Below are 140,193 nucleotides of genomic sequence, written 5' to 3'. Positions count from 1 at the left end.
CTCTTCTCCATCTACATTTTCCAATCAGGACTGGCATTCACATCATCTAGTATTGGAAGATTTTGTATTGTTTCTTTAAACTTTATTCCCCTCCTTTTTTCCAGTTATCTCTTTCTGGAACCCCTATAAATCCAGCTTATTTTTCTTGCTTTCATCCTCTAGTTTTCTTTTCTCTTCTGTTTTCCAGCTTGTTGACTTTTTGTTCTGCCCCCTGGGAGGTTCCCTAGCTTTGTACACCACCTCACCTAGAAATTGTTTTCATTTCTTCTGTCATATTTAAATTTCCAAGTGCTCTTTCTGATTCCAGCATCCTATGCAATATCTTCTCTTCACTCTCGGAGGATATTTATTACAGGCTCTTATGAAGTTTTCTTTTTTTTTTTTTTTTTCCATTGACTCGTTTCCTCTTGAGTTTTGTGTTTGTTTTGGCCTCTTTTCAAGTTGGAGGCTGAGCCACCCCTTTGGATTTGAGAGGAATACAAACAAAATGTGACTGGAAGCTCCATGAGAAGGTGGAGTGTGTTGTCTGGGGGATCTCATTGCGAGGTGACTGGGTGGCCAAGTAACTCTTCAAAAATTAGTATCCATGGGTTTGTTCTCTCAAGACCATGCAGTTTTTCCAGAGAGTGAGCTTCTGTCTTGTGCAATGAGGCTGGTAGTACTCCCATTCTGGGACACAGGAGGGAGGGGAATTGGGGTGCCACCTCTCAGTATGGAAACTTTCACCTCTGACCCTCTTTGCAATCCAGCAACCCTCCCACTGTGGTCTGGTGACCCCACTTTCTGAGCCTCCTGGTTCAATCTCTCTCATGGGGGTGGTGAGGGGTACTGCCCTCTACAAGGAGGGAAGTGGGACTTGGGGGTTGAATGACTCCTTCTGTAGACTTTGACTTCATCTTCCTGTTTGCAGTCTTCACCTCCCCTCTGTCCCTTGCTGACTTGTCCCTTTAATTTTTATTTATTTATTTATTTATTTATTTATTTATTTATTTATTTTTGAGACAGAATCCTGCTGTCACCCAAGCTGGAGTGCAGTGGCCCGATCTTGGCTCACTTCATCCTCCACCTCCTGGATTCAAGCAATTCTCCTGCCTCAGCCTCCTGAGTAGCTGGGATTACAGATGCCCGCCACCATGCCTGGCTAATTTTTGTATTTTTAGTAGCTTTGGGGTTTTACCATGTTGGCCAGGCTGGTCTCAAACTCCTGACCTCAGGTGATTCCGCCTCCCAAAGTGCTGGAATTACAGGCATGTGCCACCATGCCTGGCCTTGTCCCTTTCTGAGTCTTGTCACAGCAAGTTCCTTTGCTTCTGTCTCCCCTTCTGCAGATTCTCAGCTGCAAATTCTCCCACTCTGCCAAGCCTGGTACATCTCCCTTTCTGCGCGTCCCAGCTGCCTAAACTATGTTGACCTTGCATCTCCTGTTGCCTCTGCTGTTCTTTGTTATTGGGGGTTTATTCCTCTTACATTTGGATGTGGATCCAGGTGGGCACAGAAATCAACCCGCATGTCAAACCAGAGTCCACAAAGGATTGTACTAGCATGGGGTGGGGCTTACACTACAATGTTAGGAGAAAAAAGCCATGTGCAGAATATGCTAAGTAACAAAGAGAAAAGTATAGAAAAAAGAAGGTGTAAATGCACCAATGTTGAAACTATAGTTTTGGTGAGCTCCTGGGTGTGTTTTATTTTCTGCACAGGCTTCTCTGTGTTTTCTAAATTCCCCACAATAAGTCATGGAATTTGTTTTTTTTGTTTGTTTTTCTTTTGAGATGGAGTCGTGCTGTGTCACCTAGGTTGGAGTACAGTGGTGCGATTACAGCTCACTGTAACCTTCGCCTCCTGGGTTTAAGCGATTCTCCTGCCTCAGCCTCCCAAGTAGCTGGGATTACAGGTGTGTGCCACCACGCCAGGCTAATTTTTTTGTATTTTTAGTAGAAATGGGGTTTCACCATGTTACCCAGGCTGGTCTCGAACTCCTGGACTCAGGTGATCCACCCACCTCAGCCTCTCAAAGTGCTGGGATTACAAGTGTGAGCCACTGTGCCCGGCAAATCATGGAATATTTATGATTGTGAAGGGAAAACCCAACATTTTATATTAAGAAATGGTTACCCTTAGATAAAGAATATTGGAACTGACTAAGGCTTTAAGCAGAAAGAAACTCAGCTCAGTTATTTGAACTTTAGACTTCTATGGGCCCCTTTGAGCACTGTTTGGCCTCAGGTGAGGCCCTGACCTCTGACCTTTCTGCCACTGCCTGCCCCCCAACATCAGAGGCTCCGTGGGGCTCCAGGCAGGTCAGGCATGAATGTTTGATGCGATTCATGTTTTCTTTTCCCCAGAACTACCTGAAGAAGCAGGTCACACCCCTCTTCATTCATTTCAGAAATAATACCAACAACTGGAGGGAGATCCCAGAAAAGCTGATGGACCAGTGAGTGGGAGCTCTCATGGGTTTGGAGGTCCTGGGCACCTCAGAGAGTCACGATCAACATCCTGGCAGTGTTCTCTGCTGCAGCTTTCAATGCGGGGGCACCAGGCAGGGAGAGACCCTCACCCAGGAGCAGGGAGGCCCTGCCCTGAGGCTCCATGTGGCCTGTGGGCCCATCGGACCTCTTTATACAAAGACCCAAACTGAAACTCTGAGCTCATCCCACTGGCTTGAAGTTATATGGTTTCCAGGTGTTGAAACTGGGGCTGGAACCTGTTCCTGCCCTTTTGGGTCTCTGGGCTGCTTTGGGGACCAAGGAACCTCAGGCCCAAGGCACAAAACACATACCGGGGGCCCAGAGGGCCAGTTAGGCCACAGAGCCTTAGGCAGGGTGCCGGCCTGGGATTGTGTGTCAAGAGGTGAATCTTGGCTGGAGGTGGCCAGGTGTGCTAACGGCGTGTCACCCCTGGGGCAGGTACAGCGAGATTAACGCCATCAGCACTGCCTGCTCCAATGGAGTTCCAGAGTGTGAGGAGATGGTCTCTGGCCTTTTCAAGCAGTGGATGGAGAACCCCAATAATAACCCGTGAGTGTCTCCCCTGCGCCTCCTCTGCCAGTCTTCATCTGCCCCCGACAGCCCTGCCCTCAGGAGACCCCTGTCCCACCCTCTCTGCTGCTGCTCCACATCTGACCTCCCTACACCACGCCAGGATCCACCCCAACCTGCGGTCTACCGTCTACTGCAACGCTATTGCCCAAGGTGGTGAGAAGGAGTGGGACTTCGCCTGGGAGCAGTTCCGAAATGCCACACTGGTCAGTGAGGCCGACAAGCTTCGGGCAGCCCTGGCCTGCAGCAACGAGGTGTGGATCCTGAACAGGTGAGTCCTGGGGCAAGGTGGGAATGTGAGAGCCCCCTCTCCACCTGGAGAACCAGGCAGGTCTCCACACTCCTTGCCAGATCCTTCACGTGACCCTCAGACCTGTTAAGGTGGAGGCAGTATTTCCAGAGCAATTGGTGCAGACCAGAAGCTTTAATAAGTGATAGAGACGAGATCCGGATCAGGTCTGGGTCCATGTCTTCTGCTCCTAGCTGCTGTGGCCCCTTAGCCTTTACCTAACAACAACTCGTGTCCCCTTCTGTCAAAGGCTCTGGCATAGCTGGACTTGGGTCCTTTCAAACGTCCAGCTGGGCACTCCCTCAAGCCCTTGGATGAGGGTCCCCACCTCCCACCATGTGCCTCATATGCCATCACCTGGATGCAGTAAAGAAGAGCCACCCTTGGGCAGGGTGCAGTAGCTCACACCTGTAATCCCAGCACTTTGGGAGGCTGAGGTGGATGGATCACCTGAGGTCAGGAGTTCGAGACCAGCTTGGCCAACATGGAGAAACCCTATCTCTACTAAAAATACAAAAATTAGCTGGGCGTGATGGCACATGCCTATAATTCCAGCTACCCGGGAGGCAGGATAATCAGTTGAACCCCGCAGGGGAAGGTTGCAGTGAGCCCAAATCGCTTCACTGCACTCCAGCCTGGGCGACAGAGTGAGACTCCATCAAGCAAGCAAGAGAGAGAGAGAGAGAGGAAAGAAAGGAAAGAAGGACGGGCGGAAGGAAGGAAGGAGAGGAGGGAGGGAGGGAAGGAGGGAAGGAAGGAAGGAAGGAGAGAGTAAAACTTGAAAGCTTCAAAATTTTTTAAAAAAATGCAAAAAGAAATATTGTAAATAAGTTTAAGAAGCCTGCTTTGAGCCCTGGTTGTCTCTTTATCCCCATCAAAACCCCCATGGAAAGTTCCCCAAAGGACTCATTTTCTTCTCAAATGAATAATTTTTTTTCTTATTCCTTTCAGCTGCTTTTGAAAATAAAGGATTTATTTAAAATAATTGATTCATTTTTGAGACTGCAAAATGCTTACGTTTAGACACTCATTCAACAGAATTGATGTATTTTCCCCAACTTATTTTTCAGTTGTTTATAAAATGATGAGTTTTGATTCTTTTTTTTTTTTTTTTTTTTTTTTGAGGTGGAGTCTCACCCTGTCGCCAGGCTGGGGTTCAGTGGTGCAATCTCAGCTCCCTGCAAACTCTGCCTCCTGGGTTCAAGTGATACTCCACCCTTAGCCTCCTGGGAATACAGGAGCACGCCACCACGCCTAGCTAATTTTTTGTATTTTTAGTAGAGACGAGATTTCACCATGTTGGCCATGGTGGTCTCGATCACTTGACCTCGTGATCTGCCCGCCTTGGCCTCCCAAAGTGCTGGGATTACAGGTGTGAGCCACCACACCTGGCCTTGATTCATTTTAATAGCTATTTCACCTTTACTCTGTTAGTTTATATTCTATTATAAAATCTTTCAAGATGCAAAGCCTGAAGCCACAAAAAACATTTATCATTAAAAGCTGGAAATCATAGCACACATCCTATTGATCCAGTTGATTTTCAAAAGTTGTGCTCTTTATGAAATTAGCAGTAGCTGACTCAGCATCTGGCCCTCTTAGGTACCTGAGCTACACCCTGAACCCCGACTTAATCCGGAAGCAGGATGCCACCTCTACCATCATCAGCATTACCAACAACGTCATCGGGCAAAGTTTGGCCTGGGACTTCGTCCAGAGCAACTGGAAGAAGCTCTTTAATGAGTGAGTCTGTGGAGTGGGTGTCAGGCATAGCGAGCACGGAGGCTGGGGCCCCAAGGGGTGGTCTGTGCACGTAAGACACGCCGGGGGCACTGCCCAGGAGTGGACAAAAATCAGCCAAGCCTGGGGGCTAGGGTGGGGGCAGGAATGGAAAGACAAGCTGGGGTACGGGCCGTCCCTTTTCCCATTTGGAAGGAAAAAGAGAGGGGAGTGAGGAACTCGGCAGTCAGAGCTGTGTTCAAGCTGTGACTCCCCCATGTCCTAGTGGGGTCTTCCAGGGCGTGTCATTCCATCTCCTCTATAATCATGGCTCCCTCTCCAGTAGGTGTGAGGATGAGCCTCCTTAGTTCCCGGCCTCCCTCACAGTTCACCTCTCTCCCTCCTTGCAGTTATGGTGGTGGCTCGTTCTCCTTCTCCAACCTCATCCAGGCAGTGACACGACGATTCTCCACCGAGTACGAGCTGCAGCAGGTAAGAAGTCATCCCCCAGCCCTGGGCTCTGCCTACTTCCTTCGCAGGCCAAAGGGGCACTGCATTCTTCCCCAACAGTGGCCCTGAGGGAGCACAGGCTCCACGCCGCCAGGCCTTCCTCATTTACAGAGGAAGCCGAGTAGCCAGACTTTGGAAGTGTTGGTAATTCAATTTAAAAAAAAAATTCATCTAGGCCGGGCGCAGTGGCTCAAGCCTGTAATCCCAGCACTTTGGGAGGCCGAGACGGGCGGATCACGAGGTCAGGAGATTGAGACCATCCTGGCAGACACGGTGAAACCCCGTCTCTACTAAAAAATACAAAAAAACTAGCTGGGCGAGGTGGCGGGCGCCTGTAGTCCCAGCTACTCGGGAGGCTGAGGCAGGAGAATGGCGTAAACCCTGGAGGCGGAGCTTGCAGTGAGCCGAGATCTGGCCACTGCACTCCAGCCTGGGCGACAGAGCAAGACTCTGTCTCAAAAAGAAAAAAAAAAATTCATCTTGGGATTTTCGTATAGGCACAAAAGGAAAGAGTGGTATAAGGAACCTCCGTGTACCCATTACCCAGGTTCAACAATTATCAACATTTTGCCAGTACTCTTTCTGGGCGGGCAATTTTAAAGCAAATCACTGACACTATGTAATTTTACCTCTAAATAATTTAGTCTTATTTTTTTTTTTTGAGACTGAATCTCACTCTGTCATGCAGGCTGGGGTGGTGCAGTGGTGCGATCTCGGCTCACTGTAACCTCCGCCTCCGAGGTTCAATTAATTCTCCTGCCTCAGCTTCCCAGGTAGCTGGGATTACAAGCATGCGCCACCACATCTGGCTATTTTTTGTATTTTCAGTAGAGACGGGGTTTCACCATGTTGGCCAGGCTGGTCTCGAACTCCTGACCTCAAGTGATCCACCCACCTCAGCCTCCCAAAGTGCTGAGATTATAGGCATGAGCCACTGCACCCAGCAATAAAGGCATTCTTAAAACATAATCACACTGTCCTTAGCAAACCCAGGAAAATGACTATCTTCTTACTATCATCTTATACCCAAGACATATTCAAATTTTCTGAGTTGTTTATAAAAGGTCTTTTTACAATTGATATATGTGTTTGAATTAGAAGCTTGACAAACTCAACTTGGATTTAGTTTGTCTTTTTTAAAAATTGAGATGTAATTCACTGGGCATGGTGGCTCACGCCTGTAGTCCCAGCACTTTGGGAGGCTAAGGTGGGTGGATCATCTGAGGTCAGGAGTTCCAGACCAGCTTGGCCAACATGGTGAAACCCCGTCCCTACTAAAAATACAAAAATGAACTGGGTGTGGTGGGGGGGTCCCTGTAGTCCCAGCTACTTGGGAGGCTATGGCAGAAGAATTGCCTGAATCACCAGGAGGCAGAGGTTGCAGTGAACCAAGATTGAGCCACTGCACTCCAACCTCGGTGACAGAGTGAGACGCTGTCTTAAAAAAAAAAAAAAAAAAAAAAATTGATATATAATTCATGAACCATCAAACTCACCATTTTAAGTGGTTTTCAGTATACTAACAAGGTAGGGTGGGTGGGGTGCTTCATGACTGTAATCCCAGCACTTTGGGAGGCCAGTGCAGGAGGATCCCTTGAACCTAGGAGTTTGAGACCAGCCTGGGCAATCTCATAAGATCTCATCTCTAAATAAATAAATAAATAAATAAATAAATACAAAAGTTAGCTGGGCATGGTGGTGCATACCTGTAATCCTAGCTACTCGGGAGACTGAGGTGAGAGGATCGCTTGAAGCAGGAAGGCAGAGGTTGCAGTGAGCCGAGATGGTGCCACTGCATTCCAGCCTGGGTGACAGAGCAAGACCCTGTCTCAAAAAACCAAAACCAAACAAACAAACAAACAAAAAAAAATACATGGTACAACCATCACTACTGTCTAATTCCAGAACATTTTTATTACACCAAAAAGAAACCTCGTACTCATTAGCAGTCACTCCTCATTCCTACCTGGTCCCCTCAGCCCCTGGCAACCACTAATATACTTTCTGTCTCTATGGATTTATTACCTATTCTGGAGGTTTCATAACATGGAATCATAGATACATGACCTTTTTGTGTCTGTCTGCCTTCTTTCACTTAGTATAATGTTTTCAAGATTCATGCATATGGTAGCAGGGATCATTCCTTTTTATGACTGAATAATGTTCCATTGCATGGATGTACCACATTTTGTTTTCAGCTCATCATTGATGGTCATTTGGGTTGTTTCAGTCTTCTGGCTATTATGAATATCATGGACCTTCACGTGCAAATTTTGTGCAAACATGTTTTAATTTATCTTGGGTATACACCTCGGAGCAGAATTGCTGGGTCATTTGGTTACTCTGTGTTTAAACTTTTTGAGAAACTGACAAAATGTTTTCCAAAGCAAGGGTACCATTGTCCATTACTATTAGCAATGTATCATATGAGGGTTCTAATTGCTCTATGTCTACACTTAATCTCCCTTTCCCCCCCTTTTTTAGTATAGTCATCTAGTGGGTAGGAAGTGGTATCATTATGGTTTTCAGTTGTATCTCCCTAATGAGTAATTACATGATGTTGAATATTTCATGTGCTTACTGGCCTTATACACATTTGTATATCTTTGCATAAATGGTTAAAACTATTTTTCTTTTCGAGAGAGGGTCTTACTATGTTGCCTAGGCTGTCCTTAAATTCCTGGGCTCAAGCAACGCTCCCACTTCAGCCTTCTGAGCAGCTGGGATTACAGGCGTGTGCCACTGTGCCCAGTCTTTTGCTATTTTAAAAGTGGGTTGTCTTTTTATTGTAAAAGTTCTTTATATATTCTGAATATTAGACTCTTATCAGAGATAGGGTTTGCAAGTATTTCTCCCATTCTATGAGACCTGTCACTCACTTGATAGGTCTTTTGATACCCAAAAGTTTTAAATCTTGATGAAATCCTATTTATCTGTTTTTTTTTTTCTTTGGTTGCTTATGCTTTATGCATCATATCTAAGAAACTATTGTCTAACCCCAGGTCATGAAGATTTATACTTATGTTTTTTTATTTCAAAAAAATTTTCAAACCCACAAAAGACTTGACAATGTTTTTTACTAAGCATTTTATTGGCTGGGCATGGTGGCTGATGCCTGTAATCCCAGCACTTTGGGAGGCCGAGGCAGGTGGATCATGAGGTCAGGAATTTAAGAACAGCCTGGCCAAGATGGTGAAACCCCATCTCTACTAAAAAATACAAAACTTAGCTGGGCGCAGTGGCAGGCGCCTGTAATCCCAGCTACTCAGGAGGCTGAGGCAGGAGAATTGCTTGAACCCGGGAGGTGGAGTTTGCAGTGAGCCGAGATCGCGCCCCTGTACTCTAGCCTGGGTGACAGAGCAAGACTCTGCCTCAAAAAAAAAAATTTTTTTTATTATGTTTTCACTTAAATGTAGGCATTTGATCTATTTTGACTTAAATATTGATATGAGGTTGGTGTCCAATTTCATTTGTTTTGCATATGGATATCCAGTTGCCCAAGTCCCATTTGTTGAAAAGACTGTTCTCCCACTGAATGGTTTTGGCAACCTTGTTGAAAATCAATTGACTGTAAATGTAAGGGTTTATTTTTGGATTCTCAATTCTATTTCATTGATCTACATTTGTATTCTTATGCCTGCACCATACTGATTACTGATTACTGTAGTTTTGTAGTGAGTTTTAAAATTGGGAAGTGTGAGTCCTCCAATTTGCTTTTTTTTTTTTTTTTTTTTGAGAAAGGGTCTCACTCTGTTGCCCAGGCTAGAGTACAGTGGTGAGATCACAGCTCACTGCAGCCTCAACTTCCCAGGCTCAGGTGATCTCTCCACCTCAACCTCCTGAGTAGCTGGGACTATAGGCACATGCCACCATGCCTGGCTAATGTTCTGTATTTTTCTGCAGAGACAGGGTTTCACCATCTTGCCCAGGCTGGCCAACTATGTTCTTTTTCAACACTGTTTTGGCTATTCTGGATCCCTTGTAATTTCTTATGCATTTTAGGATCACTTATCAATTTCTGCAAAAAAAAAAAAGCAGTTAAAATTTCGATGGGATGACATTGAATCTCTAGACCACTATGGGGACTATAGGCATCTCAATAATACTAAATCTTCCAGTCCATGGACACAGATTTATCTGGGTCTTTTTTCTTTTTACTTAGGTGTTCTTTAATTTCTTTCAAAAATGTTTTGTAGTTTTCAGCATACCATTCTGGCACTCATTTTGTCAAATTTATTCCTAAATATTTCATTCTTGTTGATGCTATCGTACATGGAATTGTTTTCTTAATTTCATTTTCAGGTTTTTCATTGCTAGTGTATAGGAATACAATTGATTTTTGTGTATTGCTCTTGTATCCTGCAACCTTGCAGAAATCATTAGTTCTAATAGTTTTTTTAATGGATTCCTTAAAATTTTATGTGTGCAAACATGTCATACACATAGTTTTACTTCTTCCTTTCTGGATTCCTTTTATTTCATTCTCTTGGATGATTGCCTGGCTAGAACCTCCAGGACTGATAACTCTTCTAATTTGTAGGAGTACTTTTTTAAAAAAGCATTTATTTATTGAAGCAACTGGATCATTTGTGGTGTAGAAATTTCCACATTTTAGATTTGGCTGGTTGCTTCATTAGCCCCTCTCTGATGGGATTGATATTATAATGAAATATTACACATGAAGGCCAGAATCTATCTGAGCCAGGTTTTGCCTGCGATTGTCATTTTGCAACCTCTGTGTTGACAAGGACTTTGCCCAGGAACAAGGCGGACGTCCTCTCTATCCCTAGAACAGGTGGGGTCCCATCCATGGGGACTCTAAGGTGGGAGTGGGAAGCCAGAGGCCTGAGAGAGCTCCTCCTCAAGGCTGTATTAGGGACCCAGACGGGGCTGAGGATCTTTGTTTTTCTGGCAGCTGGAGCAGTTCAAGAAGGACAATGAGGAAACAGGCTTCGGCTCAGGCACCCGGGCCCTGGAGCAAGCCCTGGAGAAGACGAGAGCCAACATCAAGTGGGTAAAGGAGAACAAGGAGGTGGTGCTCCAGTGGTTCACAGAAAACAGCGAATAGTCCCCGGCCCTTGAAGTCACCCGGCCCCCATGCAAGGTGCCCACGTGTGTCCATCCCAGCAGCTGGTGGCAGGGCCTCCATTCCTGGAGCCCGAGACACCAGTGTCCTCCCCTCAAGGACAAAGTCTCAAGCCTACGTTCTCTCTGCCTGTGAACCAGTCTAGTTCCTGATGACCAGGTTGACTGAGCACCTCCCGGCCCCTGCCTCTCATGCCAACTCCCCCCTAGGCCTGGCATGGTGCCTGTCGCCCAGGGCCCTGGGGCTGATCTCAGGGAAGCCCAGCTCCAGGGCCAGATGAGCAGAAGCTCTCGATGGACAATGGACAGCCTTGCGGGGACCGCCCTGTACCCTCTTTCACCTTTCCCTAAGGACCCCAAATCTGAGGAATCAACAGGGCAGCAGATCTGTATATTTTTTTTCTAAGAGAAAATGTAAATAAAGGATTTCTAGATGAGTGAGACTCATTACTAAACTAAAGCAGGAGTGGGTCAGCACAGCGGCTGGGGAGGCCAGGTGGAGGGAAGCTGGGTGCATGCGGAGCATCGTGGAGCCTGGGACCCCAGAGCACAGGAGGGGAGTCGCGCCCAGCTTGCTGGCCCTTCCTGCAGGTGCCCTGCACCTATGCCTCCGTGTCTGCCTGCAGGACTCCGGGCTCCTTTTCATGCTCTATCAACTGAGCTAGCTGGGCAGTTTGCTGGTCTCCTTTTATCCCTATTCTGATGGCAGCTGGAGATGCTGGGTGGTGGGGAGGCATCACAAGGTGGAGGGTGGGCATCTGTGGACCCAGTGCTCCTGCAGTGAGTGGTGAGAGGGGCCCTGGCAAAGCACAGGGAGTGCTCTTCAGGAAGCACCCTCCTTAACATGAGGCAAGGGTGCAGGGTGCTGTGCCCCTCTTCCTGCCCCACAGGAACACCTGGGACACCTGGGACAATGTGGGACAGTTCTGTGCAGTGGAGGCAGCAAGCGCAGAGTCCCAGACCTGGTGCCACTCTTCACCGGCCAAGGGCATGCCCCACAGTCTTCCGTGGTGGAAGGGTGGAGTGGGGTGTGGGTACCAATGCATAAAGAGGTTGTTTTCTAGAGCAGCACACAGGGAAGGGCTGGGCTGAGGAGCAGGCAAGCCATGGGGTGGGGACAGCTTTGCCAGGCTCATAAGTGGGGGCTGTGCCCTCCACATCGCCTGGGGCAGAGGATGGTCAGGGCCAACTCTGAGAAGGTCTGGGACCCGCACAGCTCCACACATACATTGGCCCTGGTGGGCATTTCTTGACAAATGGAGCCAGACTGTGGCAGGCTCCCCTCAGCCTCTGCCCCGCAAGTCCCAGTTGAACATCCAAGGCTGAGGGGAGGGGGAGAAGGCAGGAACAGCCATAGGGGTCCTTAGGAGTCAGCTCCAACAGACACCCACGGCCAGCTCCGCAGGCTGGAATCCTGGAGTCCAGCAGGTCTGGTTTCAGTTTCTTAGACAAGGGACCTACATGCCCAAGCCTCAGTCTCATCTGCACAACGAGGCAGTGTCAGAGCTGTTAGGCTGGCATGTGGATCGAAGGAGATACAGGTACTTAGCAAATGGCCTGACACATAAGGAGAGCTGGGTTTTATTATCACCCTCGGCCCTGTCTCCTGGCTCTAGCCCCACCAGCCTCTTCCCCCTTGTGAGAAGCAGGCAGGCCTGGGGCCAGGAAGGTCCCCCATCCCCCACCACCATCCGCACATCAAAGAGTACGGCTGGCTAAGCCGGGAGGCCAGCCCCGGTGATGGGGCACTGTCCCTCCACCAGCCAAGAAGCTCCCTGGGCTGCCCCAGATTAAGCTCCACCAGTCACTTTGGGCCAACCCTTCCTGTCGCCAGTACCCAGCAGCTGTGGCTGGCACTTGACCTTCTGGGGACCAGCTGTGGGAGGGCCCAGCCTCACCATCTTGAGTTTCTAATGGGCTCCAGGTTTCCTGGACATTGCAGAGGAGAGAGCTGGCCTGCCAGGGAGAAGAGTTTATGCACATTATTTCATTTAGTTCTCAACTGTACCATGGGATAAGGAACATCTTTACCTCAACTTTACAGATAAGAAAACTGCAGGGCAAGGAGATGAAGTTACAACTCAGTAGAACTGAAATGGAACCGCTGTCTGGCTTTACTCCCTGCACAGAAGTGGAAGCTGGTTCTCCATCTGGAGCGGGGATGGGGTGCGTGACGTCTATACTGCCGTGCTTGTGCCGTTACTGGAAAGGGGTCTAGATCCAGACCCCAAGAAAGGGTCCTTGGAGCTCATGCAAGAAAGAATTCGGGCAAGTCCATAAAGTGAAAGCAGGTTATTAAGAAAGGAAAGGAATCGGCCGGGCGCGGTGGCTCAAGCCTGTAATCCCAGCACTTTGGGAGGCCGAGACGGGCGGATCACAAGGTCAGGAGATCAAGACCATCCTGGCTAACACGGTGAAACCCTGTCTCTACTAAAAACTACAAAAAACTAGCCGGGCGAGGTGGCAGGCGCCTGTAGTCCCAGCTACTCGGGAGGCTGAGGCAGGAGAATGGCGTGAGCCCGGGAAGCGGAGCTTGCAGTGAGCTGATATCCGGCCACTGCACTCCAGCCTGGGCGACAGAGCGAGACTCCGTCATCAAAAAAAAAAAAAAAAAAAAAAAAAAAAAAAAAAAAGAAAGGAAAGGAATCAAAGAATGGCTACTCCACAGGCAGGGCATCGGCATCGGCCGCTCAACTGAGTAAACTGAAGAGTTATTTCTTGAATTTTGTTTCTGTTTTTGTTTTTTTTTGAGACAGAGTTTTGTTCTTGTTGCCTAGGCTGGAGTGCAATGATGTGATCTTGGTTCACCACAACCTCTGCCTCCTAGGTTCAAGCGATTCTCCTGCCTCAGCCTCCCAAGTAGCTGGGATTACAGGCATGTACCACCACGCCCGGTTAATTCTGTATTTTTATTAGAGATGGGGTTTCTCGACCCCAGGAGATCCGCCCACCTCAGTCTCCCAAACCACTGGGATTACAGGCGTGAGCCACTGTGCCCAGCCTTATTTCTTGATTATATACTAAATGACGGGTGGATTTTTCATGAGTTTTTTGGGAAAGAAGTGGGGATTTCCTAGCACTGAGGGTTTCTCCCTTTTTTAGACCACACAGGGTAACTTCTGGATATTGCCGTGCAATTGTGAACTGTCATATGCTGGTGGGAGTGTCTTTTAGCAGCTAATGTATTATAATCAGCGCATAATGAGCAGTGAGGATGGCCACAGGTCACTTTTGTCACCATCTTGGTTTTGGCAGGTTTTGGCTGGTTTCTTTACTGCATGCTGTTTTAGCAGCAAGGTCTTTGTGACCTGTATCTTATGCCGATCTCCTGTCTCATCCTATGACCAAGAATGCCTAGCCTCCTAGGAATGCAGCCCAGCAGGTCTCAACCTCACTTTACCCAGCCCCTATTCAAGATGGAATCGCTCTGTTTCAAACACTTATGACGGTGCCACCTGGCAGTGTACAATGCTGGCACTCATCAGGCCCTCCATGGCTGATCCTGGAATGCAGTGAGGATACACAGAGCCAGAGCAATGCCTGCAGAGCCTTGGTCAAGGTCAAAGAGCAGGAATCAACTAGAACTCTGGTGGCTGATTCCCTGCCCAGCGCTCTTATCTGCCAGGGAGACGAGCCCTCAGCATCAAGTCCAGCAGGAATGGAAGGTGCTGAGGCTCTGCAAGAAGCAGCCCTGGTGGCTCCTCTGACCCAGCTTTTTGAGACTGTGGAATCCGCATAGCTAAGGCAATCTTTCAATTTCTTTTTCTTTTTTTTTCCTTTTTTGAGACAGTCTCACTCTGTCGCTCAGGCTTGCACTGGCACAATCTCGGCTCACTGCAACCTCCACCTCCTGGGCTCAAGCTATTTTCCTGCCTCAGCATCTTGAGTAGCTGGGATTACAGGTGCTCGCCACCATGCCAAGCTAATTTTTTGTATTTTTAGTAGAAACGGGGCCGGGCTGGTCTCGAATTCCTGACCTCAGGTGATCTGCCTGCTGGGATTATAGAAGTAAGCCACTGCGCCTGGCCTCATTTTCCCTCCCTCCCTCCCTTTCTTTCTTTCTTTTTTTTTTTTTAAAGGTGGGGTCTTTCTATGTTGCCCAGGCTGGCCTTAAACTCCTGGCCTCAAGCAATCTTTCCACCTCACGCTCCCAAAGTGCTGGGTTTACAGGTGTGAACCACTGTGCCCAACATATTTGAAGTTTGCTTTCTGTTCGTTTGTATGTTTATTTTATTTTATTTTATTTTATTTTATTTTATTTTATTTTTTGAGACGGAGTCTCGCTCTGTCGCCCAGGCTGGAGTGCAGTGGCCGGATCTCAGCTCACTGCAAGCTCCGCCTCCCGGGTTTACGCCATTCTCCTGCCTCAGCCTCCCGAGTAGCTGGGACTACAGGCGCCCGCCACCTCGCCCGGCTAGTTTTTTGTATTTTTTTTTTGTAGAGACGGGGTTTCACCGGGTTAGCCAGGATGGTCTCGATCTCCTGACCTCGTGATCCACCCGTCTTGGCCTCCCAAAGTGCTGGGATTACAGGCTTGAGCCACCGCGCCCGGCCTGTATGTTTATAGAGATGGGGTAACACTCTGTTAACCCAGGCTGGAGTGCAGTGGTACGATCACAGCTCATTGGAGCCTCATCCTTTTGGGCTCAAGCAATCTTCCTGTCTCAGTTCTCGTAGCTGGGACTATAGGCACACACCATCATACCTGGATAATTTTAAAATTTTTTGTAGAGGCAGCTCCCTGCTATGTTGCCCAGACTGGTCTCCAACTCTTGGCTCTAAGCTATCTTCCTGCCTTGGCCTCCGTAAGTGCTGGTATTACAGGCATGAGCCACCGCACCTGGCCCTGAGAGAACCTTTCAGCACAGCTCTGGATGTGGGCCAAGCATTTCACTTCTCCCAGCTTCAGTTACCCATATGAAAAACTGAATGTTCTCTCCATTGCAGGGTCATTGAAAGGCCTGGGTGAGGTACTCAGCAAGTGTTCAGTCTCTTATAGACAGTGACTGGGGTTCCCAGGAAGAAGGTGTGGGGGGATCAGTCATCCCAGGCAGGGTACAAGCATCAGTCCCTCTCCCTCCCCTGCCAGGCACTTAGCAGAGAGGTGCAGCCCAGAGCAGCAGGCCTGGGATGGAGCCATGGATGGACAGATGGACTGGAGGCAGTAAGGGTCTGCTGCTCTGAGATGCAGGGCTGAACCTTCGCTCCCAGAGTGGGAGGACAGGCGTGGGGATATTCGCCGGAGTCCACCTGGACCTGGTTCCCCTCACTCCAGCAGCATCTAGGATGGCCCAGGCAACCCCAGTTGGGCATCCGCACATGCTTCCTTGGCTGGGGCGATGGGGCCTCTTGCCTCTGCTCGCCATAGAGGCCCATGCTGAGGGGAACTGAAGAACGAGGCTTCCAAGTTTCAGAAGATGCTTATCTCTGGCTGCTGCTGGTGAAGGCCAGAACTCTCCTGGGCTCCACTCAAGCCCTCGCAGGGCCTCAGAGTTAGAGAAGTATGGCCAGGGAGGACCTCCCTCTGCCGCCACAAGGACTAACCCCAGATAGGTGGGAGCCAAAGAAAGGAGACAGGGCTGTTGTTTAGTTCTGCCTTCAGTGCAGATGCTAAGAGACTGTGGAGCCAGGACCTTGGGTCTTCTTGGGAGGAGAGAGCACTGGACTAGGAGTCATGAGCCTAATGTCCACATCTAACTGGAGGCGAAGAATATTCATGGTTCGCAACCTGGCTGGGCCTCAGAATCCCCTGGAGAGGATCTTGTTAAAACCTAGGAACCTGAGACTTTACCCTGGGAATCTAACTCACTGAATCATGCTCTCAGAGGACGATCCCGGAACCAGATGGCACAGCACGCTGCCAGGTTTGGGAACCACTGGACTAGGTTATCTTAGGTAATGTGACTCTACTTAGTACTTTTTTTTTCTTTTTTCGGAGACAGAGTCTCACTCTGTCACCCAGGCTTAGGCTGGAGTGCAGTGGCACAATCTTGGCTCACTGAAGCCTCAGCCTCCTGGGTTCAAGTGATTCTCCTGCCTCAGCCTCCCTAGTAGTTAGGATTACAGGCACCCGCTCCCACGCCCGGCTAATTTTTGTATTTTTAATAGAGACAGGGTTTCACCGTGTTGGCCAGGCTGGTCTCGAACTCCTGACCTCAGGTGATCCACCCGTCTCAGCCTCCCAAAGTGCTGGGATTACAGGCGTGAGCCACTACGCCTGGCCTCAGTACTCATTTTATTGAGCACTTACTATGTGCCAAGTATTAAAACCCTGAGAGGTAGGGTCTATTATGTCTCCACTTCACAGTTGAATAAACTGAGGCTCAGGGAGGTTTCAAAGGATGCCTGTCAGTCTGACGTGGTTACACAGCAAGTAAGAGCGGAGTAGAATGCGCAACCTGCTGTGTCTCTGCTCTAAGCTTGCCTGGATTTTTCTCATCCTTCCAGCTGTGGCTGACAGCCCCTCGGGACAGCAGGGCCCTAAGGGCAGAACCAGAGCACTTCTGGAAGGTTAAAGGAAGAAGGTACTCAGCACCACCCAAGATAGTTCCTCCTTTAGGAACTGTGAAAACTCAGAGTGACTTGCCCGATGCCACAGGGCACATCAGAGGCAACAGGCAACCTTGCAGAATGACAGGGGAAAGCCCTGCACGTCAAGAGCTCAGGCCCAGGAAATCAGGCAGCTCACGCTCTGTGCTGCCTCTCCCCTTCTCTCAAGCTGGACTGTTGCAGTGGCCTCCTGCCTGGTTCCATTTCTATGAAGTGGCTGAAGGGACTGAGAGCAGCCTTCTTACCAGCTCACCCCCAACTCCCAACCCTCAGTGCTGCCCATCACTCAGGAAACGGAGCCCAAAACCTCATCACCCACCACGTGGAACTCCCCAGTCTTGCCTCCAAGCCCCTTTCTGGCTCTGTTTGCCACTTTTCTCTGTCACCTCTAGACACTGGATGCTTTTGTTTCGACTTGGCTCATGCTGTTGCTCCTGCCTGGACCTCTCCTCCTTCACTCCTCTTGGCAAACTCCTGCATATCCTTCAACACCCAGCTCTAAGGTCACCTCTCCTGCAACTCTCTCCTCCCTGAGTCAGCAGATACAGAAAGAAGTTACCACCACCACTGGCTCCCATGCCCACAGGAGCCTTTACTAATGGATCTTGGTGTCCTTTTCCCAAGATCCTGGCAGTGCCTCTTACTCTTAAGACACCGCAATCAAGCCAGCAGGACTAAGGAATCAGGTAACTCAAGAATGAGATGGTACTGCCAACCTTGCCTCCCACCAGGCTACCGCATCCTGGTTCCTAAGCACCTCACACAAATACCCATCCTGTGTTTAGGACCTGGGCTTTGATCATTTATTTCCCTGTAATTCACATTAGTTGGGGAATATTTACTCTCTGGCACCTAACACATGGTGTTATGGGCTGAACTGTGTCCCCATAAAATTCCTGTATGGCTGAGTGCAGTGGCTCATGCCTGTAATACCAGCACTTTGGGAGGCCAAGGTGGCTGAACTGTGTTCCCATAAAATTCCTATGCTTGGCTGGGCATGGTGGCTCATGCCTGTAAGCCCAGCACTTTGGGATGCCGTGGCGGGTGGACCATTGGTGGTCAGGGGTTCAAGACCAGCCTGGCCAACATGGGGAAACCCCATCTCTACTAAAAATACAAAAATTAGCCGGGCATGGTGGCAGGCACCTAGGCCAGTTACTAGGGAAACTGAGGCAGGAGAATCACTTGAGCTCGGGAGGCAGAGGTTGCAGTGAGCTGAGATCATGCCACTGCACTCCCGCCTAGGTGACAGAGTGAGACTCCATCTCAAAAAAAAAGAAAGAAAAAAATTTCCTATGTTGGGCTGGGTGCAGTGGCTCACACCTGTAATCCCAGCACTTTGGGAGGCCGAGGCAGGTGGATCACTTGAGGTCAGGAGTTCCAGACCAGCCTGGCCAACATGGTGAAACCCCATCTCCACTCTGAAAATACAAAAATTAGTCGGGCATGGTGGCAGGCATCTGTTAACCCCAGCTACTCAGGAGGCTGAGGCAGGAGAATCACTTGAAACTGGGAGGCAGAGGTTGCAGTGTGCCGAGACTGCACCATTGCACTCCAGCCTGGGCAACAGAGCAGGACTCTGTCTCAAAAAAAAAAAAAAAATTCTTATGTTTAAGCCCTAACATTCAATATTTCGGAATGTAACTATATGACTGTATTAGGAGAAAGATCCCTAAAAGAGTAAATACAGTTAAATGGGTCCCTTAGGGTAGATCCTGATCCAACATGACTAGTGCCCTTAAAAGAAATCAGGACACAGACAATAGAGACAGATGTGTGACTGTGTGGGGGCTCAATGAACAGGCAAGCCACAGAGAGAGGCCCCAGAAGCTACCAAACCTGCCTATACCTTGATCTTGAACTTCTAGCCTCCTGAACTGTGAGAAAATAAATTTCCATTGTTTAAGCCACCTAGTCTGTGGTTGTTTTTTTTTTTAAGTTTTTTGTAGGGACAGGGTCTTGCTACGTTGCCCAGGCTGGTCTTGAATTCCTGGCCTCAAGGGATCCTCCCACCTCAGGCTCTCAAACTGCTGGGATTACAGGCATAAGCCACTGCACCCAGCCCGTGGCATTCTAGTATGGCAGCCCTCGCAAACTAATACACTGGGCCTAGCACATAGGAACCACTCCCAGCATTCTTTGAAGAAAATTTCATGTCATTGTGAAAGAGCCCTAAATCACAGGTCTCTGGGACGGTGGTCTCCCCATTTGGGGGTCCTGTCTGTCTGTCCACAGCTGCATGCACCTACCCCACCAGTCACCAGGAATGCACCCAGAAGAACACAAAAGGGCAGTGGTGATGTGGCTGGGGCAAGTGGGCAGGCCCAAGTTCAGCCCACCTGTGCTACCTTGCACAGCAAGCCAGGTGGAGTTTTTGGCCCTGGAGCGCCAGCGCAATAAATACGGTCAAACTGACAAATGAGGGCCCACACATATCTTGGCAGGCCTGGATTCGGGAAGGAAGGAGCAGCAGAACTTGTTCCCCACAGAAGGAAAACATGTTTCCTTTTCCAGAGGCAAGAAAAACCCAGGTTGATGGACAAAAAACCAAACCAAACCAAATTTTTGTTGTGTGTGTGTGTGTGTTTTTTAAGTACAAAAAAATCAAAGCATATAGGGCTCTGGCCAACTGTCACCAAGAAGCAGAGTATGGGGCCTGCCTCCTACACCCATTCTCCCACCTGTCCCTGCCCAGCTGCCTTTGGGGTAAAGGAGACCTCTTCTTAGAGCAGCTCAGACTGTGCTCTGCAGAGCGCCAGGCATTCTGGGGGTGTCTAGCAGTGGAGGACACTGCCCCCGCCCTGACTCCATCCAGGGAAGATACCCACTATCTATTTCAAACACTGCTTCCTTGAAAGACATCACTTAGAAAAAGGGAGGCTTGGCTAAAGGAAAGCGTGAACAACCACTAAGTAGCAAATGAGGAGGCACCCATGCTACAGGCCTGATTCCTGGATGGAAAGAGGGAAGCCAAGGCCATTTAGTAGAAGATGCCCAGGTGGGCCCCCTCCAGATCTTCTTGCCAAAGTTCAGGGCAGCCACTGAACCGCAGGCCTGAGCTCTGGGGAGGGCTTGCTTCACTGAGCTGGAAGGCGGCGCCTGGTCCCTGGTCCTCTGAGTTGGGCACCACCTCTGCACTGTGGCTCCAGCACCCCCAGGGGGTCTGAGGCTGCAGTCTCTGGCATGATGGGTAGGGCAGGAGAGATGGAGCTCCCAGCGAAAGACAGGACTCTGGAGACACAGAGAGACCCTGCAAGAGAGAGAAGAGCAGCCTGGTTAGTGGGCTGCTCCCTGATGTCCAGAGATCTTGAATCTGGCTCGTTGCCATGGTGTGGCTGGCAGCATCTGGGCAGCCCTGGTGCAATGGATGCAGCAAAGCCAACTGGTTAAGAGCACTGGCTCGGGAGACACTCTGCTAAGACTTAAATCCCAGTTCTGCTACTCACTAGCAATAAGAACTCAGGTAGCTCTTTTTGTCTCAGTTTTCTCACATGTAAACTAGGGAAGCTGTTAATACCTACTTCCCATGGTCATTACTGGGGCTGAATAATACATGTAAGGTGCCAAGAATGATGATGGGCACATAGAAAGTGTTCAACAAATTTTAGTTAATAGATTTTTTATGGACCATGAGTCATTCATGAGCCTCATGAATGAATGAAGCTTGAAGAAAACTTGAAATCACCAGCTCCAGGCCCATGCACCGGGGAAAAGCTGCCCTTACCCTGGGAATTCCTTCCCCCACTAGACCCTTAATAGCACTTGAAGCCAGCAAGCCCTCCCTGCTACCTTCCACCCTCTGAGCAAGTCGGCGGGCTCCCCCTCTTTCCCACGGCTGTGAAGACTGCTTGTGGTGACTGTGGAGGTGGCCTTAACTTCCCAGGGTCCAACCTCTTCTCCCAAGGAGCCGGGGGTTCTTTCCATTCTCCCCTCCATTAGATAATCCTGGAGTAGATAAGCTGGGATCGAAAAAGTATGAGATTCTCTGCAGACTGGAGGCTGGGGAACACAGCGAGAGCCTCCACACATACCTGATACACTGCAGCCAGCTCCAGGGTTGCCGGGGGCGTCATCCAGGGCACTGGCAGGTTCCGGGGCTCTGGGGATGACTGCGTCCAGGGACAGCCTTGGGGTGGCGTCCAAAGAGACGCGTCGGAGGTTGTCCCTTGGGACGAATACGGAGGCGACTGTATCTTGGGGCAGTAAGGGGGTGTCTCCCAGGGATCCGTGTAGTGGACCCCCCTTCCCAGGCGCTCGGGTGTGGCTTGGGCTCCGGGGCAGGAGGACGGGGACCCCCAGGACGCCTCGGCGAGGACGGCTGAGACAAGGCCTGGCCCGCGCCCCTGCCCATCCGCCTGCGTCTGCGCCTGCGCGGGGCCGCCGTCGGGGCACAGCGGGCAGCCTCGAGGGGACCCCGCGTCCCCGCGTTGCCTGCGCCGGTACTGCAGACTCTCCTCGCTGAGGCCCAGCACGGCCGATAGGTGGCCGATGTAGCGGATGGCAAGGCGCAGCGTCTCGATCTTGGTCAGGCTCTGGCCGGCGGGCGCCAAGGAGGGCGGCAGAAAGCGGCGCAACTCGTGCAGTGCGCTGGCCAGGGTGCGCATGCGCAGTTTCTCCCGCTCGCTGGCGCTCTGCCGCTGTCCGCCCGCTGGCCCGCTGCGCGCTCGTCTGGGCGTCGTCGCGGGTGCCTCTGCGGCTCGGGAGCTGCAGCCCGCAGGCGCTGGCTGCAGGAGTCCGCGGGCGCCGTCGCAGGGGCACGAACCCGACGAATCCGAGGAGGAGGCCGGGGACGTGGAGTCCGAGTGGCCAGCCCAGCCCCAGCCCTGGGCGAAGATCCAGTGGTCGTGGCCAAGGAGGCTCTGCAGAGGAGGCGACTGGGCCATGGCCGGGCTGCAGGCTCTGGGAGGCTGGGCTAGCCACCTCCAGGCTTGAGCTTTTATGTTGCCCAAAGGTGTGAGGTGGCCCCCCGCCAGGTTACAGAGAGGTGTCAAAACCCACAGAGCCCAGGGAAGGTCTGGGCAGGGGGCCCCTGGGAAAGCGGGCCCATTTGCGGAGGTGTGGATTCTGACTCCTTGGGAGCTCTAAATGGAGGCTCCTGCAGCCCGGGAAGTATGGGAGGGACAATTCGCATCTGGATGGAGCTGCTAAGCTTCTCACCATGCTCCCACCCACGCCCCTGCCCCGTCCACTGCTCACGGTGAGTGCCCGGGAGCCCGGCAGTGGCGGGTGGTGCCATGGTCTGTGGGTGCCTCAGGGACCCCGTGAGGAGTGGGTGCCTCTCTTATCACTAACCTCCCGGAGGTCTGTGCCCAGGACGCGGTGCCTACTGTTGTATTAAATAAGGCATCAAGACAAGCCCGGAGGGCCCTGCCCCTGGTGACTGAGGCAGAAGTGCAGGTGGGCCCTTCTGGGGTCCCCAGAATCCACAGTTTCTGATTTGTTGAGTGACGCCAAGAAAGGCATCTCACTGCCCATTGTCTGTTTCTGGTCTTGAGAAAGGGACTAGGTCAAGTGGGGGAAGAGGAGTTGGGTACCCTAGGTGATGGAAACCTGCAAAGGTCGGTCCCCAAACCAACCTCTTTATTGGCTGTGACCTTGGTTAAGTTATTTAGCTCCTCTGAGCCTCAGATTCCCTCATCGGTACCAACAGTGATACAAAATACCTATGTCTAGGATGGTTCCTGGACTAAATACAACAATCCCTGTAAAACACTTAGGCCCTGGCAAGTGAGCTGAAGGTTTGCCATGATCGTTTTATAAAGAAGGTACTGGCCAGGCGCGGTGGCTCACGCCTGTAATCCCAGCACTTTGGGAGGCCAAGGAGGGGTGGATCACCTGAGGTCATGAGTTCGAGACCAACCTGGCCAACATGGTGAAACCTCGTCTCTACTAAAAATACAAAAACCAGCCAAGTGTGGTGGCAGGCGCTTGTAATCCCAGCTACTCAGGAGGCTGAGGCAGGAGAATTGCTTGAACCCAGGAGGTGGAGGGTGCAGTGAGCCGAAATCGTGCCACTCCACTCCAGCCTGAGTGACAGAGCAAGATTACGTCTCAAAAGTAAATAAATAAAATGAAAAGAAGGTACTTACATTTCAAGGCACTAATGGGCATTATTCATTTAATTCATATTTATGTATTCTTTTTTTTTTGAAACAGACTTGCTCTGTCATCCAGGCTGGAGTGCAGTGGCACCATCTCAGCTCACCACAACCTCCGCCTCCTGGGTTCAAGCAATTCTTCTGTCTCAGCCTCTCGAGTAGCTGGGACTACAGGTGTGCACCATTATGTCCGGCTAATTTTTGTACTTTTAGTAGAGACGGGTTTTCGCCATGTTAGCCAGGCTGGTCTTAAACTCCTGACGTCCAGTGATCCACCCACCTTGGCCTCCCAAAGTGCTGGGATTATAGGCGTGAGCCACCATGCCTGGCTGAATTCATATTTATTTAGCAACCAGTAAATGTCAAGCACACAGGGTGAATGAGCTAGTCACGGTCTCGGCTCTAATGAGATTTCAGTCTTCTGGGAAAGAAAAGTGAACAGGCCATTGTATAACAGTAGCTGTGTGCCCTTGGGCAGAGCCCTTAACCTGTTTGAGCTTGAGCTTCTGCTCAGTAAAACAGGAATAATGGTAGTATCTACGTGGGACTGTGTGAGGGATAGTTGAGATAGTAAAATTTATAAAGTAAATGATCTCAGCAATAATTACAGTTTAAAGGAGATTGTCAGTGTCCTGTGTGGTCTTGGGGAAAGGGCTGAGTCCTGAGGCTAAGAGCCAAAAGAAGGCCAGGGACATTAGGGTTCTGGCCACAGAGGTGAAGAAGTCACAGCTGGGCCTTGAACTATGCATAGGATTTGAGTAGGGAGAGAGGCAGGTGCAGTGCATTCCAGATGGGAACTGCATAAGCAAAGACCTGGCCTCATGACCTTCCAAGATGCCTCAGGAGCAGGGCACTGGGGTGGTGATGTGGAAGGCCAGAACACATCTGGGCTGGGGCCAGGTTAAGGAGTTGGTTTTGGGAGCCATAGGGACTTATGAGTGGAAGGGTGATACAATTTTAAAAATCATTAGCTAATAACTAACTAAAGATCAACATGACAGTGGTGTTCAAGAAGAGATTAACCTGCAGCAGCCTGAAGTGGCAAATGGCTTTGTAATTATTTAATTATTGTTATTATTGTTTGTAGAGTTGGGTTTTACCCAGGCTGGTCTTGAACTCCTGGGCTCAAGTGATCTGCCCGCCTCAGCCTCCCAAAGTGCTGAGATTACAGGCATGAGCCACCAGGCCCAGCTGCCTTGTAATATTTTTGTGGCTGATTTTATTTTATTTTGTTTTATTTTGTTATTTGTTTTATTTTTGAGACAGGGTCTGTCGCCCAGGTTGGAGTGGAGTGGCAGCTCACTGCAACCTCCGCCTCCCAGGCTCAAGGAATCCTCCTGCTTCAGCCTTCTGAGTAGCTGGGACCACAGGTGCGCGCCACCATGCCTGGCTAATTTTTGTATTTTTAGTAGAGATGGGGTTTCGCTATGTTGGCCAGGCTGGTCTCGAACTCCTGGCCTCAAGTGATCTGCCCGCCTCGGCCTCCCAAAATGTTGTTTATTACAGGTGTGAGCCACTGTGCCCAGGCTTTATTTATTTTAATTTTAGAGACAGGGTCTCACTCTGTTGCCCAGGCTGGAGTGCAGTGATGCGATCATAGCTCACTGTACCCTAAAACTGTGTTCAAGTGATCCTCCTGCCTCAGCTTCTCAAGTAGCTGGAACTACAGGCACATACCACTATGACTGGCTAATATTTTTTTTTTCTTTCTTTCTTTCTTTGAGGGACATCGTGGCTATTTTTAAAAATTAACTTTTAATTACACAAATTATGTAACCACTACATTTCACTGTGAGAAATGGAAACATAACAGGTAAAGTTGGAGTCTCTTTAACCAACCCCATAACCCCCCAAAAAGTAACAGCTGTTGTTAGGCTGTGTGTGTAGTTCCAGACCTGGCCAGTGGGTTAACATAAACATGTGTATCCTTAGCAAACACACAGTAACCCTCCAGTTACATTATGTACATTGTTATGAGTAAATGTCAGCTTGTAATTTGTTTTTCTTCTTTTTCTTTTCTTTTTTTTTCATTCAGCAGCATGTTTCAGAGCATTCCATGTCAGGACATATTTTGCTGACTCACCCTTTAAAAAAATAATGCATCAAATTTTTAGTGGAGATAATCCCAGCACTTTGGAAGGCTGAGGTGGGAGGATTACTTGAGCCCAGGAGTTCAAGACCAGCCTGGGCAACATAGTCATAGTTCAAGACCAGCCTGGGCAACCGTATCTAAGAAAAAAAAAATTAGCCAGGCATGGTGGTGTGGGCCTGTAGTCCCAGCTACTTGGGAGGCTGAGGCAGGAGGATCCACTGAACCCAGGAGTTTGAGGTTGCAGTGAGCTATGATTGCACCACTGTGCACCAGCCTGGCCACAGATCAACACCCTGTCTCAAAAAAAAAAAAATAAAAGTACTGACTGTGAATACAGATTTAATCAAAACCTTGGTTATAGTTGATCTAAATGTTTTAAATGTTTATCCATTTAAATAATGTTTCTTCCTTTAGACAGGGTTTCACTCTGTCACCCAGGCTGGAGTGCAGTGGGGCAGTCATGGCTCACTGCAGCCTCCACCTCCCAGCCTCAGGTAATCTTCCCACCTCAGCCTCTGAAGTAGCTGGGAGTACAGATGTGCGCCATCACGCCAGCTAAATTTTGTATTTTTTTGTAGAGACAGGGTTTCACTGTGTTGCCTAGGCAGGTCTCATATTCCTGGGCTCAAGCAATCCACTCACCTCGGCCTCCCAAAGTGCTGGGATTACAGGTATGAGTCACTGTCCACAGCCCATGTAAATAATTTTAACTTTGGAAAAAAGGCAAAATGTCAGGAGGTACAGATACACCTTCAATAATGAAATTATATCACTTTTTCTCTTCAGAATTTATTTTGAAATATATTGGAGAAAATATGCCCAAGTCACTGCTGTAACATTATGATGAAGTAACACTTGGCATTGAATAACACTGAGTAGACAACTATTGTTCAGTTTATTCTAGCTGCTATGAATAAAGAAGAGAACATTTTGATTGGTCCATAACATGAAAAGAAGGTGGGATGGATTTCAAACAGGCTTTCTTTGGAAAGAAGCAGTTAGTTATGGAACATTTCATGGCTTAAAAAGGTTTAAACCAAAAAAAAAAAAAAAAAAACCTATTTCCTAAGGGGAGATAAAGGACAACTTGTAAAACATTCACCCCTAGACTTTTTGGGTTGAAATAATGGCACATGTAGTATAGGTACATCATTTATTGGTCCAAGGCCACACATCACTATAAAGCTCTTGACATACTATCTATCAGGGAACTTACATGTATGAATTCCACAGTTGTAAACAAAATTTATCAGGCTTCATAGATATGTCTTGATCTAGGTGCTGTATTTCAGATAGAGCAGGTGCTGTTTCTGTTTTTCTATTGGTGTTTTTTTTTTTTTTTTTTTTTTTTTGTTTGTTTGTTTTATTTTTTGAGATGAAGTTTCACTCTTGTTGCCCAGGCTGGAGTGCAGTGGCGTGATCTTGGCTCACTGCAACCTCCGCCTCCCAGGTTCAAGCAATTCTCCTGCCTCAGCCTCCCAAGTAGCTGGGATTACAGATGCCTGCCACGATGCCCGGCTAATTTTTTGTATTTTTAGTAGAGACAGGGTTTCACCATGTTGGCCAGGCTGGTCTCAAAGTCCTGACCTCAGGTGATCCACCTGCCTCAGCCTCCCAAAGTGCTAGGCTTACAGGTGTGAGCCACCATGCCTGGCCTCTATTGGTGTTTCTGACTCAACCCTTTTTTTTTTTTTATTTTGAGACACTCTCTCTGTTTCATCTAGGCTGGAGTGCAGTGGTGTGATCTCAGCTCACTGTAACCTCCACCTCCCAGGTTCAAGTGATTCTTGTGCCTCAGCCTTCCAAGAAGCTCGGACTACAGGCATGTGCCACCACGCCCAGCTAATTTTTGTATTTTTAGTAGAGACAGGATTTCACCATGTTGGCCAGGCTGGGCTCAAACTCCTGACCTCATGCGATCTGCCTGCCTTGGCCTCCCAAAGTGCTCGGATTACAGGCATGACTCATGCCTTTTAACTGCTGTATGATATTCCATAGTATGCACAGCCACTTACTGATGCACCTTTATTGTATTTTTAGTTTTTGCCCAGCAGTGCTGCCTTGTGCATGAACAGCTAGATATGCATTGCTGGATGGCCTTATAATCTCCAGGAAGCTTCTGAATATCCAGAATTATTTCCCCCCAACCTCCTTAGAGCCAGCCTGAGGGATTTCTTGTGGAGGGATTTGGTGAATAATGGGATTCTACCACAGGCACAGAGCCCTGCATGTGGTACATACATCCTTTCCTCTCAGAGATTGCCTGGTCTCCTTCTACCTTGGTTAGAGCTAGCCTGGAGCCCAGACCCCAGGCTGACTGTGGGTTGTACAGTGTAAGTTCTGGAAGGTGGGCCCCTGGGCCTGGTTTGCTGTGGCCCTTGGCTCTTCCTTGCACTCCTCAGCCAGGCTCTGGAAGCACAGGGGCACTGCATCTGCTAGCCTCACCCACCAGGAGGGAAACCCACGTGGATCCCCCAACTGGGCCTCCGCTTAGCCCAGGGAGGCAGTGCAGCCTAGTGGTCAGGCGTCTGGGCTGCAGAGTGAGACAGGCCTGGTTTCTTACCAGCTGGGAGAACTTGGGCAACTTACTCAATCTCAGTTTTCCCATCTATAAGTGGGTATTCTGATCTCCAGGGTAACTGAAGTAAAATAAGGTAATGCATGTGATAACATTTAGAACAGGACTGATGTTATGCTTACAGCAAGTTCAGGAACAGCAGAAATAAGTGATTAAAGGAATAGGTTGGATTGTGAGTGAGGGGAATGGTATCTTCAGCCTCGGTCCCAGAAGAAGGAAATGATTCCTTGCTTTCTGCGAACCTCTCCCACACCAGACCAGGCCATCCTGCCCTCCCCATTTCTCCATATCCAGTCTTTGTCTTCTTTTGGGCCCTGGCAGGAGTGCCTGTTCAACTTGCCTACAGCCCTGGGGCCCTTAAGCCGTCCACTTCTGGATGGGTGTGGGGCCAGGTATTTACTCTGTGCTGGAACCTGCCCTAGGTGCTGAGCAGACAAGCCAGATTTGGATCCTACCCTACAACCCATGTGCAGTGTTTCCACCCTTCATTTGGTTCCCTGTTAAAAAGAGGGCCTGTGGCTGTGTGCCGTTGGGTAAGGTGATTACATTCTGGGCTTCAGTGTGCTAGTAGCACCAGGTTCACATCTTCCTTTCTAGGAATGGTGGCTAGATTAGGGGGAAACATGGTCAGAAGAATGTGTGTGGGTTTCACAAGTGTGGCAGACACTGCTAGTTGCCCACACAGCCTTTATTTGCCTTTTTCTTTTAGTGATCTTGTGTTGTGCATGGTGATACACCCTGCTAAAAAAAACAACAACAAAAAAACCCCCTACATTTCCCAGCTTCTTTTATAGATGGAATGGCCAATGAGATATTAGTGGAAGTCACTGGCTGGAGCTTCTCGGAGAGCTCTTTAGGGCTGAGAAGTACACTCCTGTGGCTCTGCCCCTTATGTTTTCTTCATTACCTGGAAAACATATGATGGCTGGAGTTTCAGCAACTCCATTGTGACTCTGAAGCAATCTCAAAGACAGAAATCACACACTAAGGATAGTAGAGTAGAGAGAAGCCTGCGGCACTGATGAGAATGCAGACATGCCACACTGGCTCTGGACTGTCCACCCCTGAATTTCTTTAATGTGAAAGAAAAATAGGCCAGGTACTGTGGCTTGTGCCTCTAATCCCAGCACTTTGGGAGGCTGAGGTGGGAGGATCGCTTGAGCCCAAGATTTCTCAAGACCAGCCTGGGGAACATAGGGAGACCTATGTCTCTACAAAAGCAATGAAACAAAAAGATGGGCATGGTGACACATGCCTGTGGTCCCAGCTACTCAGTAGGCTGAAGCGAGAGGATTGCTTGAGCCCAAGAGGTTGAGGCTGCAGTCAACTATGATCATGCCACTATGATTCAGCCTGGGCGACAGAGTGAAACCCTGTCTCAAAAAAAAAAAAAAAAAAAAAAAAAAAAAAAAAAAAGAAAGAAAGAAAAGAAAAGGAAAAGAAAAATCACCATCTTATTTAGGTCAGTGTCATTTTAGGAGGTACTATGAGCAACTAAACATAATTCCTACCCACATGATACGGAAGTTCCCAGGGTTTCCTTATCACCAAGTGGGGCCATGTGAGCTGGATGACAGTTCAGTTAAGTGAATTCACAACAGATTCAGGGCTCCCATAAATGAATGGATGGATGTTCACCGGGAGATAGGTCTCTAGTGAGGGGCCACAGGCACAGCATTTTCTTGGGCAGTATTATGATCTTGAATGAAGATATGAACTGATCTAATGTAGTTCAAACCCAGAGGTGACTTGGGAAACAGCCAGTATCTAAAGAGATCCTGACAGGCTGGAACAACCCATCAGACCTAATCAAATAGAACCAGCAGGTCCCATGTACCCTTCTCCAAGTTCATGTCAGGAGGCATCCTGTAAAATCAGCACATGTGGGAGGGCATGGTGGTCATCGCCTTCAAAGTGTCAGGGTCATAAAAGTAAATGTGATCCAAGCTGCATGCAAATTCACAAGAAGCAGGCCAGGCACGGGGGAGGCCCAGGCAGGTGAATCACTTGAGGCCGGGAGTTTGAGACCAGCCTGGCCAACATGGCGAAACCCCATCTGTACTAAAAATACGAAAAAATTAGGCACGCGTGATGCGCACCTGTAGTCCCAGCTACTTGGGAGGCTGAGGTAGGAGAATCCCTTGGACCCAGGAGGCGGAGGTTGCAGTGAGCTGAGATCGCACCACTGCTCTCCAGCCTGGGCAGCTAAGCAACACTCTGTGTCAAAAAAAAAAAAAAAAAAAAAAAAAAAAAAAAATTCACAAGAAGCAAGGGTGGGAGCGGGGCGGGGCGTCTTCACCCAAGGAGTGATGGTTCCTTACTCTCCAGACAGGATGGGCCCTACCTAAACTAAGTGGTGAGAACCGGAGGCCACTGTTTATGAGGGATGGGGACAAATCCCAGCTCAGACAGGGAGGTTGGTGAGAGGGCTTGAAGCCAGGTCACCAGAGAAATAGCTGGAGGACCTGGGGGCATTTAGTACAAAAAGAAAAAAGTGGAGGGGGTGTGACGGTTGTCTGCAGAGGCACAGGCACAGGGGAACACTCCAGGGAGTGTCTGAAGAACTTTCTAAGTCAGAGGCGCTGTCTTGTAGGGGAGGGAGTGGCCTGTTCCTGGAGCTAATCAAGAAGAGGTCAGATGACGACATGTTAGGCATGAGCAGGAGCTGGAGCAGATGGCTGCTGCAGCCTCTGCCAAGCTCCATAAAACAGGGGGTTGGACCTGATGACCACTGATGTTTCAGAGCTTAGGCCAACAACTAGGGAGAGAACAGGAGCTGCTGCTTCAGGACTCCGGGTAGTCCCAGGGTAGGGGAGCACAGGGGAGCCCTCAGGGCATCCTGAGTTGGGGGAGCGCAGAGGGAGGCCTCCCAGGTGCCCAGGCTCAGGCCACCTGCACTCCTACACTTGTCGGTGCCCGAAGCTCAGTGGCTTGGCTGGGCCTGCTATCAGAGCTGGAAGCACAAAGCTGCCATCATCTTGTGCAGGGCTTGCCTGTGTGGCATGGGTCAGCTTGGCTCTGAAGCAGGTAATGCCCATGCCTGTATTCCTTCTAGATAGTGAGGAAACTGAGACCTCTATCCCACTATCCCCTTATGGGCCTCCCAGTACTTCCTCCCCAACTAGCAGTGGGGTGGGGAGGGCAGAGGCCTCAGGTTGGCCCCCAAGATGTGCTCATTCGGCCCTGGCCCTGTTACAGGGTGAGAGAGGGCAGTGCCCTTGACCCAGCACGCCCTTGGTGGCTTAGCACAGGCCCCTACAGCCACCTGGCTGCCCACAACCCTGCGCCCAGGAGCTCTGCACCTGCTCTTTCTCCCTGGGCAGGCAGTGCAGGGTCCTGGGAGCAGGTCCAAGACCCTGGAGCCAGGTTAAATTCTGGCCCTGACCCACAGGTCTCCTCTCCTTTCCTTCCCCTTGGATCCCTTCCAGGCCCTAGCGGGTGAGCAGGCTGTGGGAATGTGGAAGGGAATTGAGGGTGCTGGGCCCAGAGGGAGCTGCAGGGCCGTGTGGTATTCTCATTACCGGCGAGGCAGAGAGGGCCAGCCCAGCCTCCCCCAGGGCCACTGTGGCTACCTTCACACCTCCTGGCTGCCTGTTGACACAAAGGCTGCCTCCCTCAGGGCAGAAGGTGTTGACTTGGGAACCAGGGTGTGCAGGGGCCTCCAAAACAGCCCAGCAGCAGGCCCCCTCAGAAGCCCCAAAAAGTGCTTCTGGGGTGGGGGGTGGGAGGCGGCAGGTGGGAGGCCAGGGTAAGGCCAGGGCCTGTGTCCCTGGGCTGGGGATGGAAGGAGTGTGGGAGGACTCGGGTTTGGATGGATCGCTCCCTTGGGGAGCCTGAGTCAGCATCCCCTGGCCCCAGGGGCTGGTACATGGGCATAGCCATGGAGGCCCTGCCAAGCAGAGCATCTCACTGGGAGGTGTCACTGGGAGGCCCAGAGACTGATAGCCACTGGGGCAAGGTCACAGAGCAACCACTGGAACTGACACTCACCCCGACTGTGTGTCAGGCCAACCTCGTCGTCTGAGCCCTTTCCACAGACGATTCGAATTTGCGCCGGCTGAGCCTGCTCTGCTCAAACCCTGTGCCCTGCACCCTTCAGCTTTCCCCTGACTCAGCTCAGGAAACGGTCCCCAGAGAGGTCACATCACTTGCTGAAGGTCCCCAGAGCCAGGACTCCAGCCCACTGGCATCTAGCTTTGAGTCAAAGGCCGTGCATAACACCAATGGGAACACTGCCTGGCTGGGACTGAGTCTCCAGGAGGATGAGTTGCCCACTTGGGAGTGGAAGGAGAAGGACTGACAAGTCGGTGCTGAGTCTTGTGGTGGCCTGGTGTGCAGGGTGCCTGTGGAGGGCAGGGAGGTGCTCCCTGCCAGGGCCATCAGGGCAGGTTCCAGGGGGAAGGAAAGGGCCTGAGATTGTGGATTTTCTCCAAGTGATGGTGGGTGGGTGTTCCTGGCAGAGGGAAAGGTGTGAGCCCAAGTCTGGAAACAGGGAAGTCCAGGGCGAGCTTGCTGGCAGTGCCCAGGGGCCTGGTGCCCCAGGCTGGTGGGGATAAGCGGGAGATGATGTGGACAAGCACGTGGGAGCTGGAGGGGGTGGGGAGGTCCTGCTGAGTGAGGAGTTCAGACTCAGGGAGGCAATGAGATCCACAGAAGATTTGAGGAAAGAGAGAGGTTGGAAGGCAAAGATCCTGAGGCAGGAAACCGGTCCAGAGGTTGCGCTCATCTCAGGGCAAGGGCTGACTGCAGCCTGGCAGGGACCTGGGAGTGGGCCCAGCCGCCACTGGAGAGAATGTGGAGAAGGGGGAAGGACTGACTATTGGCTGGGGAAGTAAAGGAGGGGCTGGGGGCCACAGGCATGGGGAGCTGCCCAACAGAACTCACCCTCTGCTCTTCCTCCAAGAAGGCTGAGCCAGGGAGTCCCCAGGACTACCTGGTCCAGCTCCTGGGACAGCAAGGCCCATGGAGGCAGCTCAGACCTAGAGCCAACAGTGCCTGGGGTCAGCTCCCCATCCAAGCCTCAGTCTCCTCATGTATGAAATGGGTGTCCTTGCTGGGAGGATTAGATGGAGGACCACATGTTGGGCACCTGGGACTCCGTAAGTCCTGCCTGCCTGCCCTGCTGGAGAGGACCACCTAAGGCCCTGCAGCTGTTGGGAGGACAAAGGGCAGTGCCCATTCCAGGGGCTGCAGGCTCTGGGAAGGAAGACCCAGCCTCCCAGGCCTTGTCTCCAGGCTTGGGCCTATCCACTGGAGTGTGAACAAGCTGGATGGGGGGCAGAGAGCGGGATGGGGGGAGGTTCAAAGTGTTTCCTCCTCCCCTCTCCTCTTTCCTCTTTCTCTCCTTCCTTCTTCCTCCTTCTCCCTTCCTTTTCCCCTTCCCCTTCCCCTTCCCATTCCCTTCCTTTTCTTTCCTTATTTTTTTTTCACCAAAGCAATGCATCCTCATTACAGAAAAGGGAGAGAATATACACATGCAAAAAGAAGGGAATATAAAAGGCCCCCGGTTCCATCAACCCAGAGAGAAGCACTTTGGCCCATGTCACTGCATCCTAACCTTTTTTAGGCACCTCTACCAGCACAGGAACATAGAGATAGAGGCACTGAGAGGGAGCATGTCACTTTCTGGGGTTGTTTTTCTGTTTTTTGAAAATTCTAGCATATATATATACATATATATACACACACATATATACACGTATATATACACATATATACATATATATATACACATAATATATATACATATATATGTATTTTTTTTCTTTTTCTTTTCTTTTTTTTTTTGTTTTTTTGTGAAGGAGTCTCACCACTCTGTTGTCCAGGCTAGAGTGCAGTGGCGCAGTCTCTGCAAGCTCTGCCTCCCGTGTTCATGCCATTCTTCTGCCTCAGCCCAAGTAGCTGGGACTACAGGTGCCCCCCACCACGCCTGGCTAATTTTTTGTATTTTTAGTAGAGACGGGGTTTCACTGTGTTAGCCAGGATGGTCTCAATCTCCTGACCTCGTGATCTGCCCGCCTCGGCCTCCCAAAGTGCTGGGATTATAGGCGTGAGCCACCGCGCCCGGCCTATTTTTCTTTTTTTAGCAGCTTTTTTGAGATAGAATTACATATCATACAATTTGGCTGGGGATGGTGGCTCATGTCTATAATCCAAGCACTTTGGGAGGCCAAGGTGGGAGGATCAGTTGAGTGCAGGAGTTCGAGACCATTCTAGGCAACATGGCGAGACCTTGTCTCTACAAAAAAAACAAAACTGAGTCAGCTGTGGTGACACACGCCTGTGGTCCCAGCTACTCAGTTGACTGAGGTGGGAGGATCACTTGAGCTTGGGAGGGTAATGCAGCAGTGAGCCGTGATTGCGCCACTGCACTCCAGCCTGGGTGACAGAGCCAGACCCTGTCTCAATAAATAAGCAAAGTGTATGATTCAAGGTTTTTGTATATTATGTTTTAATTATTTAAAATTTGTAATATTCACCTGAGGTTAGGAGTTCAAGACCAGCTTGGCCAACATGGCGAAACCCCATCTCTACTAAAAATACAAAAATTAGCCAGGTGTGGCGGTGCATGCCTGTAATCCCAGTTACTTAGGAGGCTGAGCCAGGAGAATCACGTGAACCTGGAAGGTGGAGGTTGCTGTGAGCCAAGATTGCGCCACTGCACTCCAGCCGGGGCAACAAAGTAAGACTCCATCTCAAAAAAAAAAAGAAAGAAATAAAAAAAATAATATATATAACATACATTTGCCATCTCTGCCATTTTGAAGTGTGCAATTCAGCGACATTAATTACACTCACAATGTTGTGCAACTATGACCATTTCTATTTTTAAAAAGTTTTTATCACCTTAAATGGAAACTCTGTACCTCTTTCTATTTTTTTTTAATTATACTTTAAGTTCTAGGGTACATGTGCACAACGTGCAGGTTTGTTACATATGTATACATGTGCCATGTTGGTGTGCTGCACCCATTAACTGGTCATTTACATTAGGTATATCTCCTAATGCTATCCCTCCCCACTAATCTGTACCTCTTAAGCAATAACACTCCATTATTCTCCACTTCATTCCTTGATAACCTCTTATCTGCTTCCTGCCTCTGGATTTGCCTGTACTTGGTACCTCATATAAGTGAAATCATGCAATCTTTGTCCTCTGGTGTCTGGCTTCTTTCACTTAGCGTAATGGTTTTCCAGTGCATCCACATTGGAGCATGTATCAGTACTTCACTCCCTTTTATGGTTGAATGATATTCCATTGTATGGATAGACCATATTATGTTTATCCATTCATCCTTCAATGAACATTTGGGTCGTTTCCACCTTTTGACTACTGTAACTAGAGCTATGCACTGGTGTACAAATATCTGTTCTAGTCCCTGCTTTCAATTCCTCTGGGTATATAGAGAGTGTGCTGTTTCATGACCAGCTTTTCTTTTCTCACTTATATATTGAGAACATTTTCCATACCAGTAGATGTACTTCTGCAACCAGATTTTTAAGGCATGCTCTGTACTCCACTGGTGATGTGGTGGTGACAGTTTAGTTAACAAACTGTGTACTCTGAGATTCCTTAATAAAATTTTCCACATAAATACATCCTTATGCCTATATTTAAAAAATTATTTCTATTTTTATTTATTTATTTTTTAAGACTGGGTTTTGCTATGTTGCCCAGGCTGGTCTCGAACTACTGGGCTCAAAGCTGTCCTCCTGCCTCAGCCTCCCTAGTGCTGGGACTACAGTAATGTACCACCATGCCCAGCAATAAAAATTAATTTAATTTAATTTATATTATTTATTTATTGTTGAGATGGGGTTTCACTCTGTCATCCAGGCTGGAGTGCAGTGGTGCAATCTCAGCTCACTGCAGCCTTGTCCTCCCAGGCTCAAGTGATCCTCCCACTTCAGCCTCCCAAGTAGCTGGGACTATAGGTGCACACCACCACACCCAGCTAATTTTTTTAAAAAAGTTTTGTTGTAGAGATGGGGTTTCACCATGTTGCCCAGGCTGGTCTCAAACTCCTGGGCTCAAGCAATCCACTCACCTCCACCTCCCAAAGTGCTGGGATTACAAGTATGCACCACTGCACCTGGCCAAAACTTATTTCTATTTTTTTAACTTTCTTTTTTTTAATGTTTATTTTTTCAGATGGAGTCTCACTCTATTGCCCAGGTTGGAATACAATGGCATGATCTCGGCTTACTGCAACCTTTGCCTCCTGGGTTCAAGTGACTCTCCTGCCTCAGCCTCTCGAGTAGCTGGGATTACAGGCATGCACCACCACACCTGGCTAATTTTTGTATTTTTAGTAGAGATGGAGTTTCACCATGTTGGCCAGGCTGGTCTCAAACTCCTGACCTAAAGTGATCTGCCCTCCTCGGCCTCCCAAAGTGCTGGGATTACAGGCGTGAGCCACCACGCCCAGCCTTTTTCATTTTAAATAATAAAAAAAAAAAAAAGAAAGAAAGAAACGTAGGCCGGGCGCGGTGGCTCAAGCCTGTAATCCCAGCACTTTGGGAGGCCGAGACGGGCGGATCACGAGGTCAGGAGATCGAGACCATCCTGGCTAACATGGTGAAACCCCGTCTCTACTAAAAAATACAAAAAAACTAGCCGGGCGAGGTGGCGGGCGCCTGTAGTCCCAGCTACTCGGGAGGCTGAGGCAGGAGAATGGCGTAAACCCGGGAGGCGGAGCTTGCAGTGAGCTGAGATCCGGCCACTGCACTCCAGCCTGGGCGACAGAGCGAGACTCCGTCTCAAAAAAAAAAAAAAAAAGAAAGAAAGAAACGTAAAGCACTCGGTATTCCCAGGCTGTCTCCCATCCTGGTACTTAGCTTCTGAGATCAGACAAGATTGGGCGCGTTCAGGGTGGTATGGCTGTAGACCAGAACTTATTTTTAAATCACGCATGTAATACATGAATGCAGCCTTTTTGTGAAAAATTTAAACACTGAAGACAAAATTCAAGTTTGACTAACCCCCAGAACTCAGACGTGCCCCCACCCACACTCCAAACAAGTCATGGTATGTTTTTCTATATTTGGTGTATACCCAAGGCCTCTGTCTATGTAGATATACACATATATATCATAGACCCTTACAGAATACATGGTATCATACAATGACTTTCTGTGTAGAGGGGCTGGTTTTCAAATTTCATTTTCTTTTGACTTTACTTTTATCAATGGTGCCATACTGAATGAAGTTTCTGCATCTTGGTTTTGTCACTAAGCAGTCTGTCTAAACTTGCACTTTTAATCTTTTCTAATCAGGATTAATGCTGTCGGGGGAATGGCTGGTCACACGGCATGGTGAGGCTGTTCTGAAGCTTCAGCCCAGCCCTGTCGAGTCCAGGAGGTGGGTGGTTGAGGCTGACCTGGTTAATGGCAGCCAGCAGCACTGCCCACACATCTGGGGCACCTCGGCCACGGCACCTGGCCATCCTGTATGCTCTTGGGGCCTGGGGTGGAGCATAATCTACAAGGCTGAAGAAAACTTCCTTGGCTCAGGCCAAGGGCTGGATCATGGATTTCTCTTGGTGAGGGCCTTGGGAGCTGAGGACAGCGCTCCTCTTATCCTTGGTCTTTGGCACATGGTCAGTACAGATCATGTAAGACCCCTCTTTTTATTTCACATCCGGTCAATTTAAGCTCTCTCCCGCTTCCCTTCAATGTTTTCCAGCCTGTCCAGGGATGCCCCGTCCCCAGCCTCTGGCAAAGGACCCCCACCCACTGGCGCTGCACTTCCCCAGGTCCTGCCCAGGCATTCCGGCTAGGCCCCAGGAGCCCTGCTCTGCTTTTTATTGGGTCTAAAGTCAGATACCTTGGGGGCATTTCCCTAACCTCAGATGGAGAACCTGGAGCTGGCCAAGGGCCTGAACCAGGCAGGCTCATATGGGGTCCCAGGCTAGTGACCAGGGCCGGCCCCACACTCTTCATCCTTCCGCCCGGGCCTAGCCACCCGCTGTTGTGAGCAGTCAGTAGGGGAGACGGGGCACTTAGAGAGGGCCCAAAGCCTTCACTTCCTGCCTGGATACAGCTCCATCCTGGGCTTTTCTGGAGGGCCTGAGCAGGCTGGGCGCACCCAAGTTGGCAGCTGAACCGGGTCTGCAAACCCTCACTCGAGAGTTGGCAAGAGTTTCGAGTTTCGGTCAGCTTGTGGTCTGGCCTCTTTCTACCTCAGCTGCACCCGAGGCATGTGTGTTTTGGGGAGGGGGGTTGAGCCCTGCTTGGCTCCTGCCTTCCTGAACCTGTCACCCTTTTCCTCATTCTGCTGGGCTCCTGTCTTGCTCCAGTCTCTGCAAATGGATGCATGCTTTTCCTGGTGGACAGATGGGCAAATGGGTCCAGAGAGGGCAAGTGGCCTGTCTGGGGTCACATGGCCTGTCACACAGGCACTGAACTGACCTTCATATATTTCTTAAGCCAGCCCAGCATTCCTGACACATCTACACAGTTCCCAGCGCACCCCCAAGTAGAGCCAAGCCTGGGTTCTGGCCCTAGCCCCAGAAAAACGTCCTTATGGGTTGGAGGAAGATCTGCCCAGCTCAGACCCAAAGATCCCAGCTGGCTGGGCAGCGCCCTCTGTTGGCTATGGTTGGGAGTGTGTGAACGCTGGAAAGCCAGGGGTCAACCCTCTGTGCTGAGCGGGGCCTTCCAAGGCAGGCAGACTCCCCCAGGACATCTCAGCAGGCAGTCGGGAGCCCCTGCTCCATTTTGCAGGTGGCACTGTGTGACAAGTATCCCTCCTCCCTTTATACCTCAGTTTCCCCACTTTTCACTCTAAGGCTGAGACCCACCGGCACTTTCCTGGATGAAGTGAAGGAGCATAAATGCTACATCCCTAAGGAGAAAGGTGCTATCTGCTTACCCTGCATTGTCAGCCAGCTCTGGACTCACCAAGATGCGGCACTTCCTCTTGAGCCTTTCCTGGAATCTGCCAAGTCTCTCTCCTTTCTCCCATCCCCTCCCTCCTCATCACCCCTGGGCTGCCTGCGACTTCCACTGGCTGAGCACCCAGCTGATCTGTAGGCAGATAATCAGATTATTGTGGGTCTAGAATAATCTATTCCATATGGCTTGCCAGCTCAGTGGCTCCTAGAGCTGAAGGTGTGAGGGGAGGGAGTGATCGTCCTTGGAAGGGGCTGCCCTGGGAGCTGCGGAGGCCCAGCAGGAGGCTGATAGGAAAGGACACACAGGTGGGGGAAGGTGAGCCCGCCTTGCTGGGCCCTCTGACTTCTCTGGACTTCAGCCCAAGCATGGTCTCCAGGCTTCACTACCTGAGACCCACAGGGGCTGGGTGCTCCCCAGGGCCTTTCTCACCTTTTGATTGTGGTGATTGGGGTGGAGTGTTCACCATGGGGCACTGCTGCATAATTTGGGAAGATTTTATTTTTTATCCTCAGGCTGCATCCTCCAGGGATCTGGCCCATCAAGTCCAGATGGGGCCTGCAAACCTCTTCTGCTACTGCTGCTGCTGCTTCTCCTTCTCCTTCTTCCTCTTCTTCTTCTTCTTTTTTTTTTTTTTTTTTGAGACAGAGTTTCACTTAGGCTGGAGTGCAGGGGCTTGATCTCGGCTCACTGCAGCCTCTGCCTCCCAGGTTCAAGCGATTCTCTTGCCTCAGCCTCCTGAATAGCTGGGATTACAGGCACCCCTCACCGCACCCGGCTAATTTTTTGTATTTTTAGTAGAGATGTGGTTTGACCATGTTGGCCAGGCTGGTCTCAAACTCCTGGCCTCAGGTGATCCACCCGCCTTGGCCTTCCAAAGTGTGGGGATTACAGGCGTGAGCCACTGTGCCCGGCCTCTTTTTCTTCTTAGTCTCTGTGATGTGAAGCAAGGCTTAATGTGACTAGAGGGGTCCCCAACCCCTTCACTCTTAGGACCTCCCTCCAGGATGGAAGGAGCCACTCATCCTCCAAAGGAGACATGGGAAGTGTAGGGAGGACAGAACAGAGGCTTCAGCCTCTGACAGAGCCAGATGGATGCCAGTTCAGCCCCTGCTCACCCTGTTAGGTGGGACAATCTCTCTGAGCCTCTGTTTCCTCATCTACAAAGCGGGGGCCGCTACACTTATATCGAAGTGTGTTGTGAGCAGCGACCCTGCCAAGCTCCAGCACAGTGCAGACCTTGGAGGGCGGTAGTGTGCACGCACGCTGCGTGCAGCCTGAGTTGATCCATGCAGGCTCAGCCCAGAAGGCATGAATTACCCTGTGGCACAGCAACAGACAAGACACTGAGGCCAGAGATGGAAAGCGAGGTGCCCAAGTGGCACAGGTGGTGCCTGGCAAGGGAAGGCCTCGTGCCCACATTGGCCAGACTCCAGAGGGGTGTCCTGGGCTGTCTGAAGGTGGAGGCTTCATTACTAACAATCTCTCCCCTGAGAGGGTTGCTGCAGAGGTGTGGCGCGAAGACCCCTGGCTGTGGGGCACACCCAAATTAGGAGCTTTCCAGAAGATGCTAAGTAGGCTGGCAGTAGGAGAGCCGCTTCCTTCTCCTGGGGCCTCTGGCTCCGGCAGGGTCAGAATTAGGGGCTGCAAGGGAACTATTTACATAGCACCTCTGATTAGCACTCCTATGTCAGAGGGGCTGGCCGGGAAATGAAGGCCTTGGGGCTGGGAGGGGGGCTGGGCAGTGCCCAGGACCAGGTTTGGCATGAGAAAGCAGGCTGGGCAGAGTGGGAGGCTGAGGCCCAGGCCTGAGCCAGAGAGGGTGCTGCCCTGTCCAGCCTGCCCCCTATCCTGGCCCCAGCTTGCTGTCTCACCTCTGCTCCTGTGGGCCTGCCCCAAGGCCTCATTTCCCAGCCTTACACGTTTGGCAGAGGGTTGGCTCAGGCCAGGGGAGCAGAGGCCACCAGCTCCGGCACTTGTCAAAACACAGGCCCCAGAGGTGTGAAGGCCTCACCCCAGTGGGAGAGCGTGTGGGCCCTGCCGCCCGGAGAACTCATTAACTCAGGCAGCCCCCACGTGAACCCACCGGAGAGGCTGGCCACAATAAGGAGATCAAAGGGGAGACAGGCAGGGGACAGGGAAGAGGAGGCTTGATGGTGGGAGGTGGTGAGGACTGGGCTTGAGGTTGGGGTGCCTCCCATCCCCCAACCTGGTTCCATCAGGCCCACTGACCATTGCCCTTGCACCAGCTGGGCCCCTGGGGTGATCTTCCAGAGACCCCAGCAGCAACAAGAGAGGGAGGGACTCCACGTGTTTCCTCCAATTTGTCAGCCTTGAGGGCTGAAGACTCCAGAGATGGGACTGGGGATAGAACCCTCCAGTCTGCCCCACCTCTCTCTTGCCATCTTTGTGGGTTGTCTTCACACGTGTCCCTGTGTCTTTCTAACCCTTCCTCAGTGGTGACACCAGGGGCCACTCCTGTCACGGGCCACTCCTGATGTCCCTTTCCTGCTCCAGATCTCTCGGTGGCTCCCACCTGCTTAACATTAGCTATTAAGTTTCAGATCTGAGAACTTCTAGGGGCTGTGGTTTCAACATACAGTGTGCTTCCCACACATATGATCTCTTGTTCGAATATGTCTAGTTGATTTTGTACTTAATAAAATACAGGCTGGGCACGGTGGCTCATACCTATAATCCCAGCACTTTGAGAGGCTGAGGTGGGAGGATCATTTGAAGCTAGGAGTTTGAAACCAGCCTGGGTCACAAAGTGAGACCCAGACTCTACAAATATATATATATATTTTTTTTTTTTTTTTTTTTTTTTTGAGACAGAGTCTTGCTCTGTCACCCAGGCTGGAGTGCAGTGGCACCATCTCGGCTCACTGCAACCTCTGCCTCCTGGATTCAAGCAATTCTCCTGCCTCAGCCTCCTGAGTAACTGGGACTCAGGCACGTGCCACCATGCCTGGCTAATTTCTTTGTATTTTTAGGACAGATGGGGTTTCACTGTGTTATCCAGGATGCTCTCGATCTCCTGACCTCGTGATCCACCCACCTTGGCCTCCCAAAGTGCTGGGATTACAGGTATCAGCCACTGCGCCCGATCCAAAAAAAATTTTTTAAATTAGCCGGGTGTGGTGATACACTGTGCCTGTGGTTCCAGCTACTGAGGAGGATGAAGTGGGAGGGTTGTCTGAGCCCAGGGGTTCGAGGCAGCAGTGAGCCACGATTGTGCTACCGCACTCCAGCCTGGGTGACAGAACAAGACCCTGAAAAAGAAAAAGAAAATAAACAAACAAAAAAACCCAAAACCAAATTCATTTCAAAGCATTGTTGACAACCCAGTAATGGCGCTTCCTTCTGGCACAGTCAATTGGGAACCCCAGAGCATGGTAAAGAGATTTGCTCTACCCACTGCACGTGTTGACTTTGTAACTATGTGTAAAGCAAATGCTCTACTTGCAAATAAAGATATGATGATAAAACACGAGTTTGTGGTCATTCTGAGTTTACTCAAAGCTATGAAATGAAGTCACAATCATGCGAGAATTGGCTTTCTTGGCATTGAGAAGCTTAGCAGTCCCTGAACCACAGGGTACCTGGAGCCTCCTGAAGTCCAGCGCTCCTGCTTTCTGGCCTTTTCTTTTCGTTTCTTTCTTTCTTTTCTTTCTTTCTTTCTTCTTTTTTTTTTTTTTTTTTTTGAGATGGAGTCTTGCTCTTGTTGCTCAGACTGGAGTACAATGGCATGATCTCAGCTCACTGCAACCTCCGCCTCCCGGGTTCAAGCGATTCTCCTGCCTCAGCCTCCCGAGTAGCTGGGATTACAGGTGCCCACCACCACGTCCAGTTAATTTTTTTGTATTTTTAGTAGCGATGGGGTCTCACCATGTTGGCCAGGCTGCTCTCGAACTCCTGACCTCAGGTGATCCACCTGCCTCGGCCTCCCAAAGTGCTGAGATTACAGGTATGAGCCGCCGTGCCCGGCCGCTTTCTGGCCTTTTCTCGGTACCCGCTTCCACCCCGGCACACGGAACACTTTACCAATTCCCAACCACATGTTCCCTTGGGCCTAGTGGCATCAAAGAGGCCCAGTCACTGGGCCCCCGTGCCAGTTTCCTGAGTTGGCTCTGGAGCCCAGGAAGACATCCATCTGCTGCAGTCCAGAAGGAGTGGGCTCTGCTGACAGCTGCAGGCTGAGGAAGCGCCTCCTGGGCCAGGTTGTCCTTGGGTGTAGATGGGTCCTAGGGCATATGCACAGGGAGGGGGCTTCTCCCCTTCTCCCCACTCTAGGGGTTGGCTGGCACTGCTTCTCCTGGATGTGACCCTGGGCATAGGCATTCTGGGGCTGCTGGGACAGACAGCAGAGGAGGAGGCACAGAAGGTGTCAGAGGAGGCCAAGAGCAGCAGGAGACAGAAGAGATCCCAGGAAGGAGGGGTGGGAGACATGCCCAGGGAGAAGGTACCATGCCATGGGGCCATCATTGCTACAAACCAGCTCACCCATCAGGCTCACTGGGCTGGAAGCTATGGGGGAATGCCAAACATCAGACCAGCAAAACTGAAATCCCAGGACTTTGGGAGGCTGAGGCGGGTGGATCACTTGAGGTCAGGAGTTCAAGGCCAGCCTGGCCAACATGGTGAAACCCCATATCTACAAAAAATACCAAGATTAGTCAGGCATGGTGGCATGCGCCTGTGGTCCCAGCTATTCAGGAGGCTGAGGTGGGAGGATCGCTTGAGCCTGGGAGGCAGAAGCTGCAGTGATCCCAGATCATACCACTGCGCTCCAGCCTGAGCAACAGGGCAAAACTCTCTGTGTCAAAAAAAGAAAGAAAACAAACAAACACAAATTGGGACACATATCTATTCCACATCAGCAAATCAACTCTGAGTGTCCTGTACTGCTTGGATAAGTAACTAAGTGTTACATACTGACATTATTCCAAAGGAGTTTACAATCTACTAGAAACAATTAGGATTTAAAACATGAGAGCATGAACAAGAAGACAAATAGTTTGGAAAACTACCATACCAAAGTTCAGAGAAAGTTTCATCAAAGGTAAAAGTTGGGCTGGGGCTGGGCACTCTGGCTCATGCCTGTAATCCCAGCACTTTGGAAGGCCCAGGTGGGAGGATTTCTTGAAGTCAGGACTTCGAGACTAGCCTGGTCAACGTGGAGAAACCCCGTCTTTACTAAAAACACAAAAATTAGCTGGGCGTGCTGGCACACACCCACAGTCTCAGCTACTTGGGAGGCTGAGGCAAGAGAATCACTTGAACCCGGGAGGTGGTGGTTGCAGTGAGTCGAGATGGCGCCACTGCATTCCTGCCTGGGTGACAGAGTGAGGCTCTCAACATAAACAAACAAACAAACAAATAAAAAATTAAAAAAGTTGAGCTAGGTCTTGATGTTTAGAAAGCTTGCTAAGTAGGAACGAGGGCACTATAGGGTGGGGCAGTGGTGTGGGCAAAGGCAGAGAGGTGGGACTTGGTGTGGTGTGTGTGGAAAACAGAAGAAGACAAGTCTCATGGGCAAGGGGTCTGTATCCCAGAGCAGAGACAGCCTGAGTGCTGAGAGGATCCACATTCCAGAGATCCTTGGAGGCCAGAGGAAAGAATGTAGATTGAAGGGAAGATGGAAATGTTTCCTACAGAAGATTAGACTGGGTGAAGGAAGTTGGGGGAAAGACTGGATTTGGGTAATGGAAATAAAAGAAAAAGAAAGAAAAGCAAAGGAAGAGGTGCACCTGAAGAAAATACAGAAAGAAGGGATGTCATCTGGTGACTGCTTGAAAGGAGAAGGTGAAGTGGGCATCCCTGCAATTTCATACCATGAAGAAAGCTGGTATTGCTAAGAATCAGGAAAGTTAAGCAGAGAAGATGGGTGAGGGGTGAATGGAGGGGTAGGGAGGAAAGGAGGTGGAGGAGGGAGGAGACAATGAGTGGTTTGGTGTACACCAAGCTTGTCCAACCTGCGGCCCAGGACGGCTTTGAATGAGGCCCAACACAAATCCATAAACTTCTTAAAACATTATGAGATTTTTTTTTGCCAATTTTGTTAGTGCAGTAGCTTTCGTTAGTGTATTTTTGTTGTTGTTGCTGTTAGATAGAATCTTGCTCTGTCACCAGGCTGGAGTGCAGTGGTGCGATCTCAGCTCATTACAACCTCTACTTCCAGGGTTCAAGCGATTCTCCTGCCTCAGCCTCCTGAGAGCTGGGACTACAGGCATGGGCCACCACACCAGGCTAATTGTTTGTATTTTTGTAGAGACAGGGTTTCATCATATTGGCCAGGCTGGTTTCAAACTCCTGACCTCAAGCGATCCCCCTGCCTTGCCCTCCCAAAGTGCTGGGATTACAGGCATGATCCCACCGTGCCCAGCCTAATTACCATATTTTATATGTGATTCAAGAAAATTCTTCGTCTTTCAATGTAGCCAGGAGGTGGAGGTTGCAGTGAGCCGAGATTGTGCCACAGCACTCCAGCCTGAGCGACAGAGCCAGGCCTGTCTCAAAAAAAAAAAAAAAAAAAAAAAAAAAAAAAAAAAAAAAAAAAAAATCAGACGCCTGGCACTGAAAGAAACCATTCCACTTGAAAACAGCTAAAGATATGATGCCAGACACCAGGTACTTCACAGTCTGGCTGGAGAGCAGATAGCCATGCATGAAGTACCTATTAAGACCAGGGTGCAAACTCAAACCCCTGAGAGGCCAGGTGAAATTTCACCCAGGCTGGTGTGCAATGGCGCCATCTTGGCTCACTGTAACTTCCGCTTCCCGGGTTCAAGTGATTATCCTGCCTCAGCTTAGCCTCCTGAGCAGCTGGGATTGCAGGTGTCTGGCACCAGGCCCCGCTAATTTTTGTATTTTTAGTAGAGACGGGGTTTCTCCATGTTGACCAGGCTGGTCTCAAACTCCTGACATCTTGATCTGCCTGCCTCAGCCTCCCAAAGTGCTGAGATAACAGGCATGAGCCACTGCGCCTGGCCCTTTTCTAGTATTCTTTAACAACTCTGCTTTCTTGGATGGGAATTCATGAGCTCTAGTACTTGAGAAGATTTTCATCTGTAGATTTTAGGATTTTCTTATCTACCATATTCAGCATCCATCCTGGAGCAAACCCAAAGAAAATCTGCCTTGGATCCTCCTGAGCACTGAACATTTGAAGAGTTCTTCTTTTGTGATATCCAGTAAATTAGAACTGTCCTTCCTGGCAAGCTCAAGTTGTGCTTCAGGAAATTTGGCAGGATCTGCCAGGTTCCCATGATTCTTTCCATTGGTGGAATACAGTACCAGTGCTTCAGATGGAAGCATTCTTTTTGGAATGGGTTGTCCCCAAAAAGAATGGAGCAGGTTTGGATAGAATTTCCAGACTTCTTGGATCATAGAAGGCTGTAGTGACACCACCACCATTTTTTTTTTCAATTGCAGCAATAGCTAGTTCTGAAGCCAACTGTACTTCAATATTAACTTTTTTTTTTTTTTTTTTTTTTTTTTTTTGAGACAGAGTCTCACTCTGTCACCAGGCTGGAATGCAGTGGCATAATCTCGGCTCACTGCAACCTCCACCTCCCGGGTTCAAGTGATTCTCCTGCCTCAGCCTACCACGTAGCTGGGACTACAGGCGTGTGCCACCACATCCAGCTAATTTTTGTATTTTTAGTAGAGACAGGGTTTCACCATGTTGGCCAGGATGGTCTCAATCTCCTGACCTCATGATCCGCCCACCTTGGCCTTCCAAAGTGCTGGGATTACAGGCATGAGCCACCGCGCCTGGCCCAATATTAACTTTCACCTGAAAGGTGTCAGCAACCTTTTCGACCAGCTGAACACCATAATCCTCTTTAAGTGGCTGAATGGTCACACCTCTTCCATTGACAAGCTGCTTTAAGTCAATAGGATGAGTAGGATCAACAGGACCCAAATCAGTAAGATATTGCAGTCTATTGATACTTAAAGGATGATACTGGTGTCTGAAGCTAGTTCCTTCATTAAATCTGTATTTTGGGATTCCAATGTAAAATAGAGTCTGGCCATCCTCAAAGCCCAGCAGAGTCAGTTTCCTCTCTGCCTTTCTCTTCTATGGCCTCTGCCACATTTTCTGCCTCTTCTCCGACCTTATGGTAGTCTCATGGGTTTCCTGGAGCCAGGATTCGGCTTTAAATTGGTCAGGCTCATGTGCAGCAGGGCCCAGAGCTGCCATAACCTGCGAAGAGGTTTATTTCTTCCTTTCTGACCTGTATGTCTTTTATTTCTTGCCTAATTGCACAGCCTAGATCCTCCATCTGGTACAATGTTGAATAGGAGTGGTAAGAGAGACACCCTTGCTTTGTTTCTGAAATCGGGGGATGTGGGGAAGCTTTCAGTCTTTCACCACTCAGTATGAGGCTACCTGTAGGTTCTTTGTAGAAGCCTTTCATCGGGTTGATAAAATTCCTTTCTATTCTTAGTTTGCTGAGAATTTTTATCACGAGGAGTGTTGGGTTTTGTCAAATGCCTTTGCTGCATCATTTCCACTCACATTTCATTGGGAAAACCTGTTATACCCGTCCAAAAGCTGCAGAACATCAGGTAGAGTCCAGTGGTGACAGCTGTGGCAGCAGGCCGAGCCCCAGACCCTGCCAGGCTAGAGGTGTCCTGGGGTTGGAGGAGCAGGCTTGCCCCCTCCCTCTGCTCAGAAGGTCCAGCAACCTGACCAGACTGGATTTGCCGGGGTGCAAGCTTCCTTGCATGTCCACATGTCCTCAACAGGGAAGGGTCTACCCAGGGCCATCCTGCCTCAAAGGAGAAGTGGTTTACTGGTTTCCCCACCTTTAGAGGGAATGAGGGCCCCTGCTCCTGGTCCTTACTCTACTCCATTGTCCAGTTGGCGCATGCCCTGAGGCTTCCATTATACAGATTGGAAGCTAAGGTGTAAATGAACTAAGAATTTGCATAAGATCCCCAACAGGTAAAGAAAGGCCCCAAACCTAGGCTCTAGTCTTCGTTTTTCTGACCCAGCTTCCTTTAACCAGTAGGGCTGGCCCAACGCCCCGGGCTTCACCCAACGCGGGAAGTCCGAGAGGCTGGGTCGGGCGCCCAAGCGAGGGCCCAGGTGGGGCGAAACAGGCGCAGCCAAGGGGCTGGCACCTCGGCCCCCTGCCGTGGATTCAAAGGGTAGGGCTCCACCCCCTCGAAGCCCCGAGCCCACTTTGATGTGCTGATGCGGCCTGGAAGGGGCCACTTCACACCTCGGGCTCGGCATAAAGCGGCCGCTGGTCGCCGGCCCCCAGACGCGCCGCCGCTGCCATGGCCCAGCCCCTGTGTCCACCGCTCTCCGAGTCCTGGATGCTCTCCGCGGCCTGGGGCCCAACTCGGCGGCCGCCGACCTCCGACAGGCACTGCGGCCGCTCCCTCGTCTCGTCCCCAGACTCATGGGGCAGCACCCCAGCCAACAGCCCCGTGCAGAGCCCCGTGCAGAGCCCCGCGCGGTCCGGCGCCCGCCTGGATCCCCGCGCCCCCACCGTAGGGAGGCGCGGCGCGCGCAGCAGCCGCCTGGGCAGCGGGCAGAGGCAGAGCGCCAGTGAGCGGGAGAAACTGCGCATGCGCACGCTGGCCCGCGCCCTGCACGAGCTGCGCCGCTTTCTACCGCCGTCCGTGGCGCCGGCCGGCCAGAGCCTAACAAAGATCGAGACGCTGCGCCTGGCCATCCGCTACATCGGCCACCTGTCGGCCGTGCTGGGCCTCAGCGAGGAGAGTCTCCAGCGCCAGCGCCGGCGCCGGCAGCGCGGGGACGCGGGGTCCCCTCGGGGCTGCCCACTGTGCCCCGACGGCTGCCCAGCGCAGACGCAGACACGGACGCAGGCGGAGGGGCAGCGGCAGGCGCAGGGGCGCAGGCTGGGCCTGGTCTCCGCCGTCCGCGCCGGGGCGTCCTGGGGGTCCCCGCCTGCTTGCCCCGGAGCTCGAGCCGCGCCCGAGCCGCGCGACCTGCCTGCGCTCTTCGTCGAGGCAGCGTGCCCGGAAGGGCAGGTGATGGAGCCGAGCCCACCGTCCCCGGTTAGTGCCCCCTTCCCTGCGCCCCCTTCGGCCGTGCCCCCGCGCACAGCCCCACCGCCCCCCACGGCGAGGACCAGGCACCCTGCCGCTCCACGCCAGCAGCCTGGCCTCCATAGTATGCCCAGGGCGCCAAGAGGCGAGGGCAGGGAAAGGCCACGCAGGGGACTGGGTCTCCCCTCGCTAGGGGCCCCCTGAGGGTGGAGCCCACGAACGCCGACACCCGCACAAGGTCACCAGTGCTGAGGGCTGCCCTGTTCCCTCTCTCCCTGCAGCTCCTTCCTGGCGACGTGCTGGCCCTGCTGGAGACCTGGATGCCCCTCTCGCCTCTGGAGTGGCTGCCTGAGGAGCCCAAGTGACAGCGGACAACTGACGCTGTCTCTGTGAGCACCGAGGCTTTTTTGGCCTCAGCCCCTTCAAAGTGGTTCCTTAGCAGACTGCCTTTCCTGGAAGAGGGCACCGGCGATCCCGGCAGGGGCATTCCTGCGGATGAGAGCCGCCCCCACCACAGTGGCCCTTCTCAGCACCCGCCCTCCATGGAGGGACCCATAGGGTTAGACACTTTGAAGCAAGCAGGAGGCTCTGCCTAATGTGAATTTATTTATTTGTGAATAAACTGCTGGTGTCATTTGGCAATTTCTTCTTCCTACCTGTGGACACAAAACTCCCTCTCTCCCTCTAAAGAAGAGCATGGGAGAGGTGGGAGGGGTTCTTGCAATCTTTAGCCCTCCCACCCCCACAGGCCCAAACCTCTTTAACCTTACCCCCAGCCCTGGTTCAGCATCTAGTCCAGATGGGTCAGCCTGGAAGGGGTAGGTAGGGGCGTCGTTTGAGAAGGCAGTGGCAAGTAGAATCTGCTGATCTTTTTTTTCTTTGAACCTGGTGGGGAATTGGTTAAAACCAAAATATCTGTGTAGAAATACAACTCCGTTATTGAGTATTTGTTGTATGTATATCAGGTACCTATTATATTCAAGTAACCATTTTACAGAAGGATGAGGATCAGCACTCAAGCCCCCGTAGGCCTCCAGAGTCCCAGCGCTCAGCTCTTGTAGGATTTTGCCAGCTTCATGCATGTTGGGGCCTGAGGGATAACAGCTACAAGAGGTCATTTTCTTGTGTCCTGGGGCCTTATTCTCCATAGACTGGAGCACCCTGGCCTTGGATCTCCTGCCCCCTACTCCGACATTTTCCCATCTCCCTTTTCTCTGGTTTCCTCACCTTGGGGCTTAGAGATATATATAACAGTGTGGCGGTCCTGAGTTTATATATCCGTGACCTCCTAGAGGCCTAGCTGGGGTGAGATGAGCGCCCATGGGGTTGCATCAGAATCCACACAGGCAGTTGCACTCCTGTCTGCATTGGCTGGAGTCACATCAGGGAGCAAGAGACGGGAGCCTTGAGCCCAGAAAGTGTGTCCTTATCCAGCCAGGGTGTCTAGGGAACAGTCATCCTTGGAGGGTGGGGTGGGAAAAAGGGATGTGTAGGCTCTCTGCCAAGTGTCCTTTACCCTCTATGGATAGATACCCAGTTCTCCCCTCTTCTCCTTCAAGTGTCTGAAACACAGGCCTTAGTGTCTGTTTTTATAAGAGCTTTATTAAGATACAATTCACATACCATAAAATTCACTCTTTTAACAATTGAATGGCTTTAGTACATCCACAGAGTTCTGCAACCATTGCCACTAATTTTAGAACATTTTCACCCCCCAAAAATAAACGTGTACCTGTTAACATCACTCCCCATTATTCCCCTACTCCCAGCCCCTGGTACTCACTCATCTAGTCTCTGTCTCTATAGGTTTGTTTTTTCAGGACATTTCATATAAAAGGAATCACAAAATATGGCCTTTTGTGTCTGGCTTCTTTCACTGAGCACAGTGTTTTTAAGGCTCATCATGCTGCCTCCTGTGTCAGAACACAGTTTCTTTTTACTGCCCGTTGTTCAGCTACATCACAGTTGGTTTATCCGTTCATCCGCTGATGCTGCTGGGTTTGCTTTTCAACTGCTTCAGAGATCCCTTCCAGTACTCTAGCCCCGGCCAGGAGGGGCTGTAATGCAGAGTGGGATCGAGTCCCTGATCTGCAGTTCAGGGGTCTAGGCCAGGCAGGGCACACCCAGGCTGGCGCTTGGCCGCAGAGAATGCGCTCCAAAAGTCATGCCTGCAGCGGGGTGGGACCTCACACCTCCGCGGGTCACCCCCTTTCCTGCTCCTCTGTCCCATCTCTCACTCCCCTCCCAGGACCCTAACTGGGGTAGAGCGGGAAGTTTTCTGGAGCCGACCCAGCTTAGAAGATCTATTTGCATGGCAAAGGCCCTGCGTTTTAGAATGGGGAATTAAAGTTATTAGCAAGTCTTTTCACAGATAAGTGGGGCTCATTGGCCAGCCCCCTTCCCTGCAGAGGTCTTCTTCTCCGGCTCTGAGCCTGGGAGTGGCCCACTGTTTATTAGCACCTAGGTGTGAATTTTCATTAACAACGTTCTGCTAATAGCTGCCCAGACTCAGGACTGGAGATAGGAAGGGGACACCTCCCCCTGCTCCAGCGTCCCCATCCCCCATCTCGGCCAGCGCCATCCCACACCCGGAGGAAACCCTGTGTGCCTGTTCACAGAGCCGACAACAGTAGCCAGCGTCCAGGTAGGCACCCCGTGCCAGATGGTAGCGGAGCCTCCCTCACCTCAGTTCTCAGTCCCACTGCGAGGTAACCCCAGCTGCAGGGCCACTTTAAGAACACGGGGGTTAAGAAAAAGGCTGCAGATGGTGGATGGCAGTGTTGGGATCTGGACCCCGCTGTGACTCCAGACCTGTGTGTGTAATCACTGGGTGTGCTGCCCTCACTATGGCTGAACACCAGCTTGTCTCAAGAACAGAGGGTGCTGGGGGGTGTCTCACCTCCCCCGAGGCCCAGGCAGGATGCCCCACTGTGGAGTGGTCTGGGCCAGGCCCCACGTGCCGTGGAGGGGGTAATGAGAAAGACTGCACCGGCATGGGGGCGCCTGCTGAGGCCAGCTAGCTGCCCTCTGGTCCCCTCTGGTCCCCAGCCACCCTCCTCTTCTTGGGAGCTGCTTTCACAGGACCACCTGGTGAGAAGGCCAGCGCAGGGAAACCAGCATTTCCAGAGCAGCGACCCTCGGCCAGGCTGTGTGCTTAGTCCTAATTAAGGACTAACTTGAGCCTAACTTGAAATTTGGGCTGAGGGCCGCTGGCGAGGTGGGTAGGTTTGCACTCCCCTGTTTTACAGACAGAAGCTGAAGCACAGGGAGCTCAAGGAACTTCCCATGAGGCTAGAGCGCGGCCCTGGGGAAGGGCCAGCTGTGGGCTGTGGTTGGTGAAGGCTGTCTTTGCAAGAGTCCTGGCAGCAAGGTAGATGTGTGTGTGTGTGGCAGTGGGGCTGTGTGTGTGCATGTGTGTGCGTGTGTGTGTGTGGTGGCGGGGCTGTGTGTGTGTGGAGGTGGGGCTGTGTGTGTGCATGTGTGTGCGCGTGTGTGTGTGGAGGTGGGGCTGTGTGTGTGTGGCAGTGGGGCTGTGTGTGTGCATGTGTGTGCGCGTGTGTGTGTGGTGGCGGGGCTGTGTGTGTGGAGGTGGGGCTGTGTGTGTGCATGTGTGTGCGCGTGTGTGTGTGGAGGTGGGGCTGTGTGTGTGTGTGGTGGCGGGGCTGTGTGTGTGCATGTGTGTGCGCGTGTGTGTGTGGTGGCGGGGCTGTGTGTGTGTGGAGGTGGGGCTGTGTGTGTGCATGTGTGCGCGTGTGTGTGTGGTGGCGGGGCTGTGTGTGTGTGGAGGTGGGGCTGTGTGTGTGTGTTGTGGCGGGGCCGTGTGTGTGTGGAGGTGGGGCTGTGTGTGTGTGTGTGGAGGCGGGGCTGTGTGTGTGTGTAGGGAGGTGGACTGTGTGTGTGTGTGTGTGGAGGCGGGGCTGTGTGCGTGGTGGCTGTGTGTGTGTGTGTGTGTGGAGGTGGGGCTTTGTGTGTGTAGGGAGGTGGGCTGTGTGTGTGTGTGGAGGCAGGGCTGTGTGTGTGGGGGCTGTGTGTGTGTGTGTGGAGGTAGGGCTTTGTGTGTGGAGGTGGGGCTGTGTGTGTGTAGGGAGGTGGGCTGTGTGTGTGTGTGTGGAGGCAGGGCTGTGTGTGTGGTGGCTGTGTGTGTGTGTGTGGAGGTGGGGCTTTGTGTGTGTGTGGAGGTGGGGCTGTGTGTGTGTAGGGAGGTGGGCTGTGTGTGTGTGGAGGTGGGGCTGTCTGTGTGTGGAGACGGGGTTGTGTGTGTGTGTGGAGGTGGGGTTGTGTGTGTGTGGAGGCGGGGCTGTGTGTGTGGTGGCTGTGTGTGTGTGTGTATGTGTGTGGAGGTGGGGCTTTGTGTGTGTGTGGAGGTGGGGCTGTGTGTGTGTGTGGAGGTGGGGCTGTGTGTGTGTGGAGACGGGGTTGTGTGTGTATGGAGGTGGGGCTGTGTGTGTGTGGAGACGGGGTTGTGTGTGTGTGGAGATGGGGTTGTATGTGTGTGTGGAGGCGGGGCTGTGTGTGTGTGTGATGGCTGGGTGTGTGTGTAGGCAGGGCTGTGTGTGTGTGGTGGCGGGGCTGTGTGTGTGTGTGGAAGCGGGGCTGTGTGTGCGTGGAGGCGGGGCTGTGTGTGTGTGTATGTGGGGCTGTGTGAGTGTGTGTGTGGAGACGGGGCTGTGTGAGTGTGTGTGTGGAGATGGGGCTCTGTGTGTGTGTGGAGGCGGGGCTGTGTGTGTGTGTGGGGGGGCTGTGTATGTGTGTGTAGGCAGGGCTGTGTGTGTGTGTATGTGGGGCTGTGTGTGTGTGTGGAGACGGGGCTGTGTGGGTGTGTGTGTGGAGACGGGGCTGTGTGTGTGGAGGCGGGGCTGTGTGTGTGTGTGGTGGTGGGGCTGTGTGTGTGTGTGGAAGTGGGACTGTGTGTGTGTGGAGGCGGGGCTGTGTTTGTGTTGAGGCTGGGCTGTGCGTGTGTGTGTGTGGTGGCAGGGCTGTGTGTGTGTGTGTGTGGAGATGGGGCTGTGTGTCTGTGTGGTGGCTGGGCTGTGTGTGTGCAGGGGAGTGGTGAGGCCCTGTCTGTGAAATAATGTTCCTAAAGCACACCGGCCACCAGTGTCATGGTGAGCAGGGAATCAGCTTCTGCTTGTGGACCACACGTGCCACTCCACGTTGAGACAGGGATGTGTGTGCTGTGTGGCTGTGTAGAGGTGTGGATGCTGTGTGGAGGTGAGGATGCTGTGTGGAGGTGAGGATGCTGTGTGGAGGTGTGGATGCTGTGTGGATGTGTGGAGGTGTGGATACTGTGTGGATGTGTAGAGGTGTGGATGCTGTGTGGAGATGTGGACACTGTGTGGAGGTGTGGACGCTGTGTGGAGGTGTGGATGCTATGTGGAGGTGTGGATACTGTGTGGAGGTGTGGATGCTGTGCAGATGTGTAGAGGTGTGGATGCTGTCTGGAGGTGTGGATGCTGTATGGAGGTGTGGATGCTGTGTGGATGTGTGGAGGTCTGGATTCTGTGTGGATGTGTGGAGGTGTGGATGCTGTGTGGATGTGTAGAGGTGTGGACGCTGTCTGGAGGTGTGGATGCTGTATGGAGGTGTGGATGCTGTGTGGAGGTCTGGATTCTGTGTGGATATGTGGAGGTGTGGATGCTGTGTGGATGTGTAGAGGTGTGGATGCTGTGTGGAGGTGTGGACGCTGTGTGGATGTGTAGAGGTATGGACACTGTCTGGAGGTGTGGATGCTGTATGGAGGTGTGGATGCTGTGTGGAGGTCTGGATTCTGTGTGGATGTGTAGAGGTGTGGACGCTGTCTGGAGGTGTGGATGCTGTATGGAGGTGTGGATGCTGTGTGGAGGTGTGGATGCTCTGTGGATGTGTAGAGGTGTGGATGCTGTGTGGACGCTGTGTGGAGGTGTGGATGCTGTGTGGAGGTGTGGATGCTGTGTGGATGTGTGGAGGTGTGGATGCTGTGTGGAGTTGTGGATGCTATGTGGATGTGTAGAGGTGTGGATGCTGTGTGGAGGTGTGGATGCTATGTGGATGTGTGGAGGTGTGGATGCTGTGTGGAGGTGTGGATGCTGTGTGGATGTGTGGAGGTGTGGATGCTGTGTGGAGGTGTGGATGCTGTGTGGGTGTGTAGAGGTGTGGATGCTGTGTGGAGGTGTGGATGCTCTGTGGATGTGTAGAGGTGTGGATGCTGTGTGGATGCTGTGTGGAGGTGTGGATGCTGTGTGGAGGTGTGGAGGTGTGGAGGTTTGGGTTCTATGTGGAGGTATGAATGCTGTGTGGATGTGTGGATGGTGCACCTGGGCACTGGTTTGCCTTACTCTAGTTCCAACAGTCCCTGAGAAGACTTAAGATTGTTTTTTTGTTTTGTTTTGTTTGTTTTTTTGTTTTTTTAGACAGAGTCTTGCTCTGCTCTGTCGCCCAGGCTGGAGTGCAGTGGCGCAATCTTGGCTCACTGCAAGCTCCACCTCCTGGGTTCATGCATTCTCCTGCCTCAGCCTCCCGAGTAACTGGAACTACAGGCGCCTGCCACCACGCCCGGCTAATTTTTTGTATTCTTGGTAGAGATGAGGTTTCACCATGTTAGCCATGGTCTAACACGTGTTAGGATGGTCTCGATCTCCTGACCTCGTGATCCCCCTGCCTCGGCCTCCCAAAGTGCTGTGATTATAGGCGTGAGCCAGTGCGCCTGGCCGACATAAGGTTCTTGATGTTTCCATGGGGTCTGTCACCCAGAAGGCAAGGATCTCTTTCGGGTCCACAGGCATGGCCAGCTCTGCCTGGGGCTGCATAGGCGGAGGTCACTGGAGCCCTGGCAGCTCAGCCTACCAGCTGAGGAGTGCCAGCTTAGTGCTGACCAGCCCTGGTTCCTTCTCCCTTGTCCTGCTGGTGGGACCCGGCACATAAGATGCCTTGTGAATGCCTCAGCTCCTCTCTCCCCACCTGCTCTCCCCTCACACGCTGGGAAAGGAGAAGGTGGCCAGGTGTGGGCAGCACATGTCTTGGCAGAGGGTGGGCGGGGCTCCCTGCTGGCTCTCCTAGGCCAGGTGCCTCTGTTGTCTGCCTGCTCAGCATCCCTCCTGCCTTCCTCCCTCATGGCCGTGTCATTTCCTTTCCCCAGAGAGCTCTTCCCCTGTCAGTCCTTGGTTTGGGGGTGGCAAGACCTCTCCCTCCTTCCAGGGATGGACACCTGCTGCATGCCTGACCATCATTACAGTGAGCAGTTCAGGAAAGAGACCACATGCAGGCCAGTGAGGAGCAGGCTCAGGGCTTCGCTAGCACTATTAGGAAGGGGTGGTCCACCGGGTGCTTCTAGTGTCATCCAAGCGGAAGGCCTGCCTGAAGGGGGAATTGGAACTGAGAGGCGGAGGGAGACTCCAGCCACACCGAGAGCATGACTCCTGAATGGCTAAGTTATCTGACCCAACACATCCCCTTTTTGCTAAGGTAGTTTGTGTTGGATTTCTAGCATTTGCTATGGAGAAGCCCATGGGGACTTGACACAGGCTGTTCTACGCTGTCTCACCTGAGTCTCAGTTCCCTTCTTTGTAAAATGGGGATAACATCTGTGTTCCACAAGGTTGCTTAAAGCTTAAGTGGAAAATACACTAACCACGGAAATGTTGGTTCCCCATCACCTTTAGGTGGTGTGTAAACCAAGACCATCTTCCTAAGTTCTCCTCCCTCATCTCCAGAGAGCTGCCAGAGCACCTGTTGTACAGAGGGAATTACTGTCAAGAGCTATGTTGGTGGCTATATTTCATTCCCATGGTGGGGTGTGGAGAGGGCCAGAGTGTCTCCAGGCGGGGATCCTTTCATCCAGGGGGACAGTCAGCCAGCTAGCATCAGTGCCACACGGGAGGTGACTGGCCAACAAGGAATGTGGTGTGTGACCCAGGGAGGAAGTGGATGGGGCCGCAAAAGCAGCAGCCATCACAAACTCTGTGTGCAGTCACCCTCCCAGGTAGTTTCTCACCCAAGAGACCAAGCAGGCCTAGGACCAGGCTGGGACACTTGATCCCCCTCAGCCTCCAAGGTTCCACACAGTGACCTCACGGATCCCTTGGGCTGCTGGGGACCCCTCCATCTGGTTTTTCTGGGAGGACAGTTTCTAGAGAAGAGCAAGGCATCTCTCTGCCCAGCCGCCTCTAGCATTCCCGGGCCAGCAGGCCGGGGCAACAGTGGCCCAGCTCCCGCCTGCCGCCTCTCCCTCCCACTCTGCCTCTCATACCTGTATGGCCTCAGGCCCTTACACCACCACCCTGAGCCTCAGCTCCTCCATACTATTCTATAAAGGTGTGAGCCAGCCGGGGGAGGGAGAAGCGGGTGGGGAGAACACAGGGCCTCACTGTTGCTGGTGGGTGGGGCATCTTGCTCATCTGAGGACAGTGGCTCTCCAGGGCCTAGGAGGTGAGTGGTCCTCACCAGGCCAAGGACTCTGGTTGAAACCGTCATCTGGGCCCTGCTGGGGTTTGGACTGGGTGGGAATGATGGGTTATATACCACAGCAACGTGAGAGTCTGGAGACAATATCACTTTATTTGGGTGACACATCTGCCTGCCTGAGGCTCTGACAAGAGGCTTAGTGGTTAAAAGTCCCCCAGATTATACTTTTCCCCTTGCTGGCTCTGCAGAGGCCCCAGACTCCGAGTGCAGGCCTGTGGAGCTCTGGCTCTGTCACATTTCTCTTGGCCTCAGCGTCCTGGGAACGCCTGCCTAGTGGCTGAAACCTCCTTTTCAGAGAGGGTGGTGGCAGCCTCACTTCTTGAAGCTCTCTCTCTGGAGCAACAAGGAGTACCTCTGAAGCCGGGCCCAGTGCTCCTGCTCCTTCTCTGGGTCCTGCTCCTTCTCTGGGTTCTTCTCCAGCTTCCGATAGCTGAGGACCACACAACTGTGATGAGAGGAATCTCCCCTCACTTCCCCAGCTCCCGAGCCCCCAGGGCAGAGCTCTACTACCCTCTGCTCCTCTGAGAAACTCTAAGAGGACACTCCTACATCACCTGTGTGTCCTCAGGACTCGGCCTGGTACACAGCAGGTGCTCAGAAAGCCTTTCCTGGAGGAATGATGGGTCTAGCATTCTAACCTGTGAGGTGCATGTGGGTAGACAGGATGGCGAACTGAGGAACTAAAAGGCTATTTGCAAACAAGCTGTGGTATTACACACAACGGAACATTCAGACTGAAAAGGAAGACGTTCTGACACGTGCTCCACCATGGATGACTCTTGAGGACATTACGCTGAGTGAAATACGCCACTCACAAAAAGACACTTTTTGTGATGCTTAGCAGGGTGGAGGGGGCTGTCGGTGGGGTTGTGGTGGGGAAGGGGGTGCAGCTGAATGACGTTAAAATGCTTAGGCAAACAGGAAGAGGAGTCCTCTGGGGGAGAAAGACAATGACCATAGCTTTGATTTGTTTTGAGGCTCTGCATATGGGACATCTATCTGGAGATAAGATTTTAATTAATTAATTTAATTAATTAATTTATTTATAGATGTAGATGTAGAGATGGAGTCTCACTGTGTTGCTCAGGCTAATCTTGAACTCCTGGCCTCAAGTGATCCTCCACCTCAGTCTCCCAAACTGCTGGGGTTACCGGCGTGAGCCACAGCACCTGGCTGGTAATGTTCAACTTTTCACAAAGATAGTGAATGCTATCTTAAAAATGTATTGGAGGTCGGGTGCGGTGGCTCATGCCTGTAATCCCAGTACTTTGGGAGGCCGAGGTGGGTGGATCACAAGGTCAAGGGATCGAGACCATCCTGGCCAACATGGTGAAACCCCATCTCTACTAAAAAATACAAAAATTAGCTGGGCATGGTGGCATATGCCTGTAGTCCCAGCTGCTCGGAAGGCTGAGGCAGGAGAATTGCTTGAACCTGGGAGGCAGAGGTTGCAGTGAGCCAAGATTGTGCCCCTGCACTCCAGCCTGGAGACAGAGCAAGACTCCATCTCAAAAAAAAAAAAAAAAAAAAAAAAAAAAGAAAGAAAAAGAAAAAGTATTGGAGATAGGTTTTATATTTAGAGTTATATAACTGGTTATATGAATATATTTAACACTGGAGAAATTCCTTCACTGTCTCAGAACCAAGCAAGGTGCACTGTATTTTGTGTTCATTTGCCTCTTAAAGGAAAGGGCTGAAGATAAAGTAGCAATGTGTACTTTGTATTTTTGATCTTAACTCTGCCAATCTAAGTAGAATTCCCTGTATCTAAAATGGTTTGTTTTAGGCTGAGAATGGTGGCTCACATCGATAGTCCCAGAACTTTGTAGGGCCAAGGTGGGAGGCCAAGGTGGGAGGGTCGCTTGAGCCTAGGAGTTCAAGACCAGCCTGGGCAACATAGGGAGACCCTGTTTCTACAAAAAAAATAAAAAAATTAGCTGGGTGTGGTGGCGCATGCCTTTGGTCCCAGTTGCTCCTGAGGCAGGAGCTGCCTGAGCCCAGGAAGTCAAGGCTGCAATGAGCTGTGATTGGACCACTGCACTCCAGCCTGGATGACCCTGTCTCAAAAAATAGATAAAACAAAAATAAAATAAATCCCTTTTACTTATTGAAAGAGAATAGAATATTTAACACTTTTTTTTTTTTTTTTTGGAGACAGAGTATCGTTCTGTTGCCCAGGCTGAAGTGCAATGGCATGATCTCAGCTTACTGCAACCTCTACCTACCTAGTTCAAGCAGTTCTCCTACCTCAGCCTCCTGAGTAGCTGGGATTATAGGTGCCCGCCACCAGGCCCAGTTAATTTTTATACTTTTGGTAGGGACGGGGTTTCACCATTTTGGCCAGGCTGGTCTTGAACGCCTGACCTCAGGTGATCCGCCCGCCTTAGCCTCCCAAAGTGCTGGGATTACAGGAGTGAGCCACTGCGCCCGGCCAATTTAACACTTTTTTAAAAAGTAATCTATACATTTGCTGCTTTTAAACAAAATCAGGCCGGGCATGGTGGCTCACGTCTGTAATCCCACCATTTTGGGAGGTTGAGGCAGGCAGATAACCTGAGGTCAAGAGTTCAAGACCAGCCTGGCCAACATGGTGAAACCCCATCTCTACTAAAAATACAAAAATTAGCCGGCTGTGGTGGCGCATGCCTGTAATCCCAGCTACTCAGGAGGCTGAGGCAGGAGAATCGCTTGAACCCAGGAGGCAGAGGTTGCAGTGAGCCCAGATTGCGCCACTGCACTCCAGCCTGGGCGACAAGAGCGAAACTCTGTCTCAAAAAAACAAAAAACAAAAAACAAACCCTTCCTGTGAAGAATAGCTGAACACTCTTAGAGAGGGCCAGTGTCAACCATCGCCTTCTTCATTGTCTCTCTCTCTCCCCAGAGACTCATGAGACCATATTCGTCTCCTGACGAATAGGCACATTTCCCTCCAGGAGGTATACAGAGCCTCCCAGGGACCTACACTACAACGCAGGAAGGACTTGAACGCCCCTGTTAAGTGCAGGTATGAGCTGGGAAGCAGAGAGGAGCTATGGTGCCACCTAGTGGCACATGTTTAGAATTTTCCCAGGCATGAACTTGGATTAGCAGGGAGCCATCATCATGGTCATACCTACCATTTACTGAGCAACCACTCTGTGCCTGGTACTTTCCATGTATCATCCCACTTAATACTTCAAGCCCAAAAAATCAGCCATCATTAAAATGGTCAGAACACAGCCTGGCATCTCACAGGTGCACAATATGTGTTTTTTGACTGAATGAGGAAACAGCCTCTGACAGGCTAAGTAACTCGCCCAAGGGCTCATTCTAAGTGGTAGTGTCAGAATCAAACTCAGGTCTGTTTGGCTCCAGACCTGCATATCTTAACCATTCTACTTCAATCCTCCCTGAGTAAAGAGTCTACATAGAGAAAGGGGGAAAACAGTCGTGAAGGGACATTATGGTGATTGGAGAGATCACAGAATCTCAGAGGTCACATTACATACATAGGGACATCGAGGCCCTGGAAGGAAAGGAGCCTGCCAGAGCCACCTAATTCTGTAATGGCAGGCCCGGGATGAGGATCCAGGGCTCCAGTGATGACCCCAATCCACCCAAATGTGAGGTCAGATCACAAAAGGAATCATCAACAAGGATTTGCAAATCCCCAGAAATTTGTTGTGAGATGGATTAGAAGAGACACCTATTTCTCCAGAACAGCCTGAGTACTGTGCCTTATGCTTTGATAGCAGAAAGGAGGGCAAGAAAATGGTGCTTGCAGGATTAGGGAGAGCGGGAAGAGGAAGGAGAAGAGGAGAAATACACGCATCACAGTTTACCTGAATGATGGGTAAAAGAAAGGGGGCTTAGATCATGGGTTGGCAGACATTTTCTGTAAAGGCCCACATGTAAATAATTTAGACATTATAGGTCACGCTATCTCCTCTACAGCCTTCAATCCTGCCATAGCACACAGTAGCCATAGATAATACATAAACAAGTGAGTATGGCTGTGTTCAAATAAAACCTTATTTATAAAACCAGGCAGTGGACTGGATATGGCCCATATAGTTTGCCAACCCCATCTTAATGATTGTGTCTCACAACCCAAACATACTTTGTTCCTTTTTTTTTTTTTTTTTTTTTTTTTTTGAGGCAGGGCCTGACTGTCACCCGGGCTGGAATGCAAAGGCACCATCTCGGCTCACTGCAGCCTCCGCCTCCCAGGTTCAAGCACTCAACCTCCAGAGTAGCCGGGACAAAAGGCATGTGCTACCATACCCAGCTAATTTTGTGGTTTTTGTAGAGATGGGGTTTTGCCACGTTGGCCAGGCTGGTCTCGAACTCCTGAGCTCAAGCAATCTGCCCGCCTCAGCCTCCCAAAGTGCTGGGATTACAAGTGTGAGCCACTGCGCCTGGCCCAAACATACTTGTTTTTTCTTTTTTTTTTTTTTTTGAGATGGAGTCTGGCTCTGTCGCCCAGGCTGGAGTGCAGTGGCCAGATCTCAGCTCACTGCAAGCTCCGCCTCCCGAGTTTACGCCATTCTCCCGCCTCAGCCTCCCAAGTAGCTGGGACTACAGGCACCCGCCACCTCGCCCGGCTAGATTTTTGTATTTTTTTAGTAGAGACGGGGTTTCACCGTGTTAGCCACGATGGTCTTGATCTCCTGACCTCGTGATCCGCCCGTCTGGGCCTCCCAAAGTGGTGGAATTACAGGCTTGAGCCACCGCGCCCGGCCCATACTTTTAAGAGGGACTTGAGAAAGTTAAAAAGATGGTCTTGACAGGAAGAAAACACCGGCTGGAAGCCCTTCTTTTCTCCCAGCCTGAATTAATGACTCCTTTTCTACCAATCCACATGTGAGGTGGAGTGCAGCTCATGCACTATCATGGGGTAGAACCCTTCACTTAGGGGAAATTGCTTTTTTTGAGACAGAGACTTGATCTGTCGCCTAGGCTGGAGCGCAGTGGTGCGATCTTGGCTCACTGCAACCTCTGCCTGCCAGGTTCAAGCAATTCTCCTGCCTCAGCCTCCCGAGTAGCTGGGATTACAGGCGTGTGCCAGCATGCCCGGCTAATTTTTGTATTTTTAATAGAGACAGGGTTTTGCCATGTTGACCAGGCTGGTCTTGAACTCCTGACCTCAGGTGATCCGCCTGCCTTGGCCTCCCAAAGTGCTGGGATTAAAGGCTTGAGCCACCGTGCCTGGCCAGCGGAAATTTCAATGCTGAAAGGATTTACCATAAAACAAACTCCACTATCCCTCAATCCAGACACAGCCTCAGATGTGGGAGGGGGTGAAGACACAGAACTCTTTACCTCTTCTGGAGGAAACGCTCACATCTTTTCTCCAATGACAGTGCTTGGGGGAAGGCCATGTTATCCAAGTCCCTTTGAGGAATGGTGCAATTTTTTGAGATATTTTCCAGGAGTGGGCAGGCCTCAAAATTAAAATAGAAAACAGAATATTGGATTCCAGCATTGTCGGTGGACTCGGTTTCATGTGAATAGTCTCCTGTAACAAGACAAGAACACCATGTTCTGTGCAGCAATCACTTTCTCGGTGGGCTTTGTGGTCCAGTGAGCATGTGGGGGCTGCTCTCTGCTTATAAAGGCTGGGTCATCTGGGTTGAGCTGTGACTTCAGAAAGAAGACCCTGCTGGCATTTTATCGAAGTGTGCTGTGAGGACTGAGCTGCGGTTCACTTTGGCCTATGATGGAGGGGGCACAGAGTTGGGAAGAGATCGGAGGAGGTCTCTCTGTGAGAGAACTAAGTCAGGGAAATGGTCAGCGGGCATCAGCCCTGGTCCCTTTCCATACCTCGGAGCAGGAAACATGGATGGTCTGGAGACACGGCAAACATTGGTTTCCAGGGGACCTCCAGAGGAAAGGCTCCCGGGGGGGCAAAGGCACAGATGATTTCACGCTTGGCCACATCCATAAGGCACACAGAGCCATTCTTGGAAAAGATGAGCATCTGGGAAGCAAATAGATGGTGAGTGGGGACTTCTACTGGACACTGTCCCTCACAGGAAGGTCGAGTGTAGAGGTCACCCCAGTAAGGAATGAGAGAAGCAGCTGGACATAAAACCTCTTGGGCCCCAGCCTCTGGATCCATCCAGGGCTGCCGGGGACCTGCACACACATGTATGCCGGCTCCTCCGCAGTCCCCCTCAGCCAACAGGCCCTCCTCCACATGCTGTCTGCTCCAGGGTGATGCATTCCTCCACCTTTTCCCTGACCTCTCTTCCAAGCTGTCTGCATCTCTGCTGAAGAGCTCACCCTCCATGTGGCCAAGATTCAGTTTCTTACCTGTGCTCCCAATGCCTTTCCTTCCCACTGCCTCAGGGACCTTGCTCAATCTAACAGCCCCTCCTGGCCTGAGAGCTGAGCTGGGGACGCCCTCCTGCCTGGGCTCTTTCCTCTCTGTAGTGAACATACTGAACTCACCCCATCCTTAGAAAGCCCACTTTGATCCGACATCCTCCTCCAGCTGCCATACCACTTTCCCCTCCCCAGCACAAGAGGGTCTCTCCACACCCTGTCCACTCCCCGACCTCCTGCGTCTGTCTCCAGCCTCAGCCACTTGTCTCCACCATGCTCTTAGTTTTTCTGCAGCACAGGACACTGCTCTCACTTTCTTCAGACTCTCCTCTCTGCTTGCAGGACTGTCCCCATGCAGTTTTCCCTGGGGCCCCTCTCGGTCACTTTGTGAACTGATTTTCCAGGTCCTGTAAGTGATGGTAGTGCCCATGGGAACCTATTCTCTATTCACTCCCTCTCTTTAACTAGGGGAACCTGCTGTACCCCCCACTTCAACCAACACTCACTAACTGTACCTGGCTGGTGAGCATGGAATCTACATTTTCAGCCCTCGGCTCTCTGGAAGCCTCCCCTGGGGGTCCTATAGGCCCCTCACCCTCTGCAGGGCCACATCAGGAATCACAGACTTTCTCTCCAGGCCTGCAGTGGGCCCTGTAAGGACTGGGGAGTCAGCTCTGCAAGTGAGGATCAACCGTGCGCGCTTCCCTCTCCTTTGGCAACAGCCACAGGTAGCCCAGAATGTGGAGTCTATCTCTGAACTGAGATCTCTCAACTCTCCATCCCTGCTGTAAATATGCTGTTCCCATTCTCTGACCTCTCTATTTTGAGCGCCATCCCACACAGGGACATATCTGTATTGTTCTGCCCAGTGTACAGGACCTTCCATGGTCTGGCCCACCTGTCTTCCCACCCCAGCCTCCTCCCTCTCCACATTCCACAGCAATCTCATGTGGCAGGTGCTGGAACTTCCTGCAGTGCCCAGGACACACATAGTGCTCTCTTGCCTCCATGGTGTTGCCTTCTCAACTGCTCTGGCTCAGCTCAGCTGTCACCTCCTCCAGAAAACACACTGTCCTGCCCTGCTGCCAACTTCTGCAGGTTGAGTTAGGTGACTCCTCTCTCTATTCCATGCATCCATTAAAAAATTCCTATTACAGCCTTTCTCATGTTCTAGGGCAGTTGTCTGGTGACTTCTCTGTCTTCCCAAATGAGCTGTGTGCTCCATGAAGGCAGGTTCTTTCTCTATTTGTAAGCCCGAAAGCTAGTCCAGTGCCTAACACATAACAGGCCTTCAATAAGCATTTTCTAAAGGATAGATGGACACATTCACACATTCAAATGAGAGGCATGGGGCATTCACAGAGAGGCATGGGGAACCTACCATGCCAGGTAAGGCTGGGACTGGGGCCACTGCACAGATGGTTTTATCCAGGTGCTTTACAGGCCTATAGGACAGAAAACACACAGGCATTCTCCTACTTTAAGAGTTTAAAAGTTTTGATATCCTCTTCTAGGCATGTATCCTGGGGAAATTCAGAGAAATCAAGAAATATGTGAGGAGGCTGTTCATATTCCAAAAAATTAGGAACAATCCAAATATCTATTAGGAGGATGCTTAAGTCATTGTGGTATATTATACAATGAAATATAATACATAAATGAAAAGAAAAGAACTGGAGCTACATTCATCAACATGTATGGCTGTTGTGAACAATGTTGCAAAGCAATATGCAGAATAAATACCATTGAAAAACAAGTTGGAGGCTGGGTGCAGTGGCTCACACCTGTAATCCAAGCAGTCTGGGGGCCAAGCACTTTGAGCCCAGGAGCCCAAGACCAGCCTGGGCCACAGAGGGAAACCCTGTCTCAAACCAAAAAGGAAGCAAGGAAGGAAGGAAGGAAGGGAGGGAGGGAGGGAGGGAGGGAGGGAGGGAGGGAGGGAGGGAGGAGGAAGGAAGGAAGGAAGGAAGGAAGGAAGGAAGGAAGGAAGGAAGGAAGGAGGGAAGGAAGGAAGGGAGGAAGGAAGGAAGGCAAGTTGGAAAATATATAGAATATGGTTCCCTTTATAAGTTTCCTAAATATGCAAAGCTAAATAATGTACTGTCTAGAGATACAGTCATACAAATGTGGCTACTTCTTTTTCTTTTTTTAATAATTTTTTTTTCTTTTCACAGAGAAGGGATCTCACTATGTTACCCAGGCTGGTCTTGAACTCCTGAGCTTAAGTGGTCCTCCCACCTTAGACTCCCAAAGTGCTGGGATTACAGGTGTGACCCACTGTGCCTGGCCTAAATGTGGTTAATTCTTAAAGGAGAGCAAAGGAATGATGAATTTATAAAAATGGTGTGGTAGATTGAAAAGCAATTGGTTGTATTTGGCAGTGACTCTCATCAAAAGACGGAGTCTGTTTTTCTACTGCTCGAAAGTGGGCATGGACGTGGGATGTGCTTTGCCCCATGGGTCATTAGCAAATGCAACATAAGCAAAAGCTTGGAAAGCATTTGTGTGCTAGGGTTGCCCTCTCCTGCTGCTGGGAGCCCTTAGACTACCATGTGAGGAGGCCTGTACTAGTCTGCAGGAGAGACCATGAGGAAAACCGAGGTGCCCTGGCCAATAACCTGCCAACTGCCAGGTGTATGAGTGAAGCCATCTTAGAAGAGCTGCAAGCTGCCTGAAGGCACATTTGAGAGCCCAGGTGAGACCAGTAGAAGAAATGGACTGAGTCCAGCCTAAATTGCTGACCTACAGACTCAAGGACTAAACAATGACTATTTTCTTAAACCATTAAGTTTTGGGGTGGTTTGTTATTTAGCATTAGGTAATTAATAAGGTGTTTGGGGTGGAGCAAGAAGGACTGATGAGGGAGAGCCATACAGGGAGCCCAAATGGAACTGGAGATTATCGATTTCCAACGGCTATAGGGGAATTGATCTCACTATTCTTTATTACACACACACACGTACACACATGCACACACACACACATTATACAGTTTCATTTGCATGCATTAAATATTTTTAAATGTTTAAAAGAGAGAGAGATCCCTGGGGAAACTGATGGAAGGTTACTGCGGGAGAAATGAGCCTCTTGGCGTGTGGGATAGAAAGGATGTTGTCTTAATCCATTTTCTATTGCTTATAACAGAATACCTAAAATTGGACAATGTATAAAGAAAAGGAATTTATTTCTTACAGTTCTGGAGGCTGAGAAGTCCAAAGTCAAGGATCCACAGCTGGTGAGAGCCTTCTTACTGGTGGGGACTCTCTAGAGAGTCCCGAGATGGCATAGGGTGTGACATGGTGAGGGAGTTGAGTGTGCTCATGTTCTAGCTCAGCTATCTCTTCCTTTTCTTATAAAGCTACCATTTCTACTCCCATGATACCCATTAATCCATTTACCTATTAATTCACTGATGCATGAGTGGGTTAACCCGTTCATATGGGAAGAGCCTTCATGATCCAATCAGCTCCTAAAGGCCCCACCTCACGGTACTGCCACAACGGGGATTAAGTTTTAACATGAGTTTTGGAGGGGATAGTCAAACCATAGCAGATGTGCCATCATACAATTTTGTTAGAAAAAATTGTAATATATATATGACATTGGCGATCTTCAGAAACTCACCAGGAGAGTGATGACTATACAAAAGGTAGACTGTAGTCAGAGAGGCTGTCAGATTTTACTATTAAATAGCAATTAAAATAATCTGTCTGGCTGATTATTTACCCTGTCCAGCCCTCAAGTTACTGACCTCTCAACAAGCACACTGATGGTGGGTCCTTGGGTCCCACTAGCCTCCAACAGATGGAGGGAGGCATCTGTGCACAGTACCACACATTTCGTTTGGGATTTCACTGGACCTTCAGGATACATATTCTGTCCTTTGTGGACCAAGAAGTATTTTAGGAAGTGAATGCTTTGGCAGAAACATCCCTGAGGAAGAGCAGCGACCCCAAGAGGGAATCCTGGAGAAAGTAATCACACAAGCTGGTCAGAAAAGGGGATAGGGGAGGGGGCCATGGGCACAGGGGCTGTGACCAGCAAGTGTGTGAGGGACTTGTAGGATGTGAAGGCAAAATTAAGCAATGAGTACCCTGTGAGAGCAAACCAGTAAACCCAGTGCCCAATGGGAGAGAAAAGCACCCTGCAGGGGAATGCTGCTGTGTCTGGAGAGGAATTGGGGAGGGGGAGAAGCAAGAACATGGAGGAGGGCAGGGTCAGCACTGGAGAGGAAGGAAGCTACAACCCAGCCAGGGACTGAGGCACAGCTGACCATGGGATGCAAAGGCATACGGGCAGGGGGAGGCACAGCTGTTTCAGAAGGCAGTGTGTGTGTGTGTGTGTGTGTGGCCAAACAAGAACTTAATATCCAGAAAAAAATGAAAACAAGCTATTTTGGTCAAGGGCTTATGAAATCATCATCATTCTTCTTTCCTTGAAATATCCTTTGCTTCTGTAATAATGCTGTTGGTTCAATAAGTAAAATAAAGGAGGGTCTTTAGTGGTGTTTATCTTGGCAGTGTGTGGGGAAAATATCCTCCAAAGTTGAAATAACCACTGCATTCTTCAGAAAGTGATAGCCAAGTGAGGAAGGCAATTTGCTAGCTTGACAGATGCCTCCCTGAGAACAGTCAGCTCCCTAGTCTGATCACAAGCTACTCAACAAACAGGGTACTATCTCTGATGCTCTGCACCTGCCAGGAGGGCTGCCCAGTGAAGGTGGCCCACCTCCACTCTCTAGGAAAATACATCTCCAACTGCAAAATGGCAAACCACTGAGTTATTAATGAGCTGCTTCCCTAGAGGCTGACGAATTTAGGAAGCAGTATCATTGATTTCTCTATCTGCAAAGCTGGACCCAGGACCCTAGAACTCCACCACAATGCCACTCATCCAGAATAGCTAATGGTCTCACTTTGACTGCTTTATAGGTCTCTTAACTCCAATACAATAGAGTTCCTGCTGACTGGGAATGGAGGGGAATAGCAGGGAAGAAGACTCACTTATTTAGAGCTTGGGAGCTGGGGGAAGGAGGAGGGCTGAGGTCACTGTGATCACCTGTACTGTGCCAGACATACTTCTTCACTGGAGTGTAAGAATGAAGGCAATGGTCACACTTCCAGAGCCTAGTACAGTGCCAGGCTCAGAGAAGTCACTCAAAAACACATGGGCAGTGGGAAGCATTAGCACATATTATATCCAATAAATGTTTGTTGAATAAATGAATGAGAGGAGAGCAGGACCAGTTCTCCAAGGTGACTTTAAGAACACAGAGGTAACAGAAGGTCCCAGGGCCTGTGGGAATTCTAGAGCTCCCAGACTCATTGCCCAGAGTCCTACCCAGGTACTAGGTAGAAAGGCAGGGAGGGCTCACCTTTGGCCAGGTCCCACAGTGTGAGCACACCATCCTCGCAGGCCAGCACCAGGTAGGAGGAGGAGCAGCTGAGCTGAGAGACTGCAATGGGCGCAGCACAGGGCCACACACCCTCGGGGTCTAGGGGCAAGGACAATACTCAACCGGTTCCCCCCAGACTCTGCACCTACCCATCACTTCTATCTGGACAACCTGTGACTCAAACTGGTCTGCCTGTTCAGGGAATGGGAACCAGGAACACCTGTCTGGACTCACCATCTTCCTTCTCTTTATGAAGTGCTATTCTCCTTGCCTAGGATGATAAGATAATGTCACACTGTTATTACTCCACAGTTAATGTTTAATGAATATGTCCTAGGTGCTAGATACTGTGTTAGGCACTTTACACACATAATTTCATTGCATTCTCACAAGGGTTCTATGAAGTAGGTCCTATTAGTATCCTCTTTTTAAAGATGAGGAGACTGAGGCAGAGAAGTGACTTGCTCAAGGCCATACAGTCAGTATAGAAGGAGATTAGAAGCCAGGTTGCCTGGGAAAGGGATGGAAGAAAAGAAACTCCTCCTTTGTGAATTTTTTAATGTTACTTTTGAAGTGTAATATAAAATATAACAAGTATACAGTTCAAGGAATATTCACAAAGCAAACTTGCTCATGTAATTGCTTCCATTAATTTTTTTTTTTTTTTTTTTTTTTTTTTTTTTTTTTTTTTTTTTTTTTGTGATGGGGCCTCACTCTGTCACCCTGGAGTGCAGTAGTGTGATCTTGGCTCACTGCAGCCTCAACCTCCTGGGCTCAAGTGATCCTCCTGGCCCAGCCTCCTGAGTAGCTGGGACTACAGGCTCATGCCGCCTTGCTTGGTTATTTTTTGTAGAAACAGGGTCTCGCTATGTTGCCCAGACTGGTTTCAAACTCCTGGGCTCAAGAGATCCACCTGCCTCTGCCTCCCAAAGTGCTGGGATTACAGGCGTGAGCCACGCCTGGTCACCTCCATAAATTTGTAAAACAACAACAACCTGTATTTCCTTAGTGCCTTTCAATTTCAAAGAGCTTTCACATAGAGAAACTCTCTGGATTTTGCTATTTTCAACAAACTCATGCACTAGGCAACAATGGTATAATTAATTAGTTCTATGTTTTACACGAAAAATTGGTTGGGATGTGAAGCAACTGGCCTGAGGCTACATGGTTTGCAGACAGCTGGGCTAGGATTAGCACTGACCTTCTGATTCCAAGCCTACTCTCTCTCTCTTTATTTTATTATATTTTATCTTTTGAGACAGTGTCGCTCTGTCATCCAGGCTGGAGTGCAGTGGTACGATCTTGGCTCACTGCAACCTCTGCCTCCCGGGTTCATGTGATTCTCCTGCCTCAAACTCCTGAGTAGCTGAGATTATAGGCGCGTGCCACCACACCCGACTAATTTTTGTATTTTTAGTAGAGATGAGATTTCACCACGTTGGCCAGGCTGGTCTCGAACTCCTGACCTCAGGTGATCCACATGCCTCAGCCTCCCAAAGTGCTGGGATTACAGGCATGCGCCACTGCGCCCAGCCAAGCCTACTCTCTTTTTACCTTAGCTGCTTAAGGAGCCCTGTAGACCTGACTGTAGACTTTGTCCCTATTGACCTGTTGTCTTTAAGGAACATGACATTTCAGAGACAGATTCTTGGGGTCACACTATACCCACCAAGCCCCCTACTGCCTGCCTAGATCTGGTCCCTAAAGTGACACTTGATGTATGTCAGTCACATGCTCTCAGCTAAGCTGGAGAAGGACATGTCTGCAAGTCCTGAGCTTAGGTGACTCCCATCTCAGCAGTAGAGTACCAGCTTTATCCTTTAGAGTTCGGTTTAGTGAATACAGGAAGAAATTGTGACTTCTGGTCCAGTGTATACCAAGGACACAGGTCATTCCTGGGGGGGGGGGAAGAGAGAGAGAGAAAATGGGTGTTACATAATAAATATGGGTGGCCTTTGGTTTGCACAGAGGTGTTTGCGCAAGAGGAAGCTGGTTTGAAGTCTGAAGTGGTTTGTTTTAATGGGCAGCACCCAAGAGAAGAGTGAGCTTCCCAAGAGAGAGGGACTGGGCAGCCCCATGAGGGCTGTTCCTGGGGCCCGCTCACCTTCTTGAATAGGGAGGACAGTCTCAACTCCCCCTTGGCTGCTTTCACATCTAGAAAATTCACACCCTCTGTGTTTTAAGTAACATCTTCTGCAAGACAAATTCATACCCAGAAGCAGCCCAGTGGCTGTGGGCTCATGCCTTCTCCTATGGCAACCACTCTCTGAAGGCAGTGCCAGCCTTTGTGATCAGGGAACCTGTGCTCAAGGGCCACAGGTGCAAACAGAAACTGGCAGGCTACAGCTGGCAACTGAACTCCCCTCTTCCTTCCCTCCTACCATGCGAGGTTTGTTGGGGAACATCTCTGGGAGGGCTTGCTGAGGGGTTTCCCCAAGGTGACCCCTTGCTAGGACAACCACCCACTTCATGTTCATTTACCTGTGGGGCCCTTGACTTCCGTTGGCATTGCAAAGAGGCAGCTAGGAAGAAGGAAATAGAAGGTGGCTGTACTGGGAAAGAAAGAGACATGAGTCAGAGCCATGTAGACTCCCTGGCAAGGAGAGATGCTGGCAGAGTCTTGGTCCTAAAACCAGAATACATAGTTAGAATGGACCTTCCCAGGTGTACGAAGGCCATGAAGCAAATCACATTCTAGGCGCTGGTCCTGGTGGGATGTGCTGACCTTGGATGCTGGTGAGGGCAGGTTGGGTGGGGCTGGGAATCACTCCTGGGCCAGTGTGGTGTGTAGAGCTCTTGCCAGAGAGAGCTGTCTTTTGGAGAGCCACTTCTGTTTTGGGGAAGATCTCCTTAAAGAGCAGACTTAGGTGATCTACACAGATGTTCTCTTATCTCAGGGGCAATGCAGCCAGTGTTGTACTGATAAACTGGGTCTCTTAAATAAAAGAGGCCCCAATTTGTAGGGTTTGCAGATTTTCTTTTTTTTTTTTTTTTTTTTTTTTTTGAGGCGGAGTCTCGCTCTGTCGCCCGGACTGGAGTGCAGTGGCCGGATCTCAGCTCACTGCAAGCTCCGCCTCCCGGGTTTGCGCCATTCTCCCGCCTCAGCCTCCCGAGTAGCTGGGACTACAGGCGCCCGCCACCTCGCCCAGCTAGTTTTTTTTTGTATTTTTAGTAGAGACGGGGTTTCACTGTGTTAGCCAGGATGGTCTCGATCTCCTGACCTCGTGATCCGCCCGTCTCGGCCTCCCAAAGTGCTGGGATTACAGGCTTGAGCCACCGCGCCCGGCCAAGGGTTTGCAGATTTTCATGGTGTAAATGCTCCCACAATGGACAACTAACAGTGGTTTAACAACTGGCTTGCAAAACCCTAATTATCTCACTATGCCATAGGAGCCAGCCCCAGCACACCACTGCATCTTGTCATAGTTTTCAGACAGTAACAGAGAGCTGTTGTCAGGGATTAGCCTTCAGACTTTGTGTCCTGAAGTAAGAAAATTTAAGGTCCATTTGACAGCACGAGAGATTTCTCTTCCCGTGTGAGAACAAGAACATTCCTGAGATCCACAGTAGCTATGAGGAAACCTAATTCCTAAAACCAGCTCCCTCATCGATACTTCAGAGACGGGGGCTCTCCAACACAATTTGGAGCTAATGAGACCTAACTGCTCACCAAGATGGGAAAGTCATATATTATAATAATTATACACCTATGCTACATTACATTTAGAAAGGCAGGAAGGAAATGGAGAAAAATTTTAGTAGCGGTGACTTTATTTGTCTTTAGGATCTTCTGTGTTATTTATTATTTATTTATATTTTTATTATTATTTTTTGAGACGGAGTCTCTCTGTCCAGGCTGGAATGCAGTGGTGTGATCTCAGCTCACTGCAGCCTCCATCTCCTGGGTTCCAGTGATTCTCTGCCTCAGCCTCCTGAGTAGCTGGAATTACAGGTGCCCGCCACCACGCCCTGCTAATTTTTGTATTTTTAGTAGAGACGGTTTCACCATGTTGACCAGGCTGGTCTCAAACACCTGGTCTCAGGTAATCCGTCTGCCTGAGACTCTCAAAGTGCTGGGATTACAGGCCTGAGCCACCGTGCCTGGCCTCTGTGTTTTTTAGACAACCAGAAAAAAATTTTTTTTAAAGAGATGTCATATATAAAACTGAAATAAATTATATTTCTCATTTACATAGATATCCATTTCTTCTTTTAACTCCATATTATCAACATTTGTTCTAGTTGTATAATAACAATCTCCACACAACATTTCAAAGTATCTGCTGATGTTCTCTGAAAATTCTCCCAAACCAGAAAGAGCTTATTTATTTTAGAGATAAGGTCTCAACATGTGGCCCAGGCTGGTCTCAGATTCGGGGGCTCAAATGATCCTCCTGCCTTAGCCTCCCAAAGTGTTGGGATTACTGGTGTGAACCACTGTGCCCAGCCCCAGAAAGAGCTTTTAGATCTCAGATTAATTCAGGTCCTTGGGTTGATTCCTGTATGTGCCAAGACAGCAGAAGCCTGGGGAGGTTCCCTGGCTTTCCTGGGATTAGGGGTCTCACCTGAGTGGCTCCTCCTCCCACTCCCCATCTAGGTACTTCTTGTAGGAAGCTTGGAAGATCTCAGCTTGCTGCTCCCACTGACTGTCCTTGATGAAATGATTCTGCCCGGAGCCCATTCCGTAGCAGTCCTTGATCTTTGCAAAGACTTCCAGTGGGCTTTTGAATGGGGTGCCTAGGTTGAAAATACACAGAATTAGTCAAGCCATCTGACTTCCCCTTTCCTGATTTTCCCCTACTTCCTCTACATTTCCCAGTTTCCTGAAGAATCCCTTATCCTCAGAAACCATTCTTGCTCTGCAATTGGTCTGTATTCAGTCTTCTCCCAGCCTCTCCTGTACCCCACCAGCTTACAGAGCCCAGGCAGAGAGCAGCTGCTGTCCTCCTTCTTCTATATCTTCATCCCAACATCATTCTCTCTGCTTTTGGATTACAGAATATTTGCAAAGGCCGGGGTGTGGGGGGCGGTGGGGCAGGGAAATGTTCACAATGCCACTAGAGACTTTAAATCACTGTCCCTGTCTCCCCAGCTGATGAAGGCCCCAAATCTGCCAGTTACCATCACTTTTCAGCCACTGCTGAAGACTCACATAATTAGGCAGTCTCAGTCTCTTCTTATGCCAACACTTACCCAATTCCTTCCTTCAAAAACATCTTTCTCATCAGTCACTTTTCTTACTATTTCTCTTCCCAATAACCTTTCATTTCCTTCTTTTTCATGGGTTCCTAAATCCACAGTAAAACTGGCTGACTTGTTTTCTGGATTTGCACCCTGAGTTTCAGAATTCTGTTCACTTTGGAAGGTGCCTGGGTCCCTCAAGTTGCCCAGGAGATTCCACAGTGCCCTTGACTGCTTCCTCAGAGACAATTGCAAAACTTTCTAGAGGGAGACACTTGTTTTATAAACACATAGTATCATGTGATACACTAGTTCTCAAAAGATGATGCCAGGTCAGCAGTGACAGAGTCACTTGGGAACTTGTTAAAAATACAGATTCTCAGGGCCCACCCCAGACCTACTGGAATAGAAGAAACTCTGTGGTGGGGCCCAGCAATCTGGGTTGTTTTTTGAGATGGGGGTTGTGCTATATTGCCCAGGCTAGGCTTGAACTCCTTGGTTCAAGCAATCCTCCCACCTCAGCTTCTTGAGTAGCTGGCACTATAGGCAAACGATCTGTGTTTTAATGAGTTCTCCAAATGAGTCTGATGCAGCTAAAGTTTGAGAATTGCTATTATAAATTATACCCCTTATATTTTCACTTACTAAAATATTTTGGATATTATTTCATATTAGTACTATAGATCCTCTTCATTGTTGCTTATTTTTAGTTATTAAACCTTTTTCTTATTGTGAAGTGTAACATACATTCAGAAAAGAGCATAAAATATATACCTTAATATATCTTAATGAGTCATTATAAAGCAAACCTCTGGTATCATCTATTCAGGTCAAGAAATAGAACATCGGCTGGGTGCGGTGGCTCATGCTTGTAATCCTAGCACTTTGGAAGGCCAAGGCAGGAGGATCGCTTGAGCCCTGGAGTTTGAGACCAGCCAGGCAACATGGTAAAATCCTATCTCTACAAAAAATAAAAAAATTAGCCAGGCCTGATGGCTTGTGCCTGTAGTCCCAGCTACTTGGGAGGCTGAGGTGAGAGGATTGCTTGGGAAGCAGAGGTCACAGTGAGTCGAGACTATACCACTGCACTCCAGCCTGGGGGACAGAGGGAGACCCTGTCTCAAAAAAAAAAAAAAAAAAAAAAAAAAGAAAAAGAAAAAAGAAATAGAATATTGCCATCTCACTAGAAGCTTCCCAGGGGCCCCTTTCTAATCACAATTCTCTGGGAAGAGTGGCAACCACTCTCTTGACTTTTATGGTAGCCACTTCATTGCATTTATTTATGCTTTTATCACCTAAACATGCATCCTCAACACCATAGTTTCATTTTGCCTGATTCTAAACTGTACATAAGGGGAACCATGCAGTATTAACTCTATAGCTGCCCTCTTTTGCTCAACATTGTTCACGAGATTTATCCATTTTGCTGTGTGTAGCTGCAGTTTGTTCATTTTTTGTTGCTGTATAGTATTCCATTGAATAAATATAGTACAATTTATCTGTTCTACTAATGATGAACATTTAGTTGTTTTGTGTTTGGGGCTATTCAAAATCATGTCGCTATTACCATTCATGCACATGTTTCCTGGAACACGCTTGCTTGCAAATCTATGGGTACATTCTAGAAGTAGAGTGACTAACTCAAGCTGGCTTGCTTAGGAGTTTCCTAGTTTTAGCACTGAAAAATCTCACATCCCAGGAAACCCCTCAGTCAGGCAAACAGGTATGGTTTGTCACCCTATCACCTAGCAGTGCAAATACTGTGTCATAGGATACAAATTATTGTCAACTTTACTAGATAATACCAAACCATTTTCCAAAGTGGTTGTACCAGTTTTCATTGCTAAATGCAATATATGGGAGTACTGATTGTTCCACATCCTCACCATCACTTGGTGTGGTCAGTCTTTTTAATTTTACCCATCCTAGTGAATGTGTTGTGCTACTTCACTGTGATATTAGTTTGCACTTCCCTGTAGACTAATGATGGTGAGCACCTTTTCATGTTTATTGGCTATTTAAATAATCTTTTTTTTGTGTGAATAGCCTGTGCAATACTCTTGCCTGTTTTGTACTAGATTATCTCTCTTTTTCTTAAGAATCTGTAGTAGTTCTTCATATATTCTGGACACGGACCATTAGTGGGTTTTACGTGTTTTGCAAATTACTTCTACCTACCTATGTGACTTGATGATCTTTCATCCTCTTAATGATGTCTCTGAATGATTTGAAATTCCTAATTTTAATGTAGCCAAATTTATTCAATGTTTTAGAATTGTAAGTACTTTTTGTGTCTTATTTGAAAAGTCTTTCTCTACCCAGAGGTGATAAAGGTATTGTTTATATTATTTTCTTTTTCTTTTTTTTGAGACAGCGTCTCGCTCACTGTGTCACCCAGGCAGGAGTGCAATGGCGCAATTTCAGCTCACTGTAACCTCTGCCTCCCAGGTTCAAGCAATTCTCCCGCTTTAGCCTCCCAAGTAGCTGGGACTACAGGCACATGCCACCATGCCTAGCTAATTTTTGTATTTTGATTTTTGTGGAGATGGGGTTTCTACATGTTGCCCAGGATGGTTTCAAACTCCTGAGCTCAAAAGCAATCTGCCTGCCTCAGCCTCCCAAAGTGCTGGGACTACAGGTGCATGCCATCACGCTCAGCTAATTTTTTTTTTTTTTTTTTTTTTGGTATTTCTAGTATAGACGGGGTTTTGCCATGTTGGCCACACTTGTCTTGAACTCCTAGCTTCAAGTGATCCACTTGCCTTGACCTCCCAAAGTGCTGGGATTACAGACATAAGCCACTGCACTGGGCCTAAAGGCTATATTATTTTCTAAAAGCTTTACTGCTTTGCCTCTCATATATTTACTTCTACAGTGCTTCTGGAATTTAGTTTTGTGTATGGCATGAGGCAGGGGTTAAGTTTTATTTTTGTCTCCATATAAACCACCATCACCACTTATTGAAATGACCACCCTTTCTCCAGTGCTCTGTAGTGCTGCCTCTGTAATGCATCAAGTGTCCATTTATGCCTGGGTCTATTTTCGTCTCTATATCCTGTTTCATTCACCTATTTTTCCTCCATTTTTCTATCTGCTATTTCTATCTATCTATATTTCTATATTTCATCTATATTTCTATTATTCACTTATCTATTTTTTATCTTAATAACTGCAGTTTTATAATAAATATTGATAGAGCAAGTTTGACCACCATATACTTTTACAAGAGAAAATTGTCTATTCTTCACCTTTTTCATTTCCCTTTTTGGGGGGTTGTTCTTGATTTTGAACCAGGGTCGTCTTCTGTCACCCAGGCTGGAGTGTAGTGTTGTGATCATAGCTCACTGCAGCCTCAACCTCCTAGGCTCAAGTGATCCTCCTGCTTTGGCCTCTCAAAGTGTTAGGGTTACAGGCCTAAGCCACCACACTTGGCCTCTCATTTGTTCTTTTAATGGTTGCAAAGTATTCTTTTGTATGACTGTACCCGATTTTATTTTATTTTATTTTATTTATTTATTTATGATGGGGTTTCACTCCCATCTCCCAGACTGGAGTGCAACGGCACCATCTCACCTCACTGCAACTTCTGCTTCCTGGGCTCAAGTGATTCTCCTGCCTTAGCCTCCCAAGTAGTTGGGACTACAGGTGCATGCCACTCTGCCTAATTTTTGTATTTTTTGTGGAAGTGGGGTTTTGCCATGTTCCCCAAGCTGGTCTTGAACTCCTGAGCTCAAGCAGTCTGCCCACCTTGGCCTCGTAAAGTGCTAGGATTATAGGCATGAGCCACCGCGCACTGCCCAGATTTTATTTAACCAATTATTCACCTCTGTGCATAATGCTACAGTGAACATTCTTCTTCTTCTTTTTTTAATCCTAACTACTAGTCCACCAGGGTGAACATTCTTATAGATATGTCTTTGTGATCTTGTGTGAATGCTGAGAGGATATCCTCTGTATTCGCTGCCTACAATAGCTAGCCTCTCTACTCCTCTTGACCAAGTCCCATTCTTTGAAACTTTGCCCAAATGTCCCTTTCTTTGATAAAACCTTTGCTTACTCCCTAGCAAGTCAGTCGCTTCTTACCCTGAGTTTTCACAGTCCCTGATGGTCCCTACTGCTGTACTCATCACATCCTACTATGGTGGTTTCTCGTCATTCTCCCTTAGCAGACTATCAGCTTCTAGAGTGCGGGAGAGGAGAGGTGTTTTACTCATCTTTGTGCTTGGTGCATTGTGGGCATTCAGCAAATAATAATGAATAAATTAACACAGGAATGTAGGAATGAATGTATTACAACTAGCAGTCAAATGAATTAGCACAGAAATGTAGGAATAAATGAACTCATCCTGGCAATTCAGAAAAGACACCTTTCTTTCCTGACCTTCCAATTCTGTTAGTTAACTGTATGTAATACAAATGCATTTACTTACATTTTTTGTTTTTACATCTCAGAGCTTATGAGTTTAAAAAAATTTCTTCTTCATAACTATGTTTGTAATTTTGATATTGTTGCTAATAAATTGAAAAGATAAGACATGTGGAGAAAGGAGGAAAGAACAGATAAATCAATGGCAAAAGGAGAGAGATTTGAATCACACTTACCTGTAACAGGCTTAGGTGGTTTGATCTTCATTATGTAAACTGGAAGACTCAATTTAATGTCTCCTTTAAAACAAGCATTCGTATCCTAAAATAAGGAAAAGGCATAGTTAATAAGCCAAGAGAATAGAGGAAATAGAATAATTCAAAACACTAATTTTAAAAGAAAGTGGAAAAGGAGGGGAAAAAGAAGAAAAAGAGATAGGACAAATAGAAAGTAAATAGCAATATTGTAAAAGTAAATAGCAAGACTGTAGATTTAAACCCAAACACGTAAATAATCACATTAAGGCCGGCGGTGGCTCACGCCTGTAATCCCAGCACTTTGGGAGGTCGAGATGGGCGGATCACGAGGTCAGGAGATTAAGACGGTGAAACCCCGTCTCTACTAAAAAAAAAAAAATACAAAAAACTAGCCGGGCGAGGTGGCGGGCGCCCGTAGTCCCAGCTACTCGGGAGGCTGAGGCAGGAGAATGGCGTAAACCCGGGAGGCGGAGCTTGCAGTGAGCTGAGATCCGGCCACTGCACTCCAGCCTGGGCGACAGAGCGAGACTCCGTCTCAAAACAAAACAAAACAAAAAAAATAATAATCACATTAAATGCATATGGTCTAAATAACCCCAATTAAAAGGCAGAGATTGTCAGACTCTATAAAAAGGCTAGACCCTTGGTGACACACACTTGTAGTCCCAGCTACTCTGTGGGCTGAAGTGGGAAGAACGCTTGAGGCCAGGAGTTTGAGGTGGCAATGTGCTATGATTGTGCCTGTGAATAGCCACTGCATTCCAGCCTGAGCAATATAGCGAGACTCCATCTTTGAAACAATTTTTTAGAAAGGGCAAGACCAAACTATATGAGGTCAAAAAGAAACTTTTTTTTTTTTTAGACAGGATCTTGCTCTGTCACCCAGGCTGGAGTATAGTGGAACAATCACAGCTCACTGCAGCATCGACCTTCTGAGCTTAAGCAATCCTCCCACCTCAGCTTCTGAATAGCTGGGATCACAGGTGTGCACTACCACACCCGGCTAATTTAGTTTTGCAGAGACGAGGTCTCGCCATGCTGCTCGGGATGATCTTGAACTCCTGGGCTCATGTGATCCTTCTGCTTCTGCCTCCCAAAGTAATGGGATTACAAGTGTGAGCCACCACACGTGGCCAAGAAATTCATTTTATGAAACACTATCTGAAACCATAGGGAAAAAGAAGAAACTCGTTATATTAAACATAATGACACAAATATGTATAAGAACAAAAGTGAAGAAAAAGATATATCTTGCTAAAACTGAATCAAAAGAAAGCTCGGGTGGCCATATTAGTATGTGACATAGAAGAATTCTGAACAAAGAATATCAGGAATCAAAGGGTCAGTAAATAATGACAAAACAACGAATTCATCCGAAGACAAAACATTCCAAATTGTTAAACATCTAATTACAAAGCTTCAAAATACATGAAGCAAAAATCTGTAAAAGTGAAAGAAGAAAAAGATAAATCTACAAGCTTAGAAACTCCTTTTTCAATAAGTACAGAATAAGTAAACAGAAAAGCAGTAAGAATATAGTAAGGGTATAAAAGGAAAAACAGGAAGGAGATAGAAGACTTGAATAGCCTAACCAATAACAGCTTTATTGGTCTTGAAACGTCCTTTTCAAGTGCATATAAACATTTACCAAGATAATCAACATTGTGGGAATAAAACAAATCTAAATAAACTTAAAATAATTCAAATATATAAAGTATGTTTTTGGATCACAATTGATTTTCTTATCACAATGGATTTTATGAGAAGCCCATAAAAAAAAGCTATCTGTAACATTTCCAATATTTGGACACTAAATAACATACTTCTAAAAATCTACTAGTCGACCGGGAGCAGTGGCTCACGCCTATAATCCCAGCACTTTGGGAGGCCAACGTGGGCAGATCACAAGGTCAGGAGTTCAAGACCAGCGTGGCCAAGATGGTGAGACCCCCATCTCTACTAAAAATACAAAAATTAGCCATGCGTGGTGGCAGGCACCTGTAATCCCAGCTACTCAGGAAGCTGAGGCAGAGAATTGCTTGAACCTGGGAGACGGAGGTTGCAGTGAGCCAAGATCACCCCAGTGCACTCCAGCCTGGGTGACAGAGCGATATTCCATCTTGGAAGAAAAAAAAAAAAGAAAGAAAGAAAAGAGAAAAAAGAAAGAAATTAGAAGAGGAAACTAAACCCAAAGTGAGCAGAACAAAGGAAATAATAAAAACAAACTGGAAATCAGTGAGATAGAAAACAGAAAAACAATAGGGAAAAATATAGGAAACTAAAATCTTGTTCTTCTGAGAAGATGAATAAAATGGACAAACTTTTAGCCAAACTGATTAAGAAAAAAAGAGAGAAGACACAAATTATCAATATCAGGAATGAGAGGGATGACATCACAATAGATTTTAAAGACAATGAAGGGATAATAATGGAATGTTATGAACCACTTTAAGCCAATAAATTTGACAACTTAGACAAAATGGACAAATTACTCAAAAGACACAAGGTACAAAAGCTTGCTCAAGAAGAAATAGGTAACCTGAATAGTGCTTTATCTATTAAAGAGGTTGAATTTGTAGTTCCACAAAGAAAGCTCCAAGACTAGATGGACACATTAGTAAAGTCTACTTAATATTTTAAGAAGAAATAATGCCCAGACCGGGCAACATATTTTTCTATAAAAAATTTTGAAAATTAGACAAGCATGGTGGCACACAACTGTAGTCTTAGCTATTTGGAAAGCTGAGGTGGGAGGATTGCTTGAGCCCAGGAGGTTGAGGCTGCAGCGAGCCATGATCATGCCATTGCATTCCAGCCTGAGTGACAGAGTGAGCCCCTGTTTCAAAATGAAAAAAGAAGAAGAAAAGAAAAAAATGTACAAACAAATTGATGAGTAAAAAAATGCAAGTTTATAAGAAAATATACACAGTATGATGCCACTTATGTAGAAAAAAATTCCATGAAGCAAAACTATATTTTTCAAAATAAATATAAGAATGTAAACATACACTAAAGATCTAGAAACACATCAACTGGGGCCGGGCGCGGTGGCCCACGCCTGTAATCCCAGCACTTTGGGAGGCTGAGGCGGGTGGATCACCTGAGGTCAGGAGTTTGAGACCAGCCTGACCAACATAGTGAAACCCTGTCTCTACTAAAAATACAAAAAACCAAACAAACAAACACACACACACACACACACACACACACACACACACACACACACACACACACACACATCAAGCTAATAATGGTGATTACCTCTGGAGAGGGCTGTTTATCTGAATTCCTGGACTTTTCTAAGAGTGATACATTCATCTATTATTTGTATAATGTGAAATATAATGTAACTATTTTTATTTTTATTATTCTTTGTGAGACAGGGTCTTGCTCTGTCGCCAAGCTAGAATGCAGTGGTGCAATCTCGACTCACTGCAGCCTCCACTCCAGGACTCAAGCCATCCACCCACCTCAGTCTTTTGAGTAGCTGGGACCACAGCCATGTGCTACCACACCTGGCTAATTTTTTTTTTTTTTTTTTTTTTTTTTTAGACAGCTGTCTCCCAGCATGGAGTACAGTGGTGTGATCTCGGCTCACTGCAACCTCCGCCTCCCAGGTTCAAGCGATGCTCCTGCCTCAGCCTCCTGAGTAGCTGGGATTACAGCCACACACCACCACATCCAGCTAATTTTTATATTTTTAGTAGGGATGGGGTTTCACCATGTTGGTCAGGCCGGTCTTGAACTCCTGACCTCGTGATCCGCCTGCCTTGGCCTCCCAAAGTGCTGGGATTACAGGCATGAGGCACCCCGCCCGGCCATTTTTTGTATTTTTTGTAGAGGCAAGGTTTTGCCACGTTGCCCAGGCAAATTCCTGAACTCAAGAGATGCTCCTGCCTTAGGCTCCCGAAATGTTGGGATTACAGACATGAGCCACCCCGCCTGGCCTAATGTAACTTTAAAAGGGAAAAAAGAAAGGGCTCTAGCGAGAGACTTCCATTTCAGAAGTTCACCACTACTCTACTGACATGCCTGAGTCCTCCAAGAGCCATGCCTTCTGAAGACATGGTGTGTTCCTGGTCTCAGAGGAAGAGCCAGGAAGCTCCAGGAAACCTGCTCTGTTCTCTAAGGTATTCCAAAACAAACACAAAATCCCCAAGTCACTCAGCTTGATGAATCGGGCTGTTATTTTGGTAGGGGCAAATCCAGGATTCACGGGACGCTTTTTTAAGAAAGACAGAACTATAAACACAAAATGCCCATAGCCACTGTAATTCCATCTAATATGGGGGAAATTGTGACAGAGGAAATCTAGAGTGAAGACGTAGTGGTATTAAGTAATTACAGTTAAAATATGTTACCTTTGCTAATTTTACAAAAATGTATAACCATATGCACACATTGCTAGGGCCCCTTCCAGGGGCCCAAGTGAGGGGCCCTGAAATTTAAGCTCCCTTAACTTTAGGTAAACCCATGTCTGGCCAAATGACTTGGGTCAACTATTCTCAGGGTCGGGAGGTCATCTTCAATGAATATGAGGCATAAGATTAAGTCACTGAGAATTGAAAATAGTGCCCAGGTGGAACATTTTACTAGCATATTTGACATTTAAGGTAAATTTCAAGTAAAAATAAAAATCTTGGGCCCAGTGTGGTGACTCATGCCTGTAATCCCAGCACTTAGGGAGGCCGAGGCAGGCGGATCACCTGAGGTCGGGAGTTCAAGACCAGCCTGACCAACATGGAGAAACCCCATCTCTACTAAAAATCCAAAATTAGCCAGGCATGGTGGTGCATGCCTGTAATCCCAGCTACTCGGGAGGCTGAGGCAGGAGAATCGCTTGAACCTGGGAGGGAGAGGTGGCAATGAGCCAAGGTCGTGCCATTGCACTCCAGCCTGGGCAATAAGAGCAACGAGAATGAAACTCCGTCTCAAAAAAAAAAAAAAAAAAAGAAAAAAAGAATTAATAATTTTTTAAAAATCTCTAAAATGCAAATTTAAGTCTCTCTGGAGATTTTCTTTAAAGTTTCTTACCATTTCTAACTGATCTGCAGAAAGGAGACCAAGGGTGTTCTGAGGAGAAAAATGAGAAATTAATTCACAATAGGTTTGATGCATGTTTACCATCCCCTTTAATCTTCTGGCATGCTCTCTCTTCCCCTCAATTACTCTTGTGAGTGAATTCATGCAATAGATACAGAGGGCCAGTATTTGTGTGGACCTCTGGCCTGCAGAAATTCAACACATGATCCCTATTTTCCAGGATTTTAAAAAGTAGTTGGGGAAATAGGAAATAGTTAATAATAAGAGGAAATCTGAATGAATAGAGTTGAGGAGATCAGTCAGAACACCATTACAAGAATCTAAATTGAGGCAAATATTTCTGATTGGCAAAATGTAACAGTGATGTTGAGAATTACATTTAAGTAACTCTAAATATAATTCATAGTAAAAGAACTATCACTGTAACTGGCATTCATTGGCTGCTTTTTGGTGTATGAAAAAGAAGTGAATTATGGTGAGAAACCACCCTATTTAAGGTGCTTTTCCTATTTGGATAACAAATTAGTCCAAACAAAAATATATCTTTTGAGCACCAAGTATGATACTACGGAATTTGTTGATAAAAAGCAAAAGGTATGGTCTTAACAATCTAGAAATTTATTATCCATTGAAGACAAGAGGATTTTCATGTATAACAAGATAACTAAAAACCTAGGTAGTAGGTGAGAGGTGTCAAAAAATGGGTACAAATAATAACATTCTATAATAGCTTAGAGGAGGAAGATCTCTGGGCTAGTAACTTTCCCAGGGACATAGGACTACATTCCATTATGAAGACATTCACCAAGGAGAAAGGCATTTATTCAAAGCCACTTGAGCTCAGCAGTGAATGTAACTCTCAATCTTGGTCTCCTACATTAATAATTTCACTAATTAATTTAGCACCCAATACAATGTGTTTTAAAGGGGTGCTCAGTTAATATCAATATATTCATGTTGGTGGTTTAAAAGTAAAAATAATAAGCATACACTGTATAGATAAGCAAATTAAGTCTTAATATTTACTGAGTAACTACATTTTAAAAACACAGCAAGCACAGGCCGGGTGCGGTGGCTCACGCCTGTAATCCCAGCACTTTGGGAGGCCGAGGCGGGCGGATCACGAGGTCAGGAGATCGAAACCATCCTGGCTAACACAGTGAAACCCCGTCTCTACTAAAAATACAAAAAAATTAGCCAGGCATGGCGGTGTGCACCTGTAGTTCCAGCTACTCAGGAGGCTGAGGCAGGAGAATTGCTTGAACTCGGGAGGTGGAGGTTGCAGTGAGCAGAGATCGCATCACTGCACTCTAGCCTGGGTAACAGAGTGAGACTCAAAAAACAAAATAAAAAACAAAAACAGAAACAAAAAAACAGCACAAGGCCCAGGCATCATATATAAATAAACTGAAATGGTAGACTTTCTACTTTCTAAGGATAATAGAAAAATATATATATATATTTCTGTATATTGAGAACAACCTGTTTATATCATAGTCTAGAAAATTTAATGGAATTTGAGGCATGAAAAGATTATTTCAGCCAGGAGGGAAAAAAGATTACCAGTGAAGCAGGAGTCAGAATAAAAGACCCTCCTTCCAGGACAAAAGACCCTCCTTCCAGAGAAATGCCTGGGAGTGGTCTCAGTGGAGAGGCAACTCCTAGACTAGAGAGATACTGAGATTCCCACTACTGAAGACACCTTTACTTTTTTATACCTTATTTTAACCAAAGGAAACTGACTTGGCAGACAGGAGCCAATATTCCTGTTGTCCTCTCTATAATAGCCCAGAGGCCTCATTCATCATAAATTTCCAAGGACTTGGGCTAGATGTGGGTCAGGGGTAGGGAGAAACATATCGGCTGAAAGCAGAGATACTTCCTACCAGTTGCAGCTGTCTGACTTTTTTCTTTGGATTTGAAGTGAGTTGGGGGTTCTCTACTTTCTTGAGCCAAGTCTCCTTGGGCAATTTATACACATCCAGCCAAATATCTCCGGCTCCTGCATTGGGAAACCAGAGAACCATTGAGCAACTGTAAGACAGCCACAAGTTTCCTCTGAGAAATGGCCTGTTTTCTTCTCAGAACTGCTGGGAAAGAGACCAGCCACTTCCGTAGCAGGCAACTTTGACACACTGAAGGAGAAGTAGTTCTGCAATGGTTATTGCAAGTCCTCATGCCCCACATAACTTTCCCATGGAGAGTTATCCCCTCAACCCACCATCACCTATCTAAGGGAAGCAGGGGCTTCTCACACTAACAGCACTCATGCAACATGATGTTTTAACCAAATTGCTCTGCCTAGCCCCCACGTTTTCTATGTTGCGAATGGTAAATTCCATTGACATTAAAAAAATATGGGGTCGGGCCTCGTGGCTCATGCCTGTAATCTCAGCACTTTGGGGGTCCGAGGTGGGCGGATCACCTGCAGTCAGGAGTTCGAGATCAGCCTGGCTAACACGGTGAAATCCCATTTCTACTAAAAATACAAAAATTAGCCAGGCGTGGTGATGTGTGCACCTGTAATCCCAGCTACTCAGGAGGCTGAGGTAGGAGAATTGCTTGAACCCAGTGGATTCTGACCCTTCCAATGTCAGGTATTTAAGGAAGACATGCATTTTATTTACTTATTATTATTATTATTATTATTATTATTTTGAGAAGGAGTCTTGCTCTGTCGCCCAGGCTGGAGTGCAGTGGCATGATCTCAGCTCACTGCAACCTCTGCCTCCCAGGTTCAAGTGGTTCTCCTGTCTCATCCTGTGAAGCAGCTGAGATTACAGGTGCCTGCCAGCATGCCCGGCTAATTTTTATATTTTTAGTAGAGACAGGGTTTCACCATGTCGGCCAGGCTGGTCTCAAACTCCTGACCTGAGGTGATCTGCCCACCTCGGCCTTCGAATGCTAGGATTACAGACATGAGCCACCACACTTGGCCAAGGATATGCATTTTATAATGCTTTATGTATTCAAGGAAACTTTTGCACCATCTGTACTGGTTTCCTGAGGCTGTCATAACAAAGGACCACAAACTGGGCAGCTTAAAACAATAGATATTTATTCCCTCAGAGTCCTGGAGGCCAGAAGTCTGAAATTAAGGTGATCAGAAGATTACTTTTTAAGAAAAAATTTAGCCAGGATCCCATACCGTGGGAGAACAAACTTTCCCAGGTTAACATCTCCTCAAATATTGGTCAGAAGAATTCTTTAGGTACATCTTTCCCAATTCTAACCCTTCCTCAGACACACTCCTGTCAGTTACTGATTCTGTATGTGCTGCCTTCCTCCCTAGACAGGTAAAACTAAAGGCAAAATGTCAGTGGATGTGATCGCTTCAGCAGCACATATACTAAAGCTGGAACGATACAGAGATGATTAGCATGGTCCCTCTGCAAGGATGACACACAAATTCATGAAGCATTTCTTTTTTTTTCTTTTTCTTTTTATTTTTTTTTGATACAGAGTTTCACTCTGTTGCCCAGGCTGGAGTGTAGTGGCCCGATCTCAGCTCACTGCAAGCTCCGCCTCCCAGGTCAAGCGGTTCTTCTGTCTCAGCCTCCCCAGTAGCTGGGATTACAGGTCCCCACCACCACGTCCAGCTAATTGTTGTATTTTTAGTAGAGATGGGGCTTCACCATGTTGGCCAGGTTGGTCTTAAACTCCTGACCTCAGGTGATCCGCCCGCCTCTGCTACCCAAAGTGCTGAGATTATAAGCGTGAGCCACCACATCCAGTCCAGGAGGTGGTACTTCTTTTTTTTTTTGAGACGGAGTCTTGCTCTGTCACCCAGGCTGGAGTGCAATGGCGCAATCTCGGCTCACTGCAATCTCCGCCTCCCAGATTCAAGCGATTCTCTTGTCTCAGCCCCCTGAGTAGCTGGGATTACAGGTGTGCACCACCACGCCCGGCTAATTTTTGTATTATTATATTTTTTTAGTAGAGACGGGGTTTCACCACGTTGGTCAGGCTGGTCTTGAACTCCTGACCTCGTGATCCGCCCGCCTTGGCCTCCCAAAATGCTCCTTGCCCGTCCAGGAGGTGGTATTTCTATCATTTCCCCTTGAGTGTGGTCTGGACCTAGTGACTTGCTCCTTACAGAGGATACGGGGGGAAAAACAGTAGCTCTACAGTGGAGAAACCTGGCGGACACCACTGCAAGTGATCAAGGTTAATATCAGAAGTAGTGAGTCATGCTGCTATAATGTATCCCTTGATATGATGCAATGAGAAAAGCAGGTCACCTCTGTTGTATCTTCCCCCAAATCCTTAACCCCAGTTGAATCATGAGAAAAATATCAGACAAGCTGAAATTGAGGGATATTCTGCCAAATACCTGACTGGTACTTTTTAAAAATGTTAAGGCCTTGAAAAATGAGGAGAGGCCAAGAAACCATCCCAGACAGGAGGAGACTAAGGAGACACAATGACTACATATAATATGGTATCCCAGATTGAACTGTGGAGCTAAAAAAAAAAAAAAGATTAGTGGAAAAACTAGTGAAATTTAAAACAAATTCTGTAGTTAAGAGTTAATTAATAGTACTGTACCAATGTCATTTGCTTAGTTTTGACAAATGTGGTGTGGCCATGTTGAACATTAATACTAGAGAAGCTGGGTGAAGGGCATAAAGGAACTCTGTAATTTCTTTGCAACTCTTCTTTAAATTGAAAATAATTTCTAAATAAAAGGTTTGGAGGGACAAAAGCAATCATTTGGAAGAGATTGAAAATCTGAACCTTAACAGTCTTTGGTTAATCTTGCCTTGTAGGAGGAAGGCTGCAAAGTCCCCTCCTTGAGAGACCTCCATCTTTATACAGGTAGTTTGTTTGCTGGTATCATCCTGAAAACAAAAGAGATGTTGATAGAGTAGGCATAGCCTGCCAACAGAGAATGTATATCAGGGCTCTCTGTGGTTTGCACCCAGGAGCAGAGATCCTTTCAGAACTTGGGACATGAAAAGATGCTTCAAACTGCTTCATACTTCTCATTTTTGTACAGGAATTGGACAAGATGGTATGTAAAGAAGTAGAACTCACTTTTCTATGTAAGGTTTTTGAACTTATTTCCTGGTCTCTTAAATACTCCTGGTGACTTCTGGCATACTATTGGATCTCCTGGTCAGGTGTGCAAACCCTAAAGCCTATACTGGCATCCAATTATTCAACTGAACTGAAATAAATTCTACATGACACTGAAAAATCTGGTAGTTGCTGGACAAAAGGCTCTATCTAGACTATGGTAAAGACTGAATGTAACCCTAGTATGAAACCTGCTCAAATTGTGGATAAGGTCAGAGAGGCTCAATGTGAATGGTTATGCTTTTTTTTTTTTTTTAATTTTTAAAAATTTTAGGAGAGATGGAGTCTCACTTTGTTGCCCAGGCTGGTCTTGAACTCCTGGCTTGCAAGTGATCTTTCCAAGTTGGCCTCTGAAAGTGCTGGGATTATAGGGGCATGAGTCACCATGCCCAGACTAATGTATCTCCTAAGTCTCTTAATTTATATTAGCTCCCTTGTTTGTTTTTCTGTTTGCCATTTATTTGTTGAAGAAACCATGTCATTTGCCCTATGGAATTTTTCACATTGTGAACTGAACTGATTGCATCTCCATGGTTCCTGTATTTCCTGTAAACTGATAATCAGATCTACAACTTTGATTAGGTTTAGGTTCAATGTTTTGGGAAGAACATTCCACAGGGTGCACTGTGTCCTTCCTACTGCATCGTATCAGGAGGCCCATAATAGCTGGTTGTCTCTCTTTTAGTAATGTTAAGGTTGACAATTGAGAACAGTTATCATCCTGACTCCTTTATTACAAACTTCCCCATCAGCCATTGGTAGTTATTGCCTAGACCATTCTTTGTAATAGGGAACAAGAGTAGGATACCTCAGTTCTATCATTCCTTCTGCATTTGTTAGAATTCTTCTATAAGGAAGATCTTTTCATCATCAACTATTTGGTTGCCTTGAAATTTGGTTGCCCATATGAAAAAGTCAGGATAAAAGCTTGATTCTTTCCCTTATCAGTTTTCAGAATACTGAGTTTGTGCCCTCACAACTTCCAAAGGTGATAAAAAAAAAAAGTATTTAAAATATATGATTATGAATTAATGGATTTTAAACATTTTTGTGTGTTTTAATCCACCAACAGTACTTTTTTTGCAATGTCGCTGATAATTTGAATATCATAGTTATGCTGGTCTCATAAAATGAGTTGTGGGATATTCCTAGTATTTTTTTTTCTTAGGAGAGTTTATTTAAAGATAAAATTTTAATATAGGTAAAGGCACAGGTATTAAATGCATAACTTGATGAGTTTTGACAAACTTATACATCCATGTAACTAATACCCAGTCAAGGTATAGGACATTACCATTATCCTAGAAAGTTACCTTATGCCTGTTTGAGCCAATTACACTTCCATATGCAACCAATGTTCTGCTTTCCATCACTAACACAGATAAATTTCGCCTGTTCTTAAGTTTCATATAATTAGAATGTACTCTTTTGTGTCTGGCTTCTGTCATTCAACTTGATGTTTCTGAGTTTCATCTGCTGTGTTGTTTTTAATCATCAGTTGTTTATTATTTATTATTGCTGATTAGTGTTCCATTGACTTAGTCTATGGATTTTTTATTTGTTCTCTGATTATGTTTTTTTGTTTTTGTTTTGTTTTGAGATGGAGTCTCGCTCTGTCATCCAGGCTGGAGTGCAGCGGTGCAATCTCAGCTCACTGCAATCTCTGCCTCCCAGGTTCAAGCAATTCTCCTGTCTCAGACTCCCAAGTAGCTGGGACTACAGGTGTGTGCCACTACACCTGGCTAAGTTTTTGTATTTTCAACCTCTGCTTCCCGGATTCAAGTGATTCTCGTGTCTCAGCCTCCTGAGCTGGGATATAGATGCCTGCCACCATGCTCAACGAAGTTTTGTATTTTTAGTAGAGACGGGGTTTCACCATGTTGGCCAGGGTGGTCTCAAACTCCTGACCTTAAGAGATCCACCTGCCTGCCTCCCAAAGTGCTGGGATTAAAGGCATGAGCCAACGTGCCTGACCTATTTTTGGTGAGTGTTGTTAATTTGAGGATTCTAATACATGTGTAATTATATCTCATTGTGATTTTAATTTTTTTTTTTTTTTGAGGCGGAGTCTTGCTCTGTCGCCCGGACTGGAGTGCAGTGGCCAGATCTCAGCTCACTGCAAGCTCCGCCTCCTGGGTTTACGCCATTCTCCTGCCTCAGCCTCCCGAGTAGCTGGGACTACAGGCGCCCGCCACCTCGCCCGGCTAGTTTTTGTATTTTTAGTAGAGACGGGGTTTCACCGTGTTAGCCAGGATGGTCTCGATCTCCTGACCTCGTGATCCGCCCGTCTCGGCCTCCCAAAGTGCTGGGATTACAGGCTTGAGCCACCGCGCCCGGCCCATATATCTTCTTTGGTGAATTATTTTCAAATCCTTTGTCCATTAAAAAAAAGTTACATCGTTTCCTTGTTTTGAGAGTTCTTTATATAGTCCGGTTACAAGTCCCTTATCATATATGCCATTTTCAATGAATTCTCCCCGTCTATGGGTTGTATTTTCATTCTGTTAACAATATCTTTTACAGAAGTTTTAAATTTTGATAAAGTCCAGTTTATCTTTCTTCTATGGATCATGCTTTTGGTATTGTGGCTAAAATATATTTACCTAACCCAGGATCACTTTCTCGTATGTTTCAGTCTAGAAGTTTTATAGTTTTAGGTTTTACATACAGGTATATGATCCATTTTGAGTTACTTTTTGTATATGGTGTGAAGAATGAAGTCCAATATTAATATTTTATGATTAGTGCTTTTCTTTTTTTTTTTTTGAGACGGAGTCTCGCTCTGTCGCCCAGGCTGGAGCGCAGTGGCCGGATCTCAGCTCACTGCAAGCTCCGCCTCCCGGGTTTACGCCATTCTCCTGCCTCAGCCTCCCGAGTAGCTGGGACTACAGGCACCCACCACCTCGCCCAACTAGTTTTTTGTATTTTTTTTTTAGTAGAGACGGGGTTTCACCGTGTTAGCCAGGATGGTCTCGATCTCCTGACCTCGTGATCCGCCCGTCTCGGCCTCCCAAAGTGCTGGGATTACAGGCTTGAGCCACCGCGCCCGGCCTGATTAGTGCTTTTCATGGTCCTAAGAAATCTCTGCCTGCCCCAAGGTGGCAAAAAAAAATTCCTGTGTGTGTGTGTGTGTTTTTTTTCAAGAAGAAATGTTTTTAGCCTTTACATTTAGATCTAAAATCCCTATCAAATTAATTTTTATGTATAGTGTGAAGCAGAGTTGAGGTTCATTTTTCCATACTTGCTTTTCCAGTGTTTTAGCATTATTTGCTGAAAATACTTTCTTTTGGCCCCCACTGAATTGCCTTGGTGCCCATCAGTAGTATTTCTTAGAAGATAAAATATAATAAAAAATCTACTATGACTCACACCTGTAATCCCAGTACTTTGGGAGGCTGAGGCAGGAGGATCACCTGAGGCTAGGAGTTCATGATCAGGCTGGGCAACAACATGGCAAGACCCTGTCTCTATTTAAGAAAAAAAAAACGTACTCTGAGCAACACCCTCTCTTTTGGGAATTCACGGATTTAAAAAATAATTTCTGAAAACTTACAGTATTGTAGCCAATGATCTGGGAAAAGGGGATTTGAAAGGTAAATAAGACAGGTCCTCTTCTCTCAGGAGAAGCAGTCGTATGAACATATTAGGGTAGAGGGTGTGGGAAACACTGTGGTAGAAATTGTGTTCTCTTTGTCAGTGGCACAAAGCAGGAAGAGATCAGCTCCTCTTGGGTATATAAGGGAAAGTATCTTAGAGGAGGTATTTGGGCTGGTCTTGAAGAATGGGGGAAATTTTGGTGGGGAGAAAAGGCAGGCAGGGAGATGAGGAGAGCATTTGAAGCAGAAGGAACAGCATGGGCAAGGGATGGGGAATGTGAAACAGCCTAGGACATTTAGGGACTTTTAAGTACTTATTAGATATGTTGGTCTGATTCTCAAAAGAAAAATCTGGAGTTCCTTTGCTAATTTTCTTTTCTTGACAACAGGGTAACTAAATCCAAGGAATTCACCATGTACCCTTTGATGGTGGGGGATCTTTTAACTGGATATTTTGGAGGAGGCTCTCTGGCCAAGGAAGTCTCTATTTTTTTCTAATCTAGGCCAGCTATCATTGATTCCATATTAAAAGTAAACTTAATTTGCTACAGCTTTTGGCCCAGCTAATGGTGAAAGAATAGGAACTCACCACTTCATTGATGGCTTTGACTAGGTAAAGACCTTCCTTATAAAAATAAAAGAGTCTAATGATACCTGAAACAGAAAAATAAGCAAGAATGTAAGACAGACAATTGAGCTGAAGAGGAATTGAAATTTTTTATATTTGACTTTGTGAACTTACCATCATGAGCTCGCTCATTCTTAGGCCTCCTTCCCAGCCCCTCCACTGCCTATGCTGCTCTTGGTCTCCCTGTCTTCCTCCACCCCTCACTTGAAATGTTCAGGTTGCTTTCCTTCCTTGGGTCCTCTCCACCTACCCCAACTCCACCGGCATCTCCCAGACGTCTCCTGTAAGGCATGGGCTACATCCATCCACTTGTTGACTCCTATCTGTCTGAGCGGACCATCCCTTACTGCTTCACACCATTATCCAACTGTTTGCTGCAAATGTACTGTATTCCGCTTGAGAATTCATGGATTCTTTGAGGGAAAGGATCATAGCTCACTGTTTGATGTGTCTTGCCTCTCAATGTTAATCTAATTCCCATTTAACCTAATGGCTCCAGTATACAAACATCACCCATCATGACTTCTTACTTCTTTCTTGAGGTGCCTCCCACATACTTATGACTTGCCTTTCTACACTATAATATAACCTTGTAAAGGCATCTGGCCCACTATAGGTGAACATCTAACTCAACCCAATACAGATTCATGGGATATCGGATTCATGCCAACAAACGTGCTAGGGACATGAAGACAGTCTACCTTCAGATTCATCATATTGAGGGCTACACAGACTTGAAATCAACTAGTATAATGTAGTACGACAAATGTGATCCTATCTTTACATCAAACTCCTTCTGAGTATCAACATTCCCACAGAGATATATCCCCAGATGCCTCAAGTCTGCACATGTTCAAACGGAATTCTTCAACTCACAGAACCCTGAAATCTTATTTTCCCATAACTGTTATCAAGAAATGGCATCATAATCCACCCAGTTATCTAAGGCACAAAGGGGGAGGCATTCTTCTTCACTGCCCCCCAGCATACTTTCCCACTACTTGACCCATAGGCATATTCCATCATTCCCTAAGTTTCTCCATTAAATATTCCTTTCATTTTTTAATGAAAAGAATGAAAGGCTAGAGGGAGCCTAGCTTTTGGGGGGCAACCAAGAGTAACAGCTCACCTATCTAGGACACTGTCTTTTTATTTTGAATTAATTTTAAACTTACAAAAAGGTTGCAAAAATAGTAGAGTTTCTTTGTATCCCTTGTCTTGTTTCCTCTAATGTTAACATCTTACATAACCACAGTACACTTTTTCTTTTTCTTTTTTTTTTGGAGCTGGAGTCTTATTTTGTCACCCAGGCTGGAGTGCAATGGTGCGATCTCAGCTCACTGGAACCTCCGCCTCCTGAGTTCAAGCGATTCTCTTGCCTCAGCCTCCTGAGTAGCTGGGATTACAGGCGCCCACCACCATGCCCGGCTAATTTTTTTTTTTTTTTTTTTTTTTTTATTTTTAGTAGAGACAGGGTTTCACCATGTTGGCCAGGCTGGTGTCAAACTCCTGACCACAAGTGATCCACCTGCCTAGGCTTCCAAAAATGCTGGGATTACAGGCATGAGCCACTGTGCCTGGCCTTCCTTTTCATTTTAACAGCCCCTGCCTTGGTTCTGCTGTTCAGAATTTTCTCTCCTCAATGACTACAATAGTTTTTCTGCCTCTCATTTTGCCTTTTTCAAACTCCTGCCAGAGTGCCCTTCTTAAATGCCAGTCTGGTTAGGTCACTCTCCTGCAGAAAGTTCTTCAGTGCACCTGTGCTGGTTGAGCAGAGCCTGATGTCTAGAGAGATGCATGCCTTCACAGATGATCTCCAAGTGAGCAGGCACTTTCCACTCTGCCTGCCACAATATGACACAGCCACCTCACTCACTTCCAGCCAATGCTGACATCTGCCTTCTCATCCTCCACAAAGCAGGAAACCTCTTCATATCCACAGGTAACAGTCTGTTTCACCCAAACATAAGGACAGGCTAGAGGGAATCTAGCTTTTGGGGGGCAACCAAGAGTAACAGCTCACCTATCTAGGACACTGTCTACAGTTTTCCATACCATACTCCCCATGGAGGCCTCGTTCATCCTCAGGCTGAGGGAAAAAGAGCAAGCTCTGGTTTGTATGAGAGGACTGCTGAGTGCTGGAAGGGTGTGGACTCCAAGGCCATACTGCCTGGTTTGAAGCCTGACTTTCCATGTTACCTCAAGTAAGTTATTTAACTTCCATAAGTCAGCTGCCTCTTCTGAACAGGAATAAAAAATTGTACTTCCCCTCTAGGGCTGCCGTGAGGATTAAATGGGCTAGCACATGTGGAATGGTAGAACAGTACCTGACCCACCATACCTGTTCTGTACATATAGTTACTATTACATGACCAGGGAGAAGTCTCCATGCCTGGCCCCACTCATACCTCGAAAGGAGATTAAACTGAGAACAGTCTACAGGTACCTGTAAATTAGGCTAAAAAGAAAGATGAAGAACAATACCCATTTCATCCACAGGAGCAATAAGTATTTCATTCCCCAAATCTGTGGCCCAGATGGAAGTGACATCAACCTTAAGCTTCTCCCATGCATATATTTGTTTAGCATTGTACAGATTATAAATTGTGAATCCTTTGGCTCCTCCAATAAACACATAGTCTTGGGAAACAGCCATACAATTTGGCATTTTGTTGAGCTGGGAAAACAAGGAAAAATATTATTTTCAGTTGTCACAGTCTTCAAATAATATGAGTTAGCTTTCAGAGACAGTCAGGGGCCCTTCCTAGATAATAATAACATTTCCTGGCCGGGCATGGTGGCTCAAGCCTGTAATCCCAGCACTTTGGAAGGCCAAGATGGGCAGATCACATGAGGTCAAGAGTTTGAGACCAGCCTGGCCAACATGGTGAAACCCCATCTCTACTAAAAATACAAAAATTATCCGGGTATGGTGGCATATCCCTGTAATCCTAGCTACTTGGGAGGCTGAGGTAGGAGAATGCTTGAACCTGGGAGGCGGAGGTTACAGTGAGCCAAGATCACGCCATTGTGCTCCAGCCTGGGCAACAAGAGCGAAACTCTGTCTCAAAAAAAAAAAAAAAAAAAAAAAAAAAAACCCGATAAAACAACATTCCCAAACATAGTGCTCATCTAAAACTCTTGCCTAAGCATCAAGAAATTCATAGTATTTCACTGTTAGGGCAAAGAGAACAGAGAAAACAAGGGAGTTGAGAATAAATGTATATTCACAACACTAGGCATGACCACAGGCCCTGTACTTTATTCAGCTAGTGCACTGTGGGAAGAATGGTAGCCAAGGCACTGGCAGATCCTCAGCCATCCAGCAAGAGAGTAGATTAACACATTAAGAAGATTTTTCGGCCGGGCGCGGTGGCTCAAGCCTGTAATCCCAGCACTTTGGGAGGCCGAGACGGGCGGATCACAAGGTCAGGAGATCGAGACCATCCTGGCTAACACGGTGAAACCCTTGAAACCCTGTCTCTACTAAAAAATACAAAAAAAACTAGCCGGGCGAGGTGGCGGGCGCCTGTAGTCCCAGCTACTCGGGAGCCTGAGGCAGGAGAATGGCGTAAACCCGGGAGGCGGAGCTTGCGGTGAGCTGAGATCCGGCCACTGCACTCCAGCCTGGGCAACAAAGCGAGACTCCGTTTCCAAAAAAAAAAAAAAAAAAAAAAAGAAGATTTTTCAGTAACAACCACTGAATATAAAAGAATAATATTCAATTAACCAGAATGTCCCATATTTCCCCCAGGCAATTACCAGATCATTTTAATCAACATCAGCATGCTTCTAATCTTTCAAAAATGCACTGACTTACTGAATGCAGCTTTCTGGTAGGAATTCCTTCCTGGATCAGGGGCTTTCATTTATTAACACTCAACTGAGAAACAGGGGCTCCTCGTCAACTGCTTACTACATACCTGGATTTCTCCAAGTGGAGGGAAGACGGTGGGCTGGATCTGGCTGCTCTCAGCTTCCCTCAATGCGTTCCTTTCTTCAATAATTTCCCAAGACTGGTCAAACAGAAGGTTCACCAGCTTGTTGATCATTCGATAAGGCTGAGGCAAGGAATCCAGCTCCTCATATGGATCCACGAGGACATGATCCTCTTCATCCTCTTTAGGCCAGTCCTTCTCTGTTGGGGGTGGCACCTCCAATGGTCCCTTTCGTGTACCAATGGGGTGCCTTATCTTCTGGGTCTGACTTCCTCTGAGGAATGACATCACAGAAGGCGGCACTGGGAATCTCTACGAAACTCTGAAAAGCTGATAAGAGAAGTAAACAAAGGAATTCTGGAAAAAAGGAAACAATGAGAAGATAGCACACCATCCTTTTCTAGCACAATAGCCAATAGGGACTGTTTATTCCACAGACTGGCATTTTCCTTAATTACCAGAGGACTATTACCACATTATTAGGATATGCTCTTCATATTAGTAAGGACATTAGAGGAGGCAGGTATTTTCCAGGCCAACCCTAGATGATGTGTACTAAGAAGGAAAGAGGAATTTGATACCCTTGTTGATAGGAGGGCAGATGTCTTTCTGTCCCAAATACAATTCACCCTCTCTCCTACAACTTATGCTTTCTCCTCATTCCTTTCTCTCTGCATATGGCTGTGCCCAAGCCAGGTGGGCAGTGAGCCACAACTCTCCTCCCTTTCTTTCCTTCACCCCCAATCAGATGCAGATCAAGCATTCCCAGTCCCGACTGATTTGTTCCCTTTTCTCCTTTCCCACTATTGCTGCCCAGGAGTTCTGCAGACACAGTGCTCAGGGCCCATGAGATTTTTCAAGACCCTCCAGAAATGTTTGAGATATTAAAAAAAGAATTGACCAAAATAAGACCCATAAAATTCCACTTCTGTCTGCACCACAGATTTGGGGAATGAAATACTTATTGCTCCTGTGGATGATAATTAAATATTTACAAAAACATTTACAGTTTATTAGCTCCACTCTGTGTGTGTGTGTGTGTGTGTGTGTGTACACACACATATGTATACATCAACTTATAAATATATGAAAGTCTGTATATGTATACAAATAAAGTTCATGTCTACAAGAAGAGAACGAGTAATCTTTACTTCAGAAAACTCAAAATTGTAGGGCCTGTGGGGTGGTTCATGCCCATAATCCCAGCACTTCAGGAGGCCAAGGTGGGAGGATTGCTTGAGGCCAGGAGTTGGAGACTAGCTTGGGAAACATAGCAAGATCCCATCTATACAAAAAATTTAAAAATTAGCTGGGCATGGTGGTATGCATCTGCAGCTACTTGGGAGGGTGGGGTGGGAGAACCTCTTGAGCCCAGGAGTTTGAGGTTGTAGTGAGCTAAGATTGTGCCACTGCATTCTACCCTAGATGACAGAGTGAGACCTTGTCTCAAAAAAAAAAAAAAAAAAAAACCTCAAACTTGTGCAATATAAAAAGCCTTTCATATGTTACAGTTTTCTAAAAAATATTTAATGTAGAACATGGGATACATTTTAAGGTGCTTAATATATAGTGGAGTAGGGTCTTGGACTGTATGAGTGCCTAGGGTCATGAAGTCTTGTAAAACCCCGCTGCCATCGTCATCTTTGCTTACTGGCTGGAGTACATTTGTGATGCTTTCAATGTGTGAGTATGAAGACACTAGCTGACACTGGGGAAGGAACCACTGAATTAATTAGTGGGGAGAGTAAGCTGAGCTCACAGAGGGCCAAGAATAATGCCTATTTCCACCAGCAAGACTGGAAAGCCTCATAATTCACAGGGATTATGTAGAGTACTCTGAAAAATCTTGCCTCGGTAGTGGGAAAAATTAGCCCTAGAATAAATGCTCCTCTGTTATCACCCATCAAATCTTAGAAGTTAGATAATCAAACTATGTCTAAGTAACATACTGCATCACAGAACAAAGTTCAAGAATATTTAGAGGAATATAAAAATATCCAGCATTCAATGGAGTAAAATTCACAATGTCTAGGATCCAGTAAAGAAATTACTTGGGCTATAGAAAAGCAAGAAAATATAAGCCATAATAAAGAGAAAAATTGATCAACTAAAGCTGAACCAGAGTCAATACAGATACTAGAATTAGCAGACAAAACAGTTACAACTTTTTCCACAAAGTTATAAAGTTATAACTGTTATATTTATATCTGTATGAGCTTTTAGAGACAGAGCTACAAGGTCTGAGATGAAAAATACATTAGATTAGATTAACATGAAGATTTCAGAGGAAAACAAATTAGATGGGGAGAAGAAAAGATTAGTGAACTTGAAGACACAGCAATAGAAACAAAATGAAACAAAAGAAGAAAAAAGATTGAAAAAAGAGAAGAACTGAGGTGTGAGGTCATTTGAAGTGGCCTAATACAAGTGTGACTGAAATCCCCAAAAAAGGGAAGAAACAAAAAAAAAAATTGTAGAAATAATGGACGAAAATTTTCTAAATTTGATTAAAAGTATAAACCCACAGATTTGAGAAGAAAAACCATATAAAAATTATGGATAAAGACAAAATGTGAAAGCAGCCAGAAGAAAGACATGCCATGCACCAAGGAACAAAGTAAAAAATAACAGCAGACTTATTGAAGGAAACCATGCAAGTGAGAAACAGTGAAGCAACATCTGAAAGTACTGAAAGAAAAAAACTTGTCACTCTGGTATTCTATATCCAGAAAACATATTTTTCAGAAAATTAAAGTGAAATAGAGCCTTTTTAGACATACAAAAATTGAAAGAATTAATCATCAACAAACTAGCATTAAAATAAATAATGTAAAAGAAAGGCTTTTAGGCTAAAGGAAAAGGAACAGGGTATAGTAACTCCTGCCTATAATCCCAGAACTTTGGGAGGCTGAAGTAGGAGGATCACTTGAGCCCTGAAGTTCAAGACCATCCTGGGCAACAAAGGGAGAAAAAAAATTTTTTAATTAGCCAGGCATGGTGGCATGTGCTTGGAGGATCACTTGAGCCCAAGAGGTCAAGGCTGCAGTGAGCCATGATAGTGTCACTGCACTCCAGCTTGGGTGACAGAGATCCTGTTTCAAATTAATTAATTAAATAAACAAAAGAAAATGGTATCAGGTGGAAATAGAAATTTACATAAAGAAGTGAAAAACACTGGATGCATTAGGTAAATTAAAAGATTTTTCTTATTATTTAAATATCTTTAAAAGACATTTAAAATGCTTAAACAAAAAATAAAAATGTAGTGTAGGATTAATAACATGTGTAAAGAAAAATGTATGACAATAATAGTACAAGGGCTAGGAGTGGAGAAACGGAAGTATACTAATATCACTTGAAGGTAGGCTATGCTAGGTTAAAGATGCATACTCTAAACCCTAAATTAACCACTAAGGAAATAAAGAGTTACAGCCAACAAAAGCGATAAAACACATAAAAATACTCTAAATTTAAATACTTAATTTAAAAAAGCAAAAAAGAGGAAAAAGGAAACAAGGAACAGATGGGACAAACAGAAAGTAAATAGCAAAACCTAACCATATCAATAATCACATCAAATGTAAACACTCCAATCAAATGATAGAAGTTGTCAGAATAGATAAGACTCAATATATGCTGTGTACAAAAACCCCACTTAAATATTAAGACACAAGTAGGCCAAAACTGAAAGGGTGAACAAAGGTATACTATGCTAACACTAGTCAGAAGAAAGCTGGAGTGACTACGTTAATATCAGACACAGTTTATTTCAGAGCAAAGAATATTACCTGCAATAAAGAAGTTCATTTAATAATGATAAAGGTGGGCTGGGTGTGGTGGCTCACGCCTATAATCCCAACACTTTGGGAGGCCGAGGCAGGTGGATCACGAGGTCAGGAGATCGAGACCATCCTGGCTAAGACAGTGACACCCCATCTCTACTAAAATTGTAAAAAAAAAATTAGCTGGGCGTGGTGGCAGGCGCCTGTAGTCCCAGCTACTTGGGAGGCTGAGGCAGGAGAACAGCGTGAACCTGGGAGGTGGAGCTTGCAGTGAGCCGAGACTGCACCACTGCACTCCAGCCTGGGTGACAGAGCAAGACTCTGTCTCAAAAAAAAAAAAAAAAAAAAAAAAAATTATAAAGATGTCAATTAGCTGGGTGTGGTGATGTGCACCTATAGTCCTAGTTACTTGGGAGGCTGAGGTAGGAGGATTGCTTTAGCCAGGGAGGTCGAAGCTGCAGTGAGCCATGATCACACCACTGTACTCCAGCCTGCATGACAGAGCAAGGCCCTGTCTCAAACAAAAACAACAACAACAACGCCAACAACCACCACCACCAATGTAAGTTCACACAAAAACCTCTACACAAATGTTTATGACAGCTCTACTTTATAATTGCAAAAATGGTAAACAATCCAAATGTCCTTCAACAGGTTTATCAATGGATAAACAAACTGTGGTATATCGATATCAGTAATAAAAAGCAAAAAACTATTAATCCACACAACAACATGGATGAATCTCAAAGACATTATGATGAGTGAAATAAACCAGTCTCAAAATTTATATGCAGTGTAATTCTATTTATACAGCATTCTCAAAAATGCAAACTGAGTAATGGGGAACAGATCAGTGTTTGTCACGAGTTATAAGCAGGGAAGGGTGTTATTCAAAAAGGACAACATGGCTGGACGCGATGGCTCATGTCTGTAATCTGAGCACTTTGGGGGGCCGAGATGGGTGGAACACTTGAGGTCAGGAGTTCAAGACCAGCCTGGGCAATATGGCGAAACCCCACCTCTACTAAAAATACAAAAATAAGCTGGGTGTGGTGGTGTGTGCCTGTAATTCCAGCTACTCAGGAGGCTGAGGCACAAGAATTGCTTGAACCTGGGAGGCAAAGGTTGCAGTGAGCTGAGATTGTGTCATTGCACTCTAGCCTGGGTGAGGGAGTGAGGCTCTGTCTCAAAAAAAAAAAAAGGAGAGCATGAGCGAGTTTTTTGGAGTTGTGGAACTATTTCATCAGTGGAAAGAAAAATGTAAAGCTGCCTTTTCTCCAGATTATATGCTTATATAGGACGTCTGATGAAATCTACAAAAACATTTTCTAGAAATAATAAATGAGGAAAGAAAGGTTGTAGGATACAAGTTCAATATACAAAACTGATTGTATTTCCATGTACTGGCAACAACAAACCAAACACTGAAATAAAAATACCATTTACAACAGTATCAAAAACATGAAATACTTAGGGATAAATCTGACAAAAGATATATAAAACCTGTAACTGGGCCAGGCAAGGTGGTTTGCACCTGTAATTCTAGCAACTCAGCAGGCTGCGGTGGGTGGGAGGATTGCTTTGAGTCCAGGAGTTCAAGGTTGCAGTGAGCTATGATCACGTTGCTGCACTCTGGTTTGGGCAATACAGCGAAACTCCCTCTCTGAAAAACACCCACCCATATACTGAAAACCATAAAATATTGCTGACAGAAATTAAAGAAGACCTAAATAAATGGAGAGTGTGATACCTTATTTATGAATTGGAAGACTCAATTTTGTTAAAATGTCAATTCTTTTCAAATTCATGTACAAATTCAACACAATCCCTATGATAATCCCAGGTGGCTTTTTTTTTCCAGAAATTAAGAAGCTAATTTTACAACTCATAATTGGAGGACTAACACTACCTAATTTCAAGACTTATCACAAAGCCACAATATTCAAGACAGTGTGGAATTGGTATCAAAATAAACAAATAGATCAATGAAACCAAACAGGGAGTCCTAAATTAGATGCAAACATATATGGAGAACTTATTTTTGACACGGGCACAAAGACAATTCAGTGGAAAAAGGATATTCTTTTCAACAAATAATGCTGGAGCAGTTAGATATCTATATAGGAAAAAACTGAATGCCGATCCCTACTTTGCACCATACCTTGCACCATTAACTCAAAGTAAAATCATACACCTAAATGTAAAACTGAAAACTATAAAACTTCTAGAAGAAAACATTGGCAATCTTCACTTAAACAAAGATTTCCTAGACATGACATTAAAGTATAACCTAAAAAAAACAAACTGGTCATTTAAACCTTTTCAAAAATAAACTTATATTTCTTCAAAACACACTGTTAAGAGAATAAAAGGTAATCCTCAGACTGGGAGAAAATATATGTGCAAGTCACTTATCTGATAAACTGCTTGCGTGTAGAGTATTTTTAAAACTCTCAAAACTCTCAAAAAGAAATAACCTGGCCGGGCATGGTGGCTCATGCCTGTAATCCCAGCACTTTGGGAGGCCAAGGCAGGCAGATCACAAGGTCAGGAGATCGAGACCATCCTAGCTAACATGGTGAAACCCCGTCTCTACTAAAAATACAAAAAATTAGCTGGGCGTGGTGGTGGGCACCTGTAGTCCCAGCTACTCGGGAGGTTGAGGGAGGAGAATGGTGTGAACCTGGGAGGTGGAGCTTGCAGTGAGCCGAGATAGTGTCACTGCACTCCAGCCTGGGAGATAGAGTGAGACTCTGCCTCAAAAAAAAAGAAATAACCCAAATTTTAAATATGTGCAAAAGATTTGTACAGATACTTAACCAAAGAAGATATACAGATGGCAGACAGACTCATAAAAAGATGTTCAGCATCATTAGTCATTTGTGAAATGCAAATTAAAACATGAGATACCACTACATATATATTAAAATGCCTAAAAAGATAGACCATACAAGTGTTGTTGAAGATGTACAATAAAAATGCTCATACACACTGTTGGGAAACCAAAATAGTACAACTGGTTTGGAAAACAGTTTGGCAAGTTCTTAAAATGCTAATGTGGAGGCCAAAGCAACTCCATCTTGGATGCTAATCCTCCATGTTAACTTCTGATTATCCCCAGTTCCAGAAAAACCTTTAAGATTTCCAGCTGGGCTCATTCCTTGTGTAAGAGCACCACTTACTGTAAATATTGCCCTTAGGTCAAAACAACCTTGATGTTATCATCCTTGCTATAAATTCTGCCCTTAAGCAATTACCTTACACATTCCTTCTGAAGCACCTTTCTCTATAGTACAGAAACCCAGGGTCTGGTGGATAATGGCAGGGATCCACCATCTTGTCTTGCTTCCTGAGACACAGACATGGCTTCTGTTTGTAAGTCCCTATTAAATGTTTGTTTCTGAGAAACTGGGTATGTCAGCCTCTTGCTTTGGCCTCTCAGCTTTCTCAGACTTTTGGGGGTAGGTTTGCATAGGCCTCTCCACTGCAGGACAGTTAAACACACACCTACCATCATATCCAGTCATTCCACTCTTAAGAGTGGTAGAAGGGAACTGAAAATATATGTCCATACAAAGACTTGTACACGAACAGTCATTACAACTTTATTTGTAGGAGCCCCAGAGTGGAAACAACCCAATGTTCATCAGTAGGCAAACAGATAAGCTCTCACACATTGTCAGTGGTAATACAAAATAGTATAGCCACTTTGAAAAACAGTTTGGTAGTTTCTTGCAAAGTTAAACATACCATATGTTTCAGCAATCACATTCCTGCGTATTACACTAGGAAAATTAAAACTTATGTTTCACATCAAAATCTGTGCTTAAATATTTATAGCAGCTTTATTTATAATTGCTTCAAATTAGAGGCGACACAAATGTACTTCAGTGGGTGAATGGATAATGAATTATAATACATTCACACTGTGGAATAAAAAATTACAAACTACTGATGTGCACAACATAATCTCAAATGCATTATGCTAAGTAAAATCAGAAAAGAAAAGAAAATGCTACATACTATATGATTCACTTTATATGATATTGTGAAAAAAGCAGAATTGTAGGTATAAAAAACAGATAAGGCTGGGCACGGTGGCTCACACCTGTAATCCCAGCACTTTGGGAGCTCGAGGCAGGTGGATTATCTGAGGTCAGGAGTTCCAGACCAGCCTGACGGTGAAACACCGTCTCTACTAAAAATATAAAAAATCAGCCGAGCCTGGTGGTGCATGCCTGTAATCCCAGCTCAGGAGGCTGAGGCAGGAGAATCGCTTGAACCCAGGAGGCAAAAGGTGCAGTGAGCCGAGATTGCGCCATTGCACTCCAGCCCTGGCAATAAGAGCGAAACTCTGTCTCAGAAACAAAAACAAAAAACAGATTACATAAATCTGTGTTTAGAAGCACCCTGTGCTCATCTCTATCATCTAACATATCTCTGTATTGTACTTATCAGTTTACTGTGTTCCTTATTAACCTTTACCCTAGGACTAGAGTTCAGCACAGTGGTTGGTATATGGCCAGCACTCAATAAATTCTTATTGCTTGCAGAATTTCCCTGACCAGGGCCATGCACTTAGAGAAAACTTCTGGCTCTCTTCCAGGCTCTTTCCTCTGCAAAAAATGAGTAACCCATGGGGCCAAGGAGATATGCTCACCCAAAGCCTAGTTTCCCTCTTTTGGAGTCTAGACCATGTTCAGGGTACCAATACCCCTGGAATTTACTGCCCAAATGACACCATGGCCTGCATGAGCCTTTCTCAGCTTTCTCCTGAGGGCAAACCCAGCTGCTGCTGTGAGCACTCTTTGATCTGAAAGGTGGCCAAGGCACGGCTGCTTGCAGGGGTCTGGGCAAAAGTTGGATGTGGCTTGGAGTATCAGGATGGTATGCAAGGCTCCTGGCAGGGAATGTAGGTGGGCACCAGAAACCAGAAAAGAAAGGGAAGTGGGAAAAGACTGGGGGCCACTTCTCCCCACATTGCCATATTCCAGCTGTGTTTCCAGGTGTTCTAAGGAGTCTAGGAATTCTGAAAATGAACCTGGCCTTCTACATCACTATGAGGGTTTATTTGTCAATGTAGGAAAACAGACTATATTTTACTTAACAATTTGTTACTTGATTTATAACTAAAATATTTAAACATACGGTATGCTGGACTCCATTTGTACTCTTACCCAGGGCCTGCAAATGTTATGAGCTGGCGTGACCAAGAGAATAAGGATTACAAAAATGTTGATGTTATTTTATTTTATTTTTTTGAGGCTGGAAAGCAGTGGCACAATCTCGGCTCACTGCCACCTCCGCCTCCTGGGTTCCAGCGATTCTCCTGCCTCAGTCTCCCAAGTAGCTGGGATTACAGGTGCCCGCCACCACGCCCGGCTACTTTTTTTGTATTTTTAGTAGAGATGGGGTTTCACCCTGTTGGCCAGGCTGGTCTCGAACTCCTAACCTCAGGTGATCCGCCCACCTCGGTTCCCGAAGTGGTGTTGGGGTTACATACAGGCGTGAGCCACCGCGCCGGCCGACCTTATTTTGTGGTTATAGAGGGTACATTTTATAAAATTACTGCCACGGAGTGGGTGAGGCTCCATTTCTTCAAGCCGCACAGAACGAATGTTCAGCGGTGCAATTTCATTGCAATCTATTTTTGCTTCACTTTGCTCACAATGACTCTTTTAGGGATTACCTCAGGTAACAATCTTCTTTCAGTGTTCAATAATCCACGCAGAAAATTCTCTCACTTCATCCGGCTCTCGTGCTAGGTTCACACTATGAATTGGCTTATCTCTGCCCTAACCGCTTCCTTCACCATACATGGAGCTGGTGTAGCTCAAGGGAAAGAGGCACGGCGCTGGGAAACGATTAGGCCCCACCGTCCCAAGCAAGAGAGTTCTCAGGCTGGAGAGACCATTCGGGATTTCACCCCGGGTTCCTGAGAACCTGAGATCTGAGGGCAGCTGCGAGGCATCCGGAAATGCCCGAGTCTGGGGAGACGGACGCCCTCAGACTTTCCTCTAGGAGACTCTACAGGTAAAGGGGAGTCCTGGGACTCGAGGGGAGCCGCGGCACCCGAAGGTAGGATCAAAAGTTTTGCTCACCTGGCCCGGCGGCGTTGCGTCGCCTTGGTAACCACAACTTCCGGCTTAAACCGGAAGTCAGCGAAGTTGCTCTACGAAATGTGCGCCCGCCCCCTCTGGGGCGGAGAGACTCAGCCCCTCCCTGTCAGCCGATACCCTGGGACTGACAGTTCCCTAGGGAGCTGGCGGGCCCCAGAGGACCCACGCCTGAACCCGGTGCGACTCGTGGCCTTTGGGCTAGGAGCCATGGACGCCTTCACCCGCTTCACCAACCAGACCCAAGGTCGGGACCGACTCTTCAGGTGAGTCAGGTGCCAGCGGCCTCCGCCCCTTTCTCGCCCTAACTGGGTGCTCCGGTGCCTATTCCCCGGCACCCGAGAAAAAGGAGGTGATAGTCTAGTAGATGGAAGCGGGAAGGACGTTGCCAGCTCCTACGGGGGGAGTTTGGTATCCGAGCCCCTCCTCACCCTAAATTCTACGTGGGTGGGCCCAACGCATCCGCATCCGGTCCTAGCCTCGTGCACGAAAGCCCCAATGCCTGGCACCCTAGCCGCCTCGAGACCGCCTAGGACGTGACACCGGCTGACAGATCCTCCTCCCCTCCTAACTTTGCTCTCCGGGCAAAGAAAGATTGGGTTCTTTCCACTCAACATTCTTCCGAGGGATTTCCTTTATAGAGAAACTTTGGGTTACTATTTGTGGCCAGGGAAGCAAACCACTTGGTGTGGCTTCAAATATCTCTCGTTCTTCTTGTTGTTGTTGTTGCTGTTGTTGTTTGTGAGACAGAGTCTCGCTCTGTCGCCCAGGCTGGAGTGCAGTGGCACGGTCTCGGCTCACTGCAACCTCCTCCTCCCAGGTTCAAGCGATTTTTCTGCCTCAGCCTCCCAAGTAGCTAGGATTACTGGCGTGCACTACCACGCCCGACTACTTTTTGTATTTTTAGTAGAGACGGGATTTTGCCATGTTGGCTAGGCTGGTCTCCAACTCCTGACCTGAGGTGATGTGCCCACCTCGGCTTCCCAAAGTGCTGGGATTACATGCGCGAGCCACCGTGCCCGTTCTCAAATACCTCTTGAAATGTTTGAGTAGAGACAGAAGTTCTCTTCCATTATTGCCCAGTCTGTATCATTGAGATACTGCATGTGGAATAGTTTTGTAAATTGTAAAACAAAATATAGCAGGGATGAGACCACACCAACTGGACTGGGGGAGAAATACAATGGGGAGAAGATCAGAAAGAACTACCTGCACCTCTAAGGTTCATGCTGTGCTACTGAAAATATTAAACAGAGATTGCGTCTCTTTTTCTTTTGGTTCCATAAGAAACAAAGAGAGCTGAGAGACTGTATCTTTAATACACATACAGTACTAGTTCATGATGTTTTAGATATTTGGTTGATTCTTGCTTGATTAAAAAATAGTTACAGTTGCAGTTTTATTTAACAGCTCTTCATTCTCTTCTGGGTGTGCAAGTGCTGATACAAACAGATCAATTAGAATGGCCCCAATAATGAGGCTTTTGGAAGCCATCTTTATACCAGCTATTGTTACCAGTGTTTTGCAACTATGAACTTATTTAACCCTCATCACAACCCTATGAGGTAGGTACTCTAAATATTCTCCCCATTTCAGGTGGAGAAAACCAAGCAGAAGGAGGTTAATAAGTTACCACACGGCAGAACTGAGAGATTCACGTCCACGCAAATGACTCCAGTGCCCACTTAACTACCAAGCTATACTGGCTTTCTCATTAGTTTGATAGGTTTTTTAAATGGTTGCTTTATATACAAGCTTCATTAAATAGAAATTTCATTAAATAGAAACCTGTAATTCCAGTGTACCTAGAATGTACCCTGCAAGGTTTATCAAGGAAGTTGGTTAAAAAAATAATCATTTAGGCCGGGTGCAGTGGCTCACCCCTGTAATCCCAGCACTTTGGGAGGCTGAGGCGGGCGGATCACGAGGTCAGGAGATTGAGACCATCCTGGCTAACATGGTGAAACCTCGTCTCTACTAAAAATACAAAAATTAGCCAGGCATTGAGGCGGGCGCCTGTAGTCCTAGCTACTCGGGAGGCTGAGGCAGTAGAATGGCATGAGCCCGGGAGGCAAAGCTTGCAGTGAGCCAAGATTGCGCCACTGCACTCCAGCCTGGGCGACAGAGCAAGACTCCGTCTAAATAATAATAATAATAATAATCATTTAGGCCAGGTGCAGTGAGTCACACCTGTAATCCCAGCACTTTGGGAGCCTGAGGCAGGCGGATCACGAGGTCAGGAGTTCGGGACCAGCCTGGCCAACATGGTGAAACCCCATCTCTACTAAAAATACAAAAATTAGCTGGGCGTGATGGCCCATGCCTGTAATCCCAGCTACTCAGGAGGCTGAGGCAGGAGAATTGCTTGAACCTGGGAGGCGGAGGTTGCAGTGAGTCAAGAACGCACTACTACCCTTCAGCCTGGGCAACAGAGCAAGACTGTGTCTCGAAAAATAATAATAATAATAATAATAATTTAAGATATGTTTATTCCAAAAGATCTGAGATCTCTAGCATTCATTTCCCAGCCTCCTTGATGATCTGTATAACCTTTATGACCACACTGGCATTCATAAAATAATACCTTGCTTTCTGTGCCAATAATGCTCACGCAAACATGGTGAACGTTCCTAAAACCTGTCGGACTGTAAGAAGCGTGGCAAGCACCAACCCCACAAAGTGACATAGTACAAGAAGGGCAAGGATTCTCTGAATGCCCAGGGAAAGCGCATTATGACAGGAAGCAGAGTGGCTGTGGTGGGCAGACTAAGCCGATTTTCCAGAAAAGGGCTAAAACTACCAAGAAGATTTTGCTAAAGCTTGAGTGTGTTGAGCCCAGTGAAGATCTAAAAGAGTCCTGGCTATTAAAAGATGCCAGCATTTTGAATTGGGAGGAGATAAGAAAAGAAAGGGCCAAGTGATCCAGTTCTAAGTGTCCTCTTTTGTTTTATTATGAAGACAACAAAATATTGAGTTTATGTTCACTTCAAAAATAAATAAACGTAATGTCTTACTGTTGGCCTAATTCCTATTGTTAGACCAAAGCTCAGAAAGGCAGAGTCATTGACATGACCAGCCCTCTAACCAGGAAGCACACTTAAAAAAGAGAAAGCAATTGTTTATGATTCCAGTCTTCTCTTTTTATTTCATTCCTAGTACCAAGTTCACTATTTTAGAAAATGGAAAATGTACCACATTTTTATTGAGAATAATATTTATAGCATAAAGGGATTCAAATGCACTTACAAGACAGTGGGAACCAGGCACCTACTTTATTAGTAGACTGCCAAATGGATTTGGATGTGTGACTATGTGATGTAAAATTTCTCATACGTTTATATTAGTAAGCCATTGTTATTTGTAAGCATGACAATAATCACTTTATTAAATATATAGTATTATTAAGCAGGATTCTGCCTGTATTTTATATAAAATATCAATGACTTTAGAAAGACAACTATGCGGCCGGGCGCGGTGGCTCAAGCCTGTAATCCCAGCACTTTGGGAGGCCAAGACGGGCGGATCACGAGGTCAGGAGATCGAGACCATCCTGGCGAACACGGTGAAACCCTGTCTCTACTAAAAAATACAAAAAAAGTAGCCGGGCGAGGTGGCGGGCGCCTGTAATCCCAGCTACACGGGAGGCTGAGGCAGGAGAATGGCGTAAACCCGGGAGGTGGAGCTTGCAGTGAGCTGAGATCATGCCACTGCACTCCAGCCTGGGCGACAGAGCAAGACTCCGTCTCAAAAAAAAAAAAAAAAAAAAAAAAGAAAGACAACTATGAAAACATATTTATACTAATTTATGTACTGATGTGTATTTGGTCCTTTTGTTTACAAAAAATTAAACAATCTTTAAACTGTGGACTTTTCATTTGGTTCTGGTTTGAGTTTGTGTCGTGTCACATAGATGGTAGATTATGTACATGGTAGAAAAGTTCATTTTAGAAATCTGAAAATCAGGCCAGATTACAGGTAGCTCACGCTTGTAATCCCAGCACTTTGGGAGGTTGAGGCGGGCAGATCACGAGGTCAGGAGATCGAGATCATCCTGGCCAACATGGCAAAACCCCATCTCTACTAAAAATACAAAAATTAGCTGGGCATGGTGGCGCACAGCTGTAATCCCAGCTACTTGGGAGGCTGAGACAGGGGAATTGCTTGAACCCGGGAGGTAGAGGTTGTAGTGGAGCCAAGATCGCACCACAGCACTCCAGCCTAGCGACAGAGCGAGACTCGGTCTAAAAAAAAAAAAAAGAAAGAAATCTACACTGGGGAAGAGAAGGAGTATGGATCTTTGTAGACTTAACATGAGGGAGATGTTGTGCAGTTTCTCACTTTGACTATATCCATTTCTCTGTGCCATTTGCCTTTTGGACGCACATTGGCTGCATTATTGCAGAGTTCATTTTCATTACCTTTGTGTTAAATTTCCATGACATGTTCTACCCTTTGGCTCTCCTGTGGAATGACTGTTGCAGAATTTTGCTTTTGTAAGAGTTGCTACATGAGAAATGGTCTTGGAAATGTTGTCTGTAGGCATGTGTTTCTCTTTCCCTTACTTCATGAATTAAGTTTTATTTGGTTTGTAAATCATTCTTCTCAATTTTTTTTTTTTTTTTTTTTTTTTTTTTTTTTTTTTTTTTTTTTTTTTTTGCATTTCAGAGCCACTCAGTACACATGCATGTTGCTTAGATATTTGTTAGAGCCTAAAGCTGGCAAAGAGAAGGTGGTAATGAAGCTCAAGAAACTGGAGTCCAGTGTGAGCACTGGTCGTAAATGTAAGTACCCTGTTTCTTGAGGGACAGTGGCTCCTGGTTTAGAATTCTCAGCCTCACATCCTGTAATTTGTGGAGTAATTTCTAGGTCATTAATTTCTAGTGCATCAAGTTTATTGATGAAATTGACCAGTAAGACTGTCCTCATGGTACAACAGGTTTGAATGTCTTGCTGCAGACCATTCATAAACACCCTGTTATGTTCACATCTGGTGCTACACCTTGTCTTTCTGCTTAATCATAACCAGTGAGACAGACAACGTGTTAGTTCACCTTTAGTTCTTAGAATCACAGTATGTTTTAGCAGTCTCTGACATGAGCTTCTGCTCCTGTGAGCCCCTTTGTTCTAAACAAGAGTGGAATAGTTATATCCTAGACCACCTGCCTTTTTCCTTTCTTGAGGAGTGCTAGAGGATATATAGGTGGATACATTTTTGTAGCCCATTTGTGAGGTAGGTTTCATGCTAAAGGTAAAAAGTGAAATCAATGTTTTGTGCTTATTTAATTCACTTTAATAATACATCATCATACTGGGAAATCCAGTACTTTTCATAGCAGTTGCCTTTCTGACTCTTTGTTGTTTGATGAAAACCAGATGTTGCTATAGTAGGTTAGCAGAGGCATTAGAATGGAATGTAGAGCATCACATATTGATCAGTTGGTTTTGAGCACCTATGTTATATAGGTATATTCCTGAGCCTTATGGGAGAAGTAAGGTGCTTTAAATAATGACATATAAGATTTAGTGCCAAACTTGTTGGCTGAGGTAGAGGAAAAGAAAGGTGTTTTAGAGGAGGTGGAACTTGAGGTGAGGCTAGAGAGAAGGAAGAAGAGTTTCAAAGGGCATTCTCCTCTAGTAAAGGCTCACAACTGTTCTCAACAAACCATTGTATGGGAGGATCATTGTCAAACTACAAAACTAGTTTGACAGAAGATTTAAATTGTCAAGCAGAGGGATGGGAAGGGTGGGGCGAGCTTTTCTGGATGGCACTGAAGGCCAAGATTAGAAATTCTGTTTAGATTATTTAGAATGTTGGAGCTGAAAGGTCCTTTAGAGGTCACTGGTGTCTTGAGTCCAGAAGGGGCTTATCCAGGGTCATTCAGCCAGTTAGTGCAACAGCCAGAACTGGAACCCAGAATCTATATACTAAAACAGCCATTACATATACTGTTTTACTATTTTATGTTATTTTTGATAACATAATATCAAACATTCTTTTTTTTTTTTTTTTTTTTGAGATGGAGTCTCACTCTGTTGCCTAGGTTGGAGTTGGAGTGCAGTGGCGTGATCTTGGCTCACTGCAACCTCCACTTCCTGGGTTCAAGCAATTCTCCCACTTCAGTCTCCCTAGTAGCTGGGACTACAGGCGTGCGCCAATACACCTGGCTAATTTTTGTTTTGTTTGTTTTATTTTTAGTAGAGACAGGGTTTGACCATGTTGGCCAGGCTGGTCTCAAACTCCTAACCTCAGGTGATCTATGCACATTGGCCACCCAAAGTGCTGGGATTACAGGCATGAGCCACCGTGCCCGGCCCCTTCTGAGATTATAAGTTTTCTGACAGTAGCTACTTCTGAGTGCCTCCTGAGTCTAAGGTATGGTCCTTCAAGGAGAAGTATTTATTTTGCATCCTCCATGATGGTACTATAACTCTTTCTCAGAAGGTGTTCAGCAAGTACCTATTGATTGATGCATCCCTGATGAATTGAATTACATGCTCACATAAGGACATGCCATTGCAATGGTTGATTTAATTCAACTAGGAGCTCTGTGACAATATTAGTAATTGTTCTATCCATTAAATTCTACCATTTCTACTTTATTTTCTTGACAATAGGTAGCCAAAAGGGGTTTGGACCAGAGAAATGGCAAAATGATAATAGTGTTTTTTAAAAAGACAGTCTTTTGTCTGGAAAATAAATAAAATGTAAGGCATCAAACTCTCCAAGAGAGTATTGCATCTGGAGTTCATGTTATCATAGTACCTTCCTTCTAAAGAAGTGTAGCTGGTAAATAATCAGATGTAACTGTCCACACTCATGATTGACCTTGCCTGGAGTATGCCGTCAGTCAACATTAAGGTGTTCATTACAATGAAGGAGATAAATTTAAAGAGTCACTGTTTTTTTTTTTTTTTTTTTTTGCCTTCCAAGATCATTTTAAGTGTCCTTAATGTACTGTAAAATCTTTCTCTTTTTCTGAACAAAGGCTGAGCCTTGAATGACCATCAGTTGTTAAAAACACCAGTGCTAAACTGGGCACACTGGCTCATGCCTATAATCCCAGCTACTCGGGAGGCTGAGGTGGGAGGATTGCTTGAGCCCAGGAGGTTGAGGCTGCTGTGAGCTATGATGGTGCCACTGCACTCCAGCCTGTGTGACAGAGCAAGACCCTGTCTCAACAAAAAACAAAAAACAACGAAAAGCTGGCTCCTCACCCGGATACAGGGATTCTATTTTCCCGTTGTATACTAATGAAATAACTGTTCATTATTGTGGGTTCTACTTGCAGGGTTCAGACTAGGCAATGTGGTACATGCTATACAGGCAACTGAGCAGAGCATTCATGCCACTGATCTGGTACCTCGCTTATGCTTAACATTAGCCAACCTGAACCGTGTGATTTATTTCATCTGTGACACCATCCTCTGGGTGAGGAGCGTAGGTCTCACCTCTGGCATCAACAAAGAGAAATGGCGAACGAGGGCTGCCCACCACTACTGCTTTTCTCTTCTGCTGAGCCTGGTCAGGGATCTGTATGAAATCTCCCTGCAGATGAAACGAGTTACACGTGACAGGGCAAAGAAAGAGAAATCAGCATCCCAGGATCCTCTTGGGTACAGTGTGGCTGATGAGGAAACAGAATGGCTCCAATCCTTTCTACTTCTCTTATTCCGATCTCTGAAGCAGCATCCTCCCTTGCTCCTGGATACGGTGAAGAACCTTTGTGATATCCTGAACCCTTTGGACCAGCTGGGGATCTATAAGTCCAATCCTGGCATCATTGGACTTGGAGGTCTTGTGTCCTCTATAGCAGGCATGATCACTGTGGCATATCCTCAGATGAAGCTGAAGACCCGTTAGGGTGTTTTTAGGCTTGGAACTAGTACCTACTTTAAAAGATGGCCTCTTAGTGGGATAGAAATTTGTATAAGTCAAGGCCATGTCATACTGTGCTTAAGTTCTTGTTCATGTGAGCATTTAACAACCTATGATGTGGGCAGACGTGAGGCCAAAAATGGAAAAGGGAGGAGCATGAAGACTTGTATGTTTTTGGAGTGCTGGAGTGACTTGTGAATTTCTGAATATTTTCCCTTCATCTAACATTGATTGAACATCTCTTATGTGCATAGTGGGAGCTTAGTATTTGCTGAATGAATAAAAATTGAAAGGAAAAAATTTAAAAAGACCCAATCACACTGATCATTTAACACTAATATACAATAACTTTAGGGTTATATGGATCATTGGTTTCACATAATTACAGTACGTCTGGTGCATGGCACTCTCAGATCTAGTAGAGGCTCTGATGTCAGTAGCAGGATGGAGGAGAGCTGGGCTGACAGCCTCTCAACTTGTTGGCCCTTATACCATCACTACACTCATGTCCTTGCTCTGTCCAGAAGTAGAATCAGAAAAGCATCAGGCACCTTCATGGTATAAATTGTGTCTATGGGTGCAGTGAATAAGCAAAAATCAGAAGCAGACAGGAGGGACTTAGAAGAATAGGTAGAGGGTCACAATGGGTGCCTATATGTAGCCTGTGACAGATAAGAAGCTGACAGACAAAAAACAACTAAGGCTAGAGCCTCATTCCTCTGACTCCTATCCAGTGTTCATTCCATGCTCTCCCACTGTCTTCAGAATTGAGTAGAAATGTGATCCCCTCCTGAATCCTGTTTTTTGCTTCTTACTCTCCCATAATTTGGACCTTCCTTGTCCAGTGGTTTATATTCTTTTCTAGAAAAACTAAAACTGGGTGGAGTGTGGTGGCTCACACCTATAATCCCAGCACTTTGGGAGGCTGAAGCAGAAGGATTGCTTGAGGCCAGGAGTTCAAGACCAGCCTGGGCAGTGTAGTGAGACCCTATCTCTACAACAAAGTGTTAAAAAAATTAGCCAGGCATGGTGCCGTATGCCTGTAGTCCCAGTTACTCTGGAGGCTGAAGCAGGAGGATCACTTGAGTCCAGGAGTTCAAGGCTGCAGTGAGCTTCCACCGCACTCCAGCCTGGGTGATAGAGCAAGACCTTGAGTCTTAAAAAAAAAATTATAACAGTATTTAGACTCATCAGCTAGATTGTTTTATTTAAATCCTTCTAACAATTTAGGCAATACTACATTAATTTTCATCAAAATTTATCCAGTCAAAAAAATTTCATGATACTCCAGATGTAACAGGGTCACAATTTTCTATGATAAATCAGACATCTTATTTGTAGGGTGATTGAGGGAGGTGGAAAGCACAGGAGGAAGCCAGTGAAGAGGACACTGGAATGCTGAGTCAATGACATTGACTTGTGTTTCTATCTCCCATCTTGGGTGTGGGTCTTTATAGGTGGTTACAGATCCTTTAGTTTGAGGGAGGTGAGGTAGGGAAATAGGATGCCAACAGGTAGGAGGCTGATGTTAGTCCTCCCAGCAAAGCCGTGTCATTTATCTGAATGGAAGTGAGAAAATAAATATGTACTCAATAAGTTATATTTCCCAGAAATGTGATTGAGATTCTCAAAAAATAGACTCAGATTCTTGGCTGTCTGTTTAACCAATCAAGATATGGAATTTGAGAAATAAAATTTTGGAAATTTTAAAAGACATGAAAGCTACTAGGTCAGGGCAAATAAAAAGCTTAACTATTTTTATTGTCCAGATCCTCTACTGTAATAGATTAATTATGTTCAATAAATTTCTAGACAAAATTGACTTGTGTCTGTGAATATGTTCTGGGAATAGAGAAGAGTTAAACGTAAGGCAATCCAGCAGATAATCCTCAATCAGCCTACACAGTTGGTACAGCGAGCTCTGGGCTGGAAGATCCAGACTGAGGAGGAGGATGGAGAAAGATTAAGATGTAGAGCCTCTGGGTTGAAAGGGACCTCTGAATGAGCTCATCTAGACTGCTGCCATGGAGAGGGTGCTCTACAGTAGCCCTGTCAATGGCTGGCTGGCTTCTGCCTAGATAAGTCTGCGTTGAATTCATGGTGGTATGTTACAGTGGTATCCATCTTAATGGTGTCCTGGTACCTCCCTGTGAATCCTTCTTTCTAACTAATGTTTTCCACCCCAGAGCCTCCACATTCATGAGGGATGCCAAAAATTGAAGTTCTTCATAGGTGTACAGCCCAGCACATTCACAACTGAGCATTGTTGCCTGATAATTCATTTATTCAACAATGAATGTTTGAGTGCCATGCATGGTTTTGGGGATCCACTTGTGAGCAAGATGACCTAGCTCCCTGCTCTCATGTGGTGGAGGGGTAGGGAAAGCAGGTATGGACGGAGAAGGAAAGAAGATAGAAGTCTATGTCCTGCAAGCTACTGCTAGAAAACTAACACTTCTGTCTTCCCTCAGGACTCTCCTAGGCCCTTTCACCACTTCTCACCTCTCACCCACATTCTGCACTCCCAGCTAAAGCAGCCAAAGGACTAGTTGATTTGGCAGAGCTTTCAGGCACAAAGCCCTATGCTCCCTCTGGCCCAAAGCCACTACTCTGAAGGCTGAAAACTGCCCTTTGGCTCAGGTTGCTGTCCAGTCACAGCCTCACAGATAATTTGTGCTGAACCTTGAGGTGAGGGCAGAGGCCACTTCTTTTTTTTTTTTTTTTTTTTTTTTTTGAGTCGGAGTCTGGCTCTGTCGCCCAGGCTGCAGCGCAGTGGCCGGATCTCAGCTCACTGCAAGCTCCGCCTCCCGGGTTTACGCCATTCTCCTGCCTCAGCCTCCCGACTAGCTGGGACTACAGGCGCCCGCCACCTCGCCCGGCTAGTTTTTTGTATTTTTTAGTAGAGACAGGGTTTCACCGTGTTAGCCAGGATGGTCTCGATTTCCTGACCTCGTGATCCACCCGGCTCGGCCTCCCAAAGTGCTGGGATTACAGGCTTGAGCCACCGCGCCCAGCCGAGGCCACTTCTTTAAATACTTTGTCTTCTCTACTGCCTTACATTTGAAAAGCCCAGGTTGGATCAATAAGTATTAAATGTATAGCATATTACTCCTTTGAAGCCTCCATGCTTGACTCCTCCCTTTCCTGCCTTCTCATTCCCTACTTTGTTGCATCACAGATACGTAGTTTATTACCAAGGATCTTTCATAATTCCCCACTCCCATCTCTTTCTTCTCTTGCCCACAGTGTGTGACTTAGAAGAGTCAACAATACATGTAATTCCACCAGCAACAAAGAAAATACGTTTTGTTTTCTTATTGTCCATTTTCACAAAGAGGCCCTTCTTAGTTAATCTGAAAGCTATAGCTTACACCATAGTCCTCCATCATATCTGAAGCCAGGAACTAGAACTTGGGCTTATGCTTGAGTCCTGGCTAAAGAAGGGTTGAGTGGTGCTAGTTCTTTGTTGTCTGGGTGCTATTGATTAGTGATAGAATCTTAGTCAACACTGTCGCTTATCCAGACTTAGGAGAACAAAAATCTACTTGGCTCTCCCACTCTTCATTCTGGTAGCATCTTAGGCCAGGTAAAGTTCAATAAATTTTGTTGAACTCTAAGAAGTGAAAATTCCTCCCTCAAAGGCTATATTGTCAAAAACAACTCCTGGCTCTGTTGCTTCTTCACTGACGGCAATTTATCTCCGTAATCAAAGACGAATACATTCAGATGAACTCTTCTGTGTGGGTTTAAATTTTACTGTTCAACATTCACTCTTGCTAGTAAATAAGAAAAGATGAGAGAAATGGATTGAGAACTGTCCCACAAGACCCTCTACGGAAAAGGAGCCAAAAGATTGCAGAGGTATATAGAACTTTAGAGCTTTTGAGTTTAACGATGTATATCCCTATACCTTCTTTCTGGAAAGCAGACTTTTGTGAATTGAGGGCAGGAACATTATAGAACTGATGCTTCATGGCTCTGGAATACTAAGTCCTCTGAGCCTGGATCTCCTTCAGCTCTGCCACCTACCTCCTTGGTTGCTAAATGTCCTTAGAGAAGTTAGGATATGCCCCAGGAACCCTGGGTCAGATAACCATGACAACTGCTGACCCTGCTTTCTCTTCCTCTCTGCCCTCCTCTAGCTGGGAGGCGTTAGTAGCATTGCCCAAGACTCCCAGGAGTGATAGGAATTGTTTCTGCCTGAGGAGACGCTCTGCAGCCTGGGCTCTGTGAGACTGAGGTGGCGGTCAGCTGCAGTGAGTGTTGGGGTCCTGGGGCACCTGCCTTACCTGGCTTGTTTATGAACATTAAAGGGAAGAAGTTGAAGGTAAGGGCCTCTTGGGAATTTTGCTTCGGATGAAAAGCTCTGCAGGGAAACTACTGAGGGAGAGATTCTGGTATAGATACTCTGTACCAGAAGTATAGAATAGCTATTCTGGGGCTACTGTCTTTTCCAAAACACAGATATGTTTGCTTAGAAATAGAGGAATTGGGTAGGAACAGTGGATCATGCCTTTAATCCCAGCACTGCAGGTGGCCGAGGCAGGTGGATCACTTGAGCCCAGGAGTTCAAGAACAACCTGGGCAACATAGTGGGATCCTGTCTCTACAAAAAAAGAAAAAAAGAAAAAAAAAATAGCCCTGCATAGTGGTGCATGCCTGTAGTCCCAGCTACTTGGGAGGCTGAGGTGGGAGGGTACTTTGATCCCAGGAGATCAAGGCTGCAGTGAGCCATGATTGTATCACCACATTCCATCCTGGGCAACAGATGAAACCTGAAACTTGTTTGTTTATTTTTTTAGAGATGGGGTCTCACTATATTGCCCAGGCTGATCTCAAACTCCTGGGCTCAAGCAATTCTCCCATGTTAGCCTCAGTAGCTGGGATTACAGGTGCTTGCCAATGCACCCAGCTTGAAACTTGTTGTTTTAGTCTCTTTTGGACCCTCATTAAAGAGCCTTAAGACTTTAGCTAAAACTTTTTATCTCTTATGGCTGCCTGCATTTTTTATTTCCTAACCTGAACGCTTTTTTTTTTTTTTTTGAAACGGAGTTTTGCTCTTGTCGCCCAGGCTGGAATACAGTGGCATGATCTCAGCTCATTGCAACCTCTGCCTCCCGGGCTCAAGTGATTCTCCTGCCTCAGCCTCCCAAGTAACTGGATTACAGACGCCCACCACCATGCCTGGCTAATTTTTGTATTTTTAGTAGAGACAGAGTTTCACCATGTTGCCCAGGCTGGTCTCGAACTCCTGACTTCAGGTGATCTACCCACTTTGGCCTCCCAAAGTGCTGGGATTACAGGCCTGAGCCACCGCACCTGGCCTCCTAACCTGAACTCTTATAAGAAACATTATTCTTGGCTTGGCCAAGGTGGGCAGATCACTTGAGGTCAGGAGTTTGAGACCAGCCTGGCCAACATGATGAAACCCCATCTCTACTAAAAATACAAAAATTAGCCGGTATGGTGGCTCATGCCTGTAATCCCAGCACTTTGGGAGGCCGAGGTGAGTGGATCATGAGGTCAGGAGATTGAGACCATCCTGGCTAACACGGTGAAACCCTGTCTCTACTGAAAAAAAAAAAAAAAAAAATTAGCCGGGCGTGGTGGCAGGTGCTTGTAGTCCCAGCTACTTGGGAGGCTGAGGCAGGAGAATGGTGTGAACCCGGGAAGCAGAGCTTGCAGTGAGCGGAGATCATGCCACTGCACTCCAGCCTGCACAACAGTGTGAGACTCCATCTCAAAAGAAAAAAAAAAAACCCGTCTCTACTAAAAATACAAAAAATAAAAATAAAATAAAATTAGCTGGGTGTGGTGGTGGGCACCCCAGCTACTGGGGAGGCTGAGACAGGAGAATCCCTTGAACCCAGGAGGCAGAGGTTGCAGTGAGCTGAGATTGTGCAACTACATTCCAGCCTGGGCGACAGAGCAAGACTCCATTTCAAAAAAAGAAAGAAAGAAAGAAACATCAGTTTTGACAAGTAAGCTATGGAGCAACTCATTCCTATGGGGACCCTAACGAGTGGGGCTATTGTGTGTGACATTCACCCTCCAACCTAATGCCTTCCGTTCAGGGTAAATGGGCCGCCAGGCAGCCTGGGCCTAGTTGGTGGCCAAGAGAGGTAGGGAAGTGACCCAGTGGAGCTCAAGCCTGAGGACTTCTGATGGGACCTGGGACTCTGTTTTGCAGCTTAAAGAGCTAGGATGGCAGTCAACAAAGGCCCCACCTTGCTGGATGGAGACCTTCCTGTAAGTAACTTGGGCTCATCTGTGACAGGGGATGGACAACTGAGGGAGGAGGAAGAAGCAGGGAGGGAAGATGCAGGGGACTTAGAGCAAGATATGCCCAGATTATAATCCTAGTTCATTGACTACCATGGCTTAGTTATTCTTGCCCTCACCACCTTTTGTAGAGGGCAGTTGGAGGATCTGGGAGGGGAAAAAAGATGCTTATTAAAAACTAAGCACCTTGGAAAAAAGGGACAGAAATCCTGGCTTAGGGACAGTGGGGAGTGGAGAGGAAGGGAATAACTATGTTTAAACCCTGATGCAGAAGCCCATGCTCTGTCCACCGCCCAGCTGGATGTGTATTCAGTGCAGAGCCACTGCATTCTTTGTCTCCAGCATCATTCATATGGCAAATGGCACCTCCCGGAGTCAGACGGTGCACAGCCTGTGCTGCTGTGTCGGGGGAAGGGTGGGATATTCCGTGTGTCTGGTGTTCTATCTCTGACCTGGTTTTCACTGTGATTTGAAGTGGTTTGATACTTTTAGGAATGCGTGTTGGCTCCTGGCAAGGCATCTCAGATTTGCACACAGTTCAGATAGTGAAACTTAAAAATTGTGAACCTGTACAATATCCACCTTGCCCAAATTAAGCTTATACTAACTCTTGCACTAGGAATCACTTTGTTTTGTATTGAATCATAGAAGAGAGAGGCATAAAATGGTCAAGTACATAGTGAAGCCATTCTAACAGACGGTGGTTTATTCCCTTCCCAGGATCTCTTTCCCCCTTTGGTTTTGTCTAAAACAACCTCTGAAAGCTCTGTCCAAACTGTTAAAAAGAATGTTTTCACCGGGCGAGGTGGCTCAAGCCTGTAATCCCAGCACTTTGGGAGGCCGAGGTGGGCGGATCACGAGGTCAGGAGATTGAGACCATCCTGGCTAACATGGTGAAACCCTGTCTCTACTAAAAATACAAAAAATTAGCTGGGCGTGGTGGCAGGCACCTGTAGTCCCAGCTACTCGGGAGGCTGAGGCAGGAGAATGGCGTGAACCTGGGAGGCAGAGCTTGCAGTGAGCCGAGATCGCGCCACTGCACTCCAGCCTGGGAGATGTCAAGACTCCGTCTCAAAACAAAAACAAAAACAAAAAAACCCGAAGACATTGTGGGCTGCTCTGTCTTAGTGTACACATAGGTCTCATTGATGGGGATCTTTGAACTCTCCCTCCTACAAACAGAACAGGCCAGGTCTTCACTTCGTGAGCAAAACTATGCCACAGTGTCATATTCAAAGTTACAGAGAGTCTGAGCATCTGAATCTGACCTGGGGAGTTTTTTCTTTTTACTTTAGATATGGAGAATTCTCAACATTCATAAGAACAGACAGAAAAGAACATAATAAGCCCCATGTACCCTTTGTTAGCCCCGAAGACCATGAATTCATGGCCAATCCTGCCTCATCCTCACTTCCATTAATTCCCTCACTTTGTGTTATTTTGAAGATAATCCTAGGCAGGCCATTTCCAACTCGAGTTGGAATCCTGACTCTGCCACTTACCAGCTGTGGGATCTTGGGTAAATCACTTCCCATTTCTGATTGTCAGTCTCCTCATTGACTCAGTGTTGGTGACAGTGCTAACCCCAGAGGATGGCTGTTAGAATTAAGTGAGCTTATGTCACCAAGGCACCCAGATCAGTGCCTGCAGCATAATGGCACCTGACAAATGCTCTTTCCCTCTGCATGCCTAGAATTTGTTCTTTTAATTTTATTTATTTATTTTTTAGATATAGCGTCTTACTCTGTCACCCTGGCTGGAATGCAGTGGCGCCATCATATTTCACTGCGGCCTCGGCCTCCTGGCCTCAGGCAGTCCTCCCACCTCAGCCTCCCCAGTAGCTGGGACTCTGTAGTCCACATGCCATCAAATATTAGCATGGCTAGCTTTTTTCTTTTCTCTTTTTTTTTGTGGCTCAGAGTGTTCTCAAACTCCTGGCTTCAAATGATCCTCCCACCTCAGCCTCCCAAAGTGTTGGGATTACAGGCATGAGCTTCTACACTTAGCCCTAGAATTCATTATTTTACTCAAAGACCAGTGTTTTTTCACTAAGGTTCCTAGGTGACCTAAAGCTTAATTATGTGACTGCTGCCAAAGGTGCATTACTAACAGCACAGCACCCTGGAAATGATCAACGATTGTTCCACTACACCCAGCATGCACAGATCACACCCAGAGTGCTGTCTTTGAGTGTTTTTTGTTTGTTCGTTTTTTTGTTTTTTGAGACAGGGTCTCATTCTGTCATCGAGGCTGTAGTGCAGTGGCATGATTATGGCTCACTACAGCCTCCATCTGCCAGGCTCATGTGATCTTCCCACCTCAGGTTCTTGAGTAGCTGAGACCACAGGCACAGAGCACCATACCTGTTAATTTATTATTATAGTTATTTTTTGGTGAGACACGGTCTCCCTATGTTGCCCAGGCTGGCCTCAAACTCCTAGGCTCAAGCAAGGGTAGTATATTTTTAAGAAAGATAATGTAAAACTGTAGCATGTCCAGGAGAGGGGGTCACCAGACCACAGTGTGAACCATTTGTAAACAAAGTTAGGAACTGGAGCCATTTAACATGATGGAGGTACCTCTAAAGGGAGACATATTTGACTTCAAATATGTGAAGGGCCAACCCATGAATGATGAAATAGGTTTGCTCAGTTTTGTTCCAGAGGGCAGAGTGTGGAACAGGGGGATGGAGGCAAATTTCAGCTCAGCAAAGCTGTCCAACAAGGGACACAGGCCACTTTATGAGGGGGAGAGCTCTCATTCAGGCAGATATTTAAATATAAGTCTTGGCTGGGCACAAAGGCTCATGCCTATAATCTCAGTGATTTGGGAGGCTGAGGCAGAAGGATCACCTGAGGCCAGGAGTTCAAGACCAGCAAGACCCGCCCCCTCTACAAAATAAAAGTATTAGCAAGGCATGGTGTCACATGCCTGTAGTCCCAGCTACTCAGGAGGCACAAGTGTGAGGATTGTTTGAGCTCAGGAGTTGGAGGTTACAGTGAACTATGATGGCACTAATGCACTCCAGCTTGAGCAACAGAGTGAAACCCTGTCTCTAGGAAAATAATAAATAAATAAAAACAAATACAAGTCTACCAGAGAAATGATGGAAAGGATTCTTACCACAAAGTCCCCTGGGGCCTAAGATTCTGTGATTCTGTGCAGTTGGGCAGATCTAAACCTACACATTCTACTAGGCACAGCCCTGACTGTGGTTCATGTATTCAGCTAACATTACTGTGCCATGCTTTAGGCTACACTCTGGGGATACAGAGATGAGTCTACGGGGAGTGAGATGAATACCCATAACCATAGCACGGTGTAATGAATGTGGAGACAGCCAGGGAGGGAGTGGTTTCCGACGCGATGGAGAAGAGTCTGGAAGCTTCACAGGGGAAGTGCTGGTCAAGTGGAGTCTTGAGGGAATGGCACTCTGCCAGGCAGCAAGGGCTATGGGAGGGAAGGTGAGCGTTCTAGGCAGTGGGGCCAGGATACACAGGCGGGGAGGCAGTACCTCAGAAAGACCAGAAAAATGTTTGGAGAAGCCACCAATCAAAGGTGGATTAAAATTCTAGACATTAACAACACTTGCTCTCTACTAGTAGGTATCAGGGGAGTGAGTTGGGGTGGGGGTGGGGGTGATGGGATCTGACTTGGCCCCTGGAGAACAGAGATTGCCTTGGTAGCTCTTCAGAACCTGGATAGTGACCAGGAGGACATGGCCTTGTTTTCCCCATGGGGTCTCCCATGCTCCCATGATTGGGGCATCTAGAGACCTCTTTGGCCTTGGTTCCTCCCAGGTCACTTGGACTCAGGCTAATTGCACCATTGGTCTCCATGACCCTGAGGTCACCTTCCTGGGAGGCTGGAGAGGGAGGTGGGACAACTTGAATGTGTTCCTTCCACACCAGGAGCAGGAGAATGTGCTGCAGCGGGTCCTGCAGCTGCCGGTGGTGAGTGGCACCTGCGAGTGCTTCCAGAAGACCTACACCAGCACTAAGGAAGCCCACCCCCTGGTGGCCTCTGTGTGCAATGCCTATGAGAAGGGCGTGCAGAGCGCCAGTAACTTGGCTGCCTGGAGCATGGAGCCCGTGGTCCGCAGGCTGTCCACCCAGTGTGAGTCCTTGTGGCACTCAGCAGCTGCCTGCTTATTCACTGCCTACCTGCCAGTCTGTCTGTCCGCCTCTCAGTCTGTCTGACTATCTGATAACTTGCTTGTCTGTCTGCTTAACTGCCTACATCCCATTGCATGGTCTTCTTATCTATGGATATAAAGGTATACATACAGATCTCTTTTCATCTATAGATGCCTATCTGTGGCCCAGCTGGCATTTGCCTAGGATAACAATGATGGCCAGAGAATCTGCAGGGGAAGGGAAGGCAGAGCTATGCAGGCAGTGGTGAGGTTGGGGTCCATGGCAGACCAGACACTCACTGTAGCAGCACAGGCAGCAGCAGCAAGAACCAGCAGAGTCTGGCAGAGGCAGAGGCAGCCACACTAGGGGGCCTGGCAGGGCTGGAGGGCATGGAGGGAGGGGAAAGCTGGCTGAGCCCAGCAGCTGATGGTAGCGGCTCATGACGGGTGGGGGCGGCAGAGAGCCACTAGCCAGGGCCCTGGAGGCAGAAGACGGTTCTCTTACAGGCCTTACCAGGTGTGTACCACTCAAATTGTTCTGCCCCATCTGAAAATGTGGCCTCCAAGGCATAGCTCTTGACAGGGCTGAGGGAAATCGCAGTAATGCCAAAAAGCCTAGCACCTTCCACCATCCTAATTACAGAATTATGGGTAGCTGAGGACTCCACACAGCAAACAGGAGAGGACAGATGTAAAGTAGGCCCAGGCCCTGTCCCTGGCTGCAAGCTCCTTAAATAGTTTCCTTGAGTCTCATTCTGCCCAACTGGAAGACAGCTAAGTCATCTGGGCTCTCTGCTGCTCGAGAATTTTGTGAAGAAAAATAAGGTATCTGGAGAAAGAATATATGAAAGAGTATAAAGAACTCTCTTTGAAAGCTGTGGCCCCCAGTGGCCATGGCTGCAGAGCCGATGTCCCGGCCGACCCAGGCAGGATCCCCTTGAAGCAGGTGCATCTCTGATGCAAGCCCACTCTCCAGGGGCAACTCTTTTCCCTTCCCTGCGACCCTCTTCAGACAGCTGACCATCTCAACACCTAGTGGTTAAAAAGAAGAGCATGGACAGCCTGGGGCCTGCACTGGCTGTGCTGGGAGTTTGTCATGTTGAGAGCTAAGCAGGCCCAGCTCCAAGGCCTCACTGCCATCTGCCTTCCTCTCACACCTCTCTTCTCCCTCCTTATGCTCACTCAGAGTCCCCATGTAGGTACCGAGGGAAGAGAAGGAAGGAAAGAACAGTACTTGTTGGTGATTCTTATAGCTCCCATCATTCTTCTTCATAAAAATCCTGCCAGGCAGGCACCATTAATTCACCTTTTACAACGTAGGAAGCAGAGGCTCAGACAGGCTGTGACTTGCTGAGGCCACAGGCTGCTTAGACGTGGTCACTTGGCCTTTTGAGTGCAGGTCTCAGTGACTCCAGAGTTCCCACACAGATGTAAGAAATTGGCCCGGGTCTCGAGGAGCCCCTGCGGACAGGGGCTAAAGAGGGCAAAGGGCCTGGGGCCCAGAGATGCTGGGGAGGCAGCAGGCCTTGGGATTTGAGGGCTCCGAGTCACTTCTTTGGCACAGAGGCCACTGCTAGATTCTCATGGAGACAGACAGCACTCACCCAAACTTGACCCTTTCCTTCCAGTCACAGCTGCCAATGAGCTGGCCTGCCGAGGCTTGGACCACCTGGAGGAAAAGATCCCAGCCCTCCAGTACCCTCCTGAAAAGGTAAGCCCCTTCCCACCTCTTGAAGCCTCCCTGCACTCTGTCGTCACCACCTCTCAGGGAGGAGAGGGCAGGGGCTGCTGATCCCGTGACTGGAAGTCTGTGTCCCATGGTGAGCATCCTCCAAGGCTGGCAGAGGCTGCCTGCTCCCAAGGCCACACCACACAACAGGCTCCTCTTCTCCCCGTGAAGCTAAATGGAGGTGGGGTTTCTGGGACCAGCAGGCACGAGCCCAGAGGCAAACCCAAACAGGAGCTCTGGCGGGTCCCACTGCCTCCGGATACAACACCCTGGGATCTGAGGTTCCACAGTCTGCCCTGGACCACTTGGCGACTACAGCTGCTTAAGATCATGAGTCACACTCATTCAGATCCCAGGAGTGTCATCCCATATCCTCAAGATCCAACATTTTATGGACCATGAGATTGAAAGTCACTTTACCTGGCTACATATTTATTAGGTAGTTGCTATGATAAGGACTCATTTTTGGTGCTTCTGGGGAATAAGCTTCAGTCTCTGACCTCATCTATCTCACTGACCAACTACCCTTCTCACAAACATGTACTGAGGCCTACCCTATGCCCGGGGCCATCACCTATGCTTTATCAAGTACTCTCACTTAATCCTCTTGTCAACCCTCTGGGATAGGGGTTGTTATCTCCATTTTACAGAGAGGAAACCAGTAAGTGGAGACGTGAGAGCAGGTCTGTTCAGCCGTGAGGCCTGTGTCCTTTGCTCCCCATTTTTCCAGATTAAAGGCAACATTTTTGTCACAAAGGCGCTCCCAGGATAACGAAGAAAAAGATAAATTATTTCAATGCAGAACTTGTAGGAAGATCAAGCACACCTATAAATCAATAGAAACGCTGTGTTCTGAGGAAAGGATGAAGGAGATTCCTTGTGAGCATGAGGGTATCAGGACAGGTGGCACCAACGAGGAGTCTTTGGGGTCATCCTCACAGGATGAGAGGGATCTTGACAGGCAGTGATGGGGGTGAAGAAGCCAGGAGATCCAAACGGTTGGCACAAGGAAGGTTGGAGCCCTCTGCCTTTAAAGCCTAGCTTAATTCCAGGTACCCAAATATCAGTACCAGTTCCCTGGGCCTTTAGATGACGCCTTCCTGGGACCTGGGCTCAGGCTACCAGACCCCGAAAGGGTGGCCCTTCCAGGGACTGTAAGACCACATGCCTAACACCCCCACCAACTTCCCCCAGATTGCTTCTGAGCTGAAGGACACCATTTCCACCCGCCTCCGCAGTGCCAGAAACAGCATCAGCATTCCCATCGCAAGCACTTCAGACAAGGTCCTGGGGGCCGCTTTGGCTGGGTGCGAGCTCGCCTGGGGAGTGGCCAGAGACACTGCGGAATTTGCTGCCAACACTCGAGCTGGCCGACTGGCTTCTGGAGGGGCCGACTTGGCCTTGGGCAGCATTGAGAAGGTGGTGGAGTACCTCCTCCCTCCAGACAAGGAAGAGTCAGGTACTTGCCATTCGGAGGCTCGGCCTGGGAGTGAGTTGTCACAGACACTGCCTGGGAATCAGCAGGAGGTAGCAGGGCTCATCCAGCCACTGCTCTGGAATAGGGAAGGCCAGTGGGATTTTCAGATGGATTCATAACATTTACCCTCCTGCCCCCACCCCATCTGTAAAGAGGGAAAGTGAGTTGTGGAACTCACCAGGGAGTTTGTGGTGGAGCTAGAACACCTGCTTTCCAGTCCTAGACATGACCCAGAACTCCCCGGCCCCTCTCTTACTTGTTTTCTCTTCTCCCCCCAAATCCCTACCCAGCCCCTGCTCCTGGACACCAGCAAGCCCAGAAGTCGCCCAAGGCCAAGCCGAGCCTCATGAGCAGGGTTGGGGCTCTGACCAACACCCTCTCTCGACACACCATGCAGACCGTGGCCCGGGCCCTGGAGCAGGGCCACACCCTGGCCATGTGGATCCCAGGAGTGGCGCCCCTGGTGAGTATCTGCCCTGAGCTCTGACTGACCCCGTGCCTGGGAGCCTTGTGGGCCTCTTAGTACCTCCCATCCCCCACCCATTGCCCCTTCCTGTCCTGAGAACATTCTCTCTTCCAACCTGGGCTAGGACTTTAGTTCTAAGGACAAGAGGCCTTGAGAGGGGTAGAGGCATGGCCTTCCAGACCACAGGGAAAGAGAAGGGACAGGATGTTAAGCAAGGGCAGGCCTGCCTTGCTAGAGTGCTCCTGCCCTACCACTCACTTCTATCTCCCCCATTTCCCTCTGAGTCTCCCCCAAGCCCCAGTCTTCATCCCCCCAAGTGGGCCTCTTTCTATGGGTCTTCCCACCTATAAGACAGCAGGACTTCCATCTGCTATGCAAGCACTAGGGACTGTCATCCTTAAATAAACAAAGTACATAACCCATTTTGTCAGGGAGAGTGTACCCAGCACCAATGCACCCAAGGTAAATTTGCCCTTTCTAGGCCCAGGGAGAGTTAACTCCCCACCACTCCCCACCTCCACCTCTCTGTATTTTAGCAGAAATAGGCTGGATTTTTTTCATAAGGAATTTTAGTAAGAAACTAGCGCCAGAAAAGAAAATAAAACAACATTAAAGCATAAAGGTCAGCAAACAAGATTACTACTTTTCAGCCATCTTTTGAGCAGTACTTTTAAAAGCATCATCAGGCCTGGATCATTCATTCAAGAAAGTGTTGCCCCTGCAGGGATACAGGATTAGCAGTTCCCCTCAATCCCCTGCATCAATAATGGCTGAGACTGAGTCACATGCCTGGGCCCGGCCTGCAGTGGGCAGAACCTCACATGCCACCATTCACATGGAATAGAGTGGCATCCCCAAAAGCTGTGTAATAAGGAGGCTCTGTTTGTGGGGCTCCCTAGAGGTTTAGAATGTGCCTCAGGAGACACCAGCCCACTTGCTCAGTCAATTTCTTCCCATGGGACACTCTGGTTCATTGAATTTTTCACTCTTTAGAGATCTGGGAGGAGTATCTACCAAAGCTAACAAACATATATCCTGTGGCCCAGCAATTCCACTCTTAAGTGTATACCCAACAGAAATGAGCACTTAAGTCTCCCAAGACAAGTAAAAATTGTTCAGATCAGCAATATCCTTAGCTAAGAACTGGAAGCAATGATAATGCCCATCAACTGTAGGATGGGTAAGTTATGGGAAATTCGTATGATGGAATATTACACAGAAATGAAAAAGAAGGAACTACTTCCATTTGCAGTAACATAAGTGAAACTTACACCATAATATTTAACTAAAGGAGCTATTAATGAATGAATACACATGATGTGACTCCACTTACATGAAGTTCAAAAATAGGCAAAACGAAGGCATGGTGACAGAGATCAGGATTGTGGTTGCTCTTAGGGGAATATGGACTGAGTGGGGGACACGGAGTCTTTGGGTGTTGAAAATGGTCTATGTCTTGACCTGTGGTGGTTACACAGGTGTGTTCTTATAAAAATTCATAGAGCTTACACTAAAGATGTGTGCACTTTAGTGTATGTAGATTACCATTCAATAAAAAGTTTCAAGAAAAGTCTGCTGGGGCCAAGCCCTGCTCACCACCTGGCCTGGATCCTGGGGGCGAGGGGCTTCGGCTGCTGTGGCTCCCTGGTCATCAGCAGGGGCAGTTGAGCCAGCAATCTGCTGCCATCCTCCCTCAGAGCAGCCTGGCCCAGTGGGGTGCCTCAGTGGCCATGCAGGCGGTGTCCCGGCGGAGGAGTGAAGTGCGGGTGCCCTGGTTGCACAGCCTCGCAGCCGCCCAGGAGGAGGATCATGAGGACCAGACAGACACGGAGGGAGAGGACATGGAGGAGGAGGAAGAATTGGAGACTGAGGAGAACAAGTTCAGTGAGGTGAGGGGGAGAGTGGGAGCCTCAAAGTCGTCCAGTCCACAGAAGTGGTGAGAAGCAGAGGCATAGGGTGAACTCAGGAATTCTGGCCCAGATGCAGGGGCATGGCATGTGTGTGTAACACCTTTTATCCCATCCCCAAATGCCCAGCTGATGAGGGACTTCCATGTCATTCTCTCAGCTGATCCTTGCAACACTCTGTAAATAGGCAGGGCAGAGATTATTGTCACATTTTGCGGAAGAAACAGAGGTTCAGAGAGGGAATGTGACCTGTCCAAGGCCACACTGCTAGTGGCAGAATAAGCCTGAAGTTTTGTAAATTTGGTATTCTCATGCTTTTCCCTTGAGCTCTGGGGCTGGTGAGGAGGGAAGGGTCAGGGGAGTTACTGCAGGAGGCACTGACCCTACTCTGGCCCCCAGGTAGCAGCCGTGCCAGGCCCTCAAGGGCTCCTGGGCGGTGTGGCACATAACCTGCAGAAGGCCCTCCAGACCACCATCTCAGCTGTGACATGGGCACCTGCAGCTGTGCTGGGCATGGCAGGGAGGGTGCTGCACCTCACACCAGCCCCTGCTGTCTCCTCGACCAAGGGGAGGGCCATGTCTCTATCAGATGCCCTGAAGGGCGTTACTGACAATGTGGTGGACACAGTGGTGCATTACGTGCCGGTGAGTACCACCCCTGGCAAACTGTTAGTGTCCCAAGGGGGCCCGGACAGGGCAGATAAAGTAGATTTGACTGAAGGGGATGCAGTCCCCCTCCTTTCCCCTATTCCTCTGGAGACCCCCTTGCAGTCCTCAGTGCCCTGGCAACATTTTGACATACTGGGCCTCTCCCAGCCCCAGGAGTATAGAGGCCCATGGCTCTGGCCTAAAGCCTCTCCCCACGGCCCCTCCCACCTGTTGGTAGAAGAGTCTCCAGCCATTAGTCCTGGGATCCCAGTGCCTCACCTTCACCCCTTTGCTCCCAACTGAAAGGCCGGGCAGGTGCCAGGCAGGTTTGCACGCTGCTGCGCGGGAAGTGGTTGGAGAGACTTCCAGGGCACCCTGAGGGGTGGGCCATGAGTTCCATGGGACAGCAGCAGGCTCCACCCAATTCTATCACCTGTGGCCAATAGGAAAAACCCAGGGGATACCAATGCCATCCCTTTGGGAGCCCCTTTCCAAAGCAAGTTATAGGTTATGCGGGCCTGAGGGGGGCTGGTCAGGGCAGGAAGCACCCTTAGAGCTGGTAAGGGGATGGGTTACTCAGTCACTCTAGCAAGCAGCATGCCAGGGATCTTAGCAGACCTCCTGTTCACCCTGCGCTCGGGCCAGCCCCAGGAAGGTGTACCCATCCCTGGCCAGGTCACTGTGTGGGCTGCAAGGAAGAGTTAGGAAAGCTGATGACCTCCCATTGAGGGTTCCCCTCAGGGAGGCCTAGGGGATCCTGAAACTTTGGGAGGCTTGGCTTGCCTGAGCGGCCACCTGGTCCATGGAGAAGCTCAGAGTGGGTAGGACCTCAGGGCTTTCCCCGGTGCCCCTCCAACTACTGAACCGCTCCCCAGCCTGTGGCCTCCTGACGGCCGCTCCCAGTGAAACAATCGAGGGACCCGGGAAGGGGCGGTGGGTCAGAGGCGCAGGGACCAGGGCCAAGCCAGGACTCTAAGGCGGCTGCCGGGCCCTCAGCTCCCCAGGCTGTCGCTGATGGAGCCCGAGAGCGAATTCCGGGACATCGACAACCCGCCCGCCGAGGTCGAGCGCCGGGAGGCGGAGCGCAGGGCGTCAGGGGCGCCATCCGCCGGCCCGGAGCCCGCCCCGCGCGCCGCACAGCCCCGCCGCAGCCTGCTGAGCGCGCAGAGCCCCGGCGCGCCCCCCGGCCCCGGCCTGGAGGACAAGGTCGCCACGCCCGCAGCGCCGCGCCCGGCCTTCTCGGCCGTGCCCCGCGAGAAGCCGAAGCGCAGGGTCAGTGACAGCTTCTTCCGGCCCAGCGTCATGGAGCCCATCCTGGGCCGCGCGCAGTACAGCCAACTGCGCAAGAAGAGCTGAGTCGCCGCATCTGTCGCCGCACCCCGGGCCGGCGGGTTTCTCTAACAAATAAGCAGAACCCGCACAGCCCAGGCGAGCGTTGCCGCTTTCAAAGTGGTCCCCTGGGGACCCCAGCCTCATCCCGATGATGCTGCCGAGGCACACATTTTTTTTTTTTTAAGCATCCTTTTGGGGCTTCACCCTCAGAGCCAGTTTTTAAGGGACACCAAAGCCGCAGCCTGCTCTGATTCTATGGCTCGGTTTTTACTAAAAGAGTAATTGCCTAACTTGATTTTTCATCTCTTTAACCAAACTTGTGGCCAAAAGACATTTGACCGTTTCCAAAATTCAGATTCTGCCTCTGTGGATATTTGTCATGAATGAGTAACTCCTGTCACCACTGTGAAGGTCCAAACAGAAGATCTTGACACATTCTTAGCACTGAACTGGGAGATCCTCTGATGATCTAGGCTCCCAGCAGACTACTTTTGAAGGGAACAATCAGATGCAAAAGCTCTTGCATGTTTATTTAAAATACTAGTGTCACTTTCTGAGTACTCGCCCCTTCACAGGCTGAGTCCCAGGCCTGTGCTTCATAGAGCCAGCTTCTTGCTCACAGCCACATTTCCATTTGGATCATTACTGCCTGCACCTGCATAGTCACTCTTTTGATGCCCTCCAGATGCTGGGGAACGAAAATGGTGATCATATATAGACTTTATAGCCACAGTTCATCCCCAATCCCATTTTCCAAGGGAAATGTTAATATTTGATAAATCTAGAAAATGCATTCATGGCCGGGCTCGGTGGCTCACGCCTGTAATCCCAGCACTTTGGGAGGCCAAGGCGGGTGGATCACGAGGTCAGGAGATCGAGACCATCCTGGCTAACACGGTGAAACCCCGTCTCTACTAAAAGATACAAAAAATTAGCCCGGCGTGGTGGTGGGCGCCTGTAGTCCCAGCTACGCAGGAGGCTGAGGCAGGAGAATGGCGTGAACCCGGGAGGCAGAGCTTGCAGTGAGCCGAGATCACACCACTGCACTCCAGCCTGGGCGACAGAGCGAGACTCCATTTCAAAAAAAAAAAGGAAAAGAAAATGCATTCATACAACTATAAAATTCAAACATTGCAAAAGGGTGTGTGTCTTTCTCCCCGAGCCCCCCTGTTCCCCTTCATTAAAAACCACCATGATGCCGTCTCTGGTGTATGCAGGGCTATGCACCTGCAGGCACGTGTGTATGCACTCCCCGCTTGTGTTTACACAAGCTGTGGGGTGTTATACATGCCTGCTTTTTTCACTTAATAACACAGCTTGGAGAGATTTTTGTATCACATCATAAATCCCACTCGCTCTTTTCGACGGCCACATAATAACTACTGCATAATATGGATACGCCTTATTTGATTTAACTAGTTCCCTAATGATGGACTTTTAAGTTGTTTCCTTTTTTTTTTTTTTGCTGCTGCAAACAGTGCTATAATAAATGCCCTTATCAAAAATGTCTAGTGTACATGTGTGGAAATACATATATATACATATGTGATAGATGCATAACTTGTAACCGTGACATGCTGGTTGAAAGAATATGTGCATTTTAAGTATTCCTAGATAATACCAAGTAGCCTGCCAAACCAAACCCTATTTTTCTAGTTATTTTCACCTGCGACTTCAGAAATATGCGCAGAAAATTATGAATCTTCAGTCAGTCATTTTAGACATCCATATATTTATACTCATTTTCCACAGGTCCCCCTCAGACCCATAAGCACCCACTCTGTTAGCTCCCACTCTACTGCACACCTGGAAGCCCTGCTCCCTGAAACTGACTCTGGGGCCCTGGAACTGACTCTGGGGCCCTGGCAGATCTTTGGTGTAATGGGTCATGGGCCTTGATCTATGGTTTTGGAGTCTGAGGATGCAGAATGGGGACAGGAGAGAAGCCGGTAGATATACACATGAAGATGTGGCCAGGACCCTGAGCCAACCATGGACCCTCCCCACCCCACTTCCACGATATAAACTACACCCAGCAGTTCCCTGGGGGGTGGGGAGGGAAGATGAAGGGTGGAGTTGGCAAGACGGTTTCTTAGAAGCTGATATAACAGGACTGAGCAGACAGAGCCCAGCACAGCCTTGGCAGGGCTTCCATGGACAGATGCTGGAGAAGTGACCTCAGGCCTAGATGTGCGGAAAGAAGTGCCTGCCTGTCCTGGGCCTCACCCACCCATGCTGCTTTCTTCCTAGTGTTCCAGAAACTACATTCCTAGCTATCCACTCCTCCCCAGTCCTGTGGCTCCTCCTGCTAGGCTATACTCCAGAAGGCAGGAAAGCTGCTGCCTCAGCAGCATGAGGGCTGTGGCCGCCAATATGCCTGCTGGTCAGGCCCAGTTCCCTCACCCAGCCCTGGGCCTGGGCACAGGTGCTGGAGGCTACATATGGAATAGGACAGCCCAGGAAGCAAACAATGTAAGTTGTAAGTTTCTTTTTACTGTTAGAAACTTCTTGATTAGGCAGCAAGGTACACTGAACCTGCTTCTCAGTATTTTGAACACATTTTGGCCAGTAACAAGGGCAAAGTAGCTCCTCTAAATGGCAGACATTTGCTTCCTTGACTCTAGGCTCAATGGGGGACTTTCCCCTGTTCTGCGGGGCATCACTTTGGCAAGGCCCACCCACACTCAGTATCTTCAGCGTGGCTCAGGACCTAGCAAAGACCTCCGCTTCACATTGGGTTGCCCAGGGTCCTTCAGAGAAATACCCAATGCCTTCCGTTCCAACTTACAAAACTCACTTCTAACTCAGCCACAGCTTTTGGAGATGCACACAATTACAGAAATTAACATACATTTATCCAGGCAATTACTTACCCCTTTTTCTTCCCATAATTTTATTTTGAGACTGTATCGCTCTGTCGCCCAGGCTGGAGTGCAGTGGCAGGATTTCAGCTCACTGCAACCTCCGCGCCCCCAGGCTCAAGTGATTGTCTTGCCTCAGCCTCCTGAATAGCTAAGATTACAGGCACCTGCCACCATGCCCAGTTAATTCTCATATTTTTAGTAGAAACGGGGTTTCACCATGTTGTCCAGGCTGGTCTCAAACTCCTGACCTCAAGTGATCTGCCCACCTCGGCCTCCCAAAGTGCTGGGATTACAGGTGCGAACCACCATGCCTAGCCTTCCTCCCAATAATGATTTAGGATCTTAATAGCCAAGGGACTTCTGGGCATGGAGAGAGAGATACCGCTATGACTTGTGCTTCGAAGCTCATTGTCTTAAGCATAACTTTCCTAACCATTTAAATACTTCACACTGAATCAAAATTTATAAAATGCATACATCAAATTATTTTAAATATTTAAATGTTGATTAGGTGGCTCACGCCTGTAATTCCCAGCACTTTGGGAGGCCGAGGCTGGCAGATCACGAGGTCAGAAGTTCGAGACCAGCCTGGCCAACAAGGTGAAACCCTATCTCTATTAAAAATACAAAAGTTAGCCGGGTGTGGTGGTACACACCTGTAATAATTGCCAGCTACTCAGGAGGCTGAGGCAGGAGAATCGCTTGAAACCGGAAGGTGGAGGTTGCAGTGAGCCGAGATCGCACCATTGCACTGCAGCCTGGGCAACAAGAGCAAAACTCCATCTCGAAAAAGAAAAAAAATGTTGATTACAAGGATTACAAGCTAAAAAGTCAAATTCTTCTAAGCTTTTCTGTAAACTGAGTCAATGGAAACTTCTGCATACCTTGTTAGTATGTCATTAGAGCTAGTGGGGTCATCCAGAGGTTCCTCTGTGCGCAGAGAGGGGACCAAGCCTGTGTGGTCAGCTCCCCATCCAGGATGTACTATTGGACCCTTCTACTCACTGCTCTACATCCAGAACACAAGCACTACCTTTAAAACATCCTGCATGACATCCACAATCCCTCCCCATCCCCAGCCCCAACCTGCTATAACCACAGTCCTGAATTTTGTTGTTTCTCATTCCCTTGTTTTTCTTTATAGATTTACTTCCTATATATACACCCCAATACAATATGATTGAGTTTTGCATGCCTTGAGCTTTATTTAAGTGTGATTATGTGTATTCTTGAGATTTGCTTCTTTTCACTCAAAATTATGTTTCTGAGCTTCATTCATTTTCACTAGAGATTTTAATTCTAAAACTCTATATTTAATGAGTACATATAAATATGCCCTAATTTATTCAGTCATTTGTATTAGAATGGATTCAGTTTTAAAAGACAGAAGGCTCCCAATAACAATGTATACTAGTCAGCTTTTGCCATGATACTGTTGCATAACAAACTGTCCTAAAACTGTGGCTTACAACAACATGCATTTATTTTTATGTTCATAGGTCAACTATGGTTTGGCTCATCACAGTGGCACTCCCAATGGCTCTGCAGATCAGCTGAACTTGGCTCCAGGCTGTGCATGGGTTCAGTTCTGCACCAGGGGTGCTATTTCAGGGCTCTAGGATAAGGGGTCAGTGGCAGTGGCTATCTGGGGCATACACTTCTCACAACAGATCACTGGAGCACAGAACCAAGTCTCATTTCAAGTCCTCTCCTTGTATCATATCTACTTACATTCCATCGGCCAAAGCAAGTCATACAGCCAAGTCCACATCAATGGGACAGGGAAGTAGACTTCTCCCCTAGTGGAAGGGGAAGGGAGCAAATATTTACTGAACAATAGTACAGTCTAGCACACAGTGATTTAAACAAGAGAGGAGTTTATTTCTGTCTCCTATGAAAGCCCAGAGATGAGTAGTCCAGACTGGAATGACACTCAGCAGTGCCAGGGATTGAGGTTCCTTCTATCTTAAGGACAGAACCTTACTATTCTCTCATGAATGATTTCTTTCCCTAAAGTCACTTCATGAACCAAGATAGCTGCTCCAGCTCCAGCCATCAACTCCATATTCCAGCCACAGAAAAGAGCAAGGAGAAACGAGAATGGCATGCCTCCACACCAGAAATTACACACTACTGCTTATAACCCAATGGACAGAACTTAGTCACATGACCACTCCTGGTTTAAAAGGGGGATGGGAAATATAGTTTTCATTTGGAGTGGCTATGCATCTAATTAAAAATCAGAAGTCCTAAATGGAGGAGAAGTAGATCCCAGGCATGGGGGTAACTTGTAATCTCTGCCACATCACTCTCGTGTCAATAGACATTTGGCTTGTTTCTGTATTTTATTTTATTTTTTTTGTAGACTGTTTCGTTTTTGTCCCACAGGCTGGAGTGCAGTGGTATGATCTTGGCTGACTTCAACCTCCACCTCCCATGTTCAAGCGATTTTCCTGCCACAGCCTCCCAAGCAGCTGTGACTACAGGCGCCAGCAACCACGCCAGGCTAAATTTTTGTATTTTCAGTAGAGATGGAGTTTCAGCATGTTGGCCAGGCTGGTCTCAAACGCCTGACCTCAAGTGGTCCGCCCACCTCGGTCCCCCAAAGCGCTGGGATTGCAGGCATGAGCTACCATGCCCGACCTATTTCTGTATTTTTACTGTTACATACTTTGTGACAATGAACATTCTTATAAGAGTTTCTTAGGGAATATGACTAAGAGTGGAATTCCTAAATGATAAAGTATGTGTATCATTAACTAGATACTGACAAATTGCCATTCAAAGTGGTTGCTCTGATTTACATTCTCACCTGAAGTATTAGAGTCCTCTTACTCAGCATCCTCATCAGCACTTGATATTGTCTAATTTAATCACTTTTCCTAAACCTGAAAGGAGGAAAATGAATCTTGTCATGGACTTAATTCCCTGATTAGCAATGATATTGAACATTGTTTATGATGTTTATTTAATATTTGCATTTCCTCTTTTGTGAAGTATTTGCCCTTTCTTTTTCTCTTTTCTTTCCTTCCTTCCTCCCTCCCTCCCTCCCTCTCTCCCTCCCTCCCTTCCTTCCCTCCCTCCCTCCCTCCCTCCTCCTCCCTCCCTCCTCCCTCCCTCCCTCTCTCCCTCCCTCCCTCCTTCCTCCCTCCCTCCCTCCCTCTCTCCCTCCCTCCCTTCCTTCCCTCCCTCCCTCCTCCCTCTCTCCTCCCTCCCTTCCTTCCCTCCCTCCTCCCTCCCCTCTCCTCCCTCCCTTCCTTCCCTCCCTCCCTCCCTCCCTCTCTCCCTCCCTCCCTTCCTTCCCTCCCTCCCTCCCTCCCTCTCTCCCTCCCTCCCTTCCTTCCCTCCCTCCCTCCCTCCCTCTCTCCCTCCCTCCCTTCCTTCCTTCCCTCCCCCTCCCCTCTCCCTCCCTCCTTCCTTCCCTCCCTCCCTCCCTCCCTCTCTCCTCCCTCCCTTCCTTCCCTCCCTCCCTCCCTCTTTATTTTATTTTCTCTTTTCTTTTTCTTCTCTTCTCTTCTCTTCTCTTCCCTTCTTTCTCTCTTTCTTTCTTTTTCTTTCTTTCTTTCTTTTGACAGGGTCTTGCTCTGCCACCCATGCTAGAATGAGTGGTTTAATCAAAGCTCACTGCAGCCTTGAACTCTTGGGCTCAAGCGATCCTCCTGCCTCAGCCTCCAAAAGTGCTGGTATTACAGGTGTGAGTCATCATGCCAGATGTAGTTTTTCTCAATGATTTTTCGAAGTTCTTTATATTTTCTGAATACTAATTCTTATCAAGGATAAATATCACAAATACCTTCTTCCAGCTTGTTGCTTGCATTTTCATTCTCTTTCTGGTTTCTTTGTTCATCCTTTCAATGAACAAAAGTTCTTAATTTTGATTTAGTCACAATTACCACCTTTTCCCTTTGTGGTTTGCAATTTTGAGTTGTGATTTTTGTTTGTTTCTAACCTTTCCTATGGTGCTGAGAGTTATATTTTAAAAGCTCTCCCCTACCATGAAGTTATGATGATGTTTCCCTAATATTTGCCATGATGATTTTCTTCTAAGGCTTTCATAGTTTTGCTTTTACATTTCATTAATTATTATTTTTTTTGAGACAGGGTCTCACTCTGTCACCCAGACTGGAGTGCGGTGGCGCTATCACGACTCACTGCATCCTTGACCTCTCGGGCTCAAGCAATCCTGTCACCTCAGCCTCCAGGGTGGCTGGGACTACAGGTGCATACCACCATGCCCACCTAATTTTTGCATTTTTTTGGTAGAGATGGGGTTTCGCTGTGTTGCCCAGGCTGGTCTGCAACCCTTCAGCTCAAGTTATCTGCCTGTCTTAGCCTCCCAATGTGCTGGGATTATAGGCATGTGCCACTGCGCCTGGCCCAGCCCTACATTTAATTAATTTTTATAAGTATGGTTTAAGTAGGAATCCAATTTTTTTCTTCCATGTGGATAACTGCCTTACACATTTCC

The 140,193-nt window shown here is 47.6% G+C and overlaps 6 protein-coding genes, 1 non-coding gene and 2 pseudogenes across 12 annotated transcripts in view; 6 read left to right on the top strand and 3 right to left on the bottom strand.

Moving 5' to 3' along the window:
- The window catches only part of ANPEP (alanyl aminopeptidase, membrane), a 22,625-nt gene extending 11,544 nt beyond the window's left edge, over positions 1 to 11,081 (top strand). Inside the window, exons 15-20 of the mRNA XM_010378622.2 lie at positions 2,346 to 2,437; positions 2,910 to 3,020; positions 3,145 to 3,312; positions 4,933 to 5,073; positions 5,460 to 5,541; positions 10,475 to 11,081. Of these exons, the coding sequence (XP_010376924.2) occupies positions 2,346 to 2,437; positions 2,910 to 3,020; positions 3,145 to 3,312; positions 4,933 to 5,073; positions 5,460 to 5,541; positions 10,475 to 10,627 (747 nt within the window). The 3' untranslated portion in view covers positions 10,628 to 11,081. The remainder of the gene's footprint in view (positions 1 to 2,345; positions 2,438 to 2,909; positions 3,021 to 3,144; positions 3,313 to 4,932; positions 5,074 to 5,459; positions 5,542 to 10,474) is intronic.
- An 8,941-nt stretch (positions 11,082 to 20,022) lies between these two features.
- Positions 20,023 to 22,076, bottom strand: MESP2 (mesoderm posterior bHLH transcription factor 2). Its single transcript, XM_010378623.2, has 2 exons — positions 21,225 to 22,076; positions 20,023 to 20,443 (listed from the first exon to the last, which is right to left on the bottom strand). The coding sequence occupies exons 1-2, from the start codon at positions 22,074 to 22,076 to the stop codon at positions 20,174 to 20,176; spliced, it is 1,122 nt and encodes a 373-aa protein (XP_010376925.1). The 3' UTR covers positions 20,023 to 20,173.
- A 23,814-nt stretch (positions 22,077 to 45,890) lies between these two features.
- Positions 45,891 to 48,147, bottom strand: LOC115897584 (annotated as a pseudogene).
- Positions 48,067 to 49,525, top strand: MESP1 (mesoderm posterior bHLH transcription factor 1). Its single transcript, XM_010378625.2, has 2 exons — positions 48,067 to 48,892; positions 49,165 to 49,525. The coding sequence occupies exons 1-2, from the start codon at positions 48,146 to 48,148 to the stop codon at positions 49,246 to 49,248; spliced, it is 831 nt and encodes a 276-aa protein (XP_010376927.2). The 5' UTR covers positions 48,067 to 48,145; the 3' UTR covers positions 49,249 to 49,525.
- A 7,870-nt stretch (positions 49,526 to 57,395) lies between these two features.
- WDR93 (WD repeat domain 93) lies at positions 57,396 to 107,053 on the bottom strand. Of its 2 annotated transcripts, none has more exons than XM_010378626.2 (17): positions 106,995 to 107,053; positions 97,097 to 97,441; positions 95,658 to 95,850; positions 93,135 to 93,199; positions 88,633 to 88,711; positions 85,757 to 85,872; positions 83,862 to 83,900; positions 78,807 to 78,891; positions 73,589 to 73,760; positions 71,505 to 71,575; positions 70,832 to 70,918; positions 69,003 to 69,122; positions 67,380 to 67,593; positions 65,010 to 65,073; positions 63,125 to 63,281; positions 62,624 to 62,819; positions 57,396 to 57,752 (listed from the first exon to the last, which is right to left on the bottom strand). In XM_010378626.2, the coding sequence occupies exons 2-17, from the start codon at positions 97,397 to 97,399 to the stop codon at positions 57,635 to 57,637; spliced, it is 2,079 nt and encodes a 692-aa protein (XP_010376928.1). In that variant the 5' UTR covers positions 97,400 to 97,441; positions 106,995 to 107,053; the 3' UTR covers positions 57,396 to 57,634. The 2 variants fall into 2 exon arrangements, with proteins under 2 accessions (XP_010376928.1, XP_010376929.1); XM_010378627.2 differs by having other exon boundaries at positions 57,398 to 57,752; positions 67,380 to 67,509; positions 106,995 to 107,041.
- Positions 87,196 to 87,302, top strand: LOC115897779. Its single transcript, XR_004057575.1, has one exon. It is a non-coding gene; the product is annotated as a U6 spliceosomal RNA (small nuclear RNA).
- Positions 107,054 to 107,071: 18 nt separating the features above from the next.
- PEX11A (peroxisomal biogenesis factor 11 alpha) lies at positions 107,072 to 116,703 on the top strand. 3 transcript variants are annotated; one of them, XM_030930938.1, is made up of 4 exons: positions 107,150 to 107,275; positions 108,420 to 108,574; positions 111,675 to 111,790; positions 114,299 to 116,703. In XM_030930938.1, the coding sequence occupies exons 2-4, from the start codon at positions 108,540 to 108,542 to the stop codon at positions 114,868 to 114,870; spliced, it is 723 nt and encodes a 240-aa protein (XP_030786798.1). In that variant the 5' UTR covers positions 107,150 to 107,275; positions 108,420 to 108,539; the 3' UTR covers positions 114,871 to 116,703. The 3 variants fall into 3 exon arrangements, with proteins under 3 accessions (XP_030786799.1, XP_030786797.1, XP_030786798.1); XM_030930937.1 differs by lacking the exon at positions 108,420 to 108,574 and having other exon boundaries at positions 107,078 to 107,275; XM_030930939.1 differs by lacking the exons at positions 108,420 to 108,574; positions 111,675 to 111,790 and having other exon boundaries at positions 107,072 to 107,275.
- Positions 107,141 to 133,778, top strand: PLIN1 (perilipin 1). Of its 3 annotated transcripts, none has more exons than XM_030930934.1 (9): positions 107,141 to 107,275; positions 121,076 to 121,134; positions 125,079 to 125,283; positions 126,931 to 127,013; positions 128,226 to 128,490; positions 128,799 to 128,971; positions 130,672 to 130,863; positions 131,281 to 131,526; positions 132,526 to 132,885. In XM_030930934.1, exons 2-9 carry the CDS (start codon positions 121,090 to 121,092, stop codon positions 132,883 to 132,885), a joined length of 1,569 nt encoding a protein of 522 aa, XP_030786794.1. In that variant the 5' UTR covers positions 107,141 to 107,275; positions 121,076 to 121,089. The 3 variants fall into 3 exon arrangements, with proteins under 3 accessions (XP_030786794.1, XP_030786795.1, XP_030786796.1); XM_030930935.1 differs by lacking the exon at positions 107,141 to 107,275 and adding an exon at positions 111,670 to 111,790; XM_030930936.1 differs by lacking the exon at positions 107,141 to 107,275 and having other exon boundaries at positions 121,090 to 121,134; positions 132,526 to 133,778.
- LOC115897617 lies at positions 109,391 to 110,531 on the top strand (annotated as a pseudogene).
- Positions 133,779 to 140,193: the final 6,415 nt, after the last annotated feature.

This window comes from Rhinopithecus roxellana, chromosome 5 (genome assembly GCF_007565055.1).
Source record: "Rhinopithecus roxellana isolate Shanxi Qingling chromosome 5, ASM756505v1, whole genome shotgun sequence".
In the NCBI taxonomy this organism is placed as follows: Eukaryota; Metazoa; Chordata; class Mammalia; order Primates; family Cercopithecidae; genus Rhinopithecus; species Rhinopithecus roxellana.
The sequence above is the reverse complement of the archived record's forward strand: the minus strand, read 5'-3'. Positions and strand labels throughout refer to the sequence as shown.

What these genes read in the sequence shown, in the direction of transcription:
- PEX11A (XM_030930937.1), top strand. Translation starts at nt 107,220, where the DNA reads ATGGACGCCTTCACCCGCTTCACCAACCAGACCCAAGGTCGGGACCGA. An exon ending in GGTCGGGACCGACTCTTCAG is followed by an intron (nt 107,276 to 111,674) that starts GTGAGTCAGGTG and finishes TTTGCATTTCAG; the next exon opens with AGCCACTCAGTACACATGCA. An exon ending in TGTGAGCACTGGTCGTAAAT is followed by an intron (nt 111,791 to 114,298) that starts GTAAGTACCCTG and finishes TTCTACTTGCAG; the next exon opens with GGTTCAGACTAGGCAATGTG.
- PLIN1 (XM_030930936.1), top strand. Translation starts at nt 121,090, where the DNA reads ATGGCAGTCAACAAAGGCCCCACCTTGCTGGATGGAGACCTTCCT. An exon ending in CCGCAGGCTGTCCACCCAGT is followed by an intron (nt 125,284 to 126,930) that starts GTGAGTCCTTGT and finishes CTTTCCTTCCAG; the next exon opens with TCACAGCTGCCAATGAGCTG. An exon ending in TCCCAGGAGTGGCGCCCCTG is followed by an intron (nt 128,972 to 130,671) that starts GTGAGTATCTGC and finishes ATCCTCCCTCAG; the next exon opens with AGCAGCCTGGCCCAGTGGGG.
- WDR93 (XM_010378626.2), bottom strand. Translation starts at nt 97,399, where the DNA reads ATGTCATTCCTCAGAGGAAGTCAGACCCAGAAGATAAGGCACCCCATT. An exon ending in CTGCAGATCAGTTAGAAATG is followed by an intron (nt 78,892 to 83,861) that starts GTAAGAAACTTT and finishes TCCTTATTTTAG; the next exon opens with GATACGAATGCTTGTTTTAA. An exon ending in TCCCAGCCTTACCTGGCATG is followed by an intron (nt 63,282 to 65,009) that starts GTAGGTTCCCCA and finishes TTTGCTTCCCAG; the next exon opens with ATGCTCATCTTTTCCAAGAA.
- MESP1 (XM_010378625.2), top strand. Translation starts at nt 48,146, where the DNA reads ATGGCCCAGCCCCTGTGTCCACCGCTCTCCGAGTCCTGGATGCTCTCC. An exon ending in AGCCGAGCCCACCGTCCCCG is followed by an intron (nt 48,893 to 49,164) that starts GTTAGTGCCCCC and finishes CTCTCCCTGCAG; the next exon opens with CTCCTTCCTGGCGACGTGCT.
- MESP2 (XM_010378623.2), bottom strand. Translation starts at nt 22,076, where the DNA reads ATGGCCCAGTCGCCTCCTCTGCAGAGCCTCCTTGGCCACGACCACTGG. An exon ending in AGCTGGCTGCAGTGTATCAG is followed by an intron (nt 20,444 to 21,224) that starts GTATGTGTGGAG and finishes TCTCTCTTGCAG; the next exon opens with GGTCTCTCTGTGTCTCCAGA.